The 125812-nt window shown below is 35.0% G+C and overlaps 15 protein-coding genes, 2 long non-coding RNA genes, 2 other non-coding genes and 2 pseudogenes across 22 annotated transcripts; 12 read left to right on the top strand and 9 right to left on the bottom strand.

Annotated features, from left to right (window-relative positions):
- The first annotated feature begins 10818 nt into the window (after positions 1–10818).
- On the top strand, positions 10819–16925 carry PCFS4 (PCF11P-similar protein 4). Its single transcript, XM_016319884.3, has 7 exons — positions 10819–11515; positions 12334–12435; positions 12520–12777; positions 13734–14432; positions 14892–15779; positions 15889–16437; positions 16560–16925. Exons 1-7 carry the CDS (start codon positions 11138–11140, stop codon positions 16602–16604), a joined length of 2919 nt encoding a protein of 972 aa, XP_016175370.1. The 5' UTR covers positions 10819–11137; the 3' UTR covers positions 16605–16925.
- A 2055-nt stretch (positions 16926–18980) lies between these two features.
- On the bottom strand, positions 18981–22648 carry LOC107618835 (homeobox-leucine zipper protein PROTODERMAL FACTOR 2-like). Its single transcript, XM_016321007.3, has 10 exons — positions 22446–22648; positions 22160–22277; positions 21903–22082; positions 20957–21808; positions 20752–20853; positions 20455–20661; positions 20157–20349; positions 19812–20083; positions 19641–19736; positions 18981–19563 (listed from the first exon to the last, which is right to left on the bottom strand). The coding sequence occupies exons 1-10, from the start codon at positions 22646–22648 to the stop codon at positions 19249–19251; spliced, it is 2538 nt and encodes an 845-aa protein (XP_016176493.1). The 3' UTR covers positions 18981–19248.
- On the top strand, positions 19340–22734 carry LOC148546926 (uncharacterized). 2 transcript variants are annotated; one of them, XR_015900012.1, is made up of 3 exons: positions 19340–19481; positions 19666–19719; positions 19832–22734. It is a non-coding gene; the product is annotated as an uncharacterized LOC148546926 (long non-coding RNA). The 2 variants fall into 2 exon arrangements; XR_015900011.1 differs by lacking the exon at positions 19666–19719 and having other exon boundaries at positions 19342–19481.
- A 4661-nt stretch (positions 22735–27395) lies between these two features.
- On the bottom strand, positions 27396–30840 carry LOC107619127 (PAK-box/P21-Rho-binding family protein). The gene is made up of 5 exons (XM_016321351.3): positions 30282–30840; positions 29825–29957; positions 29614–29714; positions 29259–29364; positions 27396–27987 (listed from the first exon to the last, which is right to left on the bottom strand). Exons 2-5 carry the CDS (start codon positions 29880–29882, stop codon positions 27728–27730), a joined length of 525 nt encoding a protein of 174 aa, XP_016176837.1. The 5' UTR covers positions 29883–29957; positions 30282–30840; the 3' UTR covers positions 27396–27727.
- Positions 30841–32494: 1654 nt separating this feature from the next.
- TRNAR-CCU (transfer RNA arginine (anticodon CCU)) lies at positions 32495–32567 on the top strand. The gene has a single exon. It is a non-coding gene; the product is annotated as a tRNA-Arg (tRNA).
- An 86-nt stretch (positions 32568–32653) lies between these two features.
- LOC107619055 (E3 ubiquitin-protein ligase RSL1) lies at positions 32654–56494 on the top strand. 3 transcript variants are annotated; one of them, XR_015899262.1, is made up of 5 exons: positions 32654–32842; positions 52846–53068; positions 53188–54195; positions 54283–54501; positions 56041–56494. XR_015899262.1 is itself a non-coding variant. In XM_088498127.1 (4 exons), exons 3-4 carry the CDS (start codon positions 53315–53317, stop codon positions 54353–54355), a joined length of 954 nt encoding a protein of 317 aa, XP_088354253.1. In that variant the 5' UTR covers positions 32654–32842; positions 53003–53068; positions 53188–53314; the 3' UTR covers positions 54356–54650. The 3 variants fall into 3 exon arrangements, 2 of the variants coding, with proteins under 2 accessions (XP_088354253.1, XP_016176749.1); XM_088498127.1 differs by lacking the exon at positions 56041–56494 and having other exon boundaries at positions 53003–53068; positions 54283–54650; XM_016321263.3 differs by lacking the exon at positions 56041–56494 and having other exon boundaries at positions 54283–54650.
- On the bottom strand, positions 37138–38388 carry LOC148546924 (uncharacterized). The gene is made up of 3 exons (XM_088499443.1): positions 38212–38388; positions 37542–37941; positions 37138–37379 (listed from the first exon to the last, which is right to left on the bottom strand). Exons 1-3 carry the CDS (start codon positions 38386–38388, stop codon positions 37138–37140), a joined length of 819 nt encoding a protein of 272 aa, XP_088355569.1.
- LOC107616120 (pathogenesis-related protein 1 pseudogene) lies at positions 55920–56414 on the top strand (annotated as a pseudogene).
- Positions 56495–60961: 4467 nt separating the features above from the next.
- On the bottom strand, positions 60962–62314 carry LOC107618052 (Oligosaccharyltransferase complex/magnesium transporter family protein). Its single transcript, XM_016319980.3, has one exon. The coding sequence runs from the start codon at positions 62178–62180 to the stop codon at positions 61143–61145; it is 1038 nt and encodes a 345-aa protein (XP_016175466.1). The 5' UTR covers positions 62181–62314; the 3' UTR covers positions 60962–61142.
- Positions 62315–62367: 53 nt separating this feature from the next.
- Positions 62368–64569, top strand: LOC107618053 (postsynaptic protein-like protein). The gene is made up of 4 exons (XM_016319981.3): positions 62368–62522; positions 62632–62749; positions 64093–64184; positions 64310–64569. Exons 1-4 carry the CDS (start codon positions 62507–62509, stop codon positions 64372–64374), a joined length of 291 nt encoding a protein of 96 aa, XP_016175467.1. The 5' UTR covers positions 62368–62506; the 3' UTR covers positions 64375–64569.
- Positions 64570–66088: 1519 nt separating this feature from the next.
- Positions 66089–68080, bottom strand: LOC107617624 (polyubiquitin). Its single transcript, XM_016319434.3, has 2 exons — positions 68003–68080; positions 66089–67612 (listed from the first exon to the last, which is right to left on the bottom strand). The coding sequence occupies exon 2, from the start codon at positions 67610–67612 to the stop codon at positions 66239–66241; it is 1374 nt and encodes a 457-aa protein (XP_016174920.1). The 5' UTR covers positions 68003–68080; the 3' UTR covers positions 66089–66238.
- A 2463-nt stretch (positions 68081–70543) lies between these two features.
- On the bottom strand, positions 70544–73589 carry LOC107619301 (Chaperone DnaJ-domain superfamily protein). Its single transcript, XM_088499575.1, has 10 exons — positions 73309–73589; positions 73155–73217; positions 72991–73057; positions 72851–72910; positions 72696–72746; positions 72469–72549; positions 71529–71641; positions 71328–71445; positions 71077–71203; positions 70544–70886 (listed from the first exon to the last, which is right to left on the bottom strand). The coding sequence occupies exons 1-10, from the start codon at positions 73440–73442 to the stop codon at positions 70783–70785; spliced, it is 918 nt and encodes a 305-aa protein (XP_088355701.1). The 5' UTR covers positions 73443–73589; the 3' UTR covers positions 70544–70782.
- Positions 73590–77804: 4215 nt separating this feature from the next.
- Positions 77805–81510, top strand: LOC107617833 (gibberellin 2-beta-dioxygenase 8-like). Its single transcript, XM_016319706.3, has 3 exons — positions 77805–78377; positions 80826–81159; positions 81238–81510. The coding sequence occupies exons 1-3, from the start codon at positions 77896–77898 to the stop codon at positions 81508–81510; spliced, it is 1089 nt and encodes a 362-aa protein (XP_016175192.1). The 5' UTR covers positions 77805–77895.
- TRNAV-CAC (transfer RNA valine (anticodon CAC)) lies at positions 80653–80726 on the bottom strand. Its single transcript has one exon. It is a non-coding gene; the product is annotated as a tRNA-Val (tRNA).
- Positions 81511–81715: 205 nt separating the features above from the next.
- LOC107617832 (putative pyruvate, phosphate dikinase regulatory protein, chloroplastic) lies at positions 81716–85382 on the top strand. Its single transcript, XM_016319705.3, has 3 exons — positions 81716–82141; positions 82316–82955; positions 83039–85382. Exons 1-3 carry the CDS (start codon positions 81716–81718, stop codon positions 83140–83142), a joined length of 1170 nt encoding a protein of 389 aa, XP_016175191.1. The 3' UTR covers positions 83143–85382.
- LOC107617834 (uncharacterized) lies at positions 84154–87589 on the bottom strand. Its single transcript, XM_016319707.3, has 6 exons — positions 87295–87589; positions 87076–87185; positions 86768–86971; positions 86108–86219; positions 84954–85182; positions 84154–84880 (listed from the first exon to the last, which is right to left on the bottom strand). Exons 2-6 carry the CDS (start codon positions 87094–87096, stop codon positions 84790–84792), a joined length of 657 nt encoding a protein of 218 aa, XP_016175193.1. The 5' UTR covers positions 87097–87185; positions 87295–87589; the 3' UTR covers positions 84154–84789.
- Positions 87590–100266: 12677 nt separating this feature from the next.
- On the top strand, positions 100267–101154 carry LOC107619408 (Late embryogenesis abundant (LEA) hydroxyproline-rich glycoprotein family). The gene has a single exon (XM_016321693.3). It carries the CDS (start codon positions 100322–100324, stop codon positions 101003–101005), a length of 684 nt encoding a protein of 227 aa, XP_016177179.1. The 5' UTR covers positions 100267–100321; the 3' UTR covers positions 101006–101154.
- A 1673-nt stretch (positions 101155–102827) lies between these two features.
- On the top strand, positions 102828–105831 carry LOC107619407 (cysteine-rich receptor-like protein kinase 25). The gene is made up of 8 exons (XM_016321691.3): positions 102828–102953; positions 103053–103818; positions 103982–104137; positions 104230–104354; positions 104439–104649; positions 104743–104980; positions 105066–105216; positions 105306–105831. Exons 1-8 carry the CDS (start codon positions 102828–102830, stop codon positions 105615–105617), a joined length of 2085 nt encoding a protein of 694 aa, XP_016177177.2. The 3' UTR covers positions 105618–105831.
- Positions 105832–106817: 986 nt separating this feature from the next.
- Positions 106818–108406, bottom strand: LOC148546923 (uncharacterized; annotated as a pseudogene).
- Positions 108407–108567: 161 nt separating this feature from the next.
- Positions 108568–110796, top strand: LOC148546922 (uncharacterized). Its single transcript, XR_015899414.1, has 2 exons — positions 108568–109057; positions 110521–110796. It is a non-coding gene; the product is annotated as an uncharacterized LOC148546922 (long non-coding RNA).
- A 7330-nt stretch (positions 110797–118126) lies between these two features.
- Positions 118127–121247, top strand: LOC107616498 (cysteine-rich receptor-like protein kinase 25). The gene is made up of 7 exons (XM_016318446.3): positions 118127–118964; positions 119492–119638; positions 119727–119848; positions 119934–120144; positions 120377–120614; positions 120699–120852; positions 120930–121247. The coding sequence occupies exons 1-7, from the start codon at positions 118127–118129 to the stop codon at positions 121245–121247; spliced, it is 2028 nt and encodes a 675-aa protein (XP_016173932.2).
- Positions 121248–125812: the final 4565 nt, after the last annotated feature.

Raw genomic sequence — 125812 nt, 5'->3', positions numbered from 1 at the left:
GAAGGGCAGGACGGGGGGAGACAAGAGCCTCTACTGCAAATATCATAAGGGATACGGACACAAAACCCAAGACTGCTTCGACCTAAAAGACGCCCTGGAGCAGGCAATCAGGGACGGAAAACTTGCCGACTTCTCCCACCTTATAAGGGAGCCGAGGAGACGCAATCGGGATCACGAAGGCGAAGACAGCTCCCGGGCGGCAAGACAACGCCGAGAACCAGAGAGGGACGACCACGGTCTCACGGTGGTGAACGTAGTAACAGCGAGAAACTCCGCCCCAAGGTCGAAATCAGCACAGAAAAAAGACGCCAAGGTCCTCGCAGTCTCCTCCTCGTCTGCCAGAAGTTCTCGGGGACTCCCATCCATCTCCTTTGGCCCCGAAGACCAATGGTTCGACGAGATGCTGGAAAGTCCCCCTATGGTCATCACGGCCAGGGTCGGAACCGGCCTCGTCAAGCGGATCCTAGTGGACACGGGGGCAGACTCGAACATCATGTTTCGAAATGTCTTTGATGCCCTGGGACTACGAGATACCGATCTGGCGACCCACCAGCACGGTGTGGTAGGATTGGGAGACCACTTCATCAAGCTGGATGGAATCATCTCGCTCCCGACCTCCGTGGGGCAAGGGCAAAGGCGAAGGACTGTGATGGCCGATTTTGTAATCTTACGAGATTCCACAGCTTACAACATTATCTTGGGGAGGAAAACCATCAACGACCTGGGGGCTGCCATTAGTACGAAGCTGCTCGTGATGAAGTATGTTGCTGATGACGGATCCGTAGGATCCATCAGAGGAGACTTGGAAACGGCGGTCGCTTGCGACCACGCCAGCCTCTCTCTCAGGAAAAAGTCCAAAGAAGCTTCAGGAGTTTTCCTCGCCGACCTGGACGCCAGGATAGAAGATAAGCCCAGACCTGAGCCAGAAGGGGATTTGGAAAAATTCAGGGTTGGTGATGGGGATGAGAAGTTCACGTTTATAAACAGAAACCTTCCCCATGAATTAAAGGAACCTCTGATGGAGATGATCAGAGCCAATGCCGACCTCTTCACTTGGACGCCAGCCGACATGCCAGGGATAGATCCCCAGCTCATGTCACACCATCTGGCCGTCAAACCAGAAGCCAGGCCAGTGGCCCAGAGGAAGAGAAAGATGTCACAAGAAAGGGCAGAGGAGGTGGCCAGGCAGGCGGCCAGCCTCCTTGAAGCTGGGTTCATCCGGGAATTGGACTACTCGACCTGGCTGTCGAACGTAGTTTTGGTGAAGAAACACAATGGGAGGTGGAGAATGTGTGTAGACTACTCTGACCTCAATAAGGCATGTCCTAAGGACTGCTACCCCCTGCCCAACATTAACGCACTCGTCGACGCAGCGGCGGGGTACCGGTATCTGAGCTTCATAGACGCCTATTCTGGGTACAACCAGATACCGATGCACCGACCCGACGAGGAAAAAACGGCATTCATAACGCCAGGAGGGACCTATTGCTACAAAGTAATGCCATTTGGTCTGAAGAATGCTGGCGCCACATACCAGAGATTGATGAACAAGATATTCAGTGAGCTTATAGGCAAGACAGTGGAAGTCTACGTGGACGATATTCTCGCCAAAACCACACGACTAGACGATCTCCTGAGCGACCTGGGAGGCGTATTTGCGTCCCTCCGGCAACACGGCATGAGGCTTAACCCGCTCAAATGTGCCTTTGCCATGGAGGCCGGAAAGTTCCTGGGATTCATGATCACCCAAAGAAGAGTAGAAGCCAACCCCGAGAAGTGCCAAGCGATTCTCCAGATGAAGAGCCCGGGTTGCATCAAAGATGTCCAACGACTGGCGGGGAGACTGACGGCATTATCCCGTTTCCTTGAAGCATCGGCAGCAAAAGCCCTACCCTTCTTCAATCTAATGAAAAAGGGAATAGCATTCGAATGGACCCCGGCGTGCGAGGAGGCATTCAACCACTTCAAGGAGATCCTAGCAGCCCCTCCGGTGCTCGGGAAGCCCAGGGCCGGAGAACCACTCTACCTCTACCTGGCAGTAACAGAGGAAGCGCTTGCAGCGGTGCTTGTAAGAGAAGAAGAGAAAGCTCAGCAGCCGGTCTACTTCATGAGTAGGGCTCTACAAGGAGCCGAGCTGAGGTACAGCAAACTGGAAAAACTGGCGTTGACACTCCTAACTTCCTCCCGAAGGTTAAGGCAATACTTCCAGGGTCACCGAATAGTCGTGAGGACGGACCAGGCAATTCGCCAAGTACTCCAAAAACCTGATTTGGCTGGTAGGATGATGACCTGGGCCATCGAGCTCTCCCAGTATGACTTGCAGTATGAGCCCTGGCACGCAATCAAGGCCCAGGCAATGGCAGACTTTTTGGTTGAAGTCACGGGTGATCCCCCCGAGGAAACGGGCACACGGTGGAGGCTCCACGTGGACGGGGCCTCCAACCAAACGTCCGGGGGAGCCAGGGTCATCTTAGAAAGCCCGGCAGGAGTCATCTACGAGCAATCAACCAAGTTCGAGTTCCCTATATCGAACAATCAGGCGGAATATGAAGCTCTCCTAAGCGGACTAATACTAGCACGGGAAGTCGGGGCAACGAAGGTCGAAGTATGCAGTGACTCACAGGTCGTCACCTCACAAGTAAACGGAAGCTACCAAGCCCGGGACCCCCTCCTGCAAAAATACTTGGAAAAGGTCAAAGAAATGACAAGTCAGTTCCAAGAGGTCACGGTCCAACACGTCCCAAGAGAAAGGAACACACGGGCGGACCTCCTGTCCAAACTAGCGAGCACGAAGCCAGGAGCGGGTAACCGGTCTCTCATCCAGGGCATGGTGAAGGAGCCAACGGTCGCCCTCCATCTGACGAAGTCAAGCCCCTCGTGGTTGGACCCCATCATAAACTTTCTGGAATTCGGCAAATTTCCTGACGATGAGAAGGCGGCCAAAACATTGAGAAGGGAGGCGGCCAGATATGCAATCATACAAGGGCAACTGTTCAGAAAGGGGCTCAGCCAACCCCTATTGAAGTGCTTGCACCCCGACCAGACGGACTACGTACTTAGAGAAGTCCACGAGGGATGTTGCGGCCACCATATCGGGGGCAAAGCCCTAGCGAGGAAGCTCATCCGAGCTGGATACTACTGGCCATCAATGATGAAGGACTCCAGGGAATTCGTTAGAAAGTGCGTAAAATATCAACAAAATGCCAACTTTCACAAGGCGCCGGCCTCCGAGCTGAGCCTTCTAACGACTATACGACCTTTCGCTCAATGGGGATTCGACCTTCTAGGACCCTTCCCGGTTGGCCCAGGACAGGTCAAATACCTCATAGTGGCCATTGATTACTACACCAAATGGATAGAGGCTGAGCCGCTGGCCAGTATATCTTCCTCTAATTGCAGGAAGTTCATGTGGAGACAGGTGATAACCCGGTTTGGCATCCCTGAGGTCGTCATCTCGGATAATGGAACACAATTCACTGACAAGAAATTCACGGAGTTCCTCACCGGCCTAGGGGTAAAGCAAAAATTTTCCTCAGTGGAACACCCCCAGACAAACGGACAAGTAGAGTCCGCAAACAAGATCATCTTACTCGGCCTCAAGAAACGCCTAGACAACAAGAAAGGTGCATGGGCCGACGAGCTCGCTTCGGTCCTATGGTCCTACCGAACGACCGAGCAAAGCGCTACGGGGGAGACCCCTTTCCGCCTAACGTACAGGGTCGACGCCGTGATACCCATCGAAATCGGCGAACCGAGCCCGCGGCTACTACTCACAGGTGTGGACGAAGCGGTAGAAAAGGACCTGGTAGAGGAGACAAGGGAGATGGCCCATTTGTCAGAAACAGCGTTGAAGCAAAGAATAGCCCTACGAAACAACGCTAAAGTCCTCAGGAGGGATTTTGGGGAAAGAGACCTCGTTCTGCGACGCAATGACGTCGGTCTGCCGACCCCGGGGAAGGAAAGCTAGCGGCAAATTGGGAAGGTCCCTACAGAATTAGAGAAGTGCTTGGCAAGGGTGCCTACAAGCTCGAGAGACTTGACGGCAAAGAAATTCCTAAAACATGGAATGCAGGTAACCTGAGAAGGTTCTACTCCTGACATGGGTAAGCCGATCAGTAGGCCTAACAGACTTATGCGTGCTTATTCTGTTCACATGTTAATTTTTAATCACTTTCTAGCTATTTACTCTTATTGAATACTCACCATATTGACAAGCTTGCCTAGCTGACGATTAATTCTCACTTGTCAAAATATTCTCCTACTTATCTTTTACTTCCCAATACGCGCTTTACACAATTGCGTCCTAAAACGGCAGCCCGGGACTGATCACCTCGAGAGCCAGGCGGACCATTGCCATAATTAACACGGCGACAACACGACCAAACCGATCCGAATTGTTACCAACGTAAAAACAACAAACAGGCACAAGCAATAAGCCCACCACGAAAAAGGCGGTAACAAAAATAATACGACGAGCAAGGCGAAAGATAGTAACGGCCACTCGGCCAAACGGCTAACCTAACGTAAATGTTACGGAGGCGAAAGACAGTAACGGCCAATCGGCCAAACGGCTAACCTAACATAAATGTTACGGAGTATCAAATTACAAAACACATAACAAACGTTCAACAAATCCACATCAAAATGCTTAAAGTTATAAGAAGTCACTTCCTGGGCATGTCGACAATCTTGCCGTCTTAGATCATTTTGAAGACCCCAATAGCCGAGGTGTCAAAGTCTGGTGCCACGATCTTCACCTGAGCCTTCAGGGCGTCCTCAGTCATAGAAATCGTATTCTTCCCTTGCTCTTTGGTCGCTTTCAGCTTCTTCCTAAGCCCCTCGACCTCGACCCTATCGGCTTTAGCCGACGACACGGCTTGGTCCCGCTCCTTTTCCAAGGCTGCCACACGCCCCTGGGCGGCGTTCAGCTGGCTCTCCAAGGTCATCTCTCGCTCAGCTAAACGGGCCACCGTCTCGTCGGAAGCCTTCAACTTCTCCTCGGCATATGTCGTCTTTTCCTCGGATGCCCTGAGCTTCTCCCCTATCTCAGACAACTGACTCTGAAGCAGCTCAACCTGGGCCTTGAAGTCATTGTTTGCTTTGACAGAAGACTCGAGCTTCCTCCGGAGGGCCTGCATTCCCGACAACTCGAACTCAGCCTTTCGAGCTATCACGGCCCCCCGAAGCAAAGTCTGGTACATCCATCTCACCTGCCCGGCTAGGTCGGTCCCGTGGAAATGCTCCTCTGTCCCAGGGATCAGCTGCGAGTCAATAAAAGTTGTGGTATCGAAATTCCTCTCCATGATGGTAAGAGCCCCCTCCGGGCTCGAAGACGCCCTCCGCCTCTTAGGGGTGTGAATGAGTTCCACATCGTCATCTACCTGAGGAGCAGAGGGCGAATGCCCGCCAACGATGACCTCGGGAGGGGGAGAAACTTGCGCCCCCTCTGGGTTCACACCGGACATATCGGTATCCTGGGGAGGAGGCTCAGTCTGGTCCTCCTTCTCCCCAGAAGGTCCAACCGACTTCCCGGCATTTTTCTCCTCAGCTTTCTCGTCATCGCTTTCTGAAAAGAAGGTCTTCATCAGGTTCTCGAGACCCGTCACCGTAGCAGACATTTCTACTGCAACAAACAAACACATCAGCCGTTAGATCGTGTAAAGCAAACAATAATAAACAACACAAAAATAGAAAACAAGACGACTCACGGATATAGCTCCTGGCGGCCTCCCGTTCACCCATAAGGAGATGAGCATTTACAGGGTTCTTTTCAAAAATAGCAAATAGCACATCGGCTATTTGCTTATCTACCGAGGACATCCTCTTATATGTCACCTTAATAAAAGAATTTGATCCCGCCTCAAAGCTCCAGTAAGTGGGGATGAGGCGCTCCCCCTCCAAGGATAACCAAAAGGGATGGCGACCTCTAACGGGACGGACTTTGAAAAACTTATCTTTAAACCCATGGTAAGAGTCTTCGAATAGACCAAATATTCTCCTACCCTGGGCTGACCGGAAAGAAAGGAACCCTTTCCTCACCTTCCCTTGTTTGGAAGGGTTGGTAAGGTTGAAGAAGAAAAGGAAGACATCCACCGACACCGGCAGCTCGAGATACTCGCAAACCATCTCAAAACAGCGGATGGAAGCCCAACTGTTCGGATGGAGCTGTGACGGAGACACGGATATCCGATTCAAGAGCGACATCTGGAATTCGGAAAATGGAATGCGAACCCAACCTGGGTGAACATGGATTTATAAAACCAAATCCAGTCAGAAATTCGGGGAGAATGAAGATTGACCTCGTACAGCCGCTCATGGGGGGCAGGCACGAAGGTCTCATAATTGGCCTCTTCGTCTGTTCCCCCGCACAAGTACCCGGCCTGCCGGAACTCCGTCAACTCCGCCAGATCCATCTGGTTTGGCGAATCCTTTACATCCGAGGTTACCCAAGCGTACGGATCATAGCTCGCCGCGGAAGGGGAAGCCCGGGAGACGACACGAGGCATACCTACAGCGGGGTACCATTCCGTTAGTCTACGAGATCGGGAGCCTGGAAAATACCCAGAAGCTATAATTCGTCCTACTGAACAGTTAAAATCAAGCATGAACCAAGCAACCCACCTAAAAATCTACCCTGGAATGGTACCCATGCCCTAATACTCTACCTATCATCAGAAAGCCATGTAGCAACATAACAGCAAAAATGGCGAAGCAAACACGTACAACAAGCATGCAAGAACAAAACAGAAAAGAGAAGGATTCTAGAAATACCTGAATTAGTCGAAGGAACTTGAAAGTGGTTGGAGAAGCACAAAGACGATCGAACAAGTGGTTGAAGAGGCACAAAAACGCTTGAAACGGAGGAAATTTGGATATCAGGGAGAAAAGAAAATGGGAATAGCAAAAGTGGGAACAAAAGAAATAAGAAACTGTTTAAAAACCGCTGCACGAAGCGCGAAAAGCCCAGGGGTAAAATGGTCTTTGCACGCGGGATTTTAGTGACCCATTATGAGCATTCAATGCTCAGCGCGAAGAACGAAGCGACGAAACGGTTGCCTTGGCAACCAAGAGACACGCGCGCAGGGGGCACGTCACTCCCACGAACAACCGATCCGACGACAACACACGAACGAGGAAATCACGCGCCATCGATGTCTCCCACGAACATCACTGGCGCGTCGGGGGCACTGTTACGGCCTGGCCCAGAGTCCCTGCAGGTCGACCCAACCCGGACGCCACCCGAACCGGACACATGCCCCATAACAACCCGGACACGTGTCCAGGACAGCTCATGCACAGCTATGGGATAACCTCCCTGGAAACATGGGCATGTCCTCATCGGGCCCACCTCTGACAGGTATATAAAGGGGAGGCTTGCTCTCCCCCGGAGGTACGTCACATACTTTATCATCTTATCCGCCTGCACACCTTACTGACAAGAGCGTCGGAGTGTCTTTGCAGGTGGCACCCCCCTCTCACGCGAAGTACTCGGGACCTCGCATACCGCTGACTGGTAGTCCGTGACTTGACGAGCCCCAACCATCCTCCTGGATCATAACCCGAACCGCTCAGCAACCGATCTACCGAACACAAACAAACAAAAAAACAGGAAAGAGAGAAGAGAAAAGAGGGAAGAGAGAAGAAAGAAACAACTGAAAATGTCTTGAGATTAGAGAAGAGAGAAAATGTGTTGCCGCTTAAAAGAGATAATTGTTTTTACTGTTTTTATTTTAGCCTACTTTAACCTCTATTTTTCATGCAAAAATATTTATACATTCATTTATTATATTTAATGTTTTAAAAAAATCATTAATAAGATAAAAAATAATTATTTTTATATAACAATATGTAATTTAGTGTAGGTATAAAAGTTTTTTAACAAATAATATATTAAAAATTAATTTTATGTAATAATACGATAGGAATAATCTTAGATATGCAAGAGATTTTTTCCTTATTTAGAATACAAGTTTAGAGTCCCACAATATCATTCAGTTCGATAGGTTAATGATTAACCCGTTATAAATTAAAGTTTTATTTAAGAGTTTGTTATTGACCAATAAATTACTATATGCACAAAATTGAATTTAAATTTCTGATACTTATGTAAATAAAAAAGTGAACTAACTTTTTTTTTGTTATCTATAGTAGTTTTTAGTCTCATAGGTTAAGAATTAATCCGTCGTGAATCTGAATTTTATTTAAGATTCTATTACTGGTTTATAAATTGTTATATGTACAAAATAAAATTTTAATTTTTAATATTTATTTAAACAAAGGAATGAATTGACTATTTAAGTTGGTTAAGAAACTACCTATTTAACCAATCAAGTTGGATATATATTTGTTGATTTTTTTTTTTTTGGTAAACGGATATATATTTGTTGATGTTGGCCATAGATAGCATGTATGTGGTGGGCTATCTTTCAAAATAATTGGGCCTATTATTGGGCCCACATGTGACTACGTTTATTTCGGGCGGCACCGAATTTAACTGAGGATGGGGTGCCAGTTCATAGATGGAAGATATTTAAGATATTTATTGATTGATGTTGTTCAATCCATTGGGGTACTTAGGATAGGGTTGTCCAATCTACTGAAAAAAAAAAAATATTTATTGATAATATATTGTCATATTAATATCATAGATATTTTTTTATAAATGGTCATATAAATAAAATAATTTAATTAAATTATAAGGTTGTTCAAGGTAAATTAAATTTATTTATGTCAATACATTATATATATTTAAAAAAAATATTATATCAATTAGGTTGAATAATAAGGTAATTTTTAAAAAAATAATAAAATATAACTATGAAATATATTGGTTATTTCTTATTTAATTTGACTTATTCTTTAGGAAAGAAGAACCAATATTGTTTACAATATAAATAATTAGATTTTTCTTTGTTATTTTATATTTAGGTAAAGTATCATTTTTCGTCAAAATATCTGGAATAAATATTTAATATCAAATTGATTCTTAAGGATTTTTTGGTGTGTGTCTTATTTATGTTTCACATATTTCAAAAGTAATTAAATATCATTCTTACTTTAATTCATAAAAATATATTAATGAATAATATATTTTCTCAAATTATAATTTTTCTATAATTTGGTAGAGAAAAATATAATCTTATACAAATATCAAATTTTGATGATGATATAAAATGATTATAATATCATAAATCTTTTATAAGTTATTTTTTTTCAAATATTTTTAAAATTTATTTACATCATATTTTTTTCTCTCTCTCTCTCTCTATATATATATATATATATATATATATATATATATCACCATTTATTAGTAATTTTTTATTAAATTAATAATAAGATAATATTAAATCACTTTCACCATATTCGAATAGACAAAAAACAAAAAAATTATAAAAATAAGAGTAAAAGATAAATAGATCCCTAACCTCGTAGATATTTTCGTCCTTGACCATTGAAAAATACTTTTAAGTTCCGATGTCCTTAAAAATTGGACGGATCAGTCCCTCCGTCCAAATGCCTCCGTCAGACCTAACGAAAAAGTCTAACGTGGCTCCCATAATGCTTGTCACGCGTACGCATCGCCATGAATTCAGCAAATCCTCATTTCTTTATGAATTCTCCACTTTGCATGTTTTTTTCCATTTCTTTCAAGTCATTTTTGCCTTCAAAATTTTAAATCACTCAAACAAACATATCAAGGCATCGAATGGGAGAAAAATAAATTTAAATTTAGCCCCAACCCCATTACAACCCTTGAAAAGACCTCTTGATATGTGTATCGATGCATTGAATATATGTTGATTGGTAGAAGAATAGCAAGTCTTATAAAGCAAGATTAATAGAGAATTGAAAGAATCGACCCTCAAACACTAGGGAGATTAGAGTGCAAACACTTTCGGTGAGGGTTCGATGCTCAATCCTTTGTTCCTTGCTTTCACGAGCTTTCTTCTTGCAAGTATATTTATACTTCATTTTGAGATTTGAATTAGTGGAATTCATAAATCATCATACTATCTTAGCCCTACTTGTTCATATATGTTCTTGGAGATTGATTCATTTTTAACCAAGTAGGTAGACGTATTTTGCATATTAGTTGATGAACCACAAGAGTTTAGCATGAGAACATGCTAATGTTTAAGTGTGGGAAAGTTGATGAACCACAATTTTATGGTTTATATTGTATTGAATTTGGTGGATTTTATCAACTTTTTCTACATTTATTCACTAAAATAGCATGGTTTTGTGAATTTCTCCTAAATGTGCTTAATGATTGAAAACATGCTTTCTAAGCTATTAAATTGCTAAATTTAATTTACTTTTCTCCTATTCGATTTTTTGATATGTTTGTTTGAGTGATTTAAAGTTTTGAAGGTAAGAATGGCCTGAAAGAAATAGAAAAAAACATGTAAAATGGAGAATTCATGAATAAAGGTGGATTTGCTGAATTCATGCGCGTACGCGTGAGGTTTACCAAGCGACGCGTACGTGTGACCCATGCGTGCACGTGACAAGCATTACGAGAGTCACGTCAGATTTTTTCGTTGAGTCTGACGGAGGCATTTGGCCGGAGGGACTGATCCGTGCAAAAATATTTGTCCTTTACTCTAAAAATATATTAATATTTATCTCAAATATTTAGAAAAAAGAAATTCTATCCTTTGTTTTTTATTTAAAACCTAACTTTTTTTTTCACAGTATATTTAAAACCTAACTTGTCTTTTGAGAAAAATGATTAAGAAATATGAATCGAGTTGGGCTTAAAATAATTTTAGAATGCTCACACGCTAAAGTCTAAACTGAACTAAAAAATCACGTAGACTGCAATGCATCATTGCCTGGTTCCATATTTGGACAAGCATAGATCTCTCTCATCGCTTCTGCACCGTCCGATTCAAATATCCCTTCATCCGTCCCTCTATCTCAACTAGCCCCAAAATCCATCTCCGTTCTCTCTCTATCTCTCACTGCAAATTTCCAAACCCCCCAAAATTATTCAATTTATCTCTCTAAGATGGCGCCGGTTTCTACCTCCTTCGGCGGTGGAAGCCAATAACAGTGACGCACTTCAGTTCCATCCACTAATTAAAAACCCTAACCCTAACCCTAGCGCACTACATCTCTTCTGCATATTCTTATGTACTCTGAAAATCTGATAGTGTCCGCTGAAAACCCTAGACCCTTCGCGTTTCAGCAACATCTATCTTCTTCTTCGTCTACTACTACTTCGGCCAACGCGAAACCCATGAGCAATGAGATCGCACAGAAGCCTCCCCCTTCCATTCTCGTTGGCAGGTTCAAGGCTATGCTCAAGCAGCGCGACGACGAGCTCAGAGCCACCGCCGGTCACGTGCCGCCTCCGTCTACGGAAGAAATCGTTCAGCTGTACGAGATGCTGCTGTCGGAGCTCACGTGCAATCTGAAGGCCATTATCAACGATCTCACCTTCATCGCTGAGCAGCAGAGGGAGCATGCCAGGGGCATCGCCGACGCTATCTGCGCTCGGATTCTCGAGGTCTGTCTCGGTTTCCGCGGAAAAGTTCTTCTCTTTTTCTTTTTGTTCTCGGAGTTTTGTAAAAATCCCATTTTGGAGCTAGGATCGAAGATACTGCCACTGTTATATTTGGGTGAAAGTTTCAGTTTTCTTAACTTGAATGACAGAAGTTGGGTTCAAAGTCTTTCGGATTTTATTTTATTTTGTTGTTTTTGTTTCTAACAATAAAAGGTGTGTGAGAGAGAGAGAGAGAGGGGACTTCAGTAACTCTGCTATTTCCGCTTTTAGGTCTAATCTTATCTGAAAAGCAATGTCGCCCAGACATAGAGTGAACAAATCGGTTATCCTCAAATTGTACTATATTATGTGTATTATCATCATTCAAGTAAAACAATTAGTTGCTAATGGTCATTCAAAGAACAGGAATTAGTGCAATCTAACTGATTAGAAAAGGGAAGATTAGGTGAAAGTATGCAAACACGTTTGAGTACTTTAATTCCTTTCAGGAAACTCTAAGGGGCGTGCAAATTGAATCTGGCTTCGTATCTAAAGGAAGTTGTTACTTTACTTTTGCTGAATTGAAGTCTTGCTATAACTTGCCAAAGAAAGGTTCATTATCGGGTATTTGATCATATATAGGCTTAGGAACACTTTCTCAGATTTCTTTTCACAATTACAACAGATCAGAAGAAATGATATACCTAAATTCTATATTGTTAATGATGGACTACAACTATGTAATTTGTGACTAAGTGGTAGAGTTAGTTTGGGGTTCATTATTAGAACCTCTGTTGAATTATACGCCTTGTTATGCCACTTGTTGAATCTCCTTTGTGCAGGTGCCTGCAGAGCAAAAGCTTCCTTCACTCTATCTTTTGGACAGTATAGTGAAGAACTTTGGACAGGAATATGTTAGATACTTTGCATTACGCCTGCCCGAAGTAGGTCAATTAGATTCACATTATTGTTTTTTTTGTATCATTTTGTTCTGTTCACTGAAACTTCTCGTTCTGTTTTGTCTCCAGGTTTTCTGTGAGGCATACAGGCAGGTTCAGCCTCATTTGCACCCTGCTATGCGCCATCTCTTTGGCACCTGGTCAAAAGTCTTTCCACCGTCTGTCCTACGCAAGATTGAAGCTGAGTTGCAACTTTCTCAAGTAGTTAATAATAGTCAATCGTCCAACATGAATCCCCTCAGAGCATCTGAATCTCCTAGACCAAGTCATGGCATACATGTAAATCCAAAGTACCTGCGGCAGTTGGAGCGCTCAACTGTGGATAGTGTAAGCTTTTTGATGACATCTCTGTCTTCCATACAAAAAATATCCAGGGGCTAGTCTGACACTTGTTTTTATCAGCTTATTCCCCAAGGTTGTAATTTTTGTAGAGCTGTTTTTCGTACACGTTACCCCAACCAGAGTAAATTTTTGTGACAAATATCTTGTTTCATCTCAGATGTTAGGATCTTTCTCTACCCATTCTTCTCTCTCTCTCTCTCTCTCTCTCTCTCTCTCACACACACACACACACACACACACACACACACACACACACACACATCCTTGTTTACTCCTTTTCTTTTGTGGATATTTTATTTTTCAACGCCTTATGTATATATAGAACTGAGTTTTGATAATTAGTACTTGTAGGTTGCAAGTGCTAATGTGGAGTTGTAGACATGACTGGTATGGTTTGATGGATTGTTAAGGGAACTACAATCCTCTGAAGTTTTTTCTTTTAAGAAAAAATAATAATTTAATTTTAAGAACTGAATTTGTTATCTTGAAGAGGGATGGATTTGTTTATTATTGAGTCCCATGTGTAAAAGCATAGCTGTTGGGTACTTTTGATGCTGTGCCCAAAGACTTAGTAGAAAATGAAATGCTTGTCATTGTGTTTTCATCTGAGAGTGTTGTATTTGTAATGTTTTAATGGCATCTAATTTTGTCTCTAACTTCTTAATTATCATGATGTTTGGGATTTATTAGTTACTATATCATATTATTTTTCCTCTCCCCACCCTCATTATCATTTAGTGTTTCCTCCCCATGTTATGTTCGGGATTTGGGGTAAGGGAGTAAGACCTATATCATTTGATGCTGCAATGAGAGTGCTGCTGAACTGAGTTTTGGTGGACACAGTCACACAAACAAAATATTTTCAACCCCTCTGTGGGGAAATGTCCTGCAAACAGATAAAATGAGTGGCATTCTTACACAGTATTGGTTTATCCTCACAGGTTGGTGGTGAAAAGTTTGACATAGCAGGAAAGGCTAGTAATACAAATTTTGGCATTGTAGCTAATAAGACGAATCAATTTGTATCTAGCAGACTTGGAATATCCTCTTCTCCTTCAAGAATTGGTCTAGATAGGCCTTTGTCAGTAGCAGATGAGTATGCAGTTGACAGTTCTTCTGGAAGGATGGTTGAGAGAGAGTCTCCTCATAATTATGGAGTACCAAGAGTAGTAGGTAGAGAGGAAGAATTGGGTGAATGGCAGCGAAAGCAGTACCCTGGTGATGTTCGAAATCGATTTCAAACTCCTTTGACATACAGCCTTAGTAATGGACATCCGCGTCAAAGTCCAAGAGCTTTAATTGATGCGTATGGCAGTGACAAAAGCCAAGAAACTTCAAGCACCAAGCCTCTTATACTTGATCGGCTAGATAGAAATGGTATCGACAACAAAGTGACATCATGGCAGAATACTGAAGAGGAGGAGTTTGATTGGGAAGATATGAGTCCAACATTAGTAGACCATAGTAGGAATAATGGCTTCTTGCAATCAACTGCTTTTTCCAGGGATAAGCCTGTTGCAGTAGCAGCTAATGCAATTTTGTCAGAGCAAGATACAAGGAAGGGTTGGTCTGGTGGGTCTCAGCTTCCTCCAGTAGATGATTCTTCTGTCATAGCAGCAGATGCATTTCCCCATTCAGTTGTATGTTGCCTCAACTTCCATACTTCTTTTTTTTTTTTTTACAGTTGTGTATTGTTTCATTATGATTTATGATACTGCATTATTCTCTTTAAAATTTTTGCGTCTTATCGTGTGCCTTCGAATCATTGATGCTTCCGGATTGATTAAAAAAACGGAAGATTTTGGCCGAGTTGTTGGGAAGGCCCAATCAAATGGCTGTCTTGTTCATGCTTGTCTGGGAATTGGTCTCTTAGTTTTACTAGTTATTCGATATGATTTAGTACTACTGTGTTTTCGAATTTTCAGCTGTATATTGGTCGCAGCAAATGGCTTTTGTGTTGAGCAGTCCTGATGTGTTCCTTTTAGTGTATTATATTTTGTCCAGGCCATTTTATCATCAGCATGGCATTTAATTTCTTGCATATTTTTTTATAAATTAGGATTTTTCGATAGAACTGAGAGTTCATGTTCTTTCTGCAGTATGGTCGTGTATCCATGGGGCAGGTATCTGGTTTCCAAAATCAAATAAATCAGAGTCTGGGTTCCCGTCCACCTCATGATGCTTGGAAGGTTTCTCAATCACAAACCATGCTTAATATTAGGGGCCGAGGAAGAACTCTTTTGATGCCTCCTATTGATAACAATCCCAATAATGATGTAAACCCCTATGGGATTCGACCTGCAGTGTCAAGGATGGTTTCTGGTATTGCCTCTAACGTAGAGCCTCGTCCACCAGTTTTGCCTGGATCTTTTGAAATAAGACCTTCTGTAACTGTGCATGGCACTCGTCCTCCCACCTTAAATCCAATATTTCCACCGCAAAAACATGTTAGAAGTCAATTTGATGCAATAAATACCAGTAATCCCATTATGAATCATGGCCCAAATAAATCTCTGTTCATGCCTGAACAGCCAGGGCTGGACATTGTTGAAAACAGGGATGCCAGTAAAGGAAAGATACATCAGTTGCCTAATCAGCTGGCTGGATTGCTTCCATCCAACCTGCAAAACCTTGGACAAACACCACAACATTTTTTCCCATCTCGGGATCCATCATCCTCACAATTTGGTCATGGAAACTCTCTGCAAGGGCATGGTCCTTCTTTAAGTGCAGCTATGTCAAATCCATTACCTATTACACAGTTTCCTTTACCAGTCCAAGGTATTGCAAATAATTCCTTACAATTACAGGGGGGAGTCCATCCACCTTTACCTCCAGGTCGCCCTCCTGCTCCTTCTCAAATGATACCACATCCAAATGCTGGTCCATATGTATCAAACCAACAGCCGGCTGTTGCATATACTAATTTAATTAGTTCGCTTATGTCCCAAGGCGTAATCTCATTGGCTAATCAACCCTCTGGACAGGTATATCATGTCTATAACAAATTTGTTTATTTTGTTTATTTTTTCTTTCCTTTGTGTATATGCTTGTGCAACCCTGTATTGTAACTGAGATCAAGTGTCTTTTTTTTAGGATTCTGTTGGAACTGAGTTTAATCCAGATATTCTGAAGATTCGTTATGAGTCTGCAATCAGTGCCTTGTATGGAGATCTCCCTAGACAATGCACGACTTGTGGACTAAGATTCAAATGCCAAGAGGAGCACAGTAGTCATATGGATTGGCATGTAACAAAGAACAGGATGTCCAAAAGTCGCAAACAGAAGCCTTCTCGTAAGTGGTTTGTGAGTGACAGGATGTGGCTTAGTGGTGCGGAGGCACTGGGAACAGAATCGGTTCCTGGTTTTCTGCCAACCGAGACCGTAGAAGAAAAAAAAGATGATGAAGAGTTGGCAGTGCCAGCTGAAGAGGACCAGAATACATGTGCATTATGTGGTGAGCCTTTCGATGAGTTTTACAGTGACGAAATGGAGGAATGGATGTATAGAGGAGCTGTATACCTCAATGCACCCACCGGAGCAACAGTGGGCATGGACAGGTCGCAGTTAGGTCCCATTATTCATGCCAAATGCAGATCAGACACTAATACGTCCCCCTCTGAAGATTTCGGGTTGGATGAAGGGGTATGTGTCCCTCACTCTATTATTCTGCATGCCTAACATTTCTACTCTTTCATCTGCATCCTACTTTCAATTTGGCCACTATGGATATGTTTCAAGCTTTCTAATTTTCATTTCGGATGTAGGGTGCCAATGAAGAGGGCAGCCAAAGAAAACGAATGCGGAGTTGACCAGTTTTGCGCACTGTAACTTAAATAATTTTTCCAATAGTGAGCTGCTCTTACATAATTTTTTAGAGTAGAGATGAAGCTTTGCAATTGCTTGGCCTCCCTGCCAAAATCATGTACATGTATAGTTGGGTTGTTTAACATGCATATTTTCTCTTCCTTCCTTTCTTTTTTTATCTCTTGTAGTCAAAGTCTACTTGTTAGCCTGCTAATATCTCCTTTCCGGCAATATTAATAGTTACATACAGTACTATATTATTATATCTGGGATGGGGGTTTTTGAAACAATGAATATGAATGTGTTAGTTCACTTAGTTGAGTAAAGTTACCTGTAGCACCATCAGCTTGTTCGCGTGGCTGTGTATCTATGACCAGATCGAGAGAACCTTATCTTTTATTGCTTATGATGAATGGAGATGCAGGGATTTCATATCTAGTATCTACAATAAAATTAGTGTTATTACTTTTTACTGATTTTTTAATTGCTCTCCTTCGATCGTTTTGCTGCTTCACGCGGCGGGCAAAAGATGTAAAGCAAATGCTATTTTTTTTTGTGGTCTCTTTATAATACAAGTCACAAGAGTACACATGAATTGTGCTCTTGAAGCATATAAATATTTCTTTTTCTTAAAACATAATTTTGGTTGATTAATAATACTATAGTAGACACGGTCACAATGTCAATACGAAAATTTAAAGTATAAATTCAGCTTACAATACCCTGAAAAATAAATTCAGCTTACAGTTCAAATCAATTAACGCTACAGTTTCCACAAGAAAGTTAGCATAATATATAAAAATGTTATGTGGTATATTATATATATATATATATATATAAATATATGTACTTTATATTTGTATTTAACACATTTTATAGGAAATAGATATTGTTATTCTTATTTTAATAATGTCATTATTTTTTTTATAAATTTATATAAATATATAATACAAAATTATGTATAAAGTGATATTATAAAAAATGGAGATATCTTTATTATTGTTTTATTTTATATAAGTAATTGATTTGGTTGCCGTTTTTTTTTTCTCTCTGAATTTCTTATATCATTCCATGGAGCTAGTAACGTTGATGCTTTGATAATTGATAGTTTGCATCTTAAGCAATTGTTTTTTTTTTTTCTAAATATTATTTACACACTAAAATTAGCCTAGTTAGTGTACACCTTTTTTTAGGTTTAATTATTCTATTGATATCTATAATTTTATCAAATTTATAATTAATTTCGTATAATTTTTTTTAATTAAGTCTTTACACTACTTTTAATTTTGTAATTAGGTTTTTTTTTTAGTTTAAAAAATGTTAGAGTTTTGCAAATTGAAACCGTAATTCTCCACATCCAAACAATTTTACATTCAACTTTATCCAAGTGATTTGAGTTACGCATTTCTTTTTCCCGTTTTCTCCCTTCCCGTTGCGCTTCTTTCAATTTTGTTACCGTCGTTACCAACAACATCTCTTTCTCTTTCTCCTCCTCATTCTATTGGAATTTCATCTCCTCCAATTCCTTTTCATCCTTCTCCTCCATCATCATTGTCATCATCATAATCATCATTGTTATCGTCATTGTCTTCTTTTAATACGTATCGTCGTTATTGTTATCATCGAATTCGAATTTATATAATGGACAATTTTCGGCTCATTTCATATTATGCAATGGTTTCGTTTTGAGCTAATTTTTGATTCATTCGAGACGCAAGTGTTTCTGAATTTGAATATGTATATAAGGGACAATTTTCGGTTCATTTGGTATTATACAATAGTTTCATTTTGATAATATTTTCGGTTCATTCGAGATGCAGATTGTTTCTGAATTCGAATTTATATAATGAACCATTTTTGGTTCATTTAGTATTATACAATGGTTTTGTTTTGATAATATTTAGATTCATTCGATCACTATAGAGAATCAGAATTAATAAAGATGTTAGCAAGATATTGGTGTTAGTAATAACGATAATGATGATGGAGGAGGAAGAAAAAAAAGAAAGAGGAGATCAAAGAAATTCAAATAAAAAAGAAAGAGGAGGAGGAGGAGAAAGAAGAAGAAGAGATAGATGTGGTGGTATAGTGACGGCGACAATGACGATAATGAAAAAAAGATGAAAAAAAAGGAGAAAAAGAAAAAGCACGAGGAGGAGAAAGAAGAAGAAAGAGACGAAATCCCCCAACGTAAACTAAATGACTTGGATGTAAAATTAATTGGATGTATAACGGAGTCAAATTAAAAATACTAACAATTAAAAAACTAACTAAATTTTTAACTACATATTTTTTAAAAAAGATATTTTTTAATTTTAATATTTTTTATATAAAAATAATTTAATTAAAAAAATATAAAAATCTAATTATAAATTTAATAAAACTATAAGTAGGAACAAAAATAATTAAATTTTTTATATTGTTGAAGAAGGGCCTAAGACCCAATAAACAACAAAACAGAAAGTCACCAAAAAAAAAAAAAACAACAAAACAGAAAGAAACTAACAAACTCCTCTACTAAATGAGGTACTAGTGTACTACTAGCATCTGCTTTTATTTATTAAGAGGATATATCGATAATTCGATATCCATATGTCTATGCCAAAGCTAAAGATTACTTAGATTCTCTCATTAGGTTCCTCCTCAGTCTTAGAATAGAGCTTTGATGTTGTTAACCGTAACCTTAACCAACTGGTTAATAGTGCTCACTGAACAGATCGATATCTTCTTTGTTGGATCTGACTCGATCAATATCTGGAATGCCAACGTCACCAAACAACCTCCACCTCCATCTGGAAGAATCGCCATTCCCGAGGGCAAAATCGGAAGTTCATCGGGATCTCTCCCTCCAATCACTGCATTGATCGAATTCATATCAACCGGTGCGTATATCACAAATGACCCTGTTGAATCGCTGCTACTCTCTTGAACTATTATCATCCCGTTGTTCTTCGCATCTGAACTCTGCAATTACAATTCCGCATTTATCAAAACAATTAGCTTAATTCTTAGGCTCTGTATGAGATTAATTACGAAATTACCTTGATACGGAATAATGTGATACAGTTCCCAGGGTCGCGACCATTTTTTATGTGTGCAAATTCCTCAGCAACACCTCCGGTACAGAGAACATCCCACTGTAACAAAGTTTAGGGGAATTAAATTTGAAGGTTGTTGAATTGAAGTTTAATTGCAATTTGAGGCACGCTTACCTCTGCTCTTGCGTTTGCAGTTCGAACCCTATCAAAGAAGCTGTTTGGAGGAACTGCGAGGTGGAAACAAGTTGCGGCACCGATAACTATACCGGAAGGTCTACCTGGATCGTCCTCAACCTTTCTGGTTATGATTCTTATATTGCTGTGATTTGTTGATGGAGTTACGATTGCCCAATTTTCTACTGTTGAAGCACCAACACCACTTAAAAAGTCCATAACCATTCTCTCTGCCAGCTTCACCAACCCCTTTTTGCCCTCAACACTCGTCACTGTGTATAAACATGCATGCATCAGTATCAAATCATAGCTTAAAAATGATGTGTATATTAGATATGTATATACCACTAAGTTGGTCTTCTTGTTGTTGCAGTATGGTGGTGGATTGTACTGCACTTGCAATACGTTCGCATCTTCTATCTAATTGTGCGACCCAGCGTCTAGCTCCAAAGGCTAAGCCAGATTCAACTAGAGGCTTATACATACTATTCACCATTAGTGCTCTGTCATCCACTTCTACATGTTCAACCCAGGTAACCTGAAACGAATTGAATATTATTAATTATCTCATCGTTGTTGGAACTTGGAAGCTATGTTCATATTGATTTGAGGAAATGATGATGACAAGTAAGTAGGTATGTACCTTTGTTGAGTAACCATCTGGAGATGCCTGAATCAGGCAACCAGAGGGCCTTCTTCGGGTCGGAGGGATTGTTGCATTTGGTTGTGAAGTTTCCAGGGAAGCATCGACCACCACCCATCTCCCATCTTGGAGCTTCTTGCAGTACCTTAGGAAATAGTACTCGCGAGCAGGAACAAGTGGTGTTGGCATTTGGAACTCTGATGACACCTGATGGAAATGGAATAACAAGTTTCCGTTTTGTTTTGAATAATTGATCCATCAGAGTTAGATAGTGAAAATGATGCAAAAGTTGCTTACCACTTGCAAGTTTCCATCATAACTTCCTGCCTGTCCAGTTGATAGGACTTGAAATCCTGCTGCTTTTGAAACAATGCTGCAAAACACACGTGACCATAGATCCTGAAAAAATTAAAATAACATTGGAACTTTCAGATTAGTATGTTATTAATCTGATGGGGCTAATATGATCATGAGAATCATATTGGGAAGAAAGAGCACTGACCACATCATTAAGGATCTCAACGAGGTTAACGTGATTCATGTTGATGACCCTGGATTCCCTTGAAGATTCAGATTTATACCCCAAGAGTCTTGGACCAATTCCACCAGGGAAAGTCCTATAGTATTCTTGTTCGTTGATAGTTTCAGAGTTGTGGGCCCCACTGACCCACATGGGCTCCCCTGCTTGAACCAAGGCTTTGAGTTCCTCCAGTGACGCAGCCGCAAGCTCCTCGATCATGGCTTTGTTAGAAACTGGGAGTGACCTAATTAGAGGGTCACTACCACTACTCGTTTCCCCTGCTTTGTCTTTTGACTTTGCTCCATAGCTACCAACATCTTGATTAAGCGAACTCAAAGGCAGGTTAATGTAAATTTCGTTGTTGTGTTGAGATGATGATGATGGCACGCTACAATTTCCTTGATCAAGCACATTAGGAGGAATAATGGCAATGTTATCACCAATTCCCTGATTTAACATACTCATAGGCGGAGTCACGTTAATGTCATTGTTGTGAGCCTGAGATGATGGCATGTCTTTGACAATTCCTTGATTCATCACATTCCGAGGCATGTCAATGTCATTGTTCTGCTGAGTCAATGGCATGCTGTCAATAATTCCTTGATTAAACATACTTGGAGACAGCATGTCAATGTTATTGCTCTGAGGTGGTGATGCCATGTTACCAAGTTCTTGATTAGGCACACTCTGAGTCCGAGGCATCATGTTATTGGTGTTGTTTTGCTGAAATGATTCTATATTAGGCACATTCTGAGGCACGGTGATGTTGGGGTTGGAAGTATTATCTGGCTCTTGTAGAACACAGTTAGACATCATGGTTGACATCCACTCAATCTGAGAGTTTAACAAAAGGAAAAGAATGAAAAGGAGTGATATATATAGTTTTGAATAAATATGTTCATACTATAGACCTCGATCAAATTGTTACCTGTTCTCTTAGCTTGTTATTCTCCTGCTTCATCTGGTCATAGGTCAATGGAGGAGGAGGTGGGCCTCCGCAGCCATGACATCTTATACTATTTAGGATCTCCTTGTAGTTCTCGTTCTCGGCTCGAAGCTCCTCATTCTCATTCTTCAGTACAAAGTTCTCGTTGCGTTCGTATTGATTCTACGTATATAGACACCACCGTACTCATTAGCAGCAGAAATAATCATGCATGTGGAGCATTATTATAGTAATCATACCTTGAGTTGGGTTCGCTTGTTCTGGAACCAAAACTTGATTTGCAAATGGTCTAATCCCAAAACATTACCCAGCTCTATCCTTTGCTGCTCATCTGGGTGAGGGCACGCCTTGAAGAACCTAATAAAAGAACTTCATCATGCATTTAAACCAAAAAAATAAAAACAGGACAAGCACTAATTTTTTGTTTAATGTAGCACTTTTAGCCACATTGACACAATGTCTTTCTGAAAGGGCGGTAATAATAATTAACAGTGCAATGGAACAGAAAATTGAACGCCTACGTACGTTTCCATCTCTTGTATCTGATATGCCGTGTGGCGCTGGTAGCGCTTCTTCTTGTGGTGATCACTGCCGTAGCCAGGAGGAGGTTGTTGTTGCATGTTGGTGTGGCTGTCAGTGTCAACCTCAAAATCTTGTATCTCTAGAATTTTCCTTAGAAAATAATCACTACCTGAGGAATTGTTGTTCATCATGGAATGGTTTGACATATCAGGAAATGTTGTTGGTCATAAATTATAGAATACAATTTCTGAGGCTTGTTGTGCATTATATATATCTAGATGTAGATGCAGATGACTAGATTCTGATGCTGTTTACGTATATTCTGCAATATGTCAAGCCCCCAAAGTCAAAAAGCACTAAACATGTGTGAGAGAGCCAAAATACAATGCAGATTTAACGTACCAAAGGAATAAAATGGTCTTTGTTTTTAAAATCCATGATAGAAAGAAATTAAATACATTAAATAATAATTTTACTTTCTCACGCTAGAGTAATGAGGAATAGCACAAAGACAAAAAGAATTTAACGTTGTTGAAACTTTTTTTTTAAACATAAGTATGCAAAGAACCCATGTGAATGCCTTTTCCGTTACAAAAAGCTATATATATATATGGATCCCTATATGAAAAAGTATAGGTAACCAACAACATTTTTGAATAATGTGTGAACAATGTGAATTAACAGGGTTAAAAGAGTAAATTAATTTTAAATTTAATTAGTAGCATTAAATTAGGGTGTAGTGTATTTTTATTTGATTGGTAGTTGTTCATGTTGTTCAAGATGGTTATTGTTTACCTAGCATTCTCTATATATATATGTATCTAAAAAATTTCATGTCATACTTTCGTTTTTAAATTTTTTTTATTACGTTGAAATTTTTAAATTTTATAAAAGTAAGACATAAATCTCAACTTTAGCTAGATTTATTGTTTTTATTTAGACAAATAAATCCTCAAAAGTGTGACGAAAAAATCTATATATGTTAGTTTTGTAAATTTTAAGTACTCAACGTAATAAAATTTTTGTAAGTCCAATATAAAATTTTTTTAGAAACCTATTTAAGTATATTATAAAAAAAATTCATCATCTTATCTATTTATTAATGCGCGCATAAACAAAAAATATGGAGGAAGTTTGCTATCATTTCATCGGCAACGCTCTCTCATGCTAAGATAGTTTTTAATGGAAAAGTTTAAATTTGTTAATGCGGTTGATGCAAATCTTTTTAAGAAAATAAATAATTCAAAACATAGTTAAAACTTAAAATGATAGAAAATGAGAATTTAGAATTTTATAAAAAAATAATTGAAGATATGTATAAAAAAGAATTGAAGTAGTATATACTAATACTTTTAAACTATTTAGAAAAATAAAAATGTTATTTATACAATAAAATTAGTTACTAAAATGAGTCATTAATATATTTATATATAAATACATGTGTTGTTTAATTTATTTTTAATGTGTATTTATATTTTAACATGTATTTTACTGATGATTGATTTGGTGGTTGATTTTTATATACATCTAATATTATCCTTAGAAAAAACATAGTCTTAGTACTCTCCTTATATTTTTTTTATATCTTACAAATTACATATCTAAATAGTTTTAAAATAAAAAACTTTAATAATAACATAAATTTAAACTAATATAAAAAAAAATATTCAATTGTACTGCGTATGATCAAAACGTATTTTTATTTATAACAAAAAGAACTTTTTGATTAAGTGGTTATTAAGACCAAAACTCTTCAAGTGAACTTTTTTTTGTTGAACTTCATCCCAAAGAGCAGGAGCAGACACAACAATATTGACGTGAGTCTTCAATCTCTGTTGCATGAGGGTTGTCTGAGAGACTGAGAGCGGATATTAAGACCCAAAATGTTTATAATCTGTAATCAATTATTACCGCCAGGAATGACCACCTACAGCTGCAATAAGAATATCTAACTAAAGATCGATTCTGGTCAAAATTCTTGAGATGAACAAGTTGGATGATTATATAAGGTATTCAATAAAACAACGGACAAAAAAGAAATAATAAAAAAATTAAAATCTATCAAATTAAAAATAAATAAATAAACAGATAAATAAATAAATAGAGAGTACGTATAAAGTATAAACAGAGAGTACATATCTGTTTAAGTACTCACTCTTCCATACTCAAACGAAATCTTCCATATTTCAAAAAGAATAACAACAAAGCAAAAGATATGCTGCTAGAAGTCCATACGAGACAGGTATGAATTTAGGAGAAAATAAAATACTTGAGTAAATATTTATCGTATCTCCATTATCATCTTTAGTAATTAGTAACATGCTAGAGTTCTCTTATTACTCACTTAGTTATCAGTGAAGTTTTATTCTTTCCTCCTTTTCTCTCTCATTATAATCTCTCTTAAGTTTTGAATGGATTTGTCAAGTTGTAGATCTGTCGCTAAAATTCATGTATAATTTAAAGATAGAGTGAACAGAGTTATACATACATTTTTATTTTTAAATTTTTTTATAAATATAAATATCTGAGTATTCTTGTAATTTTATTCTAAAAGAATTAAATTTTAGAGTTAAAAATTTTAAAAATTAATTTTCATATCGAACAAATTTTAGTATATTTTAAATATATAAAGCTGAAAACTGGTCGATTTATCTGATTCAGGTATACAAAAACTTCACAATTGAATCTCGCAAATTACAAAAAGAATAGCAATGCTACACACCACCAGATATGAAATTGTCTGCCTGCTATCTTTGCTCACTAACTTCTTACAGTGTGCCAAAAATTCTACTATTCCATTTGAATTCGTCGCTCCAATATTTTTTTTTAAACGGCCAGAAACAATAAAATATATATACAGTTTTAGAAGTCCATTCTCACATTATTGGTTTTTATTTAGAAGGCTCATGTTCGGCCATTACACCTAAAATTAAGTCATGTAAAAAACATTTTAGCCTAAAAAATAATATGATAATACATATATTGGAAAAAAAAAGTTCTAGAAGCTTTTAATTTATTTTTCTTCTAGATATCTCGTTGCTGGCAAAAAAATCATTAAAAGCAATGTTAATACTTAATACCGGCCAAACAAAAAGAAGGTAATTATAATAGTAATAATAATAATTAATTAAAAGCCAAATAAGGAAGAGTTTTTAAAGGTAATTATAATAGTAATAGGGAGTGAAGTCATCATCTTATATGGAAGTCAAAGGTAGTGAAATAATAATACATACCCCTTTTAAAAAAACTACCTCCAAATAAAGAAAGAAAGATGGAACGAGAAACTTGCGTTCCGAGGATTATTAGGGATCATTTAGCCAACTAGCACGAGTTACCCACTCCTAGTATTGGAGAATTAATGGCCGGTGGGATCATATTTTGAGGACCTGCATATAATCATGTGGTATGGTTTAAACTTTGTTTTTAGTTTTTTTTTTTTTCAGATAAAAAATATATAAAATGAATGAATAGTAGAGAAAGAGTTGCATGCATCATGCATGTAAACGAAGTAATTGCAGTGTGCGTATATGCTGATGTTGATGAAGTGAATACATATAACTGCATATTGAATCGTAGCTCATCAATGTCCACTGCTTATCGTGTTGTACTTGAATACACTGCTTGGACTGTATTACCTATACAAAACTACTGACGTTTGCTTGGACTGTATTACTTATACAAATTTGCTGGCATTTCCGTGTGGACCGTATCCATGAGCCAATTTTTTTTATTTTATATATATATATATATATATATATATATATATATATATATTTAAAATATTCATTTTAGATAGGTAAACATTGGTTCATCACGACTTATTCTTAAGTAATGAACCATCATTTGCTGGAACGGCTAAACGCTCGCAACCAATTGATTTTTGAAGGTTCTATTCTATGCTGTCTGCTATTCTAGTAAGCTCTGTTAAGTTGCTCCCTGAAATCCAAAGAACTCCCAATTTAGGTCGTTATCTCCATGAGGCAAGCTCTTAGGTGCATTCAATTTGATTTATCATTCTTTCTTCTTTAAGATTTTTCTTCGTTTTTTGACCACGCACAGTTGGATGAATACATTCAGTGTAGTATTTTTGGGAAATCCCCACCTTTTATTATGCTGTCCTGCTTTTGGACATCTTTGTATTTCATTTTTCAATAATTAATAAAATATAACCTACTATTTTTAGAAAAAAAAAGTAATTAATACTATACTTCTTGCTAATTAAATAAATAATAAATTTTCATTTATTATATTTTATACCAATAATTCATATTTAAAATTATATAATTTATAGTTTAGAATTAAAATTCATAGTTTATAATTTATAATTTAGAGTTCAAAGTTTAAGATTTAAAATTTATGATTAGAATTTAGGATTTAAAGAATGTTATACTTTTCATTTTCTCCTGAGTACATTAGCTTACTAAGAATATCAAAATACATGTATATGTTCAAATACTTTTGCCGCAAATATGATGTGACCAACATTTTTCTTTTGTATTTGCATTGAATTTGATCCAACACTAACTAATTTTTCTTCTTTTTTTTTTAGCTAAAAATGCTAATCCCTACATTTTTTAATTTTGTTTTCCGTATATATTTTAACTAATCTCGTCTTTATTCTTATCATATGTATTTGATTTGATTATGCTTATGCCTATTATTAATGTGCGTGTATGTGTGAAAACAATGAATAGTGAGATCAAACACTGAACATTATCTAGTTTTTTTTTTTTTTACTGGAGAGGATTTATTAAGAAGGTTGTTATCTTGTGTAAGATAACTTTTTCTAAAGCTAGAAGGAGCATAAAAGAAAGTAAGCAAAACAAGGAAACCCATTAGAAGTAAAACAATACCAGATGAATTTATTAGTATCTATCAAAGATTGAAGCATGATAATACCAACTCTCTTCATTTGGCTTCAATGAACAGAAATACCGGGGCCCTAATATAATAAAATAGTGCTGATAAAATTATAATTATAATACCTTAACAAGAATCATTAATAAAATTACTACCATGGTGATCTTGTAAATAACCTTTTGCCATGTCTATTCATTTTAATCTGCAAAATGGACAATACTATAAGCTAGTGAATTTAAGGCCTGCATATGGTAAACACCCAATTGTTCCATTCTCCCCAAGATAATCACAATTTCCCCCTCTTATTTTTCTAGTGTTTGACAACTAATTTTGGTTCTTTCTCTCAGTGATTAGGATTTACTAAACACCATTTTCCTAAGGCTTTTTGCTGATAACTTGATAAAGGGCATAGTCTCTTTTGCTATTCACATTGCCAAATCCTTTCCTATGTCTTCATAATCTTGAATCTGATACACTTGAGCAATTGTTGCTCCTTCTCTCTCTCTCTGCTTAGACTTTGACTTCACTGCTCTTAGTTGTCTTGATGAAGTAGATAGCGACTCGGAAGAGGACGTCGACTTAGTCTTTTTGCGCTTTGGCTTCTTAGGAACACGAGGAACCCCAGCAGAATGAATTCCCTTAAGGACAGATGGTGTTGATTGGCTTCCTATGGAGTCTTCAAAATCTGTTCAAAAGGTTCAAGTAACACAAAAATTATCATCATTTAGAAGAAAAAACAAGTAACATAGAACATGATACAGAGTAAGAGCTTATTAACTTTCAAATCCACACAATTTCTGCATGCACCAAGGATTCTTCAAGAATATACAACAGCCAGCTTTCAAACAGAAATTTCAGTACATTTCTCTGGTTTACTACTTCTAAGTTTGTGGGGTGATATACTCCAAACTTGGCTCTTGACCCAACTCGGAACATATAGTTTTATAGTAGTACATCACATGGTACAACGAACTCGGTATGTCAAGGACTAAAGAGATGAATAAAGGCACAGTATCTCATGATAGCTAAATTTTTCAAGAACATGTAACCAAAGTAATATAATAGTAAACCTATTTGGCAAGTGATGCAGGACTTCTCCCTTATCAGTATAAATGGTAACAAGAAGTGCTTAGCTAATCATCAAAACTAAGAAATAGGCTGTTTGTTGCAGTTAGCTATTGATACATGTTTAATAAAATTTATGACAACAAATTACTGTAAATCCAATTAAAATGTCACAGTAATGTTTTATAATGATGGTTCCATTTTAGTCACATGCCCAGGAAGAACAAATCTCATAATCACTCAGATTCTTAATTGAACCATTCATGTAGATTTTTAGCTAAGCAGCTTCACTCCGTTTTCATGACACATGTATCATATTGCAAATTTTTTAAGGTTTCATTTGATCTCATTGAGGTCTTCTCAGAGACTTATCACATGTAGAAACTGAAGACAAACCAACCAATCACCATATTCTTATCAAGCACAGTGGTGTGCTAAATTTAATACACAATCAAATCTGTTTAAGAAAAAATTCTGGTGTGGACCCCTTTAGACAGTGCTAACGAATTGCAAAGGCCAATAATAACCACTAGATTCCTTTGATGGATATGAGTTTTGCTCGTGACATAAGAGCCAAACTCTTTCTTTGGTGGCAAATAATCTAGATATAGCTTTTGCAAGCCTTGCAATCTCGAAAATACTCAAAACAACAAAAATAATAATCAAATAAACGTTTTCTCGTTTTACTAGTTAACCCGTGAAAGGGCCATCTGTTGGTATTATTCAGGTCAAGAAAGACTGCACGGTTCCACATGAATAGAATACAAGATATCAAATATTTAATGGAACCACATATAGAAGCCAAAATTAACACTTGACTCAGATGAAAAAAAAATTAAAATAAATATGTTACTATTATTACTTGACAAGTGATAAGCAAAAGTAGTATACCTTGGGAGGACCATGATGGAGTGAGAGCCAAAGAACTATTGTCCCTTAGTTCATCCAAGTTGCCAAGTGAAGTTGTAAAATCAGGAGCTGTTTTAAATTCATTCATCTGCATAATAGAAAAGAAAGTTGAAAAAGAATGATAGAATCCAACAAAACAATAGACAAAACAATGAAACATGAGATCCTAAATTGTTGTAACATCAATGGAAGAGATAGATTCGAGAAAGTATACTCTTTGAAATAAAACTATAAAACTATAAATACTTGCAGTTACTCTTTGAATAAATAGAGCATGATCAAGCTAAGTGTTCCATGACCATAGAATAATTTTCTCAAAACTATAAGAGTTTCATACCCAACTGGGTCCATTCCCTGAGGGGCCATCCCAACCAATGTGAGCCACGTGCTTAACATCTGTCGGGTACCCAATTTCCAATTCTCGTTGCTCTTTCACAGCTGCAACAACAACAACAACACACCCACTTCCCAACTTAGCCCCCAATAAACCAACCACATCAAAATCAAATATTGTGAGTGAAGTGAATGAAGTACAAAGACACAATTACCAAAGATTTGTGCTATGTATTTGAAACTCTTTTTGATTCCTTTGAAGGTGGCTGCCATGGTGGAGATCACAAACCGTACTATGCAGTATAAGGATGACACAAGGGAATATTATTTAGCAGGAAATGCCTTTGCCTGTCATCACAAAATGGAATTTAGTTATACACAGGGAATGAGTGATCAATACAAACATAAAAAGCTATCAGCTAAGGCTTCATAGCATGTGATATAGCCATATAGGAACATCTTTTTGTTTTCCTGTAAATGAAGCTTGGCATCTATCTTATTATTGGATACAAAAGGCACGTTTTTTTTTTCAACTAATACTCAAAGAATTTTTAAGAAAAAGAAACATTTTTGTGCTCATTTATGTGAAGATATCACTTTCGAGTTGTTTTTTAGCATACAACTTGTTAGAAGAAATTTCCACTGCCAAGAAGAAAAAACAACATAGGTTACCTCAAGAATGTGATTATGATGAAGGTGTTAATAGAAGTCAAAGCATGGTTTTCTATGCTCCTTTCATCATCATTCTGAAACTTCATGGAAAGCTTTTTATGTGGCTTTTTTCTCCAGGTAGAGCTCTCAGCTCTGAATTTGCAACAGAATGAAGAAAGGGTCAAATGAGTTTCTAAAAGTATAGATTTTGATTGATGGGGTGGGGAATGCAGGCTGAATTAAAAGTTAAAACAGAAGAGGGAGAGGGAGCAGAGTAGAATGATGGCAAGAAGGTAAAGTTTTTCCTCTAAGAGGGGAAAAACAGAAGGTGGGTATCCATGAATAAAAACTTTGGGAGAATGAAAGTGGGGTGTGTGAGAGAGAAGAGAAAGATTGGCTTTTAAAAAAATAAGACAAAGATTCGAGTATGGAAGTAATTTAATAATGGATTATATGGATTTGTTTATTAAGATAATAAGATTGCCATTATGGTGTGGCAGTGCTTGGTTATGCACTTATGTGTTTTATGGTTGTTGAGAGAGAGTTAAGGCACTGTCCTTTGAAGGTGAAAATCCAAATCAAATAGTTGCATATGTGGGATGTTGTTATTGTGTCAAGATATAAAGTAGGGACACTTGTAAGTGTTTCCACTGCAATTTGATCGATTTTGATTTTTGAGTTAAAAATTTATTCGATTCGAATACTAATTTTATTAAGAGTGCAATTTGTATTGGATTAGATTTTTAGTTTTATAAATTAAAAAAAATTAAATATATATAATAAGTCTTAACATTAAATTTTAAATAATTAATAATAACATAACAAGTCTTAATAATATTTTAAAAAACCAACGATAATATAATAATAGAAATAAAATTAATAGGTTTAAAATAAATAAATAAATAACATTTTAAAAATAAAATATTTATTAAAAATAATAATAATAATACATGAATAATATAAAAATGTATAACAAATTGAACATGTTATAAGTATTATTGTAAATATAATAATAAAATAATAATATTATAGGCTTATAGCATATTTTGCGGTTTGTATTGGATTGTTTATGAAAAGTAAACTCAAAGTCCAATCTAATCCAGTGGTTTGCAAAAAATAGAATCCAATCAAATTCGAATGAGTGCGGTTTTAATCAGTTTTCGGTTTAGATTGGATTAGATGAACGGTTTAGTTTGTATCGGTTTAGATTTGAACACCCTTACTTTTATGATTAGACATGATATTTATTGATATTTATTTTATATGCGTATTTTTTTGTTTAGTTTTGTCTTAATAAAAGATAAAAAAAAATTTGAACACGTTTAAACACACTTAAATACTATTACATATCCAGCCTTAATCTTAATTATTCTTGAAATGAATTTAAAATAATATATATTATTAATTATTAAAATAAAAATATTTTAAATATTTTATATAATAAAAAAGACGTTAAAAATAATTAAAAAAATTATTTTATATTTTAATATTAATAAAATATCAAAATATCATTATAATTTATCTTAAAAAAATTTATATTTTATATATATGTCGTGTTTCTATATTTTATAAAAATTCCGTATCCCGTATCATATCGTGTTCCGTGTATTTATTAATATTTATACATAATAGGTATAAAATATAGTATTCCGTTTTATCTCATTTATTAATTTGTCTTTTTTTTTTTTAGTTACCATTTTTAATATATTTTAGAATATCTGATTCAATTAATTTTTAGCAAAAGCTTTAAATGCATTAGCAATTTATTTTAATGAAATGACATAACAAGCATATTACATATATGGAAGGAAAAAAAGAGTCTCAACTCAACTATTCATATAGAAGGTACATTAAAATATAAAATATAAAATATAAATTAAAAATAACCTAATCAACACATATATACAAAAATATATGATAATTGAATTTTTGTGTACATATAATTTTTTGATAAAATAAATATCAATTACGCTATGTGTATACAAAAAATAAATCACTTTTATAAAATACATATTAAAATACAAAAATACATAATAAAAATAAATAAAATGACATATATATTTATACAAAATAATATAATAATTGATTTTATGAATATTATATATATATATATATATGACATTTTTAAATAAATATTTGAGAAAATTATTACAATTATAATATTGATTGTTATGTGTAAATTAATTTTTTAATATTTTTATGTAAAATTAAGTTACGTCCACGTTTCAATATAAGCGCCTGTAGCTCAGTGGATAGAGCGTCTGTTTCCTAAGCAGAAAGTCGTAGGTTCGACCCCTACCTGGCGCGTTGTACTTTTTTATTTCAAAAATAAAAATCGACTTCATGTTTTTTGGGTGATACACTGATACGCTATCCAAATCCAATTGCTATAGCGATACTATGTGTCTTCTTTTAGAAACGAAAAGCTTTTTTTTTTCCCAAAACAGAAAATAAAAATATTTAAAAAGGCGGCTAACTTATGAGGCTGATACTGAATCTGGCGTTGCCTTGTTGGCAAATCTGACTCTCAGAATGGTTGGGTGCACGTTGGAGTTTTTCAGCCTCCAGTTGTCTCTTACAAGGTTAGCAACTATCTTTTCTTGTTACCCCAACAAAAACCTCCTTCAAGGTTTCTGTTTCTCACACTATTTGCTATTTTTATTTTTCTTTTTTAATTTCTGGTGGGTTGGATTCTTACTTAGAAGTGCTAAATTATTCAGTGAAACTAGATTCTAGTACCAAATTATTCTTCCTTGTCAGCGAAAGCAGCTCACTAGGTTTACTTATCTTACTATCACTGATAATAACAGTCTTCTTTTGTATAATTTGTAACTGCACTAGTCGATATCATATTTTATAAAAGAAAATGGTTAATCAAATGTTAACGAATATTTTTGTATGCCAACTGACTTGTCACTTATCACTATTCTCTATGGAGTAAATAATTAAGTGCATCACATATACCAAAGTCCATATCAAGCTATAATGTTAATACGAATCCAGATTAACCGAGACGACTTATTTCCTCACACTATGAATTGTTAATTGCATTAATTTTTATGGACAAAATTGTCAATTGCATTTGATTCTGGTGTGTGGGCGTGTGGCTCTTCCTTTATTTTATGTTGGGTTATTTTTTTTGGGTCTCCATCTTGGGAGGTTTGTTTTTCTCTTCCTTGTTGTCCTTTTTGCCTTTGTCCAATTGCTTATAAGCTTTTGGGTCAATGATTAGTTGTGTTTTTTTTGGTGATTGTCAATGATTAGTTGTTGAAGAAGCAAGTAAAGGAAGCAGATCTGTTGGGCCATAGCCCCATAATGCTTTACAAGGGTTAAACTGTTCCCACTACAAGTATAGTATCTGTCTTGTAATTTCCTTGTTGATGTGTTTGTTCCCTTTTCCAGGGCTTTAAGCCCCATCAAATCACCAAAAAATAAAAATAAAAAAATAACTAGAAAGTAAAAAAACTTAAAATTCTATTTACAACGAATTTGTCTTTAATATATCAGGTTAAGAGATATTATAAAGTATAGACAAAAAAAAAATTTTAAAATAACTAAAAAAATGCATGACAATATCAATCAAAAAATGCTACTTGTACAATAAAATTTAGTCTTTACCCTTTAGTCAACTTTTAAAATTTAAATAATGTTATTTAATTAAATTTAATTAAAACACATTCCTAATTTGTAGCTAACATGTTAGTAATTAAAATTAATTTAAATTTCAAATACTAGAATTTTTCGAACTTCCTACTTACTTCATAAAGTGATTATTTTATTATTTTTTTATTTATTTGTAGGTTTTCCTCTTTCTCTTATACGTTCTTTACAAAAATCTCCATAAAAGAATATCACTCCTCTACAAGTAAATTTACTATTTCATATTTAATATTTTATTATTATTAGATGAATCGTGCTATTTTGTTCTTATTTCGAGTGACTTGCATGTTAACTCAAAACTCATTCATCATATTGTCGAATAAAATTTTAATAAGATTATATCAACATTTAAATTAAACAATAAATGAATTATCAGTCTATGCATTGATATTCTTTTCTTCTTCTTCCCTTTTTTTTTTTTCTTTCATTTTTTTTAATCCTTATCTCTAGAATGATTAGAGAATACCAACATAAAATAATTAGATCGAATTCAAGATAAATAAAGGAGCAATTGCAGGTATTCGGGAGAAAAAAAAAAGATAACAAATAAAAATTTAATTAAGGTTTATAGTTTTCAATAATTTTTTTATTATTTGTTGGATTCTATTTACTTATTTGAACATTAACGCTTTTAAAATTATTAAAATGTACGTGCGTAAAAATTAATTTTTTTTAATTGTAAGTTGTAACACATCTAAAATTATTAAGTTATGCAAAAAATATTTTTAAAACACATCCAAAATCATAAATCTAAAATTTAAATATTAAAAATAAAATTAATTTTTTATATCTTATTCAATAAAAACTCATCTAATATTTCTCTTTTTTTTTAATAGTTAGATTTTTTGTCACTTATTTGAATATTAAAGTTTTTAAAATTATTAAAATGTATGTTCCTAAAAATTTGTTTTTGTTTTCAATTGTAACACATCTAAAATTATTAAGTGATACACAAAATATTTCTGAAACACATCCAAAATCATAAATCAAAAAATTAAATTTAAACGTTAAATATAAAATTAATTTTTTTATATCTTATTTGATAAAAATTCATCTAATATTTTTTATTTTTTTATTATTTGTAGATTTTATCGTTATTTATTTAAACATTAACGCTTTTAAAATTATTAAAATGTATGTTTTTAAAAATTAGTTATTTTTTCAATTATTACACATCTAATTGACTTATATACAAAATATATTTGAAATACATCCAAAATCATAAATCTAAAATTTAATTTATTTAAACGTTCAAAATAAAACTAATTTTTTTTATATCTTATTCGATAAAAATGCATCTAATATTTTTTATTTTTTTATTAATATTTTTTAAATTATTTAAATGAATAATTAAACTAAATTTTTTAGATCTTATTATTCAATAAAAGTATATCTAACATATTTTTCCAAAACATGAATTTGCACATGATTAATAACAAGTTTAATTTAAGAGGCCAGGCATACAGTAAATTTATTTTGAACCAATAACAAATAAATAAAACTAACAAGAATAACAAACAATATTATTTTTATATTCTTATTAATTAATATGTATATTGTCTATTCAATTTCTATAAGTAAAAAATATTAAAAAAAATTCACTAATATTTCTTAGTTCTTATATAACAATTTAGCCAATCTATAAAAAAATAACCCAAAAAATATATATCAAGAGAGTTTTCAACCTCAGTGAAAAATAGTTACACATCTTATGACTTTGCACACTGTACCAAATCAAATCTTTCACAAATACTATATGATCAAAACTGTTTGATAATTGTGAGATTTTAACAATCAATGGAAATGCAAGTCCCTAAGATGGTTGAGCTGTCAGTTCTGCTGATAAAGGGATTGATCTTAACCCAAACAAGAGAGAAGACTAATGCCAACAACACTTATCAAAGTATAACAATGATTGGTGTTCTGTTCTGGCGACCTATGAGACCTTTAAGGAATGGATACAGGTAAAAAATAACCCAAAATACAAAGAAAACTTTGCCAAATAAAGGCCCCCAAGATTCATAACCTCCATTGAGTGCATCAGAGAAACCAGCAACATATCTTTAAATTAAAAAAAAAAAGGAATAGTAATTACTATCTTTTGGTGAAACTTGCTATGAACAAGTATATGAAAGAAACATATTTGATGATGAGGAATCACTATCTCATAATCATTCTTGGGATATATTTTGACTTCAAAAAAAGACCGTCTTTTATAGTCAAAAGTCAAAAATTGAGAATGTTTTAAGCCAAAATCCTCCACAATTTGTTTCCAACCTTGTTCCAACCAAACTTTATCTTCATTCTTTTGAATCCAATGTACTCTTTGTTCAACATTATTTTGTAGCTTTAACACTATAGAATTTGATACTCCTCTCCAATATTCTTTCACAAAAACTTTAGAAATTTTCTGTAACCAAAGCAAGTATGTAAATAATAACTAATTAATATTATCTATATATTATGAAAATAGAGAATAATATAAAATTAATTAAAAAATTAAGGAGGAAAAAAAAAAAAAAGAAAACTTACCAACTCATGCTGAAAGTTAAGAACAAGAATTTTAAAGAAATCTCTTTCATGTAAAGGCAATGTGAGTAGTTGAAAAAAAAGTAAAAGAAGTTAGATGGAGCTGAAGAATCAAGAAGAAGAAGAAGAAGTATAATGATGTATACCAGAAAAAAAAAATAAATATTATAAAAATTAATTAATTAATAAATCAAAAATTACATGAGATTGGATTCTGTTGTCTCTTCTGTGCACTTTCCATTTTAGGGTTATAAAATTCTACTAATAAAAAGTTGGTTATATATTTCATGCATGATATAAAGAAATAAATATTATAAAAATCAATTAATTAATAAACCAAAAATTACATGAGATTGAATTCTGTTGTACTATTTATCTTTTCTGTGCACTTTTCATTTTAGAGTTAATGGGTTATCTTGTTTCTTTGTTTCAATCATAATGGTAAAAACTGAACCAAATTAATTAGTTCCATGGAAAAATTGATGAACCGAACTATATTAAAATTAATCTGAAAAAGGAAGCACAACCAGTTGTTGAGAGCTGCTTCCTTCTTTCTTCTTAGGCTTCTTTGCTTTTGGCTTCCAGTTGGGGTTTGATGGAGCTCCCTTGCAGGTTTTGTAGTTGTGGCCCTTTTCACCACACTTACTGCAAGCCACCAAGAATGACTTCTTCAATTTTCTCCCTTGCATCAATGGCTCAACAGGATATTTCTGTCTGTTGTGAACTTTTGGCCGGCCAATAGGTCTCTTGATGATGGGGGTTCTAGTTGTGAGTAGTTAGTTTGGGGCCAGAATTCTGCACTGGGGACTAGTTTGATACAGTGTGAATAAGTCTTCTTGATTGATTCCATGCACAACCAGGGGTGCACATAATCTTCTGCCCTGTCACGCCTCTTCATTATAGCAGCAAGTGCATGTGTGCATGGCATCCCTAACCAAAAGATGTATTCAGTTTGATCATAGATTATAGAGTAGGTAAATTACAGGTGAACAAACAATTAACAATTCATAGTGAAGGCATTCTAATTACAGGTGAACAAACAATTAACAATTCATAGTGAAGGCTTTCTAATTACAGTGAACAAACAATTACCAGTAAGTTGCCATCGATTGCAGGAGCAGGTGTATTTAATGAGGTTCACATCAACCTTGCTTCCTTTGCGGCTCACCTCAAACCTTTTTCTTTCATTATCTCCAACCCACTCTGCCGTCCACTTTGTGCTAAGAGTAACTAATTTTTCCATCCGTTTTTGCTGCACTGGTGCTAGTTTACCAGGGTGATTTTCCAACACTCGCTTGTGGTTTACCATCCTCCTCACCAGGTAACACCTGATTTCTTCACACATAGTGAGGATTGGCTTGCAGCGATAGTTAACAATTTTGGCATTGAACACCTCACACATGTTAGTGAGGTTATCAACCTTTGGCCCATGCGAGAAATATACCTTGACCCATGTCTCTGGCTCAAACTTGGAGAGGTACTCCCAAGCCCCCTAATTCACTGTTTTCAGTCTTTTCATACAATCCTTGAATTCCGGGACTGTTGTGCATCTGGCACACTCCCAGACAACCTCCCTTATGTATAAATCCTTAAACCTATTTATGAAGTTCTTCCATATGTGCATGACGCAGTTCCTATGCCTGGCCTATGGTATGACCTCCTTTAAGGCAGGGAGTAAACCCTGCATTGAATGGCAGCGACAAACATTTACAATTCAGTAAATATATGAAAGGTACAATAATCAACCATTAATGCATCATACCTTCTGTTGGTCCGAAATGAAGTTCCAGGCGTGGTTTGTTTCGTCTCCTATGTCTGCCTGAAGGTTAGTCAGGAACCACTTACAGGCATCATTTGTCTCAACCCTGACAACCCCATATGCAACAACATAGAATTGGTTGTTTGCGTCTTGAAAAACTGCTGATAGAAGCCACCCCATGTAGTATGTCTTCAAAAAGCAACCATCTAGGTGCAGCAAAGGCCTGTACCCTTCTTTGAAGCCTCGCTTACAGGCATCTAAGCATATGTATATCTTGTCAAAAACAAGGGGATTATAGAATTGTCATAAGTTCCAACCTTGCAGTAGATCCTGGATTACTACTCAAAATCTGCTCACAATAGTCCCTTGTCCTCTTGTATTGTTCCTTCTCGTTTCCCATTATCTTATCCCCGGCCTCAACTACTGCTCTATACACCATCTTGGGATGGGGAGCTAACGAAAATTCCTCCCTTAGGAATTCAGTTGCCTCCCTAGTGGTCATATGTGGTTGGGTAGCCATCCGCTTCACTATCTTCCTGCTTATCCAATGCTGGTCAGCTGCATTGCTCCCTAAATTTCTTGCACAACTATGATCTGGCTGGTACGTCTTAAATTGGTAACATTGTAGGATTTTGTTGTAAGACAGGTGAACCAAGAAATTGCACTCTTCATCCTTGCAGCCCACTCTCACTCTCTCCCTATCATTCTTGATCCACTTAACCTCCCTCCCCTCAGCAATGAATGAGTCCTTCACCACATCTTTAAACCGCTCAACAGTTACAAACCTCATCCCTAACTCAAATCTACCCTGACCATGAGCATAGTCATCAGCAAACTTTGGAAACTTGTGACCTTCACCTTCATCCTCTGACCCCGTAGGTGTGTGCAATTTCTCCGACTCATACTCAAACATGATTTTCTCAGGCTCTATCGGGACTTCACTTACATACCATCTACCTACATTATCAGGAACCATTTCAGGCCTACTGCCACCACCTCCTCCATCATTCGGCTCAGCAGCTGAGTCCATGCCACCATCACCAGCTGCCCCTGTGTTATCCTGACCACTCCTTTCTCCACTTGCATTCTCCCTCGCACCATACTGCACCTTCTTCTTACCCTTCTTATGATTATCCTTCCGTCCTTGTCTCTTTGTGATTTTCTTTTTGGGGGTTATCACCTTCTTCCTGGGCTCTCTTTTTCTCTTCCCACCAGCAGCCCCGCTATTGCTATCAGAATCACTTTCATCACTCTCAAACCCAGCTGGTGGAGGTTTATACAATACATCTTCGGTGCTCTCGTACCCATCATCCGATGAAGAGGATGTCTTCAATTCCTCTAGAATTTCATCCACATTCACTTCATCATCACCATGCTTACCAGCATCATCTACTACCTCCGGAGCATCAACGGGGTGGTCAAAGTAAATGTGAAACTCAAGAGAATGTTGGTCCTTCAGTAAGTTTTCTCGCATTGTATTGATCCCTGCGTCCCCGATTAACTCGTTCAGACCAGACTCAAGATTGCCACTTATTCAATCATACCAGTATACTGCCTTGTATGACTGGTATCCTAAACCCTTAAATAAGGTTACAAGGTCCCGAAGTTCACAAAATCTAGGTCCATTTCCGGGAACCTCTCCTCCTTCCCATTTTGATATACAAGGACACCATCACTACCTCTCACGAAGTTGCCTCCATGGTGAAAAATTGGCACTATAAAAATATCCACCATCTGAAATTCACTAAGAAACAACTTTGTGCCAGTACTGGGATACATTGAAAATTTATTTCAGAACCCCCCTTGCCCTAACACAATACTTTCTACTACTACTTCTACACACCATACTCTAAAAACTATTTTTAGCCCTCATTACACCACTGTTACATAGTGTCAACATGCACACATGATGACTTCACCCTTAGTACAAACATGAACTACAGAAACTTCAGGGGTAAGGAAGGCGATCTTACCTTGACAGAAAGACGGCAGTGCTGACCTCGACGGTAACCTTCTTTCCTACCACCGACAGCAACTCCACTGCACGCCGATTGCTCTTCCACGTAGTGCAGTTTTTGGAGGGAGAAACAGAGGAAACTTTGATCGTTTTGGTGTTATGGGTGTTGCGTATGTGAGTTAAGGTCAGTTTCGAAAGGTTGGGGTGAAACGGCAACGTTTTTTACTCTGGGGACAAATTTGTCCTCTTTTGAAAAGCCCATCTGACGTGGCAGCCCGTTACGGCCAGCTCAGTGCCACGGGAGCCACGTCACCGTTTTCCGTCAAGGCAAACGGAGACACTCTAACAGAGGGGTAAAAATGTCCAGTTTTTTAACGGAGTCAGGGACATTTAAGTATTTCCTAATCCTCGGGGACGAAAATGTCCGCGGTAAAAAAAGTCAGGGACGAATTTGTCCTTTACTCTAAAAATAACTAGAAAGTAAAGAAATTTAAAATTCGATTTACAACGAATTTGTCTTTAATATATCAGGTTAAGAGATACTATAGAGTATAGACAAAAAAGATTAAAAATAACTAAAAAAAATGCATGACAATATCAATCGAAAAATGCTACATGTACAATAAAATTCAGCCTTTAGTCCGTCTTTAAAATTTAAATAATGTTATTTAATTAAAACACATTCCTAATTTGTAGTTAACATGTTAGTAATTAAAATTAATTTAAATTTTAAATACTAGAATTTTTCTAACTTCTTACCTACTTCATAAAGTGATTGTTTTATCATTTTCTTATTTTATTTGTAGGTTTCCCTCTTTCTTTCGTACGTTCTTTTCTTCTTCTTTCTCACGTTCTTTACAAAAATCTTCGTAAAAGAATTATCAGTCGATGCATATTCTTTTCTTCTTCTTTCCTTTTTTTATTTCTTTTATTTTTTTTAATCTTTATCTCTAGAATGATTAGAGAATACCACCAACATAAAATAATTAGACCGAATTCAAGATAAATAAAGGAGCAATGGCAAGTATTCAGGAGAAAAAAAAAGATAATAAATAAAAATTTAATAAAAATGTATAGTTTTCAACAATTTTTTTATTATTAGTTGGATTCTTTCATTACTTATTTGAACATTAACGCTTTTAAAATTATTAAAATATATGTGCGTAAAAATTAATTTTTTTAATTGTAAGTTGTAACACATTTAAAATTATTAAGTTATGCAAAAAATATTTTTGAAACACATCCAAAATAAAAAATCTAAAATTTAAATTTAAATTTAAACATTAAAAATAAAATTAATTTTTTATATCGTATTCGATAAAAACTCATCTAATATTTCTCTTTTTTTAATAGTTAGATTTTTCGTTACTTATTTGAATATTAATGTTTTTAAAATCATTAAAATGTATGTTCCTAAAAATTCGTTTTTGTTTTCAATTGTAACACATCTAAAATTATTAAGTGATACACAAAATATTTCTGAAACACATCCAAAATCATAAATCAGAAAATTAAATTTAAACGTTAAATATAAAATTATTTTTTTATATTTTATTCGATAAAAACTCATCTATTATTTTTATTTTTTTATTATTTGTTAGATTTTATTGTTATTTATTTCAACATTAACGCTTTTAAAATTATTAAAATGTATGTTTTTAAAAATTAGTTATTTTTCAATTATTACACATCTAAAATTATTGACTTATATACAAAATATGTTTGAAACACATCCAAAATCATAAATCTAAAATTTAATTTATTTAAATGTTAAAAATAAAACTAATTTTTTTAAATATTTTATTCGATAAAAATGTATCTAATATTTCTTATTTTTAATTAATATTTTTTAAATTATTTAAATAAATAATTAAACTAAATTTTTTAGATCTTATTATTCAATAAAAGTATATCTAACGTATTAGTTTAAAATATGATCTTATTTAGGAAGTTTCAGATTTAAAATTTATTTTTAAAATTTTAAAATTAAAATCTTTAATTTTATTGTATTTAATTTTTGAATGTGTATTTAAATGATAATATATTAATAATTAAAAATAATAAAATTGAAATAGAAATTTTAAATTTTAAATGTTAATTTTATTTAATTTATATTTTGAATGTGTATTTAATTTTAAAAAGACACTAAATCTATCTAGATGTATGTATTTATTTTAATTTTTTTTAATTATTATAATAAAAAGCCGAATAAAATATCACTTTTGAAAAAAAAAAAAAAACAGCGTCTTTTTCAATCACATTTTTCTTTGGCAGTTGACTCCTGCCGCAACTTTGGCAACATTCTCACTCTTGTTTGTTTGTTGTTTGATGTTGTTTGGTGTATAACTGTATATAAATCAGAATGGGGGATTTCTGATTCTATGACGAAGAACAAGAATTCTGGGTGAAGAAAGCAAAGAGGAAAAAGGCAAATTATAATGTACTCCAAATTCAAACTAGAAATATCTGCTTCTGTTCTTCTTTGCTTCTAATTTTTATATAGTTTTCAGTTTTGTACTTACCTCAATTTAACCATCTTAATTCTTAAAACATTGCTTTATCAATCATCACTGATCACTCAAATCCTACCCAATCAATCACTAAAAAGGAAGAATGGGAGGCCTTTCTTTCTAATTTTTTAAGAGATTGGGCTCAGGTGGGCCTGGGTTGTTGGGAACTTAACTGATGTTGGATTTAAATCATTTAATCCTCCGTGTCCAAGACCAAAAAAGACATTTCTCCCTATCCAAAAAAAAATCACTTAATCCTCTTGAATCTTGACACTTGACAGTGCCTCATCACTTTTTATTTTAATAATATTTTTTAAAGAAGAATGTTAGGGGTCAGTAATTTTGGTGTTTTGTAATCATTAATTGGCCATCAATAGTATTTTTAATGGTGTGATATTATATCTAATGGTAGAAAATCACTCATTTTTATTTTGATGATTAAATGCTGACCAGAAAACACAAAAATTGCTACCCCTAGACTTATGTTTTTTTAAAAGTCCTGTTACGGTGGGTAACCGGAGATTAATGGGCCGGATGGCGTTGGTTGGCCCAAACGTGTGAAGGAGGTGGCTTTCGAGTGGATCTGTTACTCGGTGTTCCTCCGTCCGACTTGTACGTGTGAAAGAATGGGGGGTGGTACCTGCAAAGACACTCCGATGCCTAAGTTAGCAAGAGTGAGAGCAGGTTAGAGAGTATTGGAACCTAGAGATACCTGAGAAGTGTCAGTGTATTTATAGTGGTGAACCAATAACCACCGTTGGAGTAGAGCCACTTTTTTAGGATGTTAACCGTCCCTTTATCTTAGGGAAGTTAAGATATGGCTTGTGGAAGTGGTTAGAGGGTTTCTAGGGGCAGTTACTCATTCGAATGAGTGTTATCTGCCAGCTAACCCTTGTATCCGACTTCTTTGGAACAGGTCGTGTTCAGTACCGACTTCTGGGATGAAGGCTGGTACTGGATGGAGGGCCAACCCTTTGGGTTGGGCGTCTTTGCTTGGATCCTGGGCCCTATTTATTGGGCCAGGCTATGAACAGTGCCCCTACTCGAGCCCAATTCCTTTTTAAGAGTTGGGTTCGAGTATTCAACTCGGGGTCTTGGCCGATTTGCGAGAGGACCGACGTGATGATTTAAGAACCGACGTGATTTTTCTTGACCTTTCGGTTCTGACGGTTACGTCTAATCAAGCGTCGTGTCCGTTGGGTATGCGTAGGGATTTAATGGCCTTGGTAACGGTGCACCTTTATTAAGGATTGCCCCAGTTTTACCATTATGCCCCTAACGTCTTTATAAATACTTTCCCTCTCTTTCGTTGTTTCGTTTCTGCAATCTTTCAAATTTCCCTTGCATTTGTTCGTGCTGCATTCTTGCGTTTCGAAGGCTTTTACTTCCTTCAGTCTTGATTTCAGGCTTAAAGGTTAGCTTTTTCCCCTTCTGTAACATGCTTTCTATTTGCGTGCCTTTATCTTGTAGGTAGATTTGGTTTGTAGGCTTTAGTTCCGTACCCCTTCCCTTAGAGACCGTGTGTTGATTTTCCTTTTCTTTTGTAGGTTTCTTGTCACCCTTTTTTAAGAAAAGAAAATGGCTTCCGTAGATGCTCTCTCCCATTGGGTTGATGTTACGGTCCTAGGGGAGGAGCCCTCAGTTGATACTGAATTTATCACCCACCTTCATACTCACTATAGATTTTGTACTTCTGAAGAAGATGAGCCGAAGTACGAGTTGGTAGTCCCGGGTCCAGAAGACCGGGTTTGTTTCGGGAGGGCCGACGAGACGACCCCTCATTTCTTTTTTATGTATGAGAGTATGGTCACTCGTTTGGGCGTTTTTCTCCCCTTTTCAGAGTTTGAAATGTCTGTGTTGCGTCATTGCCGGGTTGCCCCCACCCAGCTTCACCCCAACTCTTGGGGTTTTTTGAAAATTTACCAATTTATCAGCCAGGCCTTAGAGTTCCCGACTTCTCTGAGGATTTTCTTCTATCTCTTCCACATGACCAAGCCCTTCAGTGGGTTAAATAATAAGCAACAGTGGGTGTCCTTCCGGGCCATTCAAGGTCGGAGGCTTTTTACCCTTTTTGACGAATCCTTTCACGATTTCAAAAACTATTTTTTCAAAGTTCAAGCAGTAGAGGGTCACCACCCCTTTTTCCTGGATGATGATTCTTCTCCCCGATTTCCTTTATATTGGCTGGAGGCCTCTCCCTGCGAGAAATATGGTCTGGACGACCTGGATGAGGTGGAGGCGGCCATTGTGGGGTTCCTCCGAGAAGTGTGGGGGAGGGCCCCATACTTGGATACTAAAAAATTTCTCCAGGGGTCGCCGGCCTTTGTCCAGTCACAACTAGGTAGCTTTTTGCGTTTTTCACTTATTTCCGACTTGCAATTTCTTTTACCGACTTGTCTGATTTTTAGCTAACAATTTGTTTTTGCAGAGATGGCAAAGAAAAATGCTCAAGAGTCTTTCCAGAGGGTTCAGGAAGCCAAGGCGAAGTCTCGCGCCAGATCTGGAGGTGCTAGGGTGGTTGTCTCTCCTTCTCCTCCTCCTCGGAATGTTGGGACTCCCTCCCAACCTATTGTGATTTCTTCCTCTGCTTCCTCTCTGCCACCCCCTTCCGTCCGACCTACTCCCGAACCAGAGCTGAAGAAGCGCAAGACCTTAGAGTCTGGCGCTTCTGGTGAGGCGGACGCTCTTGCGTTCATCCGAAAGAACATCTATCCTCATGCTCGTATGAGTATGGATGATGTTTCTGTTCGGCACTACCTCACCACTGTGGTTGAGGAGAGTCTCAAGACGGCGGGGGTTTGTGGCAAACTCTTGGATATATTTGAGAAGACTCCTATCAGCTCTTTAGGGACGACCTCGAGGGTCGAGGAGCTGGAGGGTAGGCTTCGCATATATCAGGAGCATGAGAGGGAGTTGGAGGGGAAAGTCGCCAAGCTGAAGGAGGAGAGGGACAGCCTCCGGGAGAAGGAGCAGAAGTTGCAAGCCCAATGCAACATGGAGGTAGATTTGAGGAAAGCAGCGCAAGCCAGCTATAACAGTTTATTTGTTGATCTTGTGTCTGTAAAGAATGACTTGCTGAATGCTCGGAAGGCCTATACCGAGTTGGAGGACTCTATTGCGGATGGTGTTGATGAGGCCTGGAGGGTTTTCAAGGAGCAGGTCGGAGTTATTGCTCCTGACTTGGACCTTTCTCCTTTGGACCCTGATAAGGTTGTCATTGATGGTGCCATCGTGGATCCTCCTGTCCCCGTGGTGGAGTCTGAGTCTGATTTGAAGACTCGGGGGCAGAGGATCATAGAGTCCCCTCCTCACTCTAAGGACGCTCCGAGTTCTTCTGCTGCTCCTCCGACTTTCTCCCCAACCCCTAGTTCTGGTGGTGGTGATCCTCCTACTCCTCTTGCAAAGAAGTGATTTGGCTACTGGGGGTCCGGCCTGTGGACCCCCCCCCTTTTTAAACTCTTTCTATTTATTTGTTGGTGTTTGAACAATTTTTGGCCTTTTAAGGCCGTAAACAAAACAATTTATGATGCCCTTTTAAGGGTTTAATTTAGCGTTTTAAATAAATGCCCTTTTTGGATAAGGGTTTTGGGTTACCTTATGCGCGCATGCTTTTCTGTTCGTGGTTCTTTTGACTCTTTGATCTTTTCTGGAAAAACCTTTTCTTTGGGGCTTGCCTGCTTTTCTGAATCTCCTTGATCCTCAAGGCAGCCTTACAATTTTTTCTTAGTTTTTCCTATCTCTTTTTGTTATTCCTAGTACTCAATTTTGTTTTATTGATTTTTTCATGACTTAGGCTACTTTTGCGATTCATTTTAATTTTACTCGGTTTCGCATTCCGACTTATGAGTCGGACTGCTCCTGAGTTTATCATGATCGACTTCTATAGCCTCTTTACGCCGACTTGTACCTCGTCGTTTTATCCTGACGACCATCTAGGTCGGTTCATGGGATTTTCACGTTTTGTCGAGCTTAAATCGGCGCGTTTCGTAGAAAGAGAATGAAAAGGGAATTTAAAAGAGATATTTAAAATGAAAGAGATCTTTATTAATTGAGGAGGTACCTTATTGCTACTAAGGGCTTTTGATTATTTGTTTTCCCTTAGCCCCTACTATGATGCCTCGTTAAAAACCCTTTTCAGAAAAAACCCTTTGATTTTGGGAAAAAATCATGAAATCGGGAAAAGAGTACATCAGGGAGTAGGGTTCGCTTTTAGCTGTAGTACCTTTTCATATTACAAGCATGCCATGATCTGGGTAACTCGTTGTCGTCGAAGTCGGTTACTCTATAATAGCCCTTTCCTAGGACCTCGTTGATCTTGTATGGTCCTTTCCAATTAGCAGCGAGCTTTCCTTCTCCTGATTTGTTGACTCCGATATCATTTCTGATCAGGACCAAGTCATCTGGGGTGAAACTCCTTCGAATGACTTTTTTGTTGTATCTCGCAGTCATCCTTTGCTTCAATGCTGCTTCTCTTATCTGGGCTTCTTCTCGGATTTCGGGGAGCAAGTCGAGCTCCTCTTTGTGCCCCTGTATATTCCTGATCTCATCGTGGAAAATCACTCTTGGGCTTTGCTCATTGACCTCTATTGGGATCATGGCTTCTACGCCATAAACTAGTCGGAAGGGTGTTTCTCCAGTGGCGGATTGGGGGGTTGTTCTGTAAGCCCATAGTACTTGCTGGAGTTCTTCAGCCCAGGCTCCTTTCGCATCTTGTAATCTTTTCTTCAGCCCTGCCAGTATGACTTTGTTGGCTGCTTCGGCTTGCCCATTGGCTTGCGGGTGTTCCACTGAGGTGAACTGGTGTTTGATGTTCATGCTGGCTACTAGGCTTCTAAAGGTGGAGTCGGTGAACTGGGTTCCGTTATCTGTGGTAATGGAATAAGGTATCCCATACCTTGTGATTATATTTTTGTAGAGGAACCTCCGACTTCTTTGTGCAGTGATGGTGGCCAGTGGTTCTGCTTCTATCCACTTTGTGAAATAATCTATTCCCACTATTAGGTATTTAACTTGTCCTGGCGCCTGGGGAAAAGGGCCTAACAAATCCATTCCCCATTTTGCAAAGGGCCATGGGGAGGTGACGCTGATGAGCTCCTCTGGGGGGGCCACGTGGAAATTTGCATGCATTTGACACGGTTGACATTTTTTCACAAAGTCTGTGGCATCTTTCTGCAAGGTTGGCCAGTAGAATCCAGCTCGGATCACCTTTCTGGCTAACGACCTTGCTCCGAGATGGTTCCCGCAGATTCCACTGTGTACCTCCTCTAATACCTCAGTGGCTCTTGAGGTCGGCACACACTTTAACAATGGTGTCGATATCCCTCTTCTATAGAGAATATTTTTCACCAAGGTGTAGTGTTGCGCTTCCCTTCGGATTTTCTTTGCCTCCTTTTCCTCCTTGGGGAGGATGTCAAATTTCAGGTATTCGACCAAGGGGTTCATCCATCCGAGGTTTAATCCGACCACTTCAAAGACTTCTTGTTTGTCTTCCATTTTTACCACTGAAGGTTCCTGGAAAGTTTCTTGGATCAGGCTTCTGTTATTTCCCCCTGGCTTGGTACTTGCTAACTTGGATAGGGCGTCTGCTCTGCTATTTAGGTCCCGAGTTATGTGCGTGACCTTGGTTTCTGCAAAATGCCCGAAGTGCTCCAGAGTTTTTTCCAAGTATTTCTTCATATTTGGGTCTTTTGCCTGATATTCTCCACTTATTTGGGAGGTCACAACTTGAGAGTCACTGTATACCATTACCTTGGTAGCACCGACTTCTTCTGCCAGCTTTAATCCTGCGATCAAGGCTTCATATTCTGCCTGATTATTTGAAGCTGGGAACTCAAACTTGAGGGAGACCTCTATCTAGGTTCCCCTTTCATCTACCAATATTATGCCTGCGCCGCTTCCTGTTTTATTGGAGGATCCATCCACGTAGAGTTCCCAGGTAGTTGGTTTATCCTCTTGATCCCCTGCATATTCCGCAATGAAGTCGGCGAGGCATTGGGCTTTAATCGCCGTCCGAGTTTCGTACTTCAAGTCGAACTCGGAGAGCTCTATTGCCCATTGAACCATTCTTCCTGCAACATCCGTCTTTTGGAGGATTTGCTTCATGGGTTAGTTCGTGCGGACTCTTATTGTGTGAGTTTGGAAGTAAGGCCGTAGCCTTCGAGAGGCTATTACTAAGGAGTAGGCAAACTTTTCTAATTTGTGATACCTTAGCTCAGGGCCCTGTAGAACTTTACTGATGAAATAGATTGGGTGTTGACCGACCTCGTCTTCTCTTATCAAGGCTGCTGAGACAGCCTTGTCTGCCACGGATAGGTATAGGACGAGGTCTTTTCCGGCTATAGGTCGGGTCAAAATAGGAGGTTGGCTCAAAAACTTTTTGAACTCCTGGAACGCCTCCTCGCATTCGGGAGTCCACTCAAACTGGTGCCCCTTTCTCAATAGGGAGAACAGTGGAAGGGATCTTAGTGCTGATCCTGCCAAAAATCTGGAGAGAGCTGCTAGTCGGCCATTCAGCTGTTGGACCTCTCTCAAACAAGTCGGGCTTTTCATCTCTAGGATAGCTCTACACTTGTCGGGATTGGCTTCGATCCCTCTTTGTGTTAGCATGAATCCTAGAAATTTTCCTGCCTCCACTGCGAAGGCGCACTTTGCAAGATTTAGTCTCATCCCGTGCAACCTTATGGTGTCAAAGACTTGTGAGAGGTCAGACAAGAGGTCGACTTCCTTCTTGATCTTTACCAACATATCGTCGACGTATGCTTCCATTAAGTTCCCTAAGTGAGGGGAAAACACCTTATTCATCAGCCTCTGATATGTGGCCCCTGCATTTTTCAATCCAAATGGCATGACCACGTAGCAAAAGTTGGCTCTGGGCGTGATGAATGATGTTTTTTCCTGGTCTGGTTCATACATCGGGATTTGGTTATATCCTGAGTAGGCGTCCATGAACGACAAGTATTGATACCCCGAGCTAGAGTCTACTAGGGCATCAATGCTTGGAAGTGGATAAGGGTCATTGGGACATGCCTTATTTAAGTCGGTATAGTCGACGCACATTCTCCATTTACCATTTTGTTTTTTGACTAGCACTACGTTGGCTAGCCATGTTGGATATTTGACTTCTCTGATGAAACCGGCTTCTAGGAGCGCTTGTACTTGCTCCTCTACTATTAGAGCTCGCTCTGGGCCGAGCTTGCGTCTTCGTTGTTGTACAGGCAGAGATCCCGAGTAGACCGAAAGCTTGTGGGACATGAGCTCGGGGTCTATCCCAGGCATGTCGGAGGCCTTCCAGGCGAAGAGATCGGAATTATCTCTTAGAAGCTTGGTCAACCCTTGTCTTAGGGTTTCCCTTAGGTTGGCTCCTATGTGAGTATTTTTTCCTTCCTCTTCGCCGACCTGAATCTCCTCGGTTTTTCCCCCGGGCTGGGGTCGCAGCTCTTCTTTAATCCTTGCTCCACCGAGCTCTATTGTGTGAACTTCTTTGCCTTTTCCTCTCAGATTTAGGCTTTCATTGTAGCATTTTCTTGCTAGCTTCTGATCTCCCCTCACCGTTGCTATCCCTGCTGAGGTCGGGAATTTCATGCAAAGGTGGGGTGTCGATACCACCGCTCCGAGTCGATTAAGGGTAGCTCTGCCGATTAAAGCATTATAGGCCGACCCCACGTCGATGACTATAAAGTCTATACTCAGAGTCTTTGTCTTCTCCCCCTTTCCAAAGGTGGTGTGGAGGGGCAAAAATCCTAGTGGCTTTATTGGCGTGTCGCCTAACCCGTACAAGGTGTCGGGGTAGGCTCTTAACTCTTTCTCGTCTAATCCTAGTTTGTCGAAAGCGGGCTTGAAGAGGATGTCCGCCGAGCTTCCTTGGTCTACTAGTGTTCTGTGTAGATGGGCATTTGCCAGGATCATGGTGATTACTACTGGGTCGTCGTGCCCAGGGATTATTCCTCGCCCATCTTCCTTTGTGAATGAAATGGTTGGGAGGTCGGAGGACCCCTCTTCAACCTGGTAAACTCTCTTGAGATGTCTTTTACGAGAGGATTTCGTGAGTCCCCCTCCCGCAAACCCTCCTGAGATCATATGGATATGTCTCTCCGGAGTTTGTGGTGGTGGGTCTCTTTTGTCCATATCATCTCGCTTTCTTTTTCCATGACTGTCCGACCTTTCTATGAGATATTTGTCAAGCCGACCTTCTCTGGCCAGTTTTTCTATCACATTTTTAAGGTCGTAACAGTCGTTTGTGGAGTGCCCATATATTTTATGGTACTCACAGTAATCACCGCGGCTCCCTCCTCTTTTATTTTTAATGGGCCTGGGAGGGGGCAGCCTTTCAGTATTGCAAATTTCTCTGTATACATCCACTACAGGAACTTTCAGTGGAGTATAAGAGTGATATTTTCTTGGCCTATCGAGGCCAGGTTCTTCCTTCTTCTTCACTTCCCTCTCCCTCTCTTTCGTTGAGGGAGGGTGCCCGGGTCGCAAACTCGGGTCTCTTAGCCTAGTGGTTTCTTCCATATTGATGTACTTTTCGGCTCTTTCCTGTACATCATTTAAGGAGGCGGGGTGTCTTTTTGATATGGACTGTGAGAAGGGACCTTCTCTAAGACCATTGACTAGCCCCATGATGACTGCTTCGGTGGGCAGGTCTTGAATCTCCAAACATGCTTTGTTGAACCTTTCCATATAGGCCCGTAAGGACTCCCCGACCTCCTGTTTTATTCCCAGGAGACTTGGTGCATGCTTTACTTTGTCCTTCTGGATGGAGAACCTCATCAAGAACTTTCTTGAGAGGTCTTCAAAACTGGTAATTGACCTCAGAGGGAGGCTGTCGAACCACTTCATCGCTGCTTTTGACAAGGTTGTCGGAAAAGCTTTGCATCGCGTAGCGTCAGAAGCGTCGGTCAGATACATCCGACTTTTAAAGTTGCTCAGATGATGCTTTGGATCGGTGGTTCCATCGTAGAGGTCCATATCGGGGCTTCTAAAGTTTCTCGGAACTTTTGCTCTCATTATGTCCTCGCTAAACGGATCTTTCTCTCCTAAGGGAGAATCTTCTCTATCGCCGTGGGAATTCCGACCTTTGAGGGAGGATTCTAACTTTAAGAGTTTTCTTTCTAACTCTTTTCGTCGCTCCATCTCCTCTTTTAGGTTCTTTTCAGCTTCCTTTTGTCGTTCCCGCTCCTGTTCTAGCTGCTCGAGGCGGCTATGGATTAATCCCATAAGCTCACTAGTGTGGGAAGGTCCTTCTTTTTCTGATTCGCGCCCCTCCGAGGAGTTCACCTTCGGATTTTTGATTCCGGAGGTGCCTTCCCTATGTTGATCATTGGCTTCCTGGTGGAGGGTCTGATCTGCCTCATTGTTTCCAGTGTTCAAATTCTCTTGTTCGGAATCTGTCTCCACATGACCCTCTTCAGGGGATCTATCCGCTATCACTGGTTGATCTCTCGGGTCCCCGGCAACGGCGCCAATGTTACGGTGGGTAACCGGAGATTAATGGGCCGGATGGCGTTGGTTGGCCCAAACGTGTGAAGAAGGTGGCTTTCGAGTGGATCTGTTACTCGGTGTTCCTCCGTCCGACTTGTACGTGTGAAAGAATGGGGGGTGGTACCTGCAAAGACACTCCGATGCCTAAGTTAGCAAGAGTGAGAGCAGGTTAGAGAGTATTGGAACCTAGAGATACCTGAGAAGTGTCAGTGTATTTATAGTGGTGAACCAATAACCACCGTTGGAGTAGAGCCACTTTTTTAGGGTGTTAACCGTCCCTTTATCTTAGGGAAGTTAAGATATGACTTGTGGAAGTGGTTAGAGGGCTTCTAGGGGCAATTACTCATTCGAATGAGTGTTATCTGCCAGCTAACCCTCGTATCCGACTTCTTTGGAACAGGTCGTGTTCAGTACCGACTTCTGGGATGAAGGCTGGTACTGGATGGAGGGCCAACCCTTTGGGTTGGGCGTCTTTGCTTGGATCCTGGGCCCTATTTATTGGGTCAGGGTATGAACAAGTCCCAATTTACTTTTGGTTAGATTAGTTATTAAAATGTTTGGGATATACAGTATAGGAAAGTAAAATTATTCACAAATAAGAATTCCTTTTTTTGTTTTTTGGTGACTAAAGTAGTGTTAACAAGCTACAAAGCAAAAACACTAACTTGATCCTACAAGTATTTTTGGCAGACATCCATGATCCATCTCGCTCGGTTATTTTACAGCACTAAGGAATAAGGATTAGGGTTCAGGCACCTTCCCTTACCAAATTTAAAATACAGAAATATAGAAATAGAAACTAAAAGTGGACCAAAAAGATGTGGCGTCGTTAACCTTACAGTTACAGGGGAAACTATACTCTGCTTGGTACCAACGTCGCACCAAAATTGAAGAATCCTTCTCATTTCAAACTGTGAGTCAACTTTTCCGTCTCTTTTTTCGTCCTTTAGTTATATCGCTTTTGGTTTTTTGGATTATCCACTTTTAATAAAATAAAAATTGAATCTTTTTCTGCATTAAATTTAATTTTAGGTTTGTTTAACCCCTTCCCGAAGGAGTCGGCACTCAGAAGTACCTTTTTCTCCGTTCCAATCAAGTCGCACCTTCTTCTCCACTCTCACTCTCTTCTTCTTCTTCTTCTTCGTCTCACTATTCACCGATGGCAACAGCACAACAAGAATCAGGATCAGGATCAGGATCAGAAACAGCCATTGGAGTTAACGGCGTTGAAGACTCCTACTTCTCAGCTCTCTTTGATGATGAAGGTAACCTCATCCCCATCTCCGATGACAAGTACGCTGATGAATTGCAGTTACAAGAGACCATCATGTCCTCCTTGATCGCTTCTCAAAGCACCATCGAAGGCTCATCATCATCAAAAACCGTTCGTTGCCTTCCATCTTCATCAACACCTTCGTCATCACGACCAGTCTTTGTTGTCCCCAAAACCGAGTACATAGAGCTTCTGGATGACGACGAAATGCTTATCGTATGTGAGATTTGTGCAGAAACCAAAGGGACTGATCAGATGTTCAGGAACAAGAAATGTGATCACTCCTTCTGCTCTGACTGTGTCACCAAGCATGTGGCCACAAAGATCCAAGAGAGCTTAACGCTTGTTCCTTGCCCCGGATTGAACTGCAAGGGCATGTTGGAGCTTGATTCCTGCAGGCCCATGCTCCCAAAAGAGGTTCTTGATAGGTGGGACGATGCACTCTGTGAGGCTCTGTTTCTTGCGGTTCCGAAATTCTATTGCCCCTTTAGGGACTGTTCTGCAATGCTGCTTAACGAGAATGAGGGCGGTGAAGGGATTATCAGGGAAGCTGAGTGCCCATTTTGCCACAGGCTCTTCTGTGCCAGGTGTTGTGTTCCATGGCACCCTGGGGTTGAGTGTAACGTGTTGCAGTCACTGAATGAGGATGAGAGAGGGAGGGAGGATCTTCTTCTTAGGGACCTTGCTGCTCAAAAGAAATGGAATAGGTGTCCCAGATGCAAGTTCTATGTGGAGAAGACTGAAGGGTGCTTGCATATTACATGCAGGTTTGTTTTCTTCTTGGTTAACTTATCATTATTAGGAGCTTCATTTTGCTTTGTTTAAGTGTTGGTTGTTTGTTTTCTTGCTTGCAGGTGCCGATTCCAGTTTTGCTATGCTTGTGGTGAACCTTGGAGTAGCACTCATGGTGGATGCCAAAGGAATTAGATGATTTAAGAATATCTTTCATGAAAATTGATGGGTTCATGTGGATATATGTGAAAAGGATGATTCTCTGGTGACTACCGTTGTAGTGGCTACAGATGGTTACGTTTTGATTAGAGTGTTGACTGAGGATTAGCATTTCTTTTGCGGTAAATACATTTTTTACCATGTTCACTCTATAGTTAAATATTTGTCTAGTGTGTGGTGTTTAAATCCAACTTTTATGTTTGTCCATATTTGCTTTGGTGCCTCTACTCATTCAATACTGAGATTACAATGGTTTATGAAGTATTTATAATTTTTTTATTTTTTATTAGGTTAAAAAAAGAAAATCCTAAGCTTATAAACACAAAATCTAATCTTGTAAATAAATAAATAAAATTAAAATATATCAAATTAAATTGAACATTCTAAAAATATAAACTAATAATTTCTAAAATATATTTAAACTCTTCGTATCACAAACATTTAAAGTACATATCATCAAGAAGCAATAGTTCAAATAACATAGTCTTCCCATACTCAATTAAGAGGTTGCGAGTTCGAGTCTTCATATCTTCGGTTAAAAAAAAAAGTTGGTATCCGATTTGATGAGTTCTAACAAATTTGTCTATTTTTTCTGTTTCAATTTGTGGTTGTAATTCAATTTTGCTAAATAATTATTTAGTTAAAATTTTTGTTGTTAAAAATTATCACTAAGTTGAATATATTACCAATTATCACTATATTTGTTGCTGTCTTGAAATAATCATTTAGTTAATTTTTTTTGTTGCTGAAAATTGTTATATATAATTATTTTTTTTTACTAAAAGAATTGATACTTTAATTGTTATTAATATTTATAAAGATATATATTTTAATTTTATTTTTATTTAATTATGATTGAATGAATTAAGCGAACCATATCAATAATTTATCAATTAAATCAATAATCTAATAATTTGATTGTATGATCGGATTAATTATCAATTCGATTCTGAAAATTATGGTGAATGCAGATCCCACGCCTTTTGGAAAAAATTAACAACTTCTATTAATAAAATACCGCATATGACATTTGATGTACTTGAATAGTTGAATAATGTGTATTGTTTCTTATATCCAAATTATTATTGGAGTTAAAGAAGTTAGTAACAAGTAAAATGAATATAGTATTAATTATTAGAGCAACGAATGTTGTCATTAGTATTACTTGAACAGGCTCTTGGCTCGATCATTATTCCATTGGTCTAATAATTAATATTATGTTACTATATGTATTTTTTGTATATATTGCATGGAGTCAATTTTTGGATTTTGTAGAAAAATTTTAGCCATTCATTTCAATGAAGTAACAACACTAAAAGAAGAAATAAAAAAAAATCAATTTAACACTATAGGTTAAATAAAAACATTCTTATTATTATTACTTTTATTTATTGTTGGCTTCTCAATCGTCTTATAAATCTATATGTATATATTTAAGTGCACCTAGTTACAACCATGTTTTATATATATACAGAATACTGAATAGTATTAGTATTTAATATTTGCAATCATCAAAGAAATTATTTTAGAAAAATAGATCATGGAAATGCCGCTGAAGATTTGGGTTGTGATAATAAGTTTTATAAGTATAGTTCCATTGTTTTTAATGGCACAAAATCTTCCAAAAGACTATGTTAAAGCTCACAATGATGCACGTGCAGAAGTTGGGGTTAAGCCACTGAAGTGGGACTTGCAGCTTACATTGCATGCTCGCAAATTCGTGAAGAAACACATTTCGGACTGCAAGAAAGGATTTCATGATGCGACTTTTGTTGGTAATAAATATGGCCAAAATTCAGCATATCATCCAGGATCTGTGTCAGGTGTAGAAGCTGTGGCTGAGTGGCTAAAACACAAAACAAATTATGACTATAAATCTAACTCTTGCATTGATGGTACCCTTAATTGTATTGTTTACGGTCACATTATATGGCCTGCAACTACTTATTTAGGTTGTGCTAGAATCAAATGTCACAATTATGGAGGCACCCTTATTACTTGTTTTTATGACAGTACAATCCGTTTTTCACATTAGCACCTTTGGTAATCCATTAATTACCATAGTAAACTCACTAAATCTTTTCCTATGCTTTAATATAAGTTTGCACATTTTACTATGATTGTTTGCCTTGTAATTTTCTTTATGATTATCTTGGTTTAACTGTGATCCAATGGGTTTATGATTATCTTAGTTTATCTGTTTAGTTTTTTTGAAAGTTTCATTTTTTTTTGTTATTTTTTATCTATAAACGCAAATGTGATTATTGTAAGACTCTGGATTTGGGTGTTCACTCATAATAATGATAGCAAGCAAATTATGATGAAGGACAAGCGCACGAAGCATCAAAGGCTACCTTCTCCACTATAGCGATGACAGAGACGGAAGGACTGAGACTGAGAAACAGAGACTAAGAGACAGAGATTGAAATAAATTTCAGTATTCTGTTTGGTGCAAAGTGGGAGACAGAAATTGAAATAAAAATGAAACTCTAATTTAATTGAAATTAATTAATTGAAATGAAGATATTTTAGGTATAAAATGTTATTGAAGTTTCAGTTTTCATCTCTAAAAATTTTAGTCTCCTATGTCCCTACTTTTTGGAGGTACTCTGAAATTTTAGGGATAGAAACAGAAACTTTAGTACCAATCTCTAAACCAATAAACATGATACTGAGTCTCAGTTTCTCAGTCTCTGTCTCAATACCTCAAAACAAACGCTACCAGTGTCTCCTAGCTCAAGCTGGTGGTGATGGAGGCTTTTTTGAAAGTGAGATATAGGGAAAAAAATGTTCTCGGTGTCCATGAGGTAGAAGCTAACAAATAGGGACAATATGAGAATTTTGGCTAATTTTTTAAAATATCAATAAAAATTTAAGGTTTGAAAAATTTTATCACATGAAACTAATCTTATTATATTTCAGCACGATTTTTTTTTCTTTTTTTGGGGAGGGTAAGATGTGTTGTCTAGTTATTTACTTTCTCCTTAGAAGGATAATTCATTTTTAGACTAATCATTTAGGGGATAAGGATAATCAGTAGTATTTGCTATTTACCAATGTTTTTGCTTTGCCTTTGGAGTTTGGACAAAATAACGAAGCCATACACTCCTTGTTGCTGCTGAAAAATTCTGATTATTTGAAAAAGCATAGTATAAGGACATCGTTTTCTCTTAAATTGCCACGAAATAAATTGTTTCTTTCAGGGGCAACAAGAAATTTAGTGGGTGTAATGTAAATTCTGTGGAAAACTTCTAAGATTATTTATCAAAATTTCGTTATTCAACAACGTTCATTTATCCTTCTGTATTGACTCCTTTGCAGGGGAGGTGATTAAAAGACAAGAAGCGTTACAAATTCAATTAGCATTCATATAAATTGGTCTGGATTATTCTTGGTTTATGAAAAGCAATGAATTTGCTTTCTTTTATTTTATTTCTTTTATAAAATTGGTGTAAACTTAAATAAATATGTAGTATTATATTTATGTAATATTTTGAAATATATTGCTTTTTATTTCCCTATTACAAAACATATTTACCATGGACAAATGCGATAAATAAGTTTTGGTTAAGTGTAGCAGAGTGATACTAAATTTTGAATTTTGTTAATCAGTAATATTAGAAAGACAGAAAAAAAAAATATAGTCTAAATTTATCTTATTTAATATTTATTAATTTTAATAATAATTAATAAATATTAAATAATGCAAGTTTTGATTTTTTTTGAGTAATTTGTTTTTGTTACGGTAAAATCTAAGAGGAGAGAACAAAACAATTGATATTATATATTATTGTTGTTGTTTGATAAAAGAATTAAGTTATATATATAGAAATATTAACAACTAATTTTATAAATATTCATCTACTAACTACCAATTCTCAACTATTTATCATTATCTTAATATGCCCCTCAAACTCAAGTGTTAATTTTGGTTTGAAACTCAGTGAAAACAACGTAATAAGAAAAAGAAACTACTGCTAGATATTAGAGAACCAAGTTAAAGAAGATGCGAGAGGCGCGGTGGCGACTTGGGGAAAAGAGCGTGCGGTGCGGTGGCGCAGAGGAGGACACATGCAGCAGGACTTTGACCGGCGTGTCCGGTGGCAGATGGAGGCGAGCCAAAGAGAAAACGAGATTGTGAGGAGAAGAAGAAAGAGAAAGAAAGTAGCCATGACGGCACTAGAATTGTCGGCGGCGAATAGAGAAATAAAGGGAGAGATATGGCTTCGTGGATTTTGTTCGGTGAGAGGAAGAAGAAGAAAAAGGAGGGGTGGTCTCGCAGCGGAGGGTGCTGTCGGTGGCGAAAACAGAGAATGATTGTTCGGATGTTTGATGAAGCTTGATGATGAAGGTGATATTTTGATGGAGTAAACATGGGTTTAATAGGAAAATACTCATATGGTGGTTTCTCATCGGAAAAACGATATTCTATCATCTTCAAGGAGGATATCATGTCATAAAATCACTCATCCCAATAGTTTAAATCGATAGGAAAAAGTAACATTAATAGTTATATCTCTAATATTCTCCTCAAACAAAAATCTCTTTTTGAGTTTGCTTGATTTTTGCATAGGTTTTCTTTTTATCTTTTATTTGTCTTATGCTATTTTTTTCACTTTTAAGGTTCATTAATGATCGAACTCTAGACCTTTCGAATATAAAATTCTGATACCATTGGAAAATCTAAGAGAAGAGAATAGAAGAATTGATATTATATATATATATTGTTGTTGTTGTTTGATACAAAAATTAGACTATATATATAGAGATATTATCAACTAACCATATAAATATTCATTTACTAACTTCTAACTCTTAACTACTTATCAATTATCATTACTTTAATAGTTACTGAACAATTTTATTTGTTAATGTATCAATTAGCTATCATCTTTAAGGTTCAAATGAATATCACAACAACTATGATAAGTGTATACAAACAATTGGCAATACAATTTCTTGGTACCTACATAGTAATTTTTTGAATGATTACTCAAATTAAACATATTTTTAAAATTGAACACTTTAATCTCTCAGATTTTAAATTACACAAAATCATTTTTAACATTTACTTTCCTTAGGCAATACAATATTTTTTCATGAGATACGGTTGCTGATGTGAAACGTTGACTCGCACATGCGACCGTTAAGTATCTATGTGTGCGATTTAGACAAATCAATCCTAAAAATGAAGTACAAAACAATTTCCAAAAAACTTAAAAAATCTCAACATAGTTCCTAAATATTAAAAAAAAAATCCAAAACAATCTCTTTGAATTATTTATATATGATTATTTTTAAATTGATAGATTTTAATTTCTAAAATTTTTTATTTATCTTAAATTTGATTATTTATATATACCAAAAATTTTATGCATTTTCAAATCTTAAATTATAAATTAATTTTGAAGTTTTCCAAAAAAAAATTTAAAATAATTAAATGAACTCATATTTATGTTTGATAATGTAAAATATTAATTTAATTTGTAGATATAATAATGAAGAAGAGAGTGAGTTGGTGAAGAATTTTCATTTAACATAAAATTTTTTATGTAAACAATTGAGAATATTTGTATAAACACTTATCAAGGTAACACTTTAAAACTTGCATGCAATGCCAAGTCATTTATAAAGTCAAATTTGTAAGATTTGGGGAATTACAAGGTCAATGCAGATGATTTATAAAATTCCAAAGCAATGCAAAACTCTTAATACTTTACAATACATGAAGAAAAAATGTCTTGACAAATTCAAGTAATTTGCTCATATTTTTTTAAAGTTTTAAGATTCACCAGTTGTAATATTGCATAAAATAAGTTTGCACTTAAAATTATTTGTGCTAGTACAATTAATAATTTTATCAAGAAAAAATAATTTTTTTCATAAATATTTTTCTAAGTTTATTTGATATCAATATCTTAATAATTTAGATATATAAATAATGATTTTTATAATAGAATGACTTTTTAAGATTTAGTTATTATTATGATTTCTACATCACCTCAACATATGTATCATAGCTTGGTGTGGTGTTCCATGGCACGCTGATGTTGCGTGTGAGGAGTTGTAGTCACTGAATGAGGATGAGAGAGGGAGGAATGATCTTCTTCTTAGGGACCTTGCTGGTCAAAAGAAATGGAATAGGTGCGATGCAAGTTCTATGTGGAGAAGACTGAAGGGTGTTTGCATATTACATGCAGGTTTGTTTTCTATGTAGCCTTTCTTCTTGGATAACTTATCATTATTCATGCTCTCTCAAGATTATCAAGGATCCTTTTCCTAGATATAGACATGGGTTCCTAGGTATATCTGTCTTTCTGGTTGGGTATAAATGTCTCATGTTCACAGTTCACTGACCATAGTACCATGTCCATGAAGGGATTTTTGTTTTGATCTACGGTGTTGAACTTGGGATAGCAATTGCAAAGTTTCAAACCAATGGTTCTATTAGAGCTAATATTATTCAGTTGTAACTTCTAGGAACGTCACTAAGAGTCACTCACTCAGCTACACAACTTCATAAATATGCAATGCAACAGCTTCTAAATGATCATTAATCAATCAAAACGTAAGCAATGACAGTTTAGTAAAATGATCTAATACTCAGAATTTTCCCACAAAAAGGGCAACAACAGCAACAAAGTTAAGATAGTGTAGTAGTTGTAACATAGGCATCTCAAGAACAGAATGCAAACATCTCAAATATATATATGAAACCAAAGAGTATAAGAATCGCAGACCGTGCTTGGTGCCAATTGCTCTGTCAATTCCAACTAGAGGGCCAGAAGCCATGAATACCATAACCAGTCTTCCAGTTATTCAAGAACACAACCTGCTTCACAGCCAAGAAACAAACCAACAAGGCGAACATCATAACCACCCTCTGAACAGTCACATTCTTCACCTTTACAAGACCCTGCGACATAAAAGCCAGCAAGAGCCCCACCACGGTGTACAAGGACCCGACGGCGAATCCCTCGGCGCCGAGCTGCATCCCGGAGCCCTGGTAGAAGAACACAAGCTTGGAAGGATCGTTGCGGTCCAAAAGAAACATTGGCATCTTCCTGATGATGTTATGCATAGCTCCAGAAACGCTGAAGAAGTAAACGAAAACAGAACCCGCTAACCACACTTTCGGGTCATGGAGCAGTGTCTGACCCGAAAAAAGCTTCTTCACGAAGAACGGAATCCAAATGAGGAACGCAACGACGATCAAGATCAACTGGTTCCTGGATAGCAGCGGGGGGCGGTGGATGGGTCCCACGGAGATCTTGGTTTTGGACTCAACGAACTCGGCCATTGACTCAGCGAGTCGCGAGAAATCGCCCTGGTCCATGGGCTGTGAATCCTTGAAGGAATGGTTGGGGGCGATGAGGCGAATGTGTGGGAGGGCGTTGACGCCGAATTGCGTGAATGAGAATTGAGATTCCTTGAACTCGATGTCGCAGAAGAAGAGCTTGGAGCGCGAAGGGTGGGAGATGTTGTGGTTGGCGATGAAGGAGGAGGAGACGACGGAGAATTCTTGGTGGAGTTCGCGGAGGCGCAGCTCTGTCTTGTCGTGGAGCTGGGCGGCGTCGAAGAAGATGACGATGGAGTAAGGGCGAGGGGTGGCGACGGAGGTGAGGAAGCGGGACAGGGACTGGTCGTTGAGGCGGATGATACCCGATTTGGATCTGGATTGAAGGGAGAGGAGCTCCTCCACGCGCTCGTCGTTTGTGTCGGAGGAGGAGGAGGAGGCGGTGAGGGTGGCTACGACAAGAAGGAAGACTAGGAAGAGTGGGAGGGTGGGAGGAGGAGCCATGGCGGAATGGGTTGAGAGAAACGGAGGAAGGAAGGGTTTTTGTGTGGGGAAGAGGAAGAAGAAAAACTCAACAAGAGAGAGTACCAGTGCGAGGGAGGGGTAAGTGTGTAATTTGGAATACTTAATTAATTGTCGGTTTACAATTTAGAAGGGTAACTTTGTCAATTCAAAGGGTTGAAAGGCTTACAATAATACAATCAAATTCAAGCTGAAAGGGGCATAGGGTTTCATTCTGGTTAGGGATCAGAATTTGGGTTTTCATTGATCAAATTGGGAAAACTCGTAATCAAATCAGGAAGCAGAGCTATTAAGCGTTAACGATTGCAATGGTCTGCGAGAAGTGTTAGTTTCTCATCCTTCCCTGGAATCCATACCTAACGCACTTAATCTTCCCCCCCAAAAGAATTATTTTCCCCCTAATTTTCGTTTGTACGTTGAATTGGTGTTGCAGGTGAGAAGAAATTAGCGAAGGTGATAGTTCCAGATAAGTGGAAGGAAGGGGCCAGCAATACTACTGAGGGCGGTGGACGCAAGATCAACGAGAACAAGCTCCTCTCTAAGAAGAACAGGTACCTATTTTAACCCCAATTACAAATTATTGTTTTTTATATTTGATTCTTCTTCTTAACTTTGAGAAGCATAATTTAGCTGATAGTAGCTTCATCGCTTGTATATTTTATTAGCTGATAAGCTATAATATAAGATCAACATGCTAAAAAGTTTTTTCATATTATATTTCGTAATGAAAATCTTTTGAGGGAACGTTCGAGTGAAAGTGTAAAATTCAATTTACACACTTTAAATTTTAAAATCAATTTTAAGCTATAGTGGTAATTATATATTGAAATCCCTGTAATACGTGGTACTGTTCATTCGGGATAAACTAGTACTTCCTAAAGGGGGAGGACTCATCTAAAGTACTGGCAGTGTTCATGCTTGTTAATATGACATTCTCAGTTGGATCGATAAGTTTATATGTGTGTCTGCATCACCTTAAATACCCTTGTGATTATCTTCCCGATGCTGTGGAGATATTGGTACCATCCTTCTTCCACACTTGTTTCATCACTTACTAATACTTTTGAGTGCTAGTTTTGATCCAAGGTCCTTATGGTTAAGAGTAAATTGCCAGTAACCATTAAGCTGCTTGGGAAACTAACCATCACTTACTAGTACTTTCCCTGAGGATTGGAATAAGCTTTCTTCATTTACTTATGGGGAAATGTGTTTTTTAAATATATGTTTGCTATGGCAATAAGGTAGAAGATTTGCCTTCTTATTTATGATTTCTTGTTATAACGAAGTAAGTAGTGTTTCTGGTTATAATAAGTAATGATAACTCTTAAGATATTGCATGGCTTAATAGTTGTCCAACAGAAACTCTTGGGAGCTAGCAGTTTTTAATAATTTTGGGCAGCACAAACACCAAATTGTTTAACAAATAAATTTTACTAATTCATGTGTGAAAACTTTGGTAAATGTAGGTGCAAGTTGTATTAACTTGTGTGCAAATTCTGATAAATATAAGTGTAAACTATGTGTTTATTGTGTGCAAATCCTGTAAATGTGGGTGCAAGTTATTGCTGGCCAAGTACTGATACAAAATAATTATATTTGCTGGTCATGTAGCATTGTTAGTTGTCCAAAACTATCAACTATCAAGTTTTAGGGCTTATAATGAGCTATGCTCTCAAGCTAGTTCTGTTCCAATTACCATGGCAATGGGACTTGTATGAGAGTCAATGTCCTTTGTCCTTTTTTTTTGTTATATTTGTTCGTATAAAATGATAATCTGTTTCACCTTCTCTCTTATGATCTGCATGCCCTTTTCCCCTTATAACTTTGCTATACCTTGTATGAATATCCTTCTAATGTATAGCATTGGACTTCTGCTAAAATTGATTGCTTACAGATGGACCCCATATGGAAACACCAAATGCATCATCTGCAAGCAGCAAGTGCACCAGGATGCCAAGTACTGCCACACCTGTGCTTACTCTAAAGGTACTGTTCTTTTGATGTGTTACTGAGATGTCTTACAATACCGACCATACATTTATATTTTAGTCAAATGTTTTGTATAATAAAAGTGCATTACTTAAAGCCCGTTCGGTGTTGTTCCATTTCAGGAGTTTGTGCGATGTGTGGGAAGCAAGTTCTTGACACCAAGTTTTACAAACAAAGCAATGTGTAGTGTGTGTGCTGCGTGTATGCTGCATCTTTTAGGTGCCAAAGAAATTGTCTGTCTGATACTCTAGTTGGTCGTACTGCTAACACTGTAACCGAAGATGTAAAGATCCAACACAATGATAGATGATTCAATTATCTTCCTTTTGTAATTTACTTGTTCTGTTTCCTGATCAAAGACATATCCCTGCCATTTAATTCCTGTTTATCGAGTTTTTAACCTTTTATGATGCTGTTAGTTTGTCTGTCTAACTAAAATCCATGTATGGATTATGTCAGAATATCGTGTTCTTATATATCATTCAAGGGATGATACTCATTGAATATTTTGACGATTAGGGGCCTATTCAATTTGTTACCGTGTGAAAGGACGATTCGATTAGTTTATATGTCAAGTTTCTTTACTTAATTGGTTTGCGTTAAATAACAAAAGAATTACACTCTTACATTAGATTAATAGCGCGTAGTAGGCTGCGTGAATTTATCAGATAGATTAGCCTTTAGCACTATTTAATGAACCCCAAAAAATACGTGTAGAAGTACGCAACGTTTCACCAGAGGAATTATAGACAATCTATCCCAGAAATATAATCTCGAGTCTCTCGATTTATCCAGGGGTGTGCATGGTCGGGTGAAATTGAGTTTGATGTGATTCAAATTCGACTCGAAATATATTCCGGGTCTATTTATTAGACTCGAATCCGACCCTAGACCCAATGAAATCTATACACTTTCGGCCACGATTATATCGGGTAAAAACCGGGCCGTTAATATTATATTACTTTGGTACCTTCGTATAAGTTAGCATGTGAAAATATCCAAATTTCCAAGATTCCAACCATTATTTGACATGGTAAAATTCACTTAGAAAAATATAACAAGAACCAACTCTTCTCTAAAATTAAAGCGTAACCATAATCAATATTAATATCGTCTAATAACACCAAATATTTAAATCAATATAAAGAACACAATATTATGCTTAATAACTAATAACACAAAATATTAAGGTTTACAATACTTAAATTCCACTTAAGAATAGTCATCATCCATCACTAATAACACAATATTAATTGTGTATGATGACCGGGCCACCAAACCAACTTCGAGTGACCCGAAACATGACCCGGACCCGACCCGAAATAATGACGGATCTATTTTTAAAACCCTTACCCGACCCTAAACCCGATGAAATCACACCAAAATAGCCCCTAAAGTGTTTGAAGCCGGACCGAATCTTCGGGCCGAACCGTGCACACCCTAATTTATCCGAAGAAATTTATCATAATCAATAATCTAGTAGATGAGCATCATGTAACCTATCTAATTAACACACGACTCGAATGATTAAAGAAATTTTAACTATTTTGAACCTCTAATCCTAGTAATCTGCATTATTGTATACTTATTTTGCTCCCCCTTTTACCACCCGCTCCCTCTTTTCAAAGGTAAATTTCCGAGTCGTCCACTCACCCTTAAACCAAGGCATATTATTTCTCTGCAAACACACACAGGGAAGATAACAGACTTGGTATACACTCCATAGATACCATACCAAGGCAAAGCAAATAATTTCTAACGGCGACAACGTTTTTAATCAAAACTAACAAAAACGATAAGAAACTTGATCAGGACATCATCCGAACACCTTAAAGGCTTGAAAACATCAATCAACAATATCCCGAGGTATAAAATCAATAAAAGTATCGAGCACAGCGAAATTAAAAGTAGAACGGAATTGATATTAAAAGTAGAACGGAATTGTCAACAATATACTAGGTAGCAGAGAGCAAATTTATTGTAAGGGGTCATACAAGGACCCCGATTACACTTGCACAAGTTCACAAAACACACAAGCATCCAAGACACACTTAGAATCCACCACGAAGACGCAGCACAAGGTGAAGGGTGGACTCCTTCTGAATGTTATAGTCAGCAAGGGTCCTTCCATCTTCCAACTGCTTCCCTGCAAAGATCAACCTCTGCTGGTCCGGTGGGATACCTTCCTTATCCTGAATCTTAGCCTTCACATTGTCAATGGTGTCGGAGCTCTCCACCTCCAAGGTGATGGTCTTACCGGTCAAAGTCTTCACAAAAATCTGCATCCCTCCCCTGAGGCGGAGCACAAGGTGAAGGGTGGACTCCTTCTGAATGTTGTAATCAGCAAGGGTCCTTCCATCCTCAAGCTGCTTACCAGCAAAAATCAACCTTTGCTGGTCCGGTGGAATGCCCTCCTTATCTTGAATCTTGGCCTTCACATTGTCAATTGTGTCGGAGCTCTCCACCTCAAGAGTGATTGTCTTTCCGGTGAGGGTCTTAACAAAAATCTGCATGCCACCACGGAGACGCAACACAAGGTGGAGGGTTGACTCCTTCTGGATATTGTAATCGGCCAAGGTGCGGCCATCCTCGAGCTGCTTGCCGGCAAAGATAAGCCTTTGCTGGTCCGGAGGGATGCCTTCCTTATCCTGGATCTTGGCCTTGACGTTGTCAATGGTGTCGGAGCTCTCTACCTCAAGGGTGATGGTTTTTCCGGTAAGGGTCTTCACAAAGATCTGCATGCCACCACGAAGCCGCAAGACCAAGTGGAGTGTGGACTCCTTCTGGATATTGTAATCGGCCAAGGTGCGGCCATCCTCGAGCTGCTTGCCGGCGAAGATAAGCCTTTGCTGGTCCGGAGGGATGCCTTCCTTATCCTGGATCTTGGCCTTGACGTTGTCAATGGTGTCGGAGCTCTCTACCTCAAGGGTGATGGTTTTCCCGGTAAGGGTCTTTACAAAGATCTGCATGCCACCACGAAGCCGCAAGACCAAGTGGAGTGTGGACTCCTTTTGGATATTATAATCGGCGAGGGTGCGGCCATCCTCGAGCTGCTTGCCGGCAAAGATGAGCCTCTGCTGATCCGGAGGGATGCCTTCCTTGTCTTGGATCTTGGCCTTGACGTTGTCGATTGTATCGGAGCTCTCGACCTCAAGAGTGATGGTCTTTCCGGTGAGGGTCTTAACAAAGATCTGCATGCCACCACGGAGACGGAGGACAAGGTGAAGGGTTGATTCCTTCTGGATGTTGTAGTCAGCGAGTGTGCGGCCGTCCTCGAGCTGCTTGCCGGCGAAGATGAGACGCTGCTGGTCCGGGGGGATGCCTTCCTTGTCTTGAATCTTTGCCTTAACGTTGTCGATGGTGTCTGAGCTCTCGACTTCGAGAGTGATGGTCTTCCCGGTGAGGGTCTTAACGAAGATTTGCATCTACAAACACAAAATTGAAGATTTAATCAAACTTGCTCCGGGAAATTACAGGAACTATTAACCATAAAGCGATGATGTAATCAGAAACACGTTTCAATAACAGGCTAAAAATAAGATCGGCAAATAATTCGGTCCATGAACATATCAATCGAAGCTAAAGTAGATCGAAACCCTAAAAAAAGAACTTTCAAAATCCATTTGAAATTGATCATAAAATCAACATAATTTCAAAAAAAACCAAGAACTTATCAAATTGATCCTACTTATAGATCTAGACTCCAGAATCTTCATTAAGGGGACAAAAACTCGAAATTATCGAGAACACACCTAGCGATACAGGTATATATTTACAATAAGAAAGAACAGGCCAAGAAGAACAATCGAAATTACCTTGAGAGGGAGGTATTGCGAGAGAACGAGAAATCCTGAGAGGAAGAGAGAAATCTAGTTTGATTGAAAATGAATTGCGAAGAAGGGTTTGGGTTTGTGCAAAATTTATAGCGAAGTTGATGAAGATATAACCAATAAGATGTGAACACGTGTTAGGATGACGTGTCGTTTAAGGCTTGTGAGACGATGACGTTTGGAAGTTTGGTACTAGATGCCTTAATTTTCGTTGGAGCGCTCCTTTGGAATCAAGTTGTTGGGTTTGTTGCCTTTCTTGACGGAGTCAAAGCCTTGCCATCTACGGTTTGTTTTAGAGGATTAGGGATTTGACTGACTCCATTGAGGCAACTAGACATTAAAAATTTTGTGATTCCTGGACCAATCCTTTCTAGTTTCTACCCATTGATATCAAATGAAGGGATACAAATCTTAAGTGAGAAGGTGGCAGGATTCTTGGTAAAATGAATTTTTATTATCTTTATTTGAGATTGATAGTGGTAAGTTGTTAAATAATAATTTAATTATTTGATCAGAATCAAAATTTTTGTTTCAAAAATATCCATTTTACTTTTAAAAGAAGATTTGTGAAAATTTCTGTTTAACACAAAAATAAAATATTTTAAATATTAAGAAGAAAATTATTATTTAATTTAAATGTTAGACAATAGTCACCAAACAAAAAATGTTAAACAATAAATTATATGTGTGAAATGTTTGGGGTTTAATGTTTATCATTCTACTATTTTTCAGATCGGTCTCGCTACATTACCAACAGCATTTTTGCCAACTTCTGTGTCTTTGTGGATGTGTCTAATAAAAATGTCTTTTCATGGCTGTGTTTAATAGAAGTGTCTTTATAGATATATTTTCTGGATGTGTCTCTTTATATATGTATTTAAAATATAATAATTAATTATTATTAACAATAAGTTGACAGATAATATGTTGGTACCTATACTTTTTCTTTTCCGATCAAGTGGGTTTGTACACATTTGAAGATTCTGCATTAGAAATTATATATGTGCTATGTAGATACAGTAATTTGTTATATTATTAGCCGAATCTGTTGTGCCAAAAACATTTAGAATACAGTCGCATCCCAAAGTTTGTCGTAATTATATCATACGTTTATAAATTTCATTTTGTCACTATGCACCTTTGCATTAACTGAGTTGAGTAGAACCATTTTATTAATACAGATGATATGCAGAAAGTTCTTCAATGTTTTGGCGAGCAAGACATGTCATCAAACTTCGCTTTGAAACTTAGAACGCATGAAAGCAGTAACTTTCAACATTAGTGAATCCTGCAGAAGAAGCATCCATCATAAGTGATGGGCGCTAGCCTCGGCCTGGTTACGATATACTACCTCCTTCCTGCTCTCATGGACATTTCAGTTTAAAAAAATTGCATATGCATCTAATTTCTAGAATGTTTTTGTTGATAAAATAACTCACTTCTAATTTAGAAAACTGGATAGTGAGGCTTTAGTACGGTAAGATGATCAAACAACATAAAAATAAAAATTAATTTGAAAAAAATCTAACATGACAACATCAAAAGTAATCACCTATCCAAAAATACAGTAACAAATATATGATGAGGATTATAGTATAATATATATTACATTTCATGCAATTTTCATTTCAATCTGGGAATTATATAACATGATAACACCAAAAGTAGAATAATCTAACTTGTAAGAACAACCTAAAGTGCATAATAGTAAGTTTGTTGTATTAGGTATAGACGACACTAGTTAACAAAACATGTTTCTTATCATTGTTTTCAATATCGTAGAGATACAAAGGATAAAATCAATATCCACTTTAGATAGAAAATGAATAAAATACTCGTATTTATTTGGTAACTATTTTGTTTGATTGCTCCGATATTCCTATTCCAATTCGACAGGTTAAGAATTAATCTGTCGTAAGCCAATAAATTACTGCATACACAAGACGAATTTGAACCCCCAACACAACATTCACTTAAATGGATGAATGAACTCACCACTCAATCAACTCAAATTGATTTCGTTTGGTAACTATTAGAATTTGTATCCACACTACTCTCAACCATTTAGGTCATAAACTTAGAATCATTATCAAAATTATTTGCTATCGTTTCAAATAACTAGTATAATGAGTAATGATAGCAAATATAGCGTACGTCATTTCAATTGCGTTGGGTTTCCTTTTGCATAGAATCTTGAGTTATAAATGACTAAATGAATTCTTAATTGTAAAGCTAATATGATTTTGGTTCACGCAAAAATTGAGTATAACTAATATATGCAACGTTATACGCTATCTTCTAACCAAATAATTATATATGTATGTGTATGCAGCAATTTATTAGTGAGTGATAGACTCTTAAATGAATCTCAAATCCTTAATAGATTAATTTTTGACCTGTCTGGTTTGGTGGTTCCGCAAGAAACCAAAAAACGCGCGCGCGCGCGCACACACACATATATATATATAAAAGAGAACCATGTTGAATCATGCAATTGCTGAGAGATTGAGGCCAGGCACCCAATTCGTTGAAAGAATAAGCAATCGCTAATCCGTTTTCTGTAATGAGTACAGTTTATAAACACTGAGAAACTATTATAAACTCGTATATCCTTTTTATGAATCCACAGTTTCGTGGTTGACAGGAATAATTCTACTATCTTTTAACCCCCTACCCTCAATACAACCATAAAAATGAAATCAACTTGCAGCAATCCGATTTTAAATTAGCACGTACTTCAGTTCAATTTCAGAAACATTGAGCAGCTATCTTCTACGCTTCGATTCTTTTCGCATCTCAGCTACATACCTTTCAAAATTTGATTTCTCCCACAAGCGTCTTAGCAGCAGATCTTCCTTTGTTGCTTCATCTATTAATAACAAGCACCAAATCAGCATAATTCAATATGTTAAAACTATCAACTAGGTTATGCTATGCGTGTAGAACGTCCAATAAGTAAACATAACATTTAGCAGGATACGTTTATTTCTGGAGCACAAATAATGCCACTGGTCCCGTGAAGGCTAAAAGAAAGTTCATTAACGATAGATACTAGTTACCCATATTTCTCCATCTATCGTCCGGAATACAAAGGGCCCTTCGTGTCAGATATGAAGCATCTTCAGAAGAATATGAGCACTTTTTCACTTTATATCTCCAAATCCAACAACCAGTCCACAACAGCATCTGGATGCAGGACAGAATTAAATTAGTTCTTGCACATAAACCAGTATCAGTTTTCAAAGTTCAGACCTTCAGAGTAAGTTTTGTTTCAAATTTCAGTTACAAGATTAAAGATTTGAAATCCAACCTTTCCTAATGTATAAGGTAAAAGCACAAATTGGACACCAAGTAGTTTCCAAAATGAGGGCTTTTCAGCTCCTGTTATCTGCAGCTCAAGTTCATTGCTGAGGTCTTCCACCATTTTTCTGCATACAAAGATTCCTCACTATGTCATTTTGTTCCAAATGTTCTCAATAAATCAAAATAAAGATGATGGAGGATAGCGTACTTGTCCGTATTCTTCTGACTCTTCTTCTTGTTTGTATTCCCCCCACTGCGCTCCAGTTCCAGTGCCTTCAATCTATTTTTATATGCCGGTGTCTTCTTTACCATGGCTACAGCCTAAAGGCAAGTAGGAAGATAAGTTAGCTAAACTAGCAAGTAGGAAGATAAGTTAGCTAAACTAAGCTCTACCGTTTAACCTTAATTTGACATCAACAACCAACACAAAATGGAAGTGCTGAACGTATCTCATAAACACATATACGAGAGCACAACCTTGACCTATTTCAAATCTTTATCATTAAATAAAGAATAGGCAAAACTATGACATTTTGGCATGATATGACAAGTAGAATCACTGGAAATGTATGATAAAAATAAGTTTGGGCGAAAATTGAACTGCAGCAACCCCCCAACTTCAAGACCTAGCCTCTTGTTAGAGATGGTCACAAACAGATAATTCAGTTCTAACCACTAAACCTACTGAAGTCAAATGAAATCATAAGGAATTGAAAACAGTTAGAACATTGTTCACCGCATAACTAGGCTGAATATAAAGTATGTAACAGAAGTACAAAACCACTACTGTGCCCTTCAAACTTTAGCTAGCCTAGAAGTTTTGACCATAGAGTAGGATGAATGCATAATTCAGCAAAGTGCAAACTTTTGAGAAAAGGACAAATAGGTCCCTATCCCTAACCATTCCTAGCATGAACATATAAGTTCTTAACCATTCTGTAAGTATTTAATTTTGGTTAATGATTTATATGTTTTCAGAAGGGAAAAAAATCAGGACTTATTTGTACAAGTCCTTTTGTCTCTTTTTTTTTTCAGGGCATCATAATTGTATCCACAGTTAGCATATTCACATTTAGTTTCAAACTAGAAAATTCTTGCAATAAAAAAAAATATATATATATATATATATAATTCATACATGGCAGTACCTGATGATACCTTGTGGATTGATTTAGATACTGGAAAGCTGAAAGAATAAGAAGGAGGCCGACCAAGACAGCACGGGGATCCTGGCATTTTAACAGTATACAAATAGAATAAAATATTAAAATCAAATTCAAGTGTATATCACTTTGCAAAGAAATCGAATCCACTCATGATGTCATGTTCATTGTTCACATCCTTATTGAGTATTGAAAAGCTAAAGAAATCTCACCGTCTTGTGACCATAGTATGCTTGATAATAACGAGCAGTATTATAGAACACCTAGAATCAAAACAAGATTCATATTCAGCACTCCTTCCATAGACATTAATAGGATAGGTACGAACAATTCAAGGTCAATGTTTCAACTTTCAAGTTCCAGTTACCTCCTCCGGATGCGCAATTGCATAATCGTATTGTTCTCGAGTGGCCTCATCCTTCAAAATCTGCATCAAAACACAGCATATTTCAATCATTCAGAAGCAATTTAGGAAGTTAAATGTTACGACAAAGGATGTTAAATCACCTCGTAAGCATTGGCAATTTTAACAAACAGCTTTCGGGACTCTGGATCAGGGTTCTTATCCGGGTGACTGAAAATCATAACAATAATTAAAATTAGAAAACGAAACTCTGAAAACAGAAAGTAACATAGAGAGAGAGAGAATTGAAGAAACATTAAGCACATACTATTTCAAAGAGAGCTTGTAGTAAGCTTTCTTGATTTCTGAAGCATTAGCATTCTGTGCTACCCTGCAAATAAATTCCAAAAGTAAAATTAGATTAAAAAAAATTGTGTATATATTGGGGATGGAAAAGCAAATGGAATGGAATGTTAGCTGACCCAAGCAGATCGTAGCAATCATCTTCGTCGCAGTAGATTGCGATGGAAGGAGAGATAGTGGCGAGAACGAGAACCGCCACAAGGAATGGGATTGCGGCTGGGCGCCACCGGATCTGTGCCGGTGGCAGATTCATTTCGCCGTAAACGGTGGTGGTTTTCTGCTTTCTCTCTGCTAAGTGCTGACCAAATTGGCTTCTTCACTGTCACACGCCACACCAAATACTGAAGGCATGTTAATGCGTATGATGCATGAAACGACGTCGTTTCAATTTGCTATTGCAGTCGGAATATTTTTTTTGGTCTTGTATTTATGGTTTAGAAAAATATAGGTAAACAATAAAAATGTTAAACAATGTAAACAATAGATATATCTGATGTTTATTTTATTATTATTTAATTGGTGGTTGTTTATATTGTTCAACAAAATCATTGTCCCCCTAGCATTTTCCGGTTGGTTTTACACTGAGCTTAATTACCGTGTCCGACTGCGTGTCTCATATATTTCAGACACATTTGGACACATCTAAATACCATTACGTACAATTTTATTCTTAACATATATTTTTGAAATAAATTTAGATATAGTATATATTATTATTTATTAAAATAAAAGATATTTTAAGTACTTGATATAATTAAAATAAGATATTAAAAATAATTAAAAAAATTAATTTATATTTTATATTTATGCGTGTCTTATAAGATTTTAAAATTTATGTGTCAGACCTGTCTTATGTTATGTTCCGTGTCAATGTCCATGCATCATAGCTTATGCTCGGTATTTCCAAATGCCAAAGACTATTTTGTTGCGGACTTAAACTTCAGCTAAAGGTCTACAAAATTTGTAATACTTGTGGACGAGTAAACTCATTATTCGACCAATTTAAGTTAATTTTGTTTTTTTTGTCTGTGTTGTATTACTACTGATCTTCGAATGTTTTGGTGGAAAACATGGATCTCTCTTCTTTTTTGGCGAGGCGAGATTGCAAATCATAACATGGGCCTAAACCAGAAAAGCCTCTGGATTAAGCTATTTACTTCAATACCAAAATAAAAATGTCAGCTTACCATCTCAAATTCTATGTGTAACAAAGTTTTTTTGCTTAATTCGAAATATAAATGCAACAATTGAAGTAATTGCGACTTTGATTTGAATCTTTTCTTAGTGTTAGAGGAGTTCAAAGATTCTAGAATTGTTCCTTTGGTAGAAGCTTTGCTTAGGCAGTTAGCTACTAGATCGAATTTAAAAATATATAAAAGAACCCATGTGTATATACGATTATATCCCATCCATGTACATTCCTAAAAATAAGCATATTAGAGATTCGGACCAAAGAATGTGATAAGTGAAAGTGAGTGTTACGTATACGATTTAGCAAAAATTCCATATTATTAGCATTAATATGTCTATGTTTGTTGAGCCATGCATAATAAAACAGGTTAAATGATCTTCGTAGTTTGTGCTACTCTCTTTTTTTCTATATATCAATTGATCATACTATTTGCATTGTCAAAGACTTTTCTTTTTCTTTGTTTTGGCCTGTTGTTGGTGTTGAGCATGCATGATTGATGATTGATTTTTCCAAGCTAACAAGAAAGAAGAAGAAGAATGAATGCAGGAGCATGGTTAAGGATGAGGGAGGCACGTGGTGCATCAGGTTTTTCACTATGTGGTTCGTATAGTTTGTTTGGAATGAACCTGGTTCACAAATGGGCGGTAGGTAAGATACTACCTTGCCTGAATTGTAGACATCATAGGCCCATTCACCCTCAGGGGCGTGTTGTTCATCACGTGTTTTCCATCCTCATATCACGTGCGTCCTATCACTTATGATTGGTGAGAAGTGGGGACAAATTCTCCATAATGCACGCATGTCCATATATACCCAAGAAACCCTTTTTGGTCAACGTCTGGATTTTATGTTTGTTGAACAAGTATTTTTATACTAAGTTCACAATTAAATTTTATTATATTTTAATAAACTATTAGAGTAATTTAATTTTAATTACTGAAAAAATGGGGCTATGGCTAATTGGCTTAAATTGTCGTACCCAAACAATAAGCACATCTTCAGTTGGATAGTTAAATAATCTCGTATTTCAGAAGTAAGCTTCTTCATAAACTTGTTGCTGCTAATAAATCTAGTTAGTTTGTTAAAATTAGTCACTAAAGTCAGTCACCAATATAAAATATATGGTAGAATATAAATACATATTTTTTTTTTTACCAAAGATATGAGACTCGAATTCGCAACCTCTTAATTGAGTATGGGGAGACTATACCATTTGAGCTATTACTCATTGACAGAATATAAATACATATTAAAAATAAATTGAATTATATATGTATTTATACATAAATATATTAGTGACTGATTTTAGTAGCTAATTTTAATATACAAATAGCATTTCTCTTGCTAATATACAATTTTTATTTTGTCAGTTTTACGTACGTACGCAAAATATAGCGCCTATCGCTACCTGCTTTCATTATTGCGCATATTATTTCAACAGATTGAAAAATAGACATATGATATCCATGTGATTAATAGCGAATGGAAGAAGAAACAGCTGTATTATTAGACAAATGATGAAATTATTTTTTATATGAAACAAAAATGTAAATTTTATCGATCATAAAGGGCCGTTTGGAAATTCTAAATTCTATAAGTAGCTTTTTTTTACTTTTGACTTATGAAAAGTAGTAGTATTAATGTTTGGTGCAATTTTCAAAATCAAATTGCAACTTTTTAAGAAGCTATTTTAGAGCTTATAGAGAAGTTAAAAAAAATGACTTCTCTCATAATATTTCTACTTTTCATTACATTTCTATAAAATAAGCACTTTTAGAGTTAAAAATCCAAACACAAAATAACTTATTTATAAGTTACTTTTAACAGAGTCATTTATTATTTAAGTTATTTTATTAAAAAGAGCTTAATTAAGTTGGTTACCCAAACCGGGCCAAAACCTTATTCATTAAATGTGTTGTTGAATTGAAATACAGGCAATTGACACGTTGTAATTTTAAAAAAAAAAATATTGAAATTGTAAAAGGTTTTATGATACTCCTTATTTTCAATAAAATACTTTTAAGACCCATGTTACAAAGTAAAATTGGACAAAACAGAACAGTAGAACAAAAAATCTTGCTCATTTATGAACTTGTTAATAGATATTGTAATCAAGTATATATGGAGCAAGTGAGGAAGTGGAAGAATCTCGTGTCTAGTTTCATGTAACCATGGCACATGCATCACCTGCCTCAAAGTTCTCTCCCATATGACGTGCAAATTTTGACGTTGATGTAACCCTACATGGAGCCACTTAGTTACATTTGAATGCCGACATTGATTCAGCCAATAATGAGAAACACATTATCCGGTGTCTTTTTTTGACATTCTAATATTATAGAGTTATGCTAAGTGTAGTCGTGTACACTAAAATTAGTTATTAGTATTAAATATATGTTAGAATATAAATACAGATTAAAAACAAATTAAACTATATATATATATATATATATATATATATATATATATATATATTAGTGGCTAATTGTAGTGTACAAATAGCATTTTATAAATTATAATATATATATATATAATTTGGTTTTGCTTATATTTTATTTTATTTTTAACTATGAGAGTATATATCCACTTTCCAACATAATAACTGATTTTCCTTATTTCGATAAATAAATTAAGATTTTAAAACTATTTTATATTCAAAATAATGTTCAAACTTCAAATTTTAATTAAAGAAAAAAACTAATCTCTTCTCTCAATCATTCCCAATTAGTTGAATGAAAATATATTTTGAATCAATGATAATATTTTGTTATTAAGTAATAGATAATAAAAAATTTTATCTTTTTGTCATATATATGAAATTTGTAAATTTAACTTTTTAAACAAAATAAGTAATTAAAAATTAATTTATCATATTTTAGTACCATAAAATAGATTTAAAACAATTAATTATGAAATATTGTGTTTGTTAAGTACCATTAAGTTGATAAGCATATCCTTTTTAATGAAAAAAAAAATTTAACGTGTTTAGTAAATTTTTAATAGTAAAAATAAATGCATTAGAAAAATACAAAAAAAATATTTTTTTGAGAAGTTACAAGTTATTATTTTTTAAAAAGATATTTTTCACATAATAAATAAATAAATAATATTTTTATATTATTATATTCAAATATAATTAATAAATAAAAATTTTTTTTTACATAAAATCAGATATTCAAACATAAAATTATTTTTATTTTTTTATAAAATTTTTTAAAAAAATATAAGTCAAAAAAAAATTTTAAAGTTTATCCAAACAAATTAAACCTGTTAACTAATTAAAAATTAATTCGGTATATTTTCTGGTTCAAATATCATTGACTCATCTTACATAAATATAATCTTTTGTAGGGACAAATTGTTCTTAACTCCCGCTGGCTATGTCCCCCCATACGTGTCTTATAAAAAAGGCCCTTATTAGAACTAATTACATCACACTTATTAGCCTTCTCTCAAACATTTTCCTTTTTCTTGAATTCCTTAGTTGACCACCGTGTAGCAAATTAAATTAAGCATGGACTCAGCTTCCACCAACCCACCTTTCCACAAGGCATTCAAAACCCTCATGGAAAAGACACAAAGAGAAAGGGAGGGTTTTGATGAGACTGAGTTGGTGGAAATTGAGGAATGCGAGCTTCCGGTGATTGATCTCAGCCCTTTATTTGAAGAGAGTGATGATGAGGTGGCGAGGGAAGAGTGCAAGAGTGAGATAGCTAGGGCTTCAAAAGAGTGGGGGTTTTTCCATGTTGTGAAACATGGGATTTCCAGTGAGGTTTTGAATGGATTGAGAATTGAACAAGAAAAGGTTTTTAAGCTACCCTTTGATGTGAAGAAGAACAACAACGACTTCAAGTTCTTCGCCGGTAGCTACCGATGGGGCAGCCCTACAGCAACCAACATTAAACAGTTTTCTTGGTCAGAAGCATTTCATATACCTTTGGCTGATATAATGGGTTCCACAACTTCTACTACTACTGGACCCAACAACACTCTTACGTAATTCTCATTCTTCTCCTTTTCATTTTTAATTGCTTCATATGCATATGCATGTCCCTACGTTCGTGTTTTTGTTTTTTGGCATAAAGAAAAGACAGAGAAGGATAAGTATTAGGTGAAAACTCAGGTGCAGTCGACTTCACGTGAAGTTGATACCTGAGAGCCGTTAAATGATTTGACTGATTTGACTAAATTTTTATCTAAGGGCTCTCAGGTATCAACTTCGCGTGGTATCAACTTCACGTGAAGTCGACTTCACCTGAGTTTTTACCAAAGTATTATTCGAAATTTCTAGCATGATTATTAATGTTCTTTATTAACTAAAAGTATTATATTCTTTTGAAAATACTATTTTTACACTAAAATTAATCATAAAAATAGCCATTATATATTTTGTGTATAAATTTTAGTGTTATTTAACTCATTTTTAATGTATATTTTATATTAATGATTAATTTTAATTTTTTAATAATTAATTTTAATATATACTTAATATAGTTATATTTTTTAATTAAATAATTTTAACTCTATTTAATTTATCATCGATATTAGATATAAAATATATATTAAAATATATAATAAATATTAAAAATAAATTAAATTACATATATATTTATACACAAATATATAGAGGTTTATTTTAATGTAATAATATTTTAGTTAATTTATTATATTTTATATTATATTTAAATTTACAATTTGAAATTTAATATGATTTATTTTTATTTTTTTTTAAAGTGTTATACTATTTAATTATTTTTAAAAACGTATTAGTATTTGGTAAGAATGTAATATCGGCTCAATTTTTTGAATACAGACAAAATTTTAATAGAATACTCAATTATTAGATTTTATGATATTTTTTAAAATTTTAGGAATGAACAATATGTCTCGGCATATTGACAATACGCCATGTATATATTTTATCATCAAATTTAATAATTGAGTGTTACATCAAAATTTTTCCAATATATAAAAAAACAAACATGTAATATCTTGTTTTTGTTTTGTTTTTGGTTTTTTTTTTTTTTAAATCAACCTCAACTTAGAGTTATGTTTGAATTAGTGATGGATAAGAAAAGTAAAATAGAGTAAAATTCTATTGAAATGGAACCTAAACTAAATGAGTAGAGTCAATCAAACAAAGGAAAAATTCTATCCCAAACTCTGCAAATTTTAAATAACCACCAGTTTCAACATTGAATGAGATTTGAGTTTTGACATTGTTGAGAACGCCAGACATAACTTTATGATGACACCTTTTGGTTCCACTTGCTTTCTTTCTCTCACGTTTCTTCCTTTTTATTAGGCAATGCTGAGTCTTGTAGACTTATCAACAGTGCTGGTGAGCTAATTCATGGTTTAGTTTATTGCCTTGGTAAAGGACTTTGGCACTGATGTTCATTGGTCTTACCATAATACCATGGTTATACAAAGTGACAACTAATCCTTCATCCATTTCATCTGGGCTAAAATCCCACCTTCCATGAATTATATATTATTACTTGTTTCCACGCATATATAGAGATATAAATTCTCACTTCATTAGGGTAAATAAACTTAAATGCATGTGAGAGTTAACATTAAAGTACGTTCATGTTAAAACATGCATGTGATCTATTTTAGTTAATGAAAATCCTAGTTCAGTTGTCTTTATGTGATGTTTATAATTAAAAATTATTAGATAATTTTATATATTTAGCCAAATTTTCATCTAAAAGCTTTTAAATATAAATTTCAAATGAAACAAACAATGCATGCGAGTCTTTGCCATTTTAATTATGTTGATCATGAGTTGTGCTGGTTAGTTTTGTTATTATCATCATTATACTTAGGTTGACTGTTATTTCCGCTCAATTCTTATAATGAGATTAACTGGTTTCAATAGTGAATCATATCTACGAATTTGTGTTTTTTGATTATTCAATAATCCATTTCTTATCATAAATCATATAAACAAAGAATTTTAATATTACTATTTCATTGTTGATATATTATTCCATCATTGTTTTTTTTTTTTTTGGTAATGTAGACTTAGAAATAGATTTATAATCCCTATTTATTACTTATCTAGTTATCTTCACTTCTTTTTTACTGGATGAAAGACCTCTAAATTTTAAAGTTTTGTGAGTAGAATTTGCTGTGCTCCTCTGAAAGTTTGGGGAAAAAAGGAAACCGCAGGTAGAAAACGTAAAAGACATTCATATCTGAAAATTTCTGCAATTATAACAACTGCATATATCAAGTATAAAAAGATCATTAAAAAGATCATTAATGTCTGAGCCCGGGTTCGAACCGGGGACCTCTAGTGTGTGAGACTAGCGTGATAACCAACTACACCACCCAGACAAGTTGTTGCAAGAATTCGAAAAATATTTATATATTAACAATAATGAAAGAAAATTTCCTAACAAAAACTAATGTAGGTGTACGAATGAATGCTTGCAGATACAGAATCGAACAATTTGCTTGGGATGCTTATAATCTGGCACAAACTTTAGCTGATATCCTTGCTGAAAAAATTGGTGAAGAGAAGTCAAAATTCTTTCGGGAGAATTGCTTGCCCACCACTTGTTATCTTCGGATGAATCGATATCCTCCATTTCCCATGGCTTCACCTTCTCAGGTTCATGGACTTATACCACATACTGATAGTTCTTTCCTTACCATCTTATTGCTTCAAGATCAAGTCAGAGGCTTACAATTGATCAAAGATGGTAAATGGATTGCAGTCAAACCAAACCCTCATGCTCTCACAATCAACATTGGTGACTTATTTCAGGTTATTATTAATTACTTAAGACTTTATTTGCTTACTGCTATGTTACTTAATTAGCATTAATGAATGTGCTGTTACTAGGCTTGGAGCAACGGTGTATACAAGAGTGTTGAGCATCGAGTTGTGACGAACCCAGAATTTGAAAGGTTCTCAACTGCATATTTCTTTTGCCCCTTTAATGAGACTGTCATAGAGAATTGCAGCAAGCAGCCTTCAGTTTACAGGAGATTTAGCTACCAAGAATATAGACAGCAAGTTCGTGATGATGTTCAGAAGTTTGGCACCAAATTAGGGTTACCCAATTTTCTCCTTCATAATACTTGGTGTAGAACTAGTGGGTGGAAAGAAAATTAAAAATATATAATTTTAATTTCCACTACAAGTTACATAAATATATGCCAATGATTTATAACTCAAATGGCATAGTCTCCCCATACTCAATTAAGAGATTGCGAGTTCGAGTCTCCAAAAAAAAATGAAAATTATTATCCTATATGTGTTATATATAACAAAATAAATGAATAAAAGCCAAGTTCAATATTCACTACATTAAGTAGCTATGTCAGTTTGGCAATTATGTACAAACATCCACGGCGTTGCTCCAATAAGAGCATGCAATCAAACCGAACCCAAAGCGCCTGCTCGTACCAGACCCAGGGTTAGCCCTCAGCTAAACCGCTGGTCCAGGGCCCGCTCCATACGTTCTGGTCGAAAGTTGGACCGCCCGGTTCCCCGAACCCAGACTCTGGAATCCACTCCTGCTACATCGCCACCACCTCCGTCGCATCCGTTTTCTCCCCCTCTCGACTCAGACTACGCCGACACTCTCGATGGCGGCGCAGAAAGCACGGCCTCTAAGACCATCTACATCGTATCCGACGGCACCGGCTGGACCGCCGAGCACTGCGTTAACGCCGCTTTGGGGCAGTTCGATTACTGCTTGGTCGACCATGGCTGCCCCGTCAACACCCACTTGTTTTCTGGGGTAATTAGGTTTTATAATAATCAATTTATAAAATTCAAGTTTTGGTTTTAGTTGATTGATATATTAATTTTGGATACACAATGAATTAAGAGTTTGTGATTTGGAAACGTGTGATTGAGAAGTTAGAATTGATGATTATTTTGTTATGATTCGTTGGCGATTCATAATTTTCAGATTGATGATGCTGAGAAGTTGTTAGAGATAGTAAAGCAAGCAGCAAAGGAGGGTGCTTTGCTTGTGTACACTTTGGCTGACCCATCCATGGCTTCATCTGCTAATCAAGCTTGCAACTTGTGGGGTGTGCCTTCCACTGATGTCTTGGGTCCCATCACTGACGCCATTTCTTCTCATTTGGGTGTCTCTCCTTCCGGCCTCCCTCGCGGCGCCTCCGGTAGGAGCTTCCCACTCTCCGACGACTACTTTCGCAGGATTGAAGCTGTAGAATTCACCATCAAGCAGGATGATGGGGCTTCCCCGGGGAATTTGGACAAGGCTGACATTGTCCTCACCGGAGTTTCGCGAACCGGGAAGACGCCCTTGTCCATTTATCTGGCTCAGAAGGGGTACAAGGTGGCTAATGTGCCAATAGTGATGGGTGTTCAAATTCCAAGGACTCTATTTCAGGTGGATCAGAAGAAGGTTTTTGGCTTGACTATAAATCCAGTTGTCTTGCAGAGTATTAGAAAAGCAAGGGCTAAAACTATGGGGCTCACTCCAGAATCAAGGACTAATTACTTTGATATGGATTATGTTAGAGGGGAGCTTGAATTTGCAGGAAAGCTCTTTGCTCAGAATCCTTCTTGGCCAGTTATTGGTAACAAAGTTCAACTCTGTTTCAAAATACACACTGTGGTTCCAATTACTTAACAGGATGCTAATCCAGAATATCAATTACAGATGTGACTGAAAAAGCAATCGAAGAAACTGCGGCTGTTGTACTGAGGCTTTTCCATGACAGGAAGCATAAGTGTACAATGCCTAGGATCTCAAAACGCTATTAGAGATCACAATTTTCTAAAGCACCAGAATTGTATCCTGCTATCTCAGTTTCATAATATCAGTGACTGAAATTTTGGTACATTCATAATATCCAGGTACAGTTTGAGTTATGAATATACTAAATTTTCAAAGTAATTGAGAAACTGTTACGTGTTACAATCCAGAGTCTGGTGATTAGGTACAATCATTTAGAACTACTTGTGAGTGTAGATGTTAGCTAAGAGGTATGTTTCTTTACATGTCATATCAATCTACGTTATGTGGTGGCATGTAACTATCAATTTTCAAAGCTTATATGTTATTTAAGAAAGAATGCTTCTTGATCTACCACGATGAATGTTGAACAGTCTTAGTAGGCCCTGCTAAAGAGAAAAAGGTGTTTTGATACGGTGAACCTAACTGTCAATTGCAAAGCTGCAATCATCAATATATTTGGTGAATTACTCTTTCGTGAAAAATCTCATTGAGTGCAGTTCGGTAAGTAGAAATTGTTTTCATTTCCTTCAAGGGAAAGGAAGTTATGTTTCCTCCAAATTGTTGAATTACTCTATCATTGTTTGGTATCCAAACTAATGAAACATCAGCATGCTTTCAGTTGAACAATTTGTCCATTGAAACCTTCCTATATGTTCTGCTAGTTAGCTCTAATGATCTTTTCACTCAGAGTTATACTCAATGCTTAAATTATTGTATGTAACTGACTTATTTTCTTGTTATATATCTGGAATTTCATATGAATGCTAGTGTGATTGCAAAAACATGTTGAAAATATAAGCATATTTATGTAAAGGTGTTGCTATACCTAACATACCTATAGCCTCACATCACAGTTTTGCTGTAACTTTCTAAGTCTTTGCTTTGGTTAAACTTTGGGGTTGGTGTGACTCACATGGCTGTTTAACTTCTGAGAGCTGCAAACATCAATTGTTATGATGAAGTTGTTTGTTAAGGAAAAAGGATATCTAACAATAACATTCACATGCTTATTGTTTTTCCTGACCAAAATAGCCATATTAACCTAAATCATTTAAGTTTATTTTATTCCAGAAGACCAAAGTGCTTCCAAATACAGCAACACTCTTTTATCCCTGGAATTGGAAAACCCGGGCTGTAAAGGTTCCCTTTTCTTTCTGAAAAGAAAAGTTCACATGAAAATGGGATGAGCTTATAAAGTTTATTCTTCCTATTAGGATTTCATTCATCTGCATGTAAGAGCAAAAACTTAACAGAAAATGTACAAAAGGACTCAAGGAATAGAAAGAGCAAAAAGAAACACTTTCTGATCCTTCTTCAACTACACACTGAAAACATTATAGAGCAATCTCTTCCATGTGATCTTTATCTGTTGTCTTCCATTCGTATAAAAGAAATGAATATTCATTCCTTCCCCCTTTGAATTAATGCACTATGCATTGCAATTGCTTCTTGTAATTCCCGGAGAGGTAAGGTAACTGACTCTGATGTCAAATTGTTGGAAATATAGAGTAATCTTTACAACTTGAGAAACTTTGGTTTTCACTGTCTGTGTTGATTTTCCTGTTTCCTAGTATTTGCTGCATTTCTGGGACTCTAACTTGTATTTACGCCAGAGTCGACTGCCCCATTGTCGAGTTCGCTTTCTTCTAAGTCTCAACAGCAAAAAGATTGAGTTACTGCTGCAAATCAGCCCCATATTCATCTGGGTTTTGCTTGCTGATAGCAAGAGTGAAGAATATCAGCAACAATGTTCCCATGCTTGATCTGTTACAGTACACAAACATAAGCACATAACATTGGTGAAGTTGTATGATAATTGAGCTATATAGTTTCTTACAAGGTGGCAAAGATAAGAAGAACCCTTTTAGGGTCAAGGAGCCATGAAGAATGTCTTCTGAAACTGTTTCTCCGAGTTGCCAACTTGCTTTCACTGGTGGGTGTGCTGCACATATTACTGGCAGTGATTGTAATCTGATGATGGCTCTGAGGAGGGTTTGTGTTTGTGGATTGATGTGTGGACCCCACTGCCGTTGACTTTTCAAGTGTGTTACACCCTGCCATAGCAGCTGCATATCCAAATATGAATACTATGAATGAACCAAGTTCATGATAATGACATTATTGACAAGTATCTCTGGCTTCTAGCCCCAAGTATGGGGTGCCAACTACTTATTAATATATCTCTTGCAACCTCTTTTTTCCTATGCACTTGTGATCAAACAGTTAATTCAATTTTCCATAATGTAAATGGGTTGACTTGGCTAAATTTGACATGTTCATGTAGTAGGTTTCCTTGTTTCCACCCTAACTAATCCTCAACAACCAAAAGCCCAAGCCAAACTAACATTAAATTTCAACAGCTCCTGTATAGTTTTCAAGTTGCATGATCTCAGTTGTTGAGTATGAATTATGATAATGAGAATTATAATAATAATGATAATAATATATAATATATATATATGTAAGAGAGATCACTGTCCAGCAATGTGAGGTGTAACAACAAATCAGAGGATACCCAACTTGGCCTGACCTTAGTACAGGTTGGTGATCAAATATTTTATTATAATCCCATTTGCAATCTGCTCCCATTGTCCACATAATACAATTATACATATCAAAGCAACAAATTTCATAAGGGTCAAAACAATAGGAACAATAGGCCTGCTGATAATAATAATAATTATTATTATATTAAACTTTCTCCTAAACTCCAAAGACCCGGAAAAGGAAAGAAAAATTAGTCCTAACTTTCATGTGGCGATTCATTTGGTGATTTGGTCTAAGGTTCAACAGAAGAAACAAAAACAAATTTGGATGTATACATGATCATGCTGTACTCAAATTATTGAATAGGTTAAGTTTATCTTTAAACATATAAAATACTCCAAGAAAATCAAACTCCTCAAGAAACAAAAGAGACTCTATAATTATAATTATTATTATTATTTATTTAATTTTTAATTGAATTGAAGTTTGAAAGGGCAATGGTACCTTTTGGTGAGGATGTAGTTGGAACAGTGTCTCTTTCATGAAGTGAGACATTTCCATTCACCTTCCTGTCTCCACCACGCTGAGAACCTTTCCTGGAAAGGCTCCTCTGCAACTATGTTGTTTAAGAAATAAATAAAATCAAATCAAATTTAAAAAAGATAAATGGATTATACCATGTTTATTTACTAAGAAAAATAGAAAGAAGAAATCCCAAGTATATAATCAAACAAGGCAACTATATTGGTTACGTAAGAGATACACAAAGTTAAAATGGTTAAACTTAATTTAATTGATTGCTCTCTTATTTCAACGCTTTCATTAATTTAAAAATTGTAGCCAAAGCAGGAAGAAGTGGGAAGTAGTAATAATAATGGTTTGAAAATGACATTCGATTCCAATGGCCGCAAAGGTTCAATGGAAGTTCATGATAAAAATTAAGAAAAAAATAAAATAAAAAATAAAAAAGTCTTTGTTTTACCCTCTCATTTTCAATTAACAATAATTCCACCGTTCATGAAATGTTTGACATTCGTATTTATTTAATGTCTCATAATATTTTATAACTAAAATTACAATTTATTTTAGAAAAAAAAAACATAACAGAGCAGTGACACAAAAATATATGTGAAAATTAGATTAAAAAGAAAAAAAAAAACTTACTGTGATTCTGGGATTAATATTGGAGGAATCTTTGTTGATGGGGGAAGAGAAGGAATCCATATCAATGACAAAGCTATCAACTTTCTCAGCTGTGTATTGATATGCGTTTATGTGATCAGAAACAGAGATTCTCTGTGCTCCACTCTCCATCTTCTTCTCTTCTGATTCCAAAGCTGATGAAAAAGAAGAAGAAGAACTCGAATCCTGCAAGAAAAGAACCAAACCCCATCAACCATCAAGAAATTAAACAAGACCAACAAGAATTCAATGAAACAGTTATACAAAGAGACAGGAATAATAATTCTCACCAACTTTGGAATATCTTCCATTTCTAATTTCACTTTCTTGTTGTAAGTAGTTGTGAATATTTCAGCTATGTGTATTGAATGGGATTATTATAACTATGAACATACAGCACCTGCTTAATGAACATGAACCTCAACATAAGTCACAATACCCAGAATTTTCTTTGATTGGATAAAAATTAAAAAATAAATAAATGAATGAATAAAAAAAACAGAACTTACAGATATAGGGGATGCTGAAATTCTCTTGAAAAAGGGTCTGATCTTAGGAACTAGTTACGGTAGTTGATGATATATGGAAGAGAAGAAGTGACTTATAACTACTAAGTTATTTGTCTGAATATAGAAAAGGCTAAGTGGCTAGTTTTGATTGGAAGAAAAAAATAATGGGGCGGAGAAAGAGTGCAAGAGGAAGAAACAGAGACAAATAGTTTTCAGCTTAAGATTTAGAAGGAGAGCGAGAAACGCATCATCATCATTATCATTATCGTTAACATTATCGTCATCACCATCATCAAGTGGGGCTTTGCTCTTTCTTTAAACAAACATAAATACAACATCACACTATTTAAATTTAATAATAAGAAGGGTTTAATTTTAATGCACTAATATTATTTTACACTATTAATAAAAATAATAGTTATTTTTGGGGAGTGAATCTTTTTTGGTGAAGAAAAAATTGGATGGTGTCAATTGTGATCTCTCACCCTTTATTGTTTTCTCTCTCATATTTATTTTTGGTCCCACTTATAAAGTTAACGGTGAGAGATCACACTTCATTTCCTCAAGTGTTAAGAAAACTGGAGAGGATCCATTTCCTTATTTTTGATGATATAATATTACGCAATTAAATATATGTGTAAAATTATTTTATACTAATAGTACATTAAAATCAAGTGTCAGGAATTCGAACCCCGCCTTGTGTATGCAGCAACTCGTTGGCCAGCGACAGATCCTTAAATGGAGCTCAAATCCGCAACGGATTAGTCCTTAACCTGTCGGATTGGGGGATATCGTTTGGGTAAACCTAAAAATAATAATAAAAGATAGTACAAAACGTGTTATACAATTATATAATTACATCTGCTTTTTTATAATTATTTACGTAATTAATATAAAAAATAATTATTTTTAGCTTTAATTACTCTGCTGGTCCCTATAGTTTCGCAAAATTTTCAATTAGATCCCTATAATTTTTTTTCTTTTAATTGAGTCCTTGCACCAAAATTTTTTTTAATTGGGTCCCTGCACTTTTTTTTCCCTTTTATTTAGGTCCCTGTACTAATTCTTTTTTTTAGTTGGATCCCTATAAAATTAAGTCAATTACTACTAAGAGGGACTTAATTGAAAAAAAATTTTGGTGCAGGGACCAAATTAAAAAGAAAAAAGTATAAGGATCTAATTAAAAATTTCACAAAATTATAAGAACTAACAGAATAATTAAACCTTATTTTTACTGGCATAATCTTACATAATTGAATATGCGTGTAAAATTATTTTACACTAATAAAATATATCAAAATCAAAATTAAATTCTAATAATAATGCCATAATTTAATTTCGGAATCCCCTTCTTTTTCTGCCTTTATACCATTTTTGCATCTCTTTTTGTTTTTTTATAATATATTTTTTTGCAAGACCATATCAAATGCACTTTACTTATGTGTAGCAGATAAGTACAAATTTGCAATCATGGATGGCCAATCGACAAATTGATATACTTAAGTGTACATGACTATTAATTAACATGTATATTCCATTATTCCCCCGTGGTAAATCTTTTTATCTATAAACAATGCATTTGAATCTTCTTTTGGTACATAATAGAAATAGAAAAGAATATCTCTTGATGAGCATACACTTCAATTTATACTTTATAATTATAAATGACTATTGATTTTTTTTAATATAAAATCTTTTATGCTAATAAATAATTACATTTTATCTTTTATCTTGATTTTTTCTTTTTACCAAAGATAGTGTATGAGGTGAGAAATGAAAATCAAACACATACACCACCCTACACTTAAATGAAATATAAAATATTTAACAATTAAAACATGGATTCAATTAATCGCACAGTTGAACCAAAATTTTATATTTGTAAAAAAATAATAAACTTCTTTTTAAGCTAGATTTATGATTTCTTAATTAAATTTACTTAGTGTACTTTAATAAAAATATGATATTAATGAGATTTCTACAGTAAAACTATTATTACAAAAAATTCAGATAAATTATAGTAAAGTTAAAATAGTTATTAGAACTCTACAATTCAATTTCCATGCGACTAAGATCTTAAACTTTGCTACTCGTATGTAATATGCGTATAGTCTCTAGGTGGTAGGTTTAATTTAGCAGAAATGATTTTATACTATTTTTTATATATTCTTTTTATAGTATAATAGATAACTTTTACTTTTTTTTTTATTTCTTATTATTTATCAAATATTTTTAATACTAAAAATAAAAAATATAATATACACAAAAACAATTCATATAACATTCTTCTTATTTTAATTTATTTCAGAAAAAATATTCCTAGGACTTTATAAAAAAAATTATCTTTTAATTTATTTCACTACATATATTCCTATGACTATATACACGGAACCTACATTTGATTTGAGGCAACACCGCAATATAATAGTGATATCTTCGATAAATGTAGCAGCTAAAAGTATGTGTGGTTTGAAGTGGGGACACATTTCATGAGTACCAGAAACATAAATTAATAATAATTAATGTGATGATAAACAAAAATAATGCGATTGGGAACACTACGAATTACGTGTTAGGACTAATACAGTTCTATGAGGTAGGACGATGAATAGGGTAGGGTAGAGTTTTGATCTAATTTTAATTTTATTCGCGAGTTGAGATTTTTATATAAACTCAATCATACTCTATCTGCGACTTGAGAATATTCTAATCCTAATCCTATCCGTTTTTAATCCACGGGTATCCGATCTTACCTGCGGGTTACAAAAAATATATAACATTATTATATAATTTGATGATAATTTAAAATAGAACTAATTTTTATATAAAAAAAATTAAATTATTAATTAATAATTTTTTTTAGTGGTTAAGGATCTTTTGCATTTAGTAAAAGGTCTTTGATTCAACATCCACTTAAAACATATTTTTATATAAGTATATAATATAAGTGCGGATTAGTCGGGTAGGGTTGAAGCTCAACATGCATCCTACCCGACCCGCACGAGAACTTTATTCGTATCTTACCCTATCTGCTGCAGATCGGGTTGACAACCCTACTCGAATGGGTGGGATCGGGTTGGATACCTGTAGATAGAGTACATATTGCCACCACTACTCTAAAAAAATGTTGTGAATTTGTAATCACATCTGGCAAGGTTGCCTAACTAGCATTATTTGAACGACATGACAGCTGAAAAAAACAATCCATTTCGATTCGGAGCATGTTTAATCAGCATATGTAGCAGCTATGAAACATGCATCAATCGGTCACTAATCTCTCTACACAATTCTAATTCGAAATTCAAATAGAAGATAAAGGAGCACTCTTTTTTTTTAAAAAAAAAAATATTTAGTTTTGTTACGTTGTTAGTAAATTTGGGTGGTTGAAATAGGTAACAAGTTTGGTATCCACATTCTAAGATGTAGCATGATGATTAATGAATACGACAAGCAAATATCCTGAGGAGTGGATGTAGAATTTTTTTCCCAAGAAGATTAACTTTTTAGAGTCCAAAAGTTCTAGCATCCTTCTTGTGATTGGAACTCATCAATATAATCATAGCTTCTGGGTTTTCAACTTTCGAAATCAATAATCAATTGATAACATTCTTGGGTAAGTATTGTCATATTAATAAATAAAGAAACTTATTGTACGAAGAAGTTCAGAGAACTCATCACTGAAAGTAAATAGTTTAGTGAAAGAAGCTAAGTTTGTATTGTAGTAGAAACTTGTCTTATTTATGGGTTGATATGATATTTACTCATTTACGCCTAAAAAATATCTTTTACAAATGAGTTATGCTTCGTATACACTAAAATTAGTCATTAAAGTCAGCCACCAATATAAAATATATGTTAAAATATAAATATATGTTAAAATATAAATACATATTAAAAATAAATTAAATTACACATATATTTATATATAAATATATTAATGACTGATTTTGATGTACAAATGGTATTTTAGTTTACGAATATCTATCGCTTATGAGGAGATATATATCATGTTTTCTATATATCTTTTTGTACATTTTCTTTATGGTATATATTTTTTCTTTTTTACTTCTTATCTATCACTATTAATCCTCAAAGTAAAATGTATGTGTACAAATTAGAAAAAAAAGGAGGAATGTTAGGGCTAATAATTTTTGTGATTTGTAGTCATTAAGTAGTTATTAATGATATTTTTAATTGTGTAAGATTTCATCCAATAATGTGAGATTATTCTTTTTTTTTGTTGGTTACATGCTGGTCAGAATTTAATAAAATTAGTGTTCCTAGACTTTTCTAAAAAAGAATATATGCATAAAAAATAGTGCACATAACATTTTTTTTATATATTCAAAGATTGAAAAACGAGTATATATATTGTCCATAAGTAAGATAAAGTAGGGTTTAAATTTTATTCTAATTTTATTTCTAGATAGGTTTAAATCCCTCCACCTAAATTTTATGTATTTGTACCTTAAATTTATCGAATTGACCTGTAAAAACAAATTTATTTTCAATCAAACACAATATTTATTAGTAATTTTACATATATGTCATAATATTAAATATTATTTATATATTATTAATTTGTTAACACTAAATATTTGTAAAAAAAAAAGGGAAATTTAAATTTAAATTTCCACTTATTTATCACATGTATATACTTATATATTAAAAGTGTGAGTTCGACACATAAAATTAAGTTGACATTTGAATTTTTGACCAAATTCGATGGGGATTAAGTTGATAATCCGCTCTAATTGAATTGGAGCAAATTGAATTATTCGCAGATGCGATAGAATTACCATCCCTAATAAGAGTGCTACACTAGAGTTATTTATTATTAAATATATATCATAGAAAAATTTTTAAATGTACCAAACAACATTAATATTCTAATTATTTTACTCGTTAATTTCAATTAATATATATTATATATATTTTTTATAATTTAGATCAATGGTTAAAATAACTAAAATATCGATATTTTTAATATACTTAAAACTCTTCCAGTATTATATATGTATTATATATGTGTTGATAATTATAATTGACGGTGAGAGGCCTCAAAGTTGGTAGATTGGTCCCGGCTATGGAGCCACGTATATATTATACGTACTTCCACATTCATAACTTGTCCCTTAATCAAGAACTCGTTTGATTCATTCTGCAACTTGTAATAATAATGATCGTTTAGACAATAAGACAAATTACACATTCCAATAGGAAACTTATTTTCCGGACACGTGAGTGAATTTGATGTGACACTTCCATTTTTTCCGTTTATTCAATATACTCTCTAATCCCTATCTAAACAGAAGCCACTTAATTACTAAAGAAAATCACTTGTGACCATGGTGATGAAACTTAGTTTCATATCACAATTAAAATTTTAATATTGTTATATCTAGCTTGCTGGTAGAAAGTGGGGGTTCGGAATCTGATATATATACACACACGCCTTGTTTGTCATCATTTCTCTACCTATTAGCCTGTGAGGCATAGACATAAAGAATATAATACGATATAGAATATATAGACACACAAATTTTAAATTTTTATAAGATATAAAAATATGATATTTATATATATAAAATAAAATATTTTTTTAAAAAATTATAATAATATTTTAAATATTATTAATATTAAAATATAAATTAAATTTTTAATTATTTTAAATATTTTTAATTATATAAAATATTTTAAATATTTATTATTTTAATAAATAATAATATATTATTTTTAAATTTATTTTTAAAATATATGTTAATATTAAATTTAAAAATATTGATGTATAATTATATTTAGGTGTATTTAAATATATTTGAAAAAAATATTTTATTTTTTATTAAGATACGATGAAAGATAAAAAATACACATATCAAATAAATTGATAAAAATATCGTATTCAAGTGTTCGAATGTAAACACGAAAATCAATAAAATGTTTGTGCTTCGGAACTAATCGCCAATAGTTGACTTATAGGAGTAAGAAGAAGGGGATTCATCAAATTCTCTTTGGATGAGAAAATTTATTATTAGGCCTTTAATAATAATAATAATAATAATAATAATAATAATATTTAATTATTCTGTTAATTTTTATATAATTTTATTAAATTTTTAATTAGATTTTTATATTTTTTAATTAATTTTTTATATTACTTTTAATTTTATAATTTAGTCATTTTTAGTGTAAAAAATATTAAAATTAATCAAATATTTATTCATAAATTAAAGATATTCATAATTAAAAATTTAATTAGATTGTTGACCGCATGTATATTTGGAGAAATATTTGGTTAATTTTAACATTTTTGACATGAAAAGAACCTAATTATAAAATTAAAAGCAGTGTAGGGACACAATTAAAAAGAAAAAAAGTATAGAAACTTAATTAAAAATTTGATAAAACTATAAAAATCAACAAATTAACTAAACCTAATAATAATTTGTTAAAGATATAATTATTTACGTCACTTGTTTTTCTCAGCTTAAGTTTTTAAAAGAAGTAGTATCATGACATAATATTAGAACTTTATATCTAAAAAGTCTAGAGTTCAATTCTTGGTGAATCTCAAAAGAAAAGAAAATAACATAAGACATAAAAAAACGTCAGTACAAAAATATAGGGGTGGCAACGGGGTGGGTAGAGGCGGGTTTTTGCTCTACCCGACCCCGCTCCGCCGTACAACAACCCGCATAGAACCCGCCCCGCTTATACCTGTGGATAGTAAAATGTTGAACCCTAACCCGCTCCATCCCGATCTGCCCCTATAATTATTAAAATCCAATAAATAAAATTAAATTTCAAAATTTATATAACTATCATCACATACATAATATAAATTAAAGTAAAAATTTAAATATGATATAATATTATTAATCATTTACTAATTATTTTATATATATTATACATATAGCGGAGCGGGATGTGTGGTACCCGCGGGTTTGGATGGTATTGTCATTCCTACAAAAATATATTAAACAAATTTAAAAATGTTAGAAATATAACTATTTATATTTTTTATTAATTTAAATTAAAAAAAAAGGTAATATCAGGATAAAACTCCAAAGAAGTGAATTTGCTAATCACAAAACCCCTTTGATGCGAACTGGAACTTTTTATTCTCCCACCGTCGCCTTGTGTCTGCTTCATCCTCTATTGTATTATTTGGTTATTCTAGATAATTAAAAAAAGAAAAAAACACACACCCACACCAGAAATTATTTTTAACATAAAAATAGAGATGGTGTTTTGGTTGAATATTGATATTTGAAGTGTATTATAGTATTGTAGAATTCATTTAATACGCCCTCACGTGTTGCACCACGCCCCCACGTGTTGGCTAAAATGCTGCCACGTGTCCAACACGCCCCTCACGTGTTGACTTTTCACCTACAAAATCCACCCATCTGTAATTACACCAAATAATCCCATTTCCCAAAAGAACGCCAATATTTCTTTCATATAAAAAAAAATCAGCCCACATATATATATATGATCGAGCATCACTGATTTTTAACATTATTCAAATAAAACCTTTTTGAAAGTTCGTTGTCTGCCAGAATTATTTTATTATACTATTAATGGTATTTTACACAAATATACTTATGCATGAAAATTGTGAACTGCACATTCATAATCCACTAGCTCTAGTGCTTGTTTTATCCTCAATTTCCTCCATACATACATACATATATAATTTTATGTGCCTTAACCTTTCCATGTGAGCTCCACATACAACAGTGCCACTTCTTCATTGATCGTTAATTATTAATTCATGAACACTACTGATCTACTAATATATAAGGTCGGCTATAAGGTCAGACATATAGTAACAAAAAGGAACCACATCAAGAGGCTGGACAATAAGTTGGGTGCGGTAATGATACCAAATTCCCATCTAATTTATTAACTAGTAATATATGATATGTACCACCTTTATATAAAGAAGATAATTATACACGTGTAATTATTTTTATATAAAAATAATAGTTAAAGATCATTATATAATAATTTAATCAAACCTATTAAACTAGCTAGTTAATAATTTTCACTTATTATATTTATAAAAAGATAACTTCATCGAGTAAATTTTTAAAGTGATCCTTGAGATTGATGATGTGCACTAAAATCGTTTTTGAAATTCTAATTACATCAATTACGTCTCTGAAATTGAAAAAATTATACCATATTAGTCCCTGACCTGTTTTTCATTAACGACGTATTGACGTGGCTTGATGATGTGTCAGTCAACGACACGTGGCATACTATGTAGATGATTATACTACGGGTCACAATGTTATTTGTCCACGTGTCATCCACTATATTATCATTACATATGCACTAAATTGATCTCTTACTTTACATCAAATGACTCATTTTAGTCCCTAAAATTGAATATCATGCACCAAATTAATCCATTTATCAGTTTGTTCTCATTTTTTTTTGTAAATCTAAAACTCTCAATATTTTTTAATACACTAATTTTAATTTTATTTTTTATTATACAATTTTTTATAATGAATTTTTTAATTAATAATTTTAACTTGTATCTTTAGAGCACATGTTAGGTAAATCCAAAATTTTATTATTATCTCTTATATTTATTTGTATCTGTTTTAATACTATTCAAGCCATGGTTACAATAAGTGCTTATATTAATTAATAGTGTAATATATAAAAAGGCCGCCTAGCTAAGTTATAGATAAAATGAATTATTATAATCGATAGTATAAATATATCTTATTAATTTAGTGAGAAGTCAATTATATGGAAATCGAACATTCTAAAAATCGATGGGAATAATGAATTTATATTAGTTAACAAGTGTCTTATCAAGTATTCTTAAAATATTTATTAAAGTGTTTAGTATTAAAAAGTTTGTATTAAGAAATATTATTATACTTTTAACTTACACTCTTTACTAAATTAATATCAATATCTCACATAATTCTTTTAATAAAATATTGTAAAAAAAATTGTATAATTAAAACTAAAATTTTTAAAATATTTTATAAAACCACTTGTATTTAAGTAACTTGTAAAAAGATAAAATTAAAATTAGTGTATTTAAAGATATTAAAAAATTTGAATTTATACAAAAAAAAAAAAGAAAAAAAACTGATGAAGGGACTAATTTGGTGCACGACATTCAATTTCAATGACTAAAATGAATCATTTGATACAAAGTAAGGAATCAATTTGGTACATATGTAATGATGACGTAGTAGATGACATGTGGATAAATAAAATTGTGACACGTGGCATAACCTAACACGTGGCAAAATAGTATTGTGACACGTGACATAACCATCCACGTCAGCATGCCACGTGTCACAGGCCGACACGTCATTGAACTGTTACACGTGGCCAAATTATGAGGTGACACGTGTCACCAAAGGTCCACATCAACACGTCGTTAACAAAAAATAGGTCAGGGACTAATATGATGTAATTTTTTCAATTTCAAAAACATAATTGGTACAATTGAAATCTCATGAACGATTTTAGTGTACACATCAATTTTATGGACCACTTTAGGAATTTACAACTTCATCCTGTAAATAGTCTCTTGTATATATCTCTTTTATAAATTTCGTACTTTTAGTTTTAAAAATAATTAAAAAATTAAAAAAAACTAATCTTTTATACCATAAAAAAGTTTATACAGGAGAGAAAAAATATTACAAATATTATTTATCTTTATTAATAATATGACCTATATATATATATATATCCTACCAACAAATATCTAATGTTGAGACTAAATGGAAAGCACTATACTAGAAAGTGACTAATTACTGTTTGCTTTTACAATTTTCATAATAAAATTTGTGTGGTATAATACATAGTATCTGCAAATAGAATGTAATCTCATGCTTCCCTATCAAAAACACGTTTCTTATCTTGATTGAGTTTATATCTTAGATTTGCTGAACCTTAGAGATGTCGATATCCCATAAGCAATGGTCTATATTGCACCACATTGAAAAATAATTGGTAGATTTTAACGTTACTTGCCATAATTATATGCGAGGAAAACCAAGAAAAAAAAAAAAAGAGCAAGGAAGTAATATTATTAGTTCTCTTATTATTGTGAGGAAGTTGAAAGCAAAAGGACTGGAATTATTTCATACACTTGAGGACTTCTTGTCTTGTCTTTCAATTAGTGAGAAATCAAAGTTTGAATTTTTGAACCCTTTTTTCCCTACTAGCTAGTGTGTACACACACACTCATTATTTATTATCTTTAAAATTTAAAATATTGGTGTAATATTATTTAATATTAATAATAATCTTTTCATTCTTAAAGATTAATTGAGTACAATTATTTTTGATTCCATAGTTTTGGTCGACCATAAAGCATGCATGCAACAGGTTTTTTCCCAGTTTAATTACCAATAATAATTATAAAAAAACACGTGTGCACCATATCTGGTGAATAAAAGTATTGTATGCATGCATGGTAAAAATTAATTATAATTTGATATAAGACAAGTGCCACTTTTTTATTTAATGATTAATTTTTAGTCGTTTATGGCCACCATTTTTAAAGTTATTAGGCAGTGTTTGGTGGAGAGATAGAGATTGAAAGACTGAGAGATTGAAACTAAGAGATTGACACTGTAATAAATTTTAATATTCTGTTTAGTATAAAATAGGAGACAAAAATTAAAACAAGAATAAAACTCTAATTTAATATGCACAAAGGATAAAATTGAAATTAATTATTTGAAATGAGAGTATTTTAGGTATAAAATATTATTAAAATTTTAATTTCTGTATCTAAAAATTTCAGTCTCCTGTGTCCTCATTTTTTAGAGGTACTCAAATATTGAAATTTTAGAGATAGAAATAGAAATTTTAGTACCAATCCTTGAGCCAACAAACATAATACTGAATTTTAAGCTTCTAATCTCTATCCGAGTACCTCAAAACAAATACTACCTTAAAGACGTACGACATGTATGTAAGGTAGATATTTATGCAAGTAATTAATTAATTTATTAAATTATTAATTAAGCTGGCTAAGCTATGGAGCTTATATTAGCTTATGCTCCGATCCTATTTGTACTTTCATTTTGTTATTTGGATGATATATTTTTCTCTAAATCTGCATTATTATTAGCTGTAATATCAGTAAATAAAAGGCGCCAAGCTAGAGAATAACATGCATGCAAGGGTATATCCAGTGTTAGAATATAATTAGGAGTAATTAGAATCAATTTAAAATCAATTAGTATTACTTATATTTATATAGTATATTTTGTGTATTTATTATAAAATTTTGTGTTTTTATTAATTTAATTTTTCTAACATTTATATATATTCTTGTACATTGTATTTTTGACGAAAACTTAAATAATAAGCTATTCAGATTTATCTGTTTCTAAAACAGAGAGATGGACACCATTCTTCATAGAAGTTTGAGCCAAACCACTCATTGCTTATCCTTACTAGCAGCGCAACCTATATGGAATGAATTCAAACGACATATACGACATGGAGTTTCTATTATGTGACAAAATTGCATGACATTGTGAAAGAAAAAAATGTAGCATGTGGTCGCACTTTATGCATGTTGACAACCCTGTAATACGGGGTTGAAAAGAATGTCTTTGTATTGTAATACCATTATGCACATACCAACAATCAAGTACAAGTTAAAATATCTGTCGTTTTCTTATGCCAACAAAAATGCTATATATGTCACAGAAGAATTAGAACACGAAAACATAGGATTTTTACTATGTTATTTTGTTGTTTTGCATTTTTGCGGTGTCATAGATTGTGGTAAAATTGTGAAAAAATAAGAAAAGAAGAGAGAAAGAATATTATACTTTGTATTTTTTAATTGATTAAATTGAATTGTATTGAATTATGAAGGTAAAACTAAATATATATAGAGCATTAGTTTAAGAAAGATAAAAACAAATAAAGAAAAGATAAGAACAACTAAAGATAAGATAAGATAATAAAGACTAAAATTATAATTGAATTTATGTATTCTGTTAGACTGAATTTATAGGTTACGAGACTTTTTTATTATTGTCATGGACTAAGGTGGAAGAGTAGTTAATAGATTGCTTCCGCCGGCTACTTGTGATGAGGATCAATAATAAGCCCTTCATTTTAATCACCGACACATCCTATAATTTATTCCTGGCATAATAGGAGGCATTAACGTTTGTTCAATATTTTTGTAAATTTCCTATTTAATATAATATTTATATTTACATTTTAGCTATCATCTCACGTCATAAAAGATTAGTTCATCATGCGAGTAAATACTATTTCCTATTGCAAAACTGTTATTGCCTTCAGTGATGACTTCCAAGTGAGGCAACGATGATACATGTATAGAACAAGTTTAAACTGGATAAGAGGCATATAATTAAAAAATCCATTCATCTTTGTAACTCGATTTCGTATATATACTTTATACAACATTATACGAAAACATTTGTACCTTATTCCCGTTGTGCATAAAAATGTCCGTGACTTCTTTGTTATTCACTTCTAATTTTCTATATATATATAATGCATGATCATCAAGCTAGATGCAAAAATACAGATAGATAAAGCTGCTGCTGAATGATACCTTCTTAACATTATAGTATCTATATCTCTTTGTTGTTGAAAGTTTAACAGTGCCTCTAAAGTTATTAATACACCAAATTCCGAAGCTTCTATATTTCTAAAGGATAAAAACTTTTACGGTTTGAACCCTAATCAGAATCTTATAAAACTAACTAATCAAATTTTACTGCATGCTAATAATTATTATACATTTTTTTTCCGCTGATGTAATTAATTAGCATGCAAACGTGATGCAAAAGCAATGGAACAATGCAAAGATGCAAGACTCAAAGCTTAGATATTCTTTTCTTCCTCCATTCACCACTCTCAAAGATTCTCTTTTTCTCTTCTCTTCTCTTCTCTTCCAAGTGCACTACAAAACCAAACTCAAACGCATTATTCATCACACACTCATCAAAGTTGAAACACAGAACACGCTTGCGCCAAAATGCGCGGCAACGACCACATACCCATCCGCCACGTCCCGGGCCAGAACCCGAACCAGAAGCCCATAAGGCGTCACCACACGGCCCGCTACTACGTGCAGCGGGTCCAGGACAGCCTCACCACCCGGGTCTCCAAGATCATCTGCGGCACCTTCCTCAGCCTCCTCTTTATTTTGGGCCTAATCACTTTCATCCTCTGGATCAGCCTCCGCCCTCACAGGCCCAGATTCCACATCCACGAGTTCTCTATTCCGGGCCTGGCCCAATCATCTGGCTTCCAAAATGCCGAAGTCAATTTCAATGCGACGGCCCGAAACGCCAACCAGAACATCGGTATTTACTACGAGTCAATGGACGGGGCGGTTTACTACCGGGATCAGAAAATCGGGTCGACGCCGTTACTTGATCCGTTTTATCAGCAGCCCAAACATACGACAATAGTGAACGCCGTTCTCAGTGGGGCTACGTTGACCGTTAACAGTCAACGATGGACGGAGTTTCAGAACGATAGGGTTCACGGTAGCGTGGTGTTCCGCTTGGAATTAACGTCTGTGATTCGGTTCAAGATATCGTCGTGGCAGAGCAAGCGCCACAGGATGCACGCTAATTGTGATGCGGGTGTGGGACCCGATGGGTCCATCTTACCCCTTTACAAAGACAAGAGATGCCCCGTTTACTTCTCTTGAAGATGCGAGAATAATATCACTAATTTCAGTAATTTGTATTAACTTCACCTTAGTTTTTTTTTTTAATTATCTATTTCTGACTATTGTTATGTAGTCTTCCGAATTTTCTTACATTTGTGATCTGTGTTGTGATTTATCAAATATTTAAGGTGGTGAAATTTAAATTATTTTTCTAAAATTTTCTTACATGTTATGAATGTATAATGGATATAATTCAATTTTATATAAAATTAATATTTAAAAATTGTTAAATAATTTTTAACTATGCAACTGAATATTTACTTTTTCCTGGCTATTGAATAATTTTAAGTGGTTGCTGTCACTTGTCAAAGAAATTACATATTTAACATTATTTTTCTGCAGGATTAAATTATTAACACATGTTTTAAAAAATTTCTTTGACTAGAATGGAAGAAGATTAAAATTATTAACACATGGTTATGGAACGAATGAATTAATCCAAAAAGAACGAAATTTAAACTTTATGTGACAAATGTCAAACCTTTTCCCCTCCTCTTCATTCATATCAGTACATGTATGTAGAACTTTCTTCAAAAGGTTAGTCAACTTGCTATATACATGTATGAAAGCAATTCAATAATACGAATCAATTCTACTAAAACAGGTTTAGTGCTATTAGATTTATAGCAGAAAAAATATCCATTTTATGGAGATTTGTGTAACTCGATGTTATGCAAAGATAGTTCCTTGGCATTTTCAACCTCCCACTAATTAAATATGACTCTAGCTGCATTCTTTCTACATTCTTTTATAATTTCAGTCCTGAACCACGAGCCAGCTAAATTATGTTAAAAAAATATGGCATGTTACTTATTTAGTAAGTAATAACTGACCATGAAGTGAAGTAGCATAAAATAGAATATGTTTAATTGTTCTTTTTGTTTTAGAATTATATTAGGTGTACATTAAAATTAGTCACCAGTATAAAATATATATTAAAATATAGATATATATTAAAAATAAATTAAATTATATATATATTTATACACATATATATTAAATTTTAGTAACTAATTTTAGTGTACAAATAATTTTTTTATTTGTTTTATTACTAAATGAAATGATAAGTTTTTAAAGAAATATAGACGTTTTACTATTTAATAATTTTTTGGAGAATTCTTTAGTGTTTATGATTTTTTGCTTAAAAATAGAAATAATTTTTTTTTTGAATTCTATTAGTAAATTTAAAAGGCATACAAAAAAACTTACCTATTTAATTTTTTTAGTCTTTTTCACATCATATTTAAAGTTATTATTTACTCTAAATATAATATAATTAACAAGTGACGACTTAATGAATACTCAAATAGATTCTTTCAAATATATAAGACTACTTTTGTTAACAATAGACATAAAATAATAGACACTGACACAAAAATATAAAGACATATAAACATAAAGATATACAAATTTTATATCATATTTAATAATAAGGTGCAAAATACATCTGTATAACTTAAAAATCAAATTTACTCTCAATCAAAATTATTTCACCATTGATTTCTACTACCACCACTACTCCCACCAATGATTTCTGCCACTACCACTACCTTCATTACTAATTTTTCATCCTCAACCACTCAAATTATTAAAATTAACAACTCTAATTCCAACCTTAGTTAAATAATTCAAATAAAAAGTTTCTTCTAATTCTTAAAAAAAAATAAAAATAAAAGTTGTAGTCGTAGATGCAAGGGCAGACAACAGGACAGCAGGCAGACATGCGTAACCGTGTCTTTCAAAAATTAATATCCTAATAACCAAACAATATACATGTGTAACCGTATGTGTAACCGTATCTATGTTTTCCATGGACATGGACATGAAACAAAGTAGTGTAAAGTCCCTTTCTAAAAGAAATCAACAAAGGTTGGCTAAGCTAATAAAGAATGTGCATTTGAAGAGCATGATCATCAAAATAATAAAGGTTAGATAGAACTCCACTTGCTAGTTACACTATAATATGAGCTCCTTAATTGGTTTTCGTTATGAACAAAGAAACATGCATTCGTTTCTCTTATTCCAGTTTCTGCTGCTACTCTCCATCACATGGTTTTGTTCTTCTTCTACAACTACTTCACCAGATACCAATTTCCCACATGTCTGTAACTGCACAAGAAACAGCACCTTTGAGTTAAACAGCACCTACCATACCAACCTCAAAACTCTTTTTTCTTGGCTTTCTTCCAATGCCACTAACTCTGCCGGATCCCACATCACCAAGGTTTCTTCTGGTAACAGCAGTGTCTATGGCCTCTTCCAGTGCAATGCAGATATAACTTCAGAGAAATGCCAAAAGTGCATCGATCAGGCAGTGTATAATGTAACATCAGAGTGTGAAACATCAAAGGAAGCTGTGGTATTTGTCAGATTCTGCTTCCTACGTTACTCTTACAGAGATTTCTTAACCATAGCAGAAGAAAGCCCTAAAATCTTCTTGCTGAACCTCAAGGACTACGTTGGCCAACTTGCTACGTTCAACAATGAAGTGTCGGAGATGATGTATACTCTGAGGCATAAGGTTGCTGATATTCCCATGGGTTCTAGAAGGTTCGCGTACGGGGAACTCAACATCACAGCTAAACAAAGCCTTTATGGCATGGCAAAGTGCACCCCGGACTTGCCCCCTGAGGAATGCAGCTCGTGTCTTGTGAACGCCGCGGCCGACATTCCGACCGGTTGTTGCAAAGGAAAGATCGGAGGAAGGGTTCTTTTTCCCAGTTGTGGCGTTAGATTTGAGCTTTATCGATTTTATGAGCCATCATCTCATCTCAATATTTTGAGACTTGGAGGTATTAGCCCATAATCTGTATACAGAGACATAAAATCGTGTTTGATAGATGAGACATGAACAGAGACATTATGTCTAGAGATACTAAATTAGTGTATTTTCTGCATATGGTTGTGATAGTTAGTAACTTTCATATGTTGAAGGTACTGTTTTGTTCACTGCAGGAAATAGGAAAAACAGGTCACACCAGAGACAGATTATTATTTCCATCATCTCAACTGTTGTTTCTGTGCTGCTGCTATGTTTTGGCTGCTCTTTATGTTTCCTAAGTCGACGACGACAAAGGAAGCTTCTTAGGGGAATTCTTCTTAGAGAAAGCTGTAAATGTGTTCAATTCCTATATCACATCCTTTTCTTTTTTGAAGGCTTGAAACTTCATTTATTACTATGGTTTTTATATTGTTTGATGTAGTTGGGGATGAATCATTGGCTTCTTTTGAGTCTTTACAATTTCAGTTGAGTGAAATTCAAGCTGCTACCAACAACTTCTCCCAAGGAAACAAGATAGGAAGAGGTGGATTTGGGGAAGTTTACAAGGTGACATGGTAAAACTGAGAATTAAGATATTGTTTTGGAGTATTAGTTTCAACTAAACGAGTGCAGGTTTATCATGTTGTACAGGGTGTTCTTGAAAATGGGCAAGAAGTAGCAGCAAAGAGACTCTTGGGAAACTCTTGGCAAGGTGCAGAAGAATTTAAGAATGAGGTTCTTGTTATGGCCAAGCTTCAACATAAAAATCTGGTCAGATTACTGGGGTTTTGTTTGGAAGGACAAGAGAGGATACTTGTCTATGAATATGTCCCCAACAAGAGCCTTGACTACATTTTATTTGGTTAGAAATTAGAATTTGTGTTCTTAGCTTCTTTTATATAAGATGAATATCATTTTGATAATTGGCCATTGAAAAATCTAATTCTTTGTACAGATCCTCAGAGAAGCAGGCCATTAACTTGGTCTGAACGATACAACATTATTAGAGGAATTGCGCGAGGGATTTTATACCTTCATGAAGATTCTCGTTTAACGATCATCCATCGAGATCTTAAACCAAGTAATATTTTATTAGACGATAGTATGAATCCAAAAATATCAGATTTTGGTATGGCAAGAATAGTAATTACAGATCAAATTCAAGTGAATACTCATAGGGTTGTTGGCACATAGTAAGTTTATTATTCATTTTTGTTTTCATTTTAGTCTCATCTTATTTAATCATTATTAAGCCAAATAGTTAAATCATATATACAGTGGTTATATGTCTCCAGAATATGCAATGGAAGGAATGTTTTCAATAAGATCTGACGTGTATAGTTTTGGAATCATAGTACTTGAGATTATTAGTGGAAAATCGAAAAGTTCTTTTTGTGAATCACACTTCTCAGATGACATCCGACTTTCTGTGAGTAATAATTCACTTTTTCTGGTACCTTGTATCAAATTATATTCATACAATAATGGTTCAAATTAATTTATAGAAAATTGTTGCAGGCATGGGCAAAATGGAAGGAAGAAAAGCCATTGGAATTATTGGATACAACTTTAAAAGGAAATTATTCTGAAAATGAAGTGATGAGAAGTATACAGATTGCACTGTTATGTGTTCAAGATGATCCAAATGAGAGGCCTACAATGACAGAAATTGTGTCATACCTCAATAGTTCTTCAGGGGAAGTACCTTTGCCTCAAGAACCAATACTTTCAAAGAGTAAAAAGATGGATTATATGTCTTACTACCACAAAACGCATTCCATAAATGATTCTATCAACGATTTGTCAGTGAGCACATTTCTCCCTAGATAAGCTAAGGAATGCATTATTGGGTGACATGCACTTCCTTGACATATATATTAGAATGCTTTTATGCTAAATAATCTAGCGGGTCAAAAACAAGTGTGTTCGAGACACACATGCCTACACTTTTATTTGAATTTCTCTGAATTAAACGTATTGTTTGGACCTCCATTGAGTTTGATCCTGTATTTCTTTCAACTAATGTATCTTCTATTTCGGTAAGTTCTACCATGTGTTTCACGTTAAGAACAAAATAACTCGTTATAAAGATAAAGTGAATTTTATGGTGTTTTTGTTGTAGTGCTTAAATTGTTTAACTTATTTTTTAAAATAAAAAATAAATTATTTAAAATTTATTAAATATTATTTATTTATCTTTTTTAATAACTTAGATATAATGTAATAGATCCCATAGCATTCATCTAAAGATAATAATTAGATGTTAGACAACTATTGTGTTAAATAGTTCATTTAATACGAAAGCATATTTTAGGTGAGTAATAAATCAGTACATTTGGTAAGCTGAGAACGTGCACATTAAAAATGGAAGAGAGAGATTAATTTTAAGTTGGGGTAGGTATAATTGGGAGTTTGCGTCAATATTTGTTATTTGATGATAGAATGATTGCGCATTATTTCTTCGCATGCACAATGCGGATGGGGTGGTGAATATAAAATAGAAAAGTATAGTTAGATAATAAAAATATTAAATAATATGAATAATAGATATATTGGATATTTATTTTATTAGATGTATAAATAATTATTTTAATATTAAAATTTAGATGATTAATTTAGAAGTATAGTGTGTTTTTATTTAATTGGTAGTTATTCTTGTTATTCAATATAGTCATTGTTTACCTAACACTTTCTTATAAAATATAGAGTGAAAATAAAAAAAGATATTTATTTCAGTACGATAATAAATTTATACATATAGACATAATAAAAATATAAATAAATTAAAATACGATATGTGAATTATATTTTTTATGTCAATAATTAAATTTTTTTAAAATATATATTATACCAATACTTTTATTAAATTATATAACACTAAGCAATAAGTCAATATATAAAGAAACAGAGAACATCAGAGTGGGACACTTGTCTAATAGCAGATATCTCATTTGATATCTTAAAAGTAAGTTCAAACTAGTTTTAAGCCCTGTGCCAAGCACGGGGACATAGCATCAGTCACCTTGAATATTACAATAACGACTAAATGGCAGAAAGTAAATTGATAAAAATCTCTTTGTACACAACATTAAAAGTATGATTTGAGATTTTTCCATCAGAATCAACGATCAAAATCTTGAGACCAGACATTCTATTGATTCGAGAGAGTGCAACATAAACTTGACTATGTGTGAAAACGGACCTTAGAAGATACATACCAACAGTTGAGAGTGTCTGTCCTTGCGACTTATTTATGGTCATTGCAAAGTAAAGCACAATTGAAAACTGCTTTCGGGTAAACCCGATAGGTAAGGTTTTATTATTGGGGATTATGTTCATCATTGGAATGAAAACAACTTGACCAACATTTCGTCCTGCTAAGATGACGCACTCAATAACATGATCTCACCAAGTCGCCTAACTTGCATTCGTGTACCGTTGCACAATCCACTGGATTGGTCAATATTACGAAGAAGCATGACAGACACACCAATCTTAAGCACTAACTTGTGTTGTGGAATACCAGAATAAATCAATGCATTCAACGACTCTGTGTTCATTGTGTATAATTCAGATTCTAAGTGACTGTCTTTATTAAGCAGTGTGTCAGAACTCAAGTAAACCTTTTCATTGCCAGGAAGCAAAGACATGACATGATTGTTAACTTCGGTTACAACATCAAGTGTCGGTGCCAATATACTCTTGTCCTTAAAATAGTCCACGCTAGAAATATACAGTAAGATATCAGGATAAACGAACAACATCAAATCGTGAAGAGATGATGGCTCAAAATTAAATAGCAACTTCTCCGGTATCCTAATCACCGAGTCACCATCAGAACTGTCTTCTAATAACCCGTCACCTAACTTAAGGATCTAGTCAGCAAATTTAAAGGATAAATTTATAATACAAATAAAACTTATAAATATCAGGTTGAGCTCAAGAAAAAAATCGCTTAAAAACAAAATTGATAATGGCGAACACAAGAAAAAAGTTAATACTTATAATGTCTAACAAAATAAAGCATCAAAATAAAAAGTAAAAAATCACTAACAAATATTTTTATATTATTTAAGATATATTAAATTATAATATAGAATTAAATACTATGTAATTTAAATTAATAGATACAACTCTAAAAATATACATACAAATTTATAATTTGTTAGTTTGAATTTAGATCCATTTAAATAAATTGAAAAAAAATTAAGATCATATTTAAAGTTTAAAATTAAAAAAAATATTTTATTTAAATTTGTCAAAATTTAATAATCAAAATGAATAATGTAACAACATTTAAAATGCAAGATATAATAATATTTTATTTTAAATACTAAATTTTAATTTAAAAATTTAATACAATTTTAATTCTCTTTTTTTTGGGACTTGGTGCCAACAAAGTTGACCCAAAACGAAAAAATCAGAATATGCATGAAAACCCAATCCACCCAAGCTACCTTGAAACCCGCCTCACCGGTGATTCTGCATCTTAGGTTCTTAACTATACTCCCTTGCTGGGAGAGATGCAACAAACGGCAATCCAGCAGTCTCAACCGTCGAGTCTCTCTGTCTCGAGCATCGCCACCTTCGTCTAAACTGTGTCGCTGCCGACCAGCCATCCTCTTCTAGGAGCCACCTTATGAATGACTATGGTATGTTCTATGTCATTAGATTTATGTTTTCATTGAGACTTATGTTATTGTTAATGGATGGAATTGTTATATATATTGGAATGCTGAATTGTTGATAGAATTGTTATAAATTTATGTCTTCCTTCTTGAGCTGAGTTGTGATCAATGGTCTAAATACCAGACCGGTCGGTCGAACCGATAGATTAGGCAGTTCGGTTTATTAGTTCAAAAATTAGACACAAACCGTTTTTGGCCGGTCAAACCGAACCGAGACCCGGCCGCTTCACAACAAACGACGCCGTTTCCTTTGTTGAAAGGAAAAAAGGGATTGCACGCGTTTGGCTCCCCTTTCCAACTTCTTCCTCAGTCATCAGCAAATGTCCTAGCCTCCACCAAAGAAAGCAAACCCTAGCCTCCACCAATCTTGTTGCCGTCTGTCGGAGTAAGAGACTGCTGCTGCCGCCTCCGTCGCACTCAAGAACTTCCGCCTTCGTGCTATCGGCGTTCGTTACTTAGCTCTCACCATCCCCTGTTCGCTCTCATCAGTCACCTGTTCGCTCTCCATCCCCTGTTCGCTCTCATCAGTCGCCTGTTCGCCGTCGTCCGTTGCGCTCAACCGCTCTCCGTCGCCCGTCAAAGGTCAATGCTCACTGCTAGTACTTGTTCTTCGTGTTTTTTTTTTATTGTCTGTTCAGAAACCAAACCCTCTTCATGCTTGTTCCTCGATGGTTAGTGATCATCATTTTTTAATACTCACTGTTGGTGTTTTGTTTTTCATTGATTGATGATTATTGATTAAGTGATGTGCTGCTGTTTTGTTTTTTTACTTTGTGCTTGAGTTAATTGGATGCTCTGTCAGTGCTTAGTCTTATTCTTGGCTGATTGGCTTTGCTCACTACTCTGGCTTGTTCTAGCCTATTCTTGATTAATTAACTCTGTTACTGGCTTATTGATTGATACTAAATTGGTACTGATAAACTGTTACTGGCTTGTTCTTGGCTTTTTTGTCTGTTGTTAAATTTTGTTAAAGTTTCTTGATTTTGTGCTCATTACCTCGTTCAGTGCTTTTTCTTTTTTTTTTTTGTTAATCATTGTGGTGAGCTTGTTAATCATTGGCTTATTGATTGATGATAAATTGGTACTGATAAACTGTTACCAGCTTGTTTTTGGCTTTTTTTTTATCTGTTGTTAAATTTTGTTAAAGTTTCTTGATTTTGTGCTCATTACCTCATTCGGGGCTTTTTTCTTTGTTGTTAATCATTGTGCTGAGTTTTTTAAAATTGGGTTAAAAAGTTTGTTAATCTTTGTTAAAGCATGTTAATTTTTGTGTTAACCTTGTGAAAACTATGTTAAAAACTTGATTGGCTTTGCTAACTACTCTGGCTTGTTCTATAGCCCGTTCTTGATTAATGAACTCTTTTACTGGCTTATTGATTGATGCTAAATTGGTATTGATAAACTGTCATTGGCTTGTTGTTGCTTTTTTTCTGATGTTAAATTTTATTAAAGTTTCTTGATTTTGTGCTCATTACCTCACTAAGTGTATTTTTTGTTGTTAATCATTGTGCTGATCTTGTTAAAATTGGGTTAAAAATTAAAATTGATAATCTTTTGGAATTTGTTGTTAATCATTGTGCTGATCTTGATTTACTTGTGATGTATTTACTGTCATTTAGAGAGTGCTTATTCTTTGTTTTTTTTGTTTTTTTTTCTTTCCTTTTATTTTTAGACACCAAAGAATATATTACAAATTACAATTTAGATTGATTTAAGTTCTCATACTGTGGAGATTGTAGTTAGATTTTTGGTAAGTTATCCTTGTTAAAGTTTCTGACATAATCCTTGAAGATAGGTGTTTCTTGCCATTCATGGTTCTTGAAAAAAAAAAAACAAATAAATAATGGAAAAAAAGAATGTGTTGTATTGTTGTTTTGGACTATTACAGTGAGCTTGTTCTATTTTGATCATACTTGCTTGGTCCAAGTAAAAAAATAAATAAATATGAAAGGGCATGTGGTGTCTTGTTTTTTGTTTAAATCACACATATTTACTAATAACTTGGAGAGGGAGAATTTGATAATGAGAATCAATGGGGACTTCAGTCAGAGGGGGAGGGAGAAGGAGAGAGGAACGGCAGCTCCATGATGCATTCATGTAGAAGTTTTGATGACATACCAACCTCGAAAGACAGCAACCACATGTTCAAAATCAGAGATAATCTTTTATGTATACTCAATATATGTTGTGACTGTCTGAATGATAATGAAGTAATTGTGTATGATAATGGTGATGCTTGGACAAATGAAAAAATTGTGATGCATAAAAAATAGGTAATAAGAAAGGAGGGATCGAATGAATTGGGTTCTTTCGCTCAAAAAGATTTTGCCCTTCTGATGAATGAATCATTTCTTTTTATAGGTAAAATTTACATCAATGCTACATGTGACAGCGTAAATTTTCAGAACAGATCGGCCAAATTTCAAACACACTTGTCTGATGCTTTGAATTTACATTTATTATTTTTTTGAACTAACAGGTACCGTACTTTAAAGAAAATTATATGGTACAGATCTAAATCTGTACAGATTTAAAGATTTGCTTACTTAAACCACACTTTCTAAAGCCACACTTTTCACAAAGAAAAGCGTCACCTAATGGAAAAAAGTAAATTAGAAGATTTAAGAGAAGAAATAATTAAGTTATCAAAATTAATAGATCAAAAATTAATGATTTTAACTAATGTTAACTGTAATGACACCGAATTCTTAAAATCAATACAAAATTATTTTTCTCAAAATCTTTATTTTACTATAAGCTTTATTGAAGGACTTCAAAAACCTGAAAAAACTTATTTTTCACACGGAATTTCTAAGAAATGTTATCATGGAAATGATTCCCCACATCTTTAACATACTTTTAACCCACAATTAAATTCTATAGTAAATATGCTTGAAGAAATACTAGTATCCATAAAATTTCAAAGAAATAAGGAAAAAGAAAATCCAAAAGAAGAAAAATTTCAAAATATAATCAACATAACAGATTTAAAAGTAAAACCACCACTAAAATTATGAATATTGAAGAAAAATTAGAAGAAGTTACAATGCTTTTTAAACAATTAAAAATAGCTCAAGAAAATAATATTATGGAACAGGGATTTCAGATAGAAGAAGAAATAGTAAATTCTGAAAATATAGAAAATGAAGAACACATCCTAGATTATTCAAGTGACGAAGAACCAGCAATTCCAATACAAGTAAAAAATGAAGCTGGAACATCTAGGGATAATCAATCTCAATTTAAATGGGAAACAGGTTTTGATAATTATGCTTTTAAAAAAGTGATTATTGCCCAAATAAAAAAGAAAATTGTAAGTGTTGGTATTGCCAAGAAGAAGGACACTATGCAAATGAATGTCCGAAAAAGAAGGATAAAAAGGATCTTACTAAACAAATAGAAATTGCTAAGTCTTGTTTCATGGAACCTTTAGAAGAATCTGATGATAACTTAGACTATATTTTTGAATATGTCTCGAAAACAGACTCAAAGACTGAGTAATAATGCTACATTTATTACTATAAAAATAACAGAAAAATTTATAAATGCTTTCATAGATTCTGGAGCAACACAATGCTTTGCTAGTTCAAATATAAAACTTGATTGGAAAAAATTAAAGAAACCATTAAGAGTTAGAATAGCTGACAAATCAATACATAAAATTGACCAAAAAGCAGAGATGGTTGAAATTTTTATTCAAAATTATAGGTTCATTGTTCCATCTATATACATGTTAGATTCTGGAATGGATTTTATCATAGGAAATAACTTTTTAAAGCTATATCATCCATTCATTCAAGAACTAACATATATAGTTTTAAAAGCTCCACACGATTCTTCAATAAATCAAAAATCAAAACGTATAAAAATACCGACTACTACTATAGATAAGATCTTAAAATTTAAAATATTTTCTATATTAGAGACATGTTATTTAAATTTATACTTTCAAATAAATATCCCAAAAAATAATCTTGAAATAAAGATAGAAGAACTTTTGGATAAAATTTGTGCTGAAAATCCTTTAGATATTAAAAATACAAATAACGAATTAGTAAGCATTAAATTAAAAGATCCGACAAAAGAGATAAATGTTCCAAATAAAATCCCTTATTCCGCAAGAGATAGAGAAGAGTTTTCATTAGAATGTAGAGATCTTTTGGAAAAAGAAATTATAAGATTAAGTAAAAGTCCTCATGCGGCTCCAGCCTTTTATGTCGAAAACAATAATGAAATTAAAAGGGGAAAACGAAGAATGGTTATTAACTATAAGAAGATGAATGAAGCAACTATTGGTGATGCTCATAAACTTCCAAGAAAAGATTCTATTTTAGAAAAAATCAAAGGAGCAACTTGGTTTTCATCTCTTGATGCAAAATCAGGATATTGGCAACTTCGTTTAGACGAAGAAACAAAGAAATTAACTGCTTTTACTTGTCCAACAAAAGAATCAACAAGTGTGTTGCTCTATGAATGGAATGTATTGCCATTCGGATTAAAACAAGCTCCAGGTATTTATCAAAGATTTATGGAAGAAAATCTAAAAGAGTTAAATGAATTTGTTTTAGTGTACATTGATGATATACTAATTTTTACAAAACAGGATAGAGAAGATCATCTTCAAAAATTATTAATAGTTTTAGAAAGATGTAAAGAAAAAGGATTAGTTCTTAGCAAAAAGAAAGCAAGAATAGCAAAACAAGAAATAGAGTTTCTTGGATTAATTCTATCCACTCAAGGAAAGCTAAAACTTCAGCCAAATGTCCTAGAAAAGGTAAATTTATTTCCTAATAAAATAGAAGATAGAAAATAATTACAAAGATTTTTAGGGTGTATAAATTATATTTCTGATCAAGGATTCTTAAAGAATATAACAGAATACACTAAAAGCTTATTTCCAAAAATAAGTACTAAAAAAGAATGGAAATGGGATGAAAAAGATAGTATGCAAATTCAAAAGATTAAAGAATTATGTGAAAAACTTCCAGAACTTTATATTCCAGAAGAAAATGACTACTTAATAGTAGAAACAGATGCTTCAGACATAACCTGGTCAGGATGTCTAAAAGCTAAGAAAGCTATAAAAAGTTTGGAGCAAGGAAAAGAATCACTAGATTCTAAAAATTCCCCAAAGGAATTACTTTGCAGGTATATTTCAGGAACTTTTACTCCAACAGAACAGAGATATACCACTCATGAAAAGGAAACTCTAGCAGCAATTAAATCTCTTAAGAAATGGAAAATTGATTTACTACCCAGAGAATTTACATTAAGGACAGATTCAAGCTACCTAACAGGTTTCATACGATATAATTTAAAAGTTGATTATAATCATGGACGATTGGTAAGATGGCAATTATTTTTGTTACAATATCCAATAAAAATTGAATATATTAAGGGTGACAAAAATATTATTGCAGATACATTAACAAGAGAATGGAGTTCGTCTACAACGCATTAGATTAAGAAATTCAGAAATACGAACAAGAACTCGAAAAATGCAAGCATTGTCAGCAAATAAGGACACAGATCCAATCCCTCAAGAAGGCCATCGAAGCAATGAAATCAACACAACAACCAAAATCATCAGAGCTCAGCCAGCTAAGCGTGGTGGACAAATCAGGTGAAGAAAAAATTCCAGAAAATAAAACAATTGCTGAAATGATCAAAAAATCCACCCAAGATAAAAAATATTATGTAATTTATAATGGCCCCATGAAAGGAGTATATGATGCCTGGGAAAAAGCAGCACCATTTACACATCAATCAAGGATAATTTATAAAGGAGAGTTTTTAACACTGGAAGAAGCAAAGGAATCTTTTAGGGAATATGAAGCTCTTCATCCAGAGCAAACCCTAAAAAGAGCAGATAAAGCTCCAATTCAAACCCAAAGAACAGGAATAATAAGAAACATTCCTACAAGGGCTGAAATCAAAGAAAAGAAAAGGGTCTGTAGATCAAATCTCAGAGAAACCCTTAATATAGTCTTGAACTGGACTGAAGAAAAAAGAACAATTTTGGGATATTATCCTATTGCCAAAGAACAGCTAACAAAGCTGGTTATATTTCCAGATGCATCCCCATCGGACACCTATCAGTTTTTTCAGTATGGATTAATTGATACAATTTTAATTTTTAATGATCTAAAAATTATTAGTGAGTTTCCTGCAGGATTCGTTGATGCAGTGAAGAGATTTAAAAATATGATTGACAACGTAAATCCAAGGGATATATCCCTAAAATTTACGAACAGTCAACCTATTTTTAATGAAGAAGAAGAATGCTTGGTTCCAGCACACCAAGTAATATTCATGTCCGTCTTCCCAGGAAATTTTCAACCAATTGATCAAGTTCAAGATTTAACAATCTACAGTCATGAAGGAAGGCTAGCCAGCACACTAGCAAGGGTCTTCGAAAGAACTCAAAAGATAACAAGGGAATCTCACACAAGAATTAATTATAAAAGCAGAAATACTTTACTTGTGTCTAGTAAAAGGAATGAAATTGAAGAAAGAGAAATGAGACTCTTAGTAGAATTTGAATCAGCATTCTACAACTTATCTGGACTCTTAGAAAAGCTCCCTGAAGGGATAAAGAGGAATCTCTGCTATTTGATAAAAGACAGAGAAGACCACAAGTGCCAGCTATGCGTCTCAGAGTTATCTGAAGAAAGCAATAATAAAACGGAATCAACCCACATGATAAAGGAAGAAGACAACGCATCTGAAGGTCACATAATGAAAGAGGAAGACAGCACATCTGAAGCATCTCTCAACATTATTGCATAGTGACGTAAGCGCTTAGGTCATAGAGCACCAACAATGTAGCTGGTGCAAGATAATAAACAATGACGTAAGCAATGACGTCATAAGAAGGGTAAGGATGGGAATTGTCCATCAGACCCAGCCATTATAAATAGGTTGCTTAGACAATTATAGAAGGCATCAGAAAATAGAAAGCAGGAGGCTAAGAGTACTCATATGCTAGGAGAGCAAGGAGGAAGCAGCCGAGGCGATTCTATAGTCTGAAGAAGAATTCCCTTAAGGGAAAAATAGTTTTAAACTCCCCTCTGGAGTTAGTATCTACAATCTCCCCTCTGGAGATAAAAACCCCTTATGTAAAATATACTAAATAAAGGAAGTTTTTCTCCAGAAAGGTACATCTTCATTCTAGTCTTTCAATTATGAATTATTTAGAAAGTTTAGAATTAACAGAAGAATCTGATTATTATAGATTAACTGCTTTATTAGATAATGAAAAGCAGGCTGTTCTAAAAACAGAATTAAACCTCAAATCAAATGAAAATTTCAATAAACAAAATATTTTAAAAGAAGCTTTTAATAGAAAAAATATAATATACTATGGAAAAATTCAACTTGAAGCTCCTATAAAAATAAAATCTGCCAATGGAGAACTTAAAATAGCTTTGATAAATAATGAAGAATTGAGTAAACAGATTGAGAAAATTAAGGATCAACAAAAAAGATCTAAAATTGGATGGATTCATATTAGTACTATACAAGTCTTAATCAAATCTACATATATGAAAGGAATTAATTCACCAATAAGTTTAGCAATCTGTGACAAAAGAATTACTGATGACCCAATAGATCAAATAATCGGAATTGTTCACGGAAATTTGGCAAACATAAATGTTAAATTTAATGCCCATCTAGGATATGCTATACCTTTATCAACTGAAAATCTTGGGAGATCTATAAGTTTGGCTTATAAATTTCATAGAAAGAATCTAATGGAACAAGATGATGAACCATTTTCAATTACATATGCAATAAATTATGCTTTAACAAATAGCCATCATAGTATAATATTTAAAAACAGAGAAAGAATTTATGTCGATGAATTATTTCAGAAAATTGTAAAAACAGAAATACCAAAATATAAAGCTATTGAAAACTCAGTTCTATTATTAAAAGAACCATCAGAAAAATTGGTTTCATCAAATTTTCAAATAAGAGAATCTAAAATTAATAGCCCTTTAAGTTTATCTAAGTTAAAGATTAAAGAAGAAAATTCTGAAATAAAAGAATTAACAAAAAAGGTCGAAAAATTAAATGAAATCCTAAATACTAAATTATGACAATAAATAAAGAAGAAATATATGTAACTTATCAAGATAAGAAACAAGAGCTCTTTGAAAGAGAAAATCGTTTGAATTATTTGCAATTTTCTCAAATAAATCAAAGAGCATTTGAAGCTCTAAAAACAATCTATGAGAAGTTAAAAAGAGAAGTTGAAGAGTTAGAAAAATTAATAGAATCTCTAGAAAATAGTGATGAAGCGATGATAGAATTTGCAGAAATTCTAAAATAAATAATGAAGCATGCAAAGATTGAAAGACCAGAAAATAAAATAAAAAGAAAAAGAGCGAAAAATTTAAAAAGTAAAATAAAGGAGTATAAAAGAGAATTAAATAATCTTCAGATCGAAATTGATGACCTCATAATAAAAAGGATAGAAATAAGAATAAATATAAACAAGTTGGAGTTAAACTTAAAAAATTTATAAATGCCTGGAAAACCATATTATGACTTAAAAGAATTAAAGCTGTTGAAAGAAAAAATGGAGAATGAAGTTGAAAAATTAAAAAGATATTTAGAAACAACAGAAAGTGTAGAAATAAAAGAAGTTGTTGAAGATTTGAGAAAATATATTCAAGAAAAAGACAAACAGATAAAAAATTTTATAAACAATAATCCATGCAAAAAAGACTATTATAAACTAAAACAAGATTGAAAAACTATAAAAATCAGAATTATAAAAGTAACATTTTCAAATTATAAACTTATTCGAAGTAAAATATGAAGAGTAAAAATTGGTATCAGAGCCAAGTTAACGATTAAGGGTAACACTTTTTCTTTAAGCAACACTTTTAGTGACACGCTTTTCAGCCACAAAAAGACAAAAATCTGTACACCCACATCTGTACACTATAAGGCCCCGTACTTTAATTAAGTGTTAAAACTTTCATTCATGTCCAGCACGTGGAAAGACTTTCATCCCAACCATAGCTGTAATTAATATCAGCAGTGAAACATGACTTTGAGTATACTCACCATGGAACTGTTCACATAACAGATGATTGTGTGAAAGGGAACTTTGAATAAGTATATATATGTTGGACCGCATGACATCTGTACGCATGATGCATGAGTGTTGGGTTGAGTGGAGTGTAAACACGTGTTGAAAGGAGGTTAAGTTGAACCGAATTTTAACATATTAACTGAGGATAACTGAGGATATAATAAATAACGTTATTATCACATCAATGAGACTTCTATTTTAGTGTTTTGTCTGTTATACTTTCCTATTTTAATTAGGACCGTGGTTGTGTAGCAAAAACTGCTAGAAGTGCATAGCGATCTTTAGAAAATATAGTATTTTATCTCCATTATTTTTCATGTGAAAGTAGCGCTGAATATAAGTGCATGGACAACATGATAATCCGCGTATTGTTTAGTACAGGATTAACGGGTGTGAATTCATTAATTAAGTACACAACTACAAGTGCATTGGTCTCAAACCATCATTACCATACACTAACAAAACCATAATCAGCACTAAGCATTTTGGTCACTATTCAATTCTAAATCAATATAAAGAATGATGATTCATCTTCCAACCTATTCATGATGAGTCCCTTCTACTTGTTCCTTCTGCTTCCATCTTTCTTCTTCTTCTTCCTCCCCATTCACTGCTTTAACATCATCCAAGGAGCCACCGATAAAAATACTAAAGCTTATTATAACTGCACAATCAATGGCACTTTTGCATCCAATAGCACATACCGTTCCAACACCATAACACTCCTTAACTGGCTCTCCTCCAATGCCACCACTTCCAGAACCTACAACACTACAGTAATTGGTAAAACAACTTCAGACACAGTCTATGGACTCTACATTTGTACAAGAGACAGCACACCAGGAATGTGCCAAGACTGTGTGGCACAAGCATCAAAACTTATCTCATCTCTTTGTAGCAAAGCAAAAGAAGCCATGGTTTGGTACCGTGTATGCTTTATGCGTTACTCTAATCGTAATTTCTTCTCCAATGTGGAGGAAAGTCCAAGTATCACCTTTGTGAGTGACATTGACTATGTGGGTCAAGTTGGGCGCTACAACACTATTCTCTGGAATATGCTGAATGATATGAGAACTATGGCCGCTGCTGATTCAAATAAAACGGCTGCAATGACTCAGAAAATCACAGATCATCAAAACATATATGGTTCCGCTTGGTGTCTCCCTTATCTTTCCACCGAGAACTGTAGCTGGTGTCTCAGTGATGCCATTGCATATATTCCAGCAGGTTGCTGCAGGGGAAAATCTGGAGGAACTGTGATGTATCCCAGTTGTGGTATTAGATATGAATTATATCCATTCCTTAAGGAACACTATATAGTTCCTCCGCCGCTGCGGCCGCCACCACCACCGCAAAGAGATTCTCGTCCTTTGGCTCCACCAGGTTTGTTAAGCGGTGAAAATTCAGATGCGGTTAACTTCACGTGAAGTTGATAGCTGAGAGTTAACGATTTAACGGCTCTCAGCTATCAATTTCACGTGAAGTTAACTGGACATGAGTTTTTATCTTTGTAAATATGCCTTTATTATTTTTCTTTTCATTTTTTTGATGCTATCCTTACTCAACAAGTGGTTTTTATAGTCTATAAAAACCACTTGTAATGTCATATGTAAAATATTTTAGGTGAAAACTCAGGTGAAGTCGACTGCACCTGAGTTTCTACCAATATTTTACATAAAATTTATACTAATTGGTGAATTGACTGAATTGTGAATTCACGTAATCCTAATAGTCTTTGATATTTCTTGGAAAATTAAGGAGGGAGGGAAAAGAATCTAAGATATTGACATCTGCTTACCTCAAAATTATATATGCTTTATTATCTTTCTCTTTATGATTCAAGAACATAATAGTTTATAATTAGAGTTAAGTCATATTTCTTGGAGGGAAGTTAACTAAAAATCGTGCAGGTAAACGAAAGCAGAAGAACTTACCATTAAGTAAAGTCGCTGTTCCAATTGCCATTGTCGTTGCACTTGTGCTTTTAACTTTGGGTGGTTGCTGCTTTCTACGTAGAAAAGGAAGAAAGAATCAAGATGATATTCTCAAAGAAAACTGTAATGTGGAGAAATATAGATAGATTTCCTTTCTTATTTTCGCAACCTTAGAAAATCATTTAACAGAATTCAAACACTTTTGGTGTAGTTGGGAATGATATAAGCACTTTGGAGTCCTTGCGATTTGAACTAGCCAGGATTGAAGCTGCAACAAATAGATTTGCCACAGAGAACAGGGTAGGCAAAGGTGGATTTGGAGAAGTCTATAAGGTAGACATATCAATTATCAAGTTGTTGATATAATAACATAACAGAACAGAATATACAACTGGTATTTATTTACAAATAATTTCAGGGTATTCTTTTAAATGGACAAGAAATTGCTGTGAAGAGGCTTACTAGAAGCTCTGGACAAGGTGCAATAGAGTTTAAAAATGAGATTCTTGTTATAGCTAAGCTTCAACACAGAAATCTAGTGAGGTTACTGGGATTTTGCTTGGAAGGTGAAGAAAAGATACTCATCTATGAGTATGTGCCAAACAAAAGCCTTGACTACTTTCTTTGCGGTATGTTGCTTCTAAGGTGGAAACTCAGCTAAAATCTGACTTCACGTGAAGTTGATACATGAGAGCAATGAAAATTTAGTCAAATTAGTTAAATTATATAACAGCTCTCAGGTATAAACTTCACGTAAAGTTGACTTCACCTGAGTTTTTACCTGCTTCTAAACATTACTAATAAAAAATGAGTAATGTGTATTTGATTGTACAATGTAGTATTCAAAAGTCTTATTTATAGATCCTCAAAAGCGAAGACAATTATCTTGGATTCAACGTAAACAGATCATCATGGGAATTGCTAGAGGAATTCTATACTTGCATGAAGATTCTCGCCTCAAAATAATACACCGTGATCTAAAACCTAGTAATGTTTTGTTAGATAGTAATATGAATCCAAAAATATCAGATTTTGGCATGGCTAGAATTGTTACTGTGGATCAAAACGAAGAAAACACACATAGAATAGTCGGAACATAGTAAGTTTCTTCTTGGATCTTGTTTTCTCTATCAATTTTTGTCATTGCAATTGCTTGTTTAACTGTTCCATGTTTTATATATAGTGGTTATATGTCTCCAGAATACGCAATGTTTGGACAATTCTCCGTAAAATCGGATGTGTTTAGTTTTGGAGTCATGGTACTCGAGATTATTAACGGGAAGCGAAAAGGAACCTCCTCTTCTGAATCAGAGTGTATTGATGACATCCGGAGACATGTGAGTACAATGTTTCTAAATTTCTTTTTCTTGGAGTAGAAAACACTGACTCTAACCAATTCAAATGGAGGTTGCAGGCTTGGGAAAAATGGACAGAGAAAACGCCAATGGAACTATTAGATCCTAACATGGAAGGCCCTTATTCAAAGGAAGAAGTCATAAAATGCATTCACATTGGTTTGTTATGTGTTCAAGAAGAACCAAATGAGAGACCTACGATGGCAACAATTGTTTTTTACCTAAATAGCTCTTCACTCAACTTGCCATCCCCTCGTGAACCAGCATATTATTTCAAGAACAATAGAACAGAGGAAAGCATGACAACCAGCAAGGAGTTGGTTAATGACAGCGATTCCATCAATGAAATCACCATAAGTAAATTCTTTCCTCGTTAATATATGGGTGGGGAATTACTTATCATAATAATCAAGGAACATATATAGAGTTTAACCTGTCCTTGATTACATGTGAGTGTAATGACATGAGGATTTTGCAGTTTGTACAATGTTTAGTTAGGCAATTTCTAATGCTGGCAAGTTTGAAGGATATAACAATTCCATCTTTGAGACATTTCATCGAACACCAACTAGTAGAACTGGAAAATTTTCGAGTTTATTTTTAATTTCTTTAATTCTAGTACAATAGTAGAGATCTTTAATACGTTTGTTTTCTGAAATTAGAACCGGAGAGTGGATGACTAGAACTATTGAATATATTAAGATGAAGAACATGATAACTGTTCATACCCTGACCCAATAGTAAAGGCCCAGGTCCAGACAAAAGACCCAATCCTAAAGGATGAGCCTCGCATTTCACCTATGAAGTCGGTTACAACCACGACTTACTCTAAAGAAGTCGGTGACGAGAGTTAGCTGGCAGATAACACTCGTTTGAATGGGAAATTGCCCCTAAAATCTCTCTAACCACTTCCACACGCCATATCTTAACCTCCCTAAGATAAAGGGACGGTTAGCACCCTAGAAAAGTGGCACTACTCCAACGGTGGTTATTGGTTCACCACTATAAATACACTGACACCCCTCAGGTATCTCTAAGTTCCAATACTCTCTAAACCTGCTCACACCATTGCTAATTTAGGCATCGGAGTGTCTTTGCAGGTACCACCCCCCATTCCTTCACACTCACAAGTCGGACAGAGGGCACCGAGTTGCTGATCCACCCGTGAGCCATCTCCTTCATACGTTTGGGCCGACCAACGTCCTCCGGCCCATTAATCTCCGGTTACCCACCGTAACATTGGCGCCCACCGTGGGGCCCGAGAGATCAACCAGTGATGGCGGATAGATCCCCTGAAGAGGGTCATGTGGAGACAGATTCTGAACAAGAGAATCTGAACACTGGAAACAACGAGGCAGACCAGACCCTTCACCAGGAATCCAATGATCAACACAGGGAAGGCACCTCCGGAATCAAAAACCCGAAGGTAAATTCTTCGGAGGGGCGCGAATTAGAGAAAGAAGGACCATCCCACGCAATTGAGCTCATGGGATTAGTCCACAGTCGCCTCGAGCAGCTAGAACAGGAACGGGAGCGACAAAAGGAAACCGAAAAGAACCTAAAAGAGGAGATGGAGCGACGAAAAGAGTTAGAAAGAAAACTCTTAAAGTTAGAATCCTCCCTCAAAGGTCAGAACTCCCACGACGGTAGAGAAGATTCGCCCTTAGGGGGGAAGATCCGTTTAGTGAGGACATAATGAGGGCAAAAGTTCCGAGAAACTTTAGAAGCCCCGATATGGACCTCTACGATGGAACCACTGATCCAAAGCATCATCTGAGCAACTTTAAAAGTCGGATGTATCTGGCCGATGCTTCTGATGCTACGCGATGCAAAGCTTTTCCGACAACCTTGTCAAAAGCGGCGATGAAGTGGTTCGACAGCCTCCCCCCGAGGTCGGTTACCAGTTTTGAAGACCTCTCAAGGAAATTTTTGATGAGGTTCTCTATCCAGAAAGACAAAGTAAAACATGCACCAAGCCTCCTGGGAGTAAAACAGGAGGCCGGAGAATCCTTAAGAGCCTATATGGAAAAGTTCAACAAAGCATGTTTAGAGATTCAAGACTTGCCCACAGAAGCAGTCATAATGGGGCTAGTCAATGGGATTAGAGAAGGTCCCTTCTCACAGTCCATATCCAAAAGACACCCCACCTCCTTAAGTGATGTACAGCAGAGAGCTGAAAAGTACATCAACATGGAGGAAAATGCTAAGCTGAGAGACCTGAGTTGGCGACCTGGGCACCCTCCCTCAACAAAAGAAAGGGAGAGGGAACCCAAGAAGAAGGAAGAACTCGGTCTCGATAGACCAAGAAAATATCACTCCTATACTCCTCTAAAAGCTTCTATAGTGGATGTATACAGAGAGATTTGCAATACTGAAAGGCTGCCACCTCCCAGACCCATTAAAAATAAAAAAGGGGGGAGTCGCAGCGACTACTGTGAGTACCATAAAATATATGGTCACTCGACAAATGACTGTTACGACCTTAAAAATGTAATAGAAAAGCTGGCTAGGGAAGGTCGGCTTGACAGATATCTCATAGAAAGGTCGGACAGTCATGGGAAGAGAAAGCGAGATGATATGGATAGAAGAGACCCACCACCACAGATCCCGGAGAGACATATACATATGGGACTCACCAAATCCTCTCGTAAAAGACACCTCAAGAGAGTCTACCAGGTCGGAGGAGAGTCATCCGACCTCCCCACCATTTCATTCACAAAGGAAGATGGGCAAGGAATAATCCCTGGACACGATGATCCAATGGTAATAATTATGATCCTAGCAAATGCTCATCTCCACAGAACCCTAGTAGACCAGGGAAGCTCAGCGGACATCCTTTTTAAGCCCGCTTTCGACAAACTAGGGTTGGATGAGAAAGAATTAAGAGCCTACCCCGACACCCTATATGGACTAGGCGACACGCCAATAAAGCCACTAGGATTTTTGCCCCTCCATACCACTTTTGGAAAAGGGGAAAAATCAAAAACTCTGAGCATAGACTTCATAGTCATCGATGTAGGGTCAGCATATAATGCTTTAATTGGCAGAGCTACCCTTAATCGACTCGGAGTGGTGGTGTCCACTCCTCACCTTTGTATGAAATTCCCGACTTCAGCGGGGATAGCAACGGTAAGGGGTGATCAGAAATTGGCAAGAAAATGCTACAATGAAAGCCTAAACCTGAGAGGAAAAAACCGAGAAGTCCACACAGTAGAGCTCGGAGGCGCAAGGGCTAGAGAAGAGCTGCGTCCACAACCGGGAGGAAAAACCGAGGAAATACAGGTCGGCAAATAGGAGGGAAAAAATACTCACATAGGGGCCAACCTAGGGGAAACCCTAAAACAAGGGTTGACTAAGCTCCTAAGAGATAACTCCGATCTCTTCGCCTGGAAGGCCTCCGACATGCCTGGGATAGACCCCGATCTCATGTCCCATAAGCTCTCGGTTTACCCGGGGTCACGACATGTACAACAAAGAAGACGTAAGCTCGGCCCAGAGCGAGCCCTAGTAGTAGAGGAGCAAGTACAAGCACTCCTAGAAGCCGGTTTCATTAGAGAAGTCAAGTACCCAACATGGCTAGCCAATGTAGTGCTAGTCAAAAAATAAAATGGTAAATGGAGAATGTGTGCCGACTACACCGACCTAAACAAGGCATGTCCCAAAGACCCTTATCCACTGCCAAGTATTGACACCCTAGTGGACTCCAGCTCGGGATATCAGTACTTGTCGTTCATGGACGCCTACTCGGGATATAACCAAATCCCGATGTATGAGCCAGACCAGGAAAAAACATCATTCATCACGCCCAGAGCTAATTTTTGCTACGTGGTCATGCCATTTGGGCTGAAAAATGCAGGGGCCACATATCAGAGGCTGATGAATAAGGTGTTTGCCTCTCACCTAGGGAGCTTGATGGAAGTATACATCGACGACATGCTGGTAAAGACCAAGAAAGAAGTCGACCTCTTGCCTGACCTTTCACAAGTCTTTGACACCATAAGGTTGCACGGGATGAGACTAAATCCTGCAAAGTGCGCCTTCGCGGTGGAGGCAGGAAAATTTCTAGGATTCATGCTAACACAAAGAGGGATCGAAGCCAATCCCGACAAGTGTAGAGCTATCCTAGAGATGAAAAGCCCGACTTGTTTGAGAGAGGTCCAACAGCTGAATGGCCGGCTAGCAGCTCTCTCCAGATTTTTGGCAGGATCAGCACTAAGATCCCTTCCACTGTTCTCCCTACTGAGAAAGGGACATCAGTTTAAATGGACTCCTGAATGTGAGGAGGCGTTCCAGGAGTTCAAAAAGTTTTTGAGCCAACCTCCTATTTTGACCCGACCTACAGCTGGAGAAGACCTCGTCCTATACTTATCTGTAGCAGACAAGGCCATCTCATCGGCCCTGATAAGAGAAGACGAGGCCGGTCAACACCCAATATACTTCATCAGTAAAGTTCTACAAGGCTCTGAGCTAAGGTACCACAAACTAGAGAAGTTTGCCTACTCCTTAGTAGTAGCCTCACGAAGGCTACGGCCTTACTTCCAAGCTCACACAATAAGAGTCCGCACGAACCAACCCATGAAGCAAATCCTCCAAAAGACGGATGTTGCAGGAAGAATGGTTCAATGGGCAATAGAGCTCTCCGAGTTCGACTTGAAGTACGAAACTCAGACGGCGATTAAAGCCCAGTGCCTCGCCGACTTCATTGCAGAATATGCAGGAGATCAAGAGGATAAACCAACTACATGGGAACTCTATGTAGATGGATCCTCCAACAAAACAGGAAGCGGTGTAGGCATAATATTGGTAGATGAAAGGGGAACCCAGATAGAGGTTTCTCTCAAATTCGAATTCCCAGCTTCAAATAATCAGGCAGAGTATGAAGCCTTGATTGCAGGATTGAAGCTGGCAGAAGAAGTCGGTGCTACGAAGGTGATGATATACA

This window comes from Arachis ipaensis, chromosome B9 (genome assembly GCF_059453495.1).
Source record: "Arachis ipaensis isolate K30076 ecotype BB chromosome B9, ASM5945349v1, whole genome shotgun sequence".
NCBI classification, from domain to species: Eukaryota; Viridiplantae; Streptophyta; class Magnoliopsida; order Fabales; family Fabaceae; genus Arachis; species Arachis ipaensis.
Note: the sequence above shows the minus strand (reverse complement) of the source record. Positions and strands in the feature narration are given on the sequence as shown.

What these genes read in the sequence shown, in the direction of transcription:
- LOC107619301 (XM_088499575.1), bottom strand. Translation starts at nt 73,442, where the DNA reads ATGAATCTGCCACCGGCACAGATCCGGTGGCGCCCAGCCGCAATCCCA. An exon ending in AATCCACAAGGTATCATCAG is followed by an intron (nt 71,642 to 72,468) that starts GTACTGCCATGT and finishes ACTTGCCTTTAG; the next exon opens with GCTGTAGCCATGGTAAAGAA. An exon ending in CGATAGATGGAGAAATATGG is followed by an intron (nt 70,887 to 71,076) that starts GTAACTAGTATC and finishes TGTTATTAATAG; the next exon opens with ATGAAGCAACAAAGGAAGAT.
- LOC107617624 (XM_016319434.3), bottom strand. Translation starts at nt 67,612, where the DNA reads ATGCAAATCTTCGTTAAGACCCTCACCGGGAAGACCATCACTCTCGAA.
- LOC107617834 (XM_016319707.3), bottom strand. Translation starts at nt 87,096, where the DNA reads ATGGAAGATATTCCAAAGTTG. An exon ending in TGGAAGATATTCCAAAGTTG is followed by an intron (nt 86,972 to 87,075) that starts GTGAGAATTATT and finishes CTTTTCTTGCAG; the next exon opens with GATTCGAGTTCTTCTTCTTC. An exon ending in AACTACATCCTCACCAAAAG is followed by an intron (nt 85,183 to 86,107) that starts GTACCATTGCCC and finishes TTGGATATGCAG; the next exon opens with CTGCTATGGCAGGGTGTAAC.
- LOC107619127 (XM_016321351.3), bottom strand. Translation starts at nt 29,882, where the DNA reads ATGGCAGCCACCTTCAAAGGAATCAAAAAGAGTTTCAAATACATAGCA. An exon ending in ATACATAGCACAAATCTTTG is followed by an intron (nt 29,715 to 29,824) that starts GTAATTGTGTCT and finishes TTGTTGTTGCAG; the next exon opens with CTGTGAAAGAGCAACGAGAA. An exon ending in TCCATCATGGTCCTCCCAAG is followed by an intron (nt 27,988 to 29,258) that starts GTATACTACTTT and finishes CCTTTTGAACAG; the next exon opens with ATTTTGAAGACTCCATAGGA.
- PCFS4 (XM_016319884.3), top strand. Translation starts at nt 11,138, where the DNA reads ATGTACTCTGAAAATCTGATAGTGTCCGCTGAAAACCCTAGACCCTTC. An exon ending in AGCGCTCAACTGTGGATAGT is followed by an intron (nt 12,778 to 13,733) that starts GTAAGCTTTTTG and finishes TTATCCTCACAG; the next exon opens with GTTGGTGGTGAAAAGTTTGA. An exon ending in CTAATCAACCCTCTGGACAG is followed by an intron (nt 15,780 to 15,888) that starts GTATATCATGTC and finishes TCTTTTTTTTAG; the next exon opens with GATTCTGTTGGAACTGAGTT.
- LOC107617832 (XM_016319705.3), top strand. Translation starts at nt 81,716, where the DNA reads ATGTCAGTTTGGCAATTATGTACAAACATCCACGGCGTTGCTCCAATA. An exon ending in ACACCCACTTGTTTTCTGGG is followed by an intron (nt 82,142 to 82,315) that starts GTAATTAGGTTT and finishes CATAATTTTCAG; the next exon opens with ATTGATGATGCTGAGAAGTT. An exon ending in TCCTTCTTGGCCAGTTATTG is followed by an intron (nt 82,956 to 83,038) that starts GTAACAAAGTTC and finishes TATCAATTACAG; the next exon opens with ATGTGACTGAAAAAGCAATC.
- LOC107618835 (XM_016321007.3), bottom strand. Translation starts at nt 22,648, where the DNA reads ATGTCAAACCATTCCATGATGAACAACAATTCCTCAGGTAGTGATTAT. An exon ending in TTGAGATCCTTAATGATGTG is followed by an intron (nt 20,854 to 20,956) that starts GTCAGTGCTCTT and finishes TAATTTTTTCAG; the next exon opens with GATCTATGGTCACGTGTGTT. An exon ending in ACAAGAAGACCAACTTAGTG is followed by an intron (nt 20,084 to 20,156) that starts GTATATACATAT and finishes GTTTATACACAG; the next exon opens with TGACGAGTGTTGAGGGCAAA.
- LOC107619407 (XM_016321691.3), top strand. Translation starts at nt 102,828, where the DNA reads ATGTTTTCCATGGACATGGACATGAAACAAAGTAGTGTAAAGTCCCTT. An exon ending in AATTCTTCTTAGAGAAAGCT is followed by an intron (nt 104,138 to 104,229) that starts GTAAATGTGTTC and finishes TGTTTGATGTAG; the next exon opens with TTGGGGATGAATCATTGGCT. An exon ending in CATAGGGTTGTTGGCACATA is followed by an intron (nt 104,981 to 105,065) that starts GTAAGTTTATTA and finishes TCATATATACAG; the next exon opens with TGGTTATATGTCTCCAGAAT.
- LOC107619408 (XM_016321693.3), top strand. Translation starts at nt 100,322, where the DNA reads ATGCGCGGCAACGACCACATACCCATCCGCCACGTCCCGGGCCAGAAC.
- LOC148546924 (XM_088499443.1), bottom strand. Translation starts at nt 38,388, where the DNA reads ATGGGGTGGCTTCTATCAGCAGTTTTTCAAGACGCAAACAACCAATTC. An exon ending in TCATTTCGGACCAACAGAAG is followed by an intron (nt 37,942 to 38,211) that starts GTATGATGCATT and finishes ACAGTGAATTAG; the next exon opens with GGGGCTTGGGAGTACCTCTC. An exon ending in CAATCGATGGCAACTTACTG is followed by an intron (nt 37,380 to 37,541) that starts GTAATTGTTTGT and finishes TCTTTTGGTTAG; the next exon opens with GGATGCCATGCACACATGCA.
- LOC107618052 (XM_016319980.3), bottom strand. Translation starts at nt 62,180, where the DNA reads ATGGCTCCTCCTCCCACCCTCCCACTCTTCCTAGTCTTCCTTCTTGTC.
- LOC107618053 (XM_016319981.3), top strand. An exon ending in CTCCTCTCTAAGAAGAACAG is followed by an intron (nt 62,750 to 64,092) that starts GTACCTATTTTA and finishes GATTGCTTACAG; the next exon opens with ATGGACCCCATATGGAAACA. An exon ending in CACCTGTGCTTACTCTAAAG is followed by an intron (nt 64,185 to 64,309) that starts GTACTGTTCTTT and finishes GTTCCATTTCAG; the next exon opens with GAGTTTGTGCGATGTGTGGG.
- LOC107617833 (XM_016319706.3), top strand. Translation starts at nt 77,896, where the DNA reads ATGGACTCAGCTTCCACCAACCCACCTTTCCACAAGGCATTCAAAACC. An exon ending in GGACCCAACAACACTCTTAC is followed by an intron (nt 78,378 to 80,825) that starts GTAATTCTCATT and finishes GAATGCTTGCAG; the next exon opens with ATACAGAATCGAACAATTTG. An exon ending in ACATTGGTGACTTATTTCAG is followed by an intron (nt 81,160 to 81,237) that starts GTTATTATTAAT and finishes TGCTGTTACTAG; the next exon opens with GCTTGGAGCAACGGTGTATA.
- LOC107619055 (XM_088498127.1), top strand. Translation starts at nt 53,315, where the DNA reads ATGGCAACAGCACAACAAGAATCAGGATCAGGATCAGGATCAGAAACA. An exon ending in TGCTTGCATATTACATGCAG is followed by an intron (nt 54,196 to 54,282) that starts GTTTGTTTTCTT and finishes TCTTGCTTGCAG; the next exon opens with GTGCCGATTCCAGTTTTGCT.
- LOC107616498 (XM_016318446.3), top strand. Translation starts at nt 118,127, where the DNA reads ATGATGAGTCCCTTCTACTTGTTCCTTCTGCTTCCATCTTTCTTCTTC. An exon ending in TCGTCCTTTGGCTCCACCAG is followed by an intron (nt 118,965 to 119,491) that starts GTTTGTTAAGCG and finishes AAAATCGTGCAG; the next exon opens with GTAAACGAAAGCAGAAGAAC. An exon ending in TTGATGACATCCGGAGACAT is followed by an intron (nt 120,853 to 120,929) that starts GTGAGTACAATG and finishes TGGAGGTTGCAG; the next exon opens with GCTTGGGAAAAATGGACAGA.